This window comes from Lissotriton helveticus, chromosome 4_1 (assembly GCF_964261635.1).
Source record: "Lissotriton helveticus chromosome 4_1, aLisHel1.1, whole genome shotgun sequence".
NCBI lineage: Eukaryota > Metazoa > Chordata > Amphibia > Caudata > Salamandridae > Lissotriton > Lissotriton helveticus.
In genome coordinates, this window is record NC_136063.1 from 1,760,069,748 (window position 1) to 1,760,213,926 (window position 144,179).

Here is a 144,179-nt window from a genome sequence, read left to right on the forward strand (position 1 = left end):
TCCCCTCCCCTCTACGCTCGATTTATTTTGCCCTCCATGTTCTTTAAATGTTTCCCATTGAGACCTAGCTATTTGGCCAAAGCCCGATGGAGCTACCTGATAGCTATAGAGGAGATGGGTTTTGGGACTTCCCCCTCGACCGTCACCTACCCAGCTGGACTTTGGGCAGACTTTCCTTCGTCTTTCTCCCGTATCTCCCTTCCACCCCCTTTACCCTTACCCCCTTCCCCTCTGCACTTCACTTATCTCGTTTTCTATGCTTTTGTAATTGTTTGTCTAGCAACTGATGTAAATTGGAACTGATGTAATCTTGTAATTTTGTGGAACCTCATGTAAAGCGCTCTGATACCTCCGGGTCTAGCCAGCGCTATATAAAACTCTTAAAATAAATAAATAAAATAAATAAATACATAAATAAGATGCTCTTATTTTACTCACGCAGATTTCACTACCATTCCCTCCCTCCCTCACCCTTTCTACAGCACCCCTAAAGGATGGAGAAATCAGCGTGATCATGCGGCGGACGCGCATAAAGGGCATGTCATACAATCAGCTGGACCACACCCAGCACCAAGACCCCTACCAGCTCCCTAACTTTTAGCAGGACCCCAACGCCCACGGACCACCACCGCTTCACCTCAGGCCACCTAGGAGCCCTGAACCCTGGACACCAGAACAACAACTACTGCGTCCATGCCGCCCCAAGGACCCCTGAAGGCTCCATCTCCTGCCATAAATGCCGCTTCACGTGCACCATTAGGCTACCACTCATGTATCTCCAATCGGCCACACCACGAGAGCGACGCCAACACCTCCGGAAAGATCAAATGCCTGCTGATCAATGCACACTCACTAGGAATACACGCCACAGAAGTCTGGGCCACCATCATGACCCACACCCCAACTTCATCACAGATACTTGGCTGAACCCTGGGTCCACTCTGACATTGCCACTGCCACACCCAGATAAAACAAGATCGCGCACTGGGACCGAAGCAACAGAAATGGCAGAGGCATTGCAATCATCTACAAAGAGAACCTTGAAAGCTAAATCACCATGGATGACTCCACACGTTCATGGAGCACCTTGACTTCCAACGCCGAACAAACAGCAAAACCACCATCAGAGGCACCCTCGCCTACAGACCTTTGGGGCAACACCCTGCCTTCTGCAATGCAATCCCCGACTTCATCACCCCTTTTGCCATCGACTAAAATCTGTACATATTCCTGGGAGACCACAGCTTTCACCTTGTGAACACAGATGACGCAAACAAGGCCTGCCTCCTAGAAAGCATAGGGAACCTTAGACTCAAGCAGATTGTGATCAACCCTACCAACACACCAGGACACACGCTGGACCCCATCTTCTCAATCAGCGACAAAGTTAAATACACCACACTAAGGAACTCACCTGGACAGGAAACATCCATTACAACAAATCTACCACAACATAAAATGTAATTACAACGCAAGTGACATTACAACGCACTTCCATCACAACTGATGCCATTACAACACATATGCCTTTTCCAGGCATGCCTTTAAAACAAATGTTGTTGTAACAGAAGGAATTGTAAAGGTATATGTGTTTTAGATGTATGTATAAGGTAAGTATATATGGTTTAGGGTGAGTATGGGTTTTGGGGTGGGATGGGTCATTTTAGGGTTTAGGGTGGGTAGGGGCCTTAGAGTGACAAGGGCAATTTCAGGTTTTAGTGTGGGTAAAGGTTTTGGGGTGGCAAGGATAATTTTAGGTTTTAGGGTGGGTATGGTCTTTGGGATTGGCATGGATAATTTTAGGGTTTTAGGGGGTAAGGTTTTGGGGTGGCAAAGGTCATTTTAGGGTTCAGGGTGGGTAGGAGCTTAGAGGTTTCAAGTGTAATTTTAGGTTTTAGGGGGTTAGGGGTTTGGGGTGGCTAGGGTAGCTTTACGGTTTTGTGAGGGTAGGGAGTTTGGGGTTGCTCGGGTAATATTAGGGTTTTGGGCAGGTATGGGCCCTTGGGTGGGAAGAATATTTTTTGAGTTCAGGGTGGGTATGAGTTTTAGGATGGGAAGGGGAATTTTAGGGTTTAGGCTGGGTATGGCTTTTGGGGTGGGATGGGTAATTTTAGGGTTTAGGGTGGGTATGGATTAGGTGGTTGTGGTAATTTAAGGAAATTTGTTTATATACTTTATATTTTCTTATATGTATACATTTATATATATATAATATATATATATATATATATATATATAGATATATATTTATGGGGAAATATATATATATATTGCTGCTCCTGCTTGACCGTTGAATTGGGAAGCACTCAAACACCACCAAGGCTCCAAGCAAAAGCCCTTTATTGCAGGTATGGAAACGATTCACTGAATCCTTTAACAGTCATTGCGCCGACGCGTTTCGATTTCTCTTCTTCAAAGGTGTGTGGTCGAATGAAATGCACAGCCCGGTCACTGCCTGTCCCAATTCTTCCTTTAATGGCACGCCCCTGGATGGGCTACTCTGTATGAGATGTGCTGAGGATTCTGCGAGTGGTAGTGCCGATGCATACATTACGTGCAAAATGTTCTGCGGGACTAAAAAAGACCCTGGATGAGCCCCTGCAGTTCACGTTTCCTAAATCCTAGAGGGTGGCGCCACACCGTGCGCTGGCTTGATGACAACCCTTGTAGCCCCCAGGTTCCCGGGGTGGTGCAGTCCCGGCGGCACGGACACCGCCTAAATATTGCTGCTCCTGCTTGACCGTTGTATTGGGAAGCACTCAAACACCGCCAAGGCTCCAAGCAAAAGCCCTTTATTGCAGGTATGGAAACGATTCACTGCATCCTTTAACAGTCATTGAGCTACTGCCGACGCGTTTTGATTTCTCTTCTTCAAAGGCGTGTGGTCAAAAGAAATGCACAGCCCGGTCACTGCCTGTCCCAATTCTTCCTTTAATGGCATGCCCCTTGATGGGCTACTCTGTATGAGATGTGCTGAGGATTCTGCGAGTGGTAGTGCCGATGCATACATTACGTGCAAAATGTTCTGCGGGACTAAAAAAGACCCTGGATGAGCCCCTGCAGTTCACGTTTCCTAAATCCTAGAGGGTGGCGCCACACCGTGCGCTGGCTTGATGACAACCCTTGTAGCCCCCAGGTTCCCGGGGTGGTGCAGTCCCGGCGCCTTTGAAGAAGAGAAATCGAAACGCGTCGGCAGTGGCGCAATGACTGAGCGGAAAGCTGATTGGCTCTCGGGTGTCTGTCAACATTCCAAACAGTCCGCAGTGGCCGCCATCTTGTGTCTCGGTAGGATCGAGATACAAGAGGTGGCAAAAAACAAAGGGGGAAATGACCAAAAGGGGGCAGGGTACACCCCCCCTGACACCCTAGGTTTGATGTGGGTGCCATAAAAGGGTCCCGCGGGACAAAACGTTGTTTTTTTTTTTTGATATTCGCGGGGGGAGCGCCCGGTACGCGCACCGGGGAGCGTACCGGGGAGCTTACCACGGGGAAAACCCAGTGAAATAGGAAAATAATAATTTAAAGTGATTAGAGGTAGGGTAGCTCTGCATAGAGTTGTTCTGTTGTTTGGGTGTTTTAAGTACCAACATGTAGGTACCAATGCTGAGTCTTAAATTTAATGTACACCGTTTCCTCTGTAGATATCTTGCATGTTGTTACAGAAGTTATTGTGGTATATGGAATCCATATCATAGTCTGTCAGGAAAGCAGAAAGAACATGGAGGCAGGAGATGAAAAAGAGATGTCAAATACACATTGGAGATAATATAGTGGGAGAAAGGAAGTAACTATGAGCAAAATTACTATGTAACATAAAAAAGTTGCACAGTATACTATAAGTCTGAATTTACATTATAATCAATTTGGTACTAGTTTATGAATTACATATAAAAATGAATAATTTCTTGAACAATTTTTGGTTCTTAAATATAAATTTATTTTTCTGATTCTTTTTCCAAATTTAACAGAACTTCTAACAACACATTGTCGGAAATGTCCTCATTTTCAATCAGCGAATCTACTGCTTCTACACATTGAACTAACTCATAGTCCCGTGATTCATCCTTGAAATTTAAGTCATCATTGTCTTCAATAACTTTTTCAGCGTTGTTCTCCAGAACAATTTTGAAGGAAATATTCTGCTCTCCTTCCATTTTCTTGCTGTAATTTGCATAAAAAATAAATATATCAGTAGAGATAGGGCACTATTGTGTTTAAGTTCAGACAGGTAGTTTTGATTTTTTAACAGTGAAGTTATCTTTGGGCAGTGTATGGTATCAGGCAGGAAGTAGAAATATAAAAAAGTGTATATCATAAAGCCTAAGTAAATTCATAATTATACCAGACAAGCCTATCTCCATCCATAACTATAACAGAGAAGCCTATCTCAATCTATAACTATTACAGAGGGATAGTATATATTTATCAGAAAATGTTTACCAAATTAACTTAAAGTGCACAACATACTTCAGTTTTCAAAATAACATCTTACCTTTGAAAAAGAAGTTTAAGTTCTCAGTGAAAATCCTTTTGAAATGTACTTTAGGAAGTAGTATTCAAAATGGCCGTGTTTCCCTCTCTTTCTTTATATATATTCATGTGCATAACCAATCAAATGTCATGAAATAATAGTAGAAAATGAAAGTAACATTTTAATTGGTTGTAAATTCTAAAACTTCAGATGTGTTTTTGTCAAGTAATTCACCTCAGGATATTTAGAGAGGGCTAAAGGCCAAATGGCTCAATGGAATTCCACCACATTTGGGAAAAAGGTAGGGACTGGTATGTAGTATGGCCTATTCTATATTTGGTGAAAGTGTCTCCAGTGGTTTTTATGTAAATTAACTTTTAAAATTTTTAGGGAGCGCTTCCCGGAGCGCGCCCCGGTACGCGTACCGGCAGCGCTACGGGAGTCCTCCATCTTGTGTTTCGGTAGATTTGAGACAGAAAATGGAGGACAAACAACGTTAGGAATGGGTATAAGGGGGCATGGTAGGCACTCCCTGACCCTCTAGGTTTTCTGAAGGGGTCTTAGGAAGCCCATATAGGCGGGAAAAAAAAGATTTTTTTTAAATTTTTCGCGGGGGGAGCGCCCGGTACGCGCACAAGGAAGCGTACCGGGGAGCGTACTTTGGTGAAAAATAGTGAAAAAAGTTAGAAAAAGAAAATCATTTAGAGTGATCAGAGGTAGGGTAGCCCTGAAAAGAGCTTTTGGGTTCTGGGGCTGATTTAGGTACCTACAAGTAGGTACCAATGCAGTCTTAAATTCAGGAGGAATGTTCTATTCCCCTCATCTGAGAAGTGCACACCATCTGCTCTGTAGATATCTTGCATGTTGTAACGCAAGTTGTTGTTGTATATTGAACCCATTCCATAGTCTCTCATGTAAGCAGAAACAGATTTATTCACATGTTTCCTTGCTTTCTCAATCTGTGGACAAAATTGGTTGGACCACTTCCATTTCTGTCTTTGACATATATTGGAATATACCAAGACAGTTTGTGGAAAAAGTGTCATCAATTGCCCAAAGGTGTCCTTTAAAACCATTTCCAGACCTACCCCAGTCAAAGTGCCTAGGTCATTTCCACCACAGTGCAAAATTATAAGGTCAGGGTGTGGCAGATGGTGAAAGGTTTTCACCAATGGTATCAATTGATGACATCTCAATCCTCTTTGGCCAATCCACTTGATGTCTACATTTGGTAAATCAAGGTTGTGAAAATTTCTGATAGCTGCATACCTTTGAGCCCAGTGGATGTAGCTATGTCCAATAATCCAGACAGAATACATGGTGAGAAGAGGTTCTGGTGCAGTCAGATGAAGTGTGGGAATGAAATGGCAGTTGGAACAGTAGGAGTTTGCAACAAAAAAAACTGTGGAGTTTCAGTGCTCTTGAATCACAAGCAATGATTGGTGGCTTCAGATAGTTGAAAAATGAAAGTTAGGGTGCATGGTTCTGTTCTGTGAAAGAAGCAATTTGAATGGTTAAGAAAAAGTCATTTAAAGAAAGATTGCAGTGGATAAGCTGGTGTATTGAGAGGTCAAACATGCTTGCTGATTTGATTTGCAACATTGTAGAATAAACTTTTAACCCTGAGAGCTCAGTGAGGAGGGAGTTGCTATGGTAACAGGTAGAAAGGGCTGAGGGGGGAAGGGTGTTGATTTGAAAATAGAGAGGGAAGAGTTTTGATTGGTTACCATGAGGAATATGTGTGTAGAATTAGAGGTTTTCTGTGCCATTAATGGTTGCAGTGCCTGGAGAACATACTTTTTGCTCTGCTAAAGAAATATTGGTGTGTGTATCTGACACTGTTTTGAATCTCCTAAAGCATTTGTAAAGGTGAGTTATGATTCATTTAGATAGAGAGTTCAGATTAAGAAGCACATTGATTTTCTTTGCTGATGGTTTGTGTGATGCTTTTTGAAAATGCATGGTTTCTATATTTGTAAAATAGAGGATTTGTATTTTGTGAAATAGTGATGTTTCAGTAGTGAAGTTGAATGGTTGTACATAGGACTTGCACTCTGTATCTAAAATGTTTAGGGTAAATGAATGGGTTTCAGTAGTGAAAATGAATGCATGTACATAGGACCCGTGTTCTGTTCATAAAATGGTAATTGAAAAACGATTTTAGTGCAAATCAATGGGTTTCAGTAGTGAAAATGAATACTTGTATATAGGATCTGTGCTGTGTTTCTAAAATATTATTCGAAAAACGATTTTAGTGCAAAACAATGGGTTTTAGTAGTGAAAATGAATGCTTGTAAATAAGATCTGTGCTCTGTTCATAACATATTAAATAAAAAACGATTTTAGGGCAAATTAATGGCTTTCAGTAGTGAAAATGAATGCTTGTACATAGTACCTGTGTTCTGTTCCTAAAATGATTTTAGTGCAAATCCATGGCTTTAACATTTTTAAGAAGGAATAAATAGTGTGTGCATAATTATATAAAAATATTTGATTCTTTTACAAACATGTTACCTGTTTTACCTCAGATTGGGAAGCAGACTGAGTTTCTTTGCTGTTGGTTTGTTTCATTTTTTGGGTAATGCTTGGTAGGAATGTTTGCAAGAGATAGGAAATGTATTTTGTAAAATAGTGACTTTTCAGTACTGAAATGGAATGATTGTACATAGGACCTGCACTGTGTTTCTAAAATGTTATTGAAAAATCGATTTTAGGGCAAATTAATAGCTTTTACATTTTTGAGAAAGAATAAATAGTGTGTGCATGATTACATTAAAAAAATTGAGTTTTTCACAATCATGTCACCTGTGTTACTTCAGATTAGGAAGCACACTGAGCTTCTTTGCTGTTGGTTTGTGTTATTTTTTTGGTAATGCTTGGTAGGATTGTTTGCAAGAGAGAGAGGAAATGTATTTTGTAAAATAGTGAGTTTTCAGTACTGAAATGGAATGCTTGTACTCCAGCAATGTATCCTTTCACATGGGGAAAGCTCCATGTGAAAGCGCTTGCCTCAGTCTTATGTCTGCTGTGAGGCAGGCGCAAGATTTTGACGAAACAGTGTCTTAAAAGTGATGCCGTGAAATCTGATAGATTTCACTGCGTCACTATTACGAGGCTTTCTGCGGAGAAATGACCCCTCTGTGTACATTACACCTGACAGAGGTATAATGTATAAAAAAGTGACGCATCAGCAGTGGAAAACTGATGCAGGGCTTTATAAATGAGGCTCATCTTTTTTTTGTACACTACTTCAGTTTAGTGCTGTCCACTGCACTCTTAGACATAAGCCTCACCTTTTGTGCTCCTCTGGACAGGCTTCATCACATCTGCACTCTTGCTTAGGCTTCATAATCTTTTTTTAGAATAACATTTGAAAAACAGAGAAAAGGTCATATGTATAAGCTTTTCATTGCACTACTGAAACATTTTTGGGGCAAATTAATGTCTTTTACATTTTTGAGAAAGAATAAATAGTGTGCGCATGATTACATAAAAAAATGTGACCTTTTCACAATCATGTCACCTGTGTTACCTCACATTAGGAAGTAGATTGTGCAGATGAGGTGAGGCATGTCCAGAGGGACAGACCAGGTGAGGCCTGTGTTCAAGACTGTAGTGGGAGAGAGGCTTTTCTTGGAGAGCGTAGGTGGTGAGACCTGTGTCTAAGAGTGCAGTAGACTAGGCTTCATGAAGCCTATCCCCCACTGCACTCTTAGACACAGGTCTCAAGTTCTTTGCACCCGTGGACAGACCTCTCTTCTACTACACTCTTCAATAGAGGCCATACCTCTTGTGCACCCCTAGACAATCCTTACCTCATCTGCAACCCTGAATAGACTTCAACTAATTGGCATGTGTTACAATAAAGAAAGATCCATAGTCAGCATGCTTAGACAGGCCTCCGTTTATTTACACCCTTGGACATGCGTCACCTCATCTGCACCTACTTACTATCAAGTATACTCAATACATTGAGGCCTGTTCAGAGGACAGAGATGAGGTAAGGCTTATCCAAGGGTGAGAGGAGCTTAGTCCTCTCCACTGTAGTCATGGACAGTGAATGGTTGTACATAGGACCTGCACTGTGTGTCTAAAATGTTATTTAAAAAACGATTTTGGTGGAAAACAATGACTTTTAGTTTTTTGAGAAGGAATAAATAGTGTCTGCATGATTAAATACATATATTTAATCTTTTCACAATAATGTCACCTGTGTTACCTTAGATTAGGAAGTAGATTGTGTAGATGAGGTGAGGCATGTCCAGAGGGACAGACGAGGTGAGGCCTGTGTTCAAGAATGTAGTGGGAGAGAGGCCTTTCCTGGAGAACATAGGTGGTGAAGCCTGTGTGTAAGAGTACAGTGCACTAGACTTCATGAAGCTTATTTCCTACTGCACTCTTAGACACAGGGCTCACTTTCTTTGTACCTGTGGACATACCTCTCTTCCACTACACTCTTCAATACAGGTCTCACCTCTTCTGCACCCTTGGAGAATCCTCACTTGATCTGTAACCCTGAATAGACCGTTTGCTTTTTGTCATTGCTTTGTTGTTTGATAATAGTGGTCTATAATGTGCTATTTATTTCTTTAACACAGATTGAAATCAAGATTTCAAGAGTAAGGAAAGATGCCCTCAAGGCAAAGAAGAAGGAAAAATGAAATACGGTTACAAACAAAAACAGCAACGGAATTACAGCACTCTTCAACAACAAATACTTCAAAAAACAGGAACAAAGCTCCTGGTAAGACAACTAAGTCTTTCTTACGGAACATATGTAGATAAAAAAAATGTTGGACAGCATGTAGAAAAAGAGAATGAGAGAGTAAATTTGAAAAGGAAGGAGAGACCCTCAAAGAATCCTACAACTGGAGCAGGAGAGAATAATATGTATAGGAATAGAAGGCAGAATCAGTTTAGAGACATTCGTAAACGAATGTTTCGCAATAGGGTGGTTTAAATTTGTTAAAAAACATTAGGAAAGGTAAACAGAGAGCTGCTTTTTATAAGAAAAAGAAAAGTTGATCAGGCTTTTGAAGTTAAGAAAAAATTATTTATTTTAATAATGAATAGAATTAGGACACTTAACAAGACAATTGATGTTTTCAAATCAAACAGTAGATGGAAAAGAGTAATTAATCGGACTAATTTTTGTAAAGTTTTTTCCGGAGAATGAATGCACAGTTCAAGTTGTGAGCCATTTTTTAATGAGGAGAGTTACTTTCAGGAGAATGATTTAGTGCATGCAGTTGACACCAGTGGTCGAGCGTATGAAGTGAAAGACGGTTGTCCGATTGAAAAAGAGAAACTTGTGCCTAGAGAACCAGAAGAGGTGTTAACTGATGAAGTTTTAGGGAGACGTACCAAGGGTCCAGTGTACACTTGGAAGTGTAGTCGTATTTGTAGGGTGCGACAGGAATCAATTGATTTGTTTTGTAATTTCTTACGTACATATAGTAAGAAAAGTCTAAAGCAGAAAGTAAAGTTGTTGCAAGACTTAGATCCTTGCAGAGTGAGAGAAAACACAGGTTTGCAAGGGCATTCACTGGCTTGTTTTTCTAGAAAAGTCTGTCAGAGTGTTTTTCATCATTTTAGGATGTTAGCAGTGCATCATACCAAAATGAGGAAATTGGTGAGAATGTTGTATTATGCAAAAAGTCCAGCACTTAAGCTTAAACAATTAAACAGTGCTCTTTTGCATGGAACTGAATTAGATGTGAAGAAGATTTGTGAAGAAATTGAGATTTGTTATTTTGGTGAAAAAGAAGACAGTGTAGAAATTGACACAGCAATTCAAGGTAATGTGGAAGACAATGTACAGATTTCAAGTACAGAAAAGTCTGAGCAGGAAATTACCAGGTTTAAGGTGAAATCAAGTGAAAGGCCGAATTTTACTTGTGTGTGTTGTCGACGAAGTCATTATAAGCATCAAACTAGATTAGTTGATTTATACGTAAAAAGTGAAAAGCTAAATAATTATGAGTGGAAGGATTTTGCAACTTATTTGTGGGTGGAGAATTGTTTTGATTTGAGTTCTGATTAGCGTATTTGTAAATATTGTTATGATAAATTAAATCAAAACAGAATGCCTGCTAGAGCTGTTCATAATAATCTGGAGTTGGTAGACATTCCCCGTGAATTGATGGATTTAAATACATATGAGTCTATTTTGATTCAATGTGTCCATCCTTTTCAGGCAATTGTTCGCATGGAGCCTAAGATAGGGAAATTGCCTCCTACAGATTTGCAGAGAGGATTAAAGGGAAGAGTTGTTTATTTACCTCTAGATTTCAAAAAAAATATTGATACAATTGGTATAGAAAAAGTAGAAGAGGAACCTTTAGTTATTCTAGTTAATGGGGTTCCGACAAAGAGTAAGAAAATCTGGCAAGATTTAGTGGATGTTAGGAAAGTCAAAAAGGCAACGTTGTATTTAGTGAAAAACAATGAATATTACAAAGATGTATGTGTTGCAGCAGAGGAAACAGCTGCAGATGAAGACAGTGATTGTTCAGGAGGCCAAATTGAAAAAGTTGATGTGTCTAGAAGTGAAGAAATATATGAACATTATACTGTTCATCCTTTGCATTCCAAAGAAGTAATGGAGAATGCAATTGAATTGTTTCAAATGAAAGCAGCAAAAGGAAGTCCCATTAGTGTATGGGTTGAAAGTTTGGAAGCTCGTTGTTTTCCACAGCTATTTCCAACAGGTCGAGGTGGACGATATGACGATCGACCACTTCAAATTCCTGCATCTGAATATCGAACTGTAAGATTATATGCTGAAGATCCAAGGTTTCGTCAATGCATTCCCTATTTGTTTCATCTACTGTATGAAAGTGACTTGTCTGGGCTTTCTTATGCAGTAAACCATATACTGAAAAGTGGAGCACATTTGCAAAATGTTTCGGCAAGGGACTTTATGGAGAAAGTGAATCTGCAAGATAATATTTTGGAATCTCATTTAATCAATCTCATGGCATGTCAGCGTGGTACAAATGAGTATTGGTTCCATCGTCATGGGGAATTGAAATGTATGCTAAGAAACTTAGGAACTTCTACATGGTTCCTCACTCTTAGCTGTGCTGAGTATGCATGGGACGACTTACTTCAATTTCTACGAGAGGCAAATGCAAATATTCAAAATATAGAATTCAAAACTGCTGGAGAACTGTGTTCTTTGGATCCAGTGAATGTGTGCAGATATTTCAATCATTGATTTGAAGCTATGATGTCTTTTATTACCAACAAAAAAAATCCTCCCCTTGGAGAGGTTTTGGATCTCTTTTGGAGAAAGGAGTATCAAGCGAGAGGTGCTCCTCATATACATATGTTGTTGTGGATTAAAGATGCACCCAAATTTGGAACAGATTTGGATGAGACAGTGATGAGCTTCATTGAAGAGTATTCAACATGTGCTGTTCCGAAAACTACCGAAGAAAACAGTTTAAGGCAACAAGTTTTACGCTTTCAATCCCACCGTTGTGGAAAGTACTGTCATCGAAAATTCAGAAACAAGGACAAGTTCTACACAAAATGTCGTTTCAGCTTTCCACGACCAGTGATTTCTAAAGGAAGAGTAAATAATTTGATGTCTTCTCTGCGACATACTGTGACGAGGAAATCACCAAAAAATACATACAATTTAAAAAGAAACAAAGAGTCCAAGTACATCAACGACTGCAACCCAGTGATTTTGTCCATGTGGAATGCTAACATGGATATTCAATTCGTTGCTGACAACTCTATTGCTGTGGCTTGATATGTGATGTCTTACATCACAAAAAAAGAAAAGACAGAACTGAAGGAAATGTGGGAGGACATTTCACATGAAAAGAGTCTAAGTAAGAAATTATACAGTTACAGTCTGAAGATGTTGTCGCATCGAGAAATTGGAGCATATGAATGTTCTGATCGATTGTCATCAGCAAGTCTGTAAGCCAAATCTAGAACCATCATTTGGGTGAGTCTAGGTCTTGCTGCAACACGAAACCGAGTTTTGAAATCTGTACAAGAAATAGAGTATTTGGCGGAGAAAGAACCAGAAAGTACAGATATTTTGAAGACAAACATGATGGATACATACTATCCACATAGAAGTCCTTATCTTGAGAATGCTTGTCTCTATGAAGTTCTGCAAAGATATATTTATAAGAGGAACATCAGAGAAGATATCAATAATGGAATATATGCTGTCATTGGATGTGAAGAATGTCTAGTGAAACAGAGAAAAGGTCATTTGATTAATCATCGAAAATTGAGTTGCGAAAATCCAGACAAAAGGGAATTTTACTATTTGGCTCTTTTGCAACTCTTTAAACCATGTCGTACAGAAGAGGAACTACTTGGAGATTTTCTCTGTTACGAAGACTCTTTTAATGCAACCAAGGATACCATAGAATGTCCTGTTTTTCCAAATTATCTGCAAATGTTGAACGAAGAAATAGAGCAAGAAGCCACAATTGCTGCAGAGATTGCTAGGGACAGTTCTCAAGACAGTCAGAGTTCTGCTTCATTGAGTCAGGATCCACTTGGAGGACCAATTATTCAAAATGAAGCTGCCACTGCCATGGATGAGGTGGAAAGAGCTATGGAACAAGCTCACGATGATGTAGTTAACTTAGAAAATTTGGTGAAACAACTAAACCTTGAGCAGAAACAGATATATGACGAAGTCACAGAACAGATTGAACATGGATTCACTCATGAGAAAAAAGAGTGCTCATGTACATCATTTAAACCAGTCCAACTGTACGTAAGTGGAGAAGCGGGAACTGGAAAAAGTTTTCTGATTAAAGCAATTGCAACTTATCTGCAGAAAAGGACTGAATCACCGCTATCTTGTGTTGTTACCGCTCCGAATGGGCTGGCAGCACATAATATTAAAGGGATTACTTTACATCGTTTACTGATGCTGCCAGTGGAGCATGATAACAAATTGCAATATCACAAGCTATCTGGAGATGCGTGTTCCGAAGTTTCGAGAGTCTTGAAGAAAATGAAACTTCTTATCATTGATGAAGTAAGCATGGTGTCAAATATAATGCTTGCTTTTGTGCATTTGAGAATGCAAGAAATTCTTAGAACAGACTATGAAGTCTTATTTGGAGGAAAACATATTATTGTTTTTGGAGATCTACTGCAGTTGACTCCAGTGAAAGGACAACCTTTGTTCAAAATGCTCACGCATGAAGATACCAGGAAGTGCCTAGGAAGCATTGGAAACGTTAATATATGGTTAAACTTCAAATATGCAGAACTGCTTCAAAATATGCGGCAGGCAAAGGATGAAGAATATAAAAATATTCTACAAGATGTAAGAATCGGAAAAGTAAGTCAGCAAGGGAAAGAAGCTTTACATAGACGATTAATTTCAAATTTGTACCCAAATGAAAACATTCTTCCAGAGAATATTTTTAAGAAAATTAACGAGAAGAAATCTGGCATATGTTTGATGCCAACTCTGAAAGAATGTTCCATGTTCAACAACAAAATGTTAAAGTTAGAAAATTACGAGATAGTGAAACTGGAAGCTATAGATAAAATTGAACATATGGGAGCAACAATTATTTTGTTTGAAAATTTGAAATCAAAATTGGATTCATTAGAGAAGACTATATCTAAAACTGCTGGTTTTGAAAAGACTCTGAATGTGTGTTTAAATTATCGTATCATTTTGAGAAGGAATTTAAATGTTGAAAGAGGTCTGGTAAATGGAGCAATAGGTCATGTTGTTGGTTTTGTGAATTACAAAAATAGAGATGGAATTGAAATTTTAAAAATTAAATTTGATGGCATTGATGAAATAGAACAAATTTGTCGTTATTCAGCTAGATTTTTGCTTGTGAAAGACTTATATGTTCGCCGAAAACAGTTTCCTATTTGTTTGGCATATGCGGTGACAATTCATAAATCTCAAGGTTTAAGTGTAGATAGCGCTTTGGTGAACATTGGAAGTTCTGTGTTTAAAGAGGGTATGGCATATGTGGCATTATCACGAGTCAGAACTTTATCAGGATTGTACTTGATTGAGTGTGATGAAACAGAGATTTGTGCAGATCTAGATTGTGTTAAAGAATACAATAGGTTAAGAAGAGAGCATGCTCCACATTTGACTCAATATCCTCTGTTTGAAAAACGTGTGGTAGGCCGAAAAAGAAGAAATGAGAATAATTGCAGGGAGGTAGTAGCAAAAAGACAAAAAGTAGATGAAACTGTAATTGTAAGGAGAAAGAAAATGGATTCTGTTGAAGATGTTGTTGGATTTCAGTTTGAAAACAGTTCTGGTGTCAACTGCTATGTTAATGTAGTGGTTAATGTTGTTTTTTTTCTTGAAAATATACAAGAACAGATTGTTGAAAATCGGGATCAAAGATGCTGTTGTTTGTTGAATTCCGTGTTTGAGAAATGTAGCAGTGATAGAGCAAAAATAGAAAGTGTTTCAGAAATTCGAAATCTTTTAGACATATGTTCTGGTCAAAATCAATTTACACAGAATATTCAGCAGGATTGTCAGGAATTTTTAATGTATATGTTTGATGTATTGGAAGATGAAGGTGTAGATATAAAAAATCTTTTTAGCCTTTCTTATCAATGGCAGCATGACTGCAACAACTGTACTTCATCAAGTACTACTAGAATAGACACTGAAAGATTTATATATTTGACTTTACCAGACTGCAAATCAGTGCCTTTTAATAATCTAGTTAAAGCAGCGGATCACAATATGGTGTGTACCCAATGTAAGTCTGCAATGCTCTCTACATTATTTCTACAAAATTATGGTCAGTATGTCATTTTAATGTTCCAACGATGTAGACCTGATGGAACTAAATTGACAACTTCTATTAAAAATTTCGTGGCTTCTCAGTTATCAATATCAGGAAGAACCTTTGCAACTGTAGCTATTATTTTTCATGACGGTCCTTCTACAACATCAGGGCATTACACATGCTATTTAAAAAGTTGTAAAGGTTGGACCCACTGTAACGACACTCATTTGACTTTCAAACAACGTTTGCCTTTTGGCTTAAAAAATTCATTCCTAGTGTTTTTACAACCAAAATTTAAGTATAGGTAATTGGCCTATTAAGACGGGAGCAGTTAATAAAGGTTATTTTGCTGTTTAAAAATATATTCTGAGTAAAAGTGATCCAGGTAATATAAAAAATTGACTTGTCATATTGGTACTGTAAGTGGATCTCATAGTAAGTGATATTAGTATTATACAAAATGATGAACATGAGTGAGTCAGAGATGGTTTTACAAATACTTAAATATTGTGAAAATGTTGTATGAGCCTTTCTTTCAGAACGTCGCAAAAAAGGTAATTTCAGAGTTTCTTAGAATTCATCTGAAAATATACTCATACATCTGACAATATTTGGCCAAAAGGAAAGGTACAGGAATGAGTGAAGAGTCATGACTGAAAAAAGGAGTATATGAAAATAATGAAAATATTTCAGATGTTCTTGGAGCTTTTCTTCTAGAAAGTTGATTAAATGGATTTTTAAGTAAACAGCAGAGTACTTTCCAACGAGAAAAAGGACCTTCATGATATACTATTTGGCCTCAAGGAAAAGTAAGTCAATCAAAGATTAGTGTACATTTGTCATTTGTCAGTATCTAAGGTTATTTTTTAAAACACAATCTTTTAGATTGTGTTTTTTTTTCCCGCTGTCATATGATGAGTAATTTGAACTCACTGTTTTAAGCGAAATTCAATATATTCTGACAACAGCAAAAATAAACTATGTAACATGTTGTACAAGTTATTCTATACTTTGGATTGTGTAAATTAAATTGTATTCCCATTCTCTGACACTCACTTTCCTTTTTCTATCCTCTTTCATCTCTTTTTAATCACTTATAATGTCTTTCTCTCACTTTTTGTAACCCCCGTTCCTTTACTCCACTTCTTTCACAACCCCTCATTCTCATTTCAACTGTCTGCATCCCCTCTCTCCCTTGCATAACTTTTCAGCTTTCAGTCTCTCTGCTTTACTTCCCTTTTCCGTATTTTCCTCCTTTGCTCTTTTAGTAATTCCTCTTTACTCACTCAGCAGTATTGTCGCACTCTATCACTATAAATCACCCACTCTCCCTCGCTTATCTTTGTTTGCTCCTTTCTTTTGACCTCTTCTCTCTATTTTTTGTTCACTACCTCCATGTCCTCTGTGCCTCAGTCTCCTTGTGTTATGTTCACTTATGTTTATCTACCTTCTATCATTTCTTTCATAACAACTTCACTGCTCCTCTCTCATCGTTCTTTATCCCATTTCTTTTAGTCTGGTTCCATTACTATCCCTCATTTCCTTTCTTTCAATGTCCTTCTCTTTACTTTCATCTCCAAATTATTTTCTCTCAGTACCACTGTTTTAGTCGTCTTCTCCTCTGTTTCCTTTTTTTGCTCCCTTACTCATTTTCCTTTCCTCACTCATTGTACTCCACTTCACTCAGTTTTTCTCTTATTGTGTCTGTTTACTAACTTCCTCACTCATTTTCCCTCAATCCTTCTATATTATTCTCTCTCCCTTCATCCCTTCACTCTATGACTCTCCTTCACTTACTCTCAGTTATCTTCCATTCCTCGTTCTTCTAAATGCATCCTTAATTAGACTCCTTTCCCTCTCAGTCATTGTCTTTTTACTTACTCCTGTTTCCTGATTTAGTTTTGCTAACTCACATTCTTTTAGTATCTTTTTTACCTTCAGTTCATTTCTCTGTTCTTCTCTTCCTCTCTGTCAGTGAATCTATATGCCTTACTCTTACTAATTTGCTCTCCTTCTATTTCTTTTTCTCTCTTTTTGTCCTTCTACCTTACTTTATTTCCCTTTCTATGTCCTTCACTCTTACTTTATTTCTAAATACACTGTTATGCTTTTTAACCTCTTCATTTGTATCTTTTAATTTAAAATACATATTTTACTAATTATAACTTATTTTTTCTTCTCTCTTTCACAGATACAAAGTGTAGTAAAAAATGTAATTGAAGTTACATTTATTATATGGTAAGTGTGACTAAACAATTTTAGTTTGTCATCACCCTTTGCTTCAAGCTCACTAATATTTTCTCAACCAACCTCACTCCTGTTTCTTTACTCTGCTTCCCTCACTTATTCTTATTCTCCATGTTTACTCCAATTTCCCTATTTCCCCTCTCATATTCAACTTCTTTCAGTCCCCATTCTATAGTTCACTTACCCTCTGTTCCCTTCCTTTGCTCCCTCACTCATTCTCTTTTTCTTAATTATTTACTTCACTCCTACACACACACCTCATCCCCCTCCCAACACATACACACACCTCTGACATACAGCCCACACACATACCACACACACACCTCATACACAGACACACTCCTCACATACACACACACATTCCATACACACACATACATCCCCCACACATACCCCCCACACCCACACACCCCTCACACATATCTCACACACCCTCACCTCCACCCACACCGAAACACCCCACACACCCACACCCACAGACACACCTTACACACCCACACTCCGATCTACACTCACTGACTCCCTATAAGTCACACACACTGCATTACTTACCTTTCTTTGCTGTTTCACTCACACCCATTCAGGCATTGTTTCCTTTACTCTCTCCGTCCTTTCTCTTTGTCACTCCCCATGTCTTATCCTAATTCAATTTTTCACCCTCTTTCATCCCTCTTTTCTTACACTCACTGCTCTTTTCTCACCGTTCCTCACCGTTGTTCATTTATCCCGGTTCCATCATTACCCTTCATTTCCCATTTTTTACTGTCCATTCTTTTTCTTTCAACACCCACTCACATTCTCCCACTATTTCTACTTTAGTCTTCTTCCTCTCTCTTCCCTTCTTTCGCTCCCTTATTCATTTTACTTTTCTCACTTTCACCCTATTACACCTTCTCTGTTTTTTACTATGTAATAAACAATCCCTCTGTGTTTCTCCCTCTAGCTCTCTTTCTCTTAACATTACTCTCTTTGTGTTCTTCCCTCATGCTAACTCCTTCATTAATTTTTTTTTTCTTTTTTGGGGGTGCGCGCCCCGGTGCGTGTACCCTAAGGAAAAAAAATTGACAGAGATTCTTTAAAAATATATGTTTATTTTTATAAATTAAAGGTAGTCCTAAAAAGAACTGTTTTTTTTCTTCTTTTTGTTGTTTTATATTTTATTAAATGTTTTTTTGAACATTTTTTACTTTTTTTGGCTTTTCTGAACAGTTTTATATTTGTTTTGTATTTTTTATGGGGAGAAACAAAAAACAGGGAATTGAAAATGGCTCAACTGGAGCAAAAAACAAAAAACAGAAAAAATTAGGGTTTTTGAGGGCAATTGTGGTTGTCACCAGCAAAGACGATGAGCTTTACACTCTTTTCACCATAGGACATGAGCTTACCACAGTAAATACATGTTACTCTAAAATCTTCAAATCGTTGTTGAATGCAAGGCATCGTCTCCGTTGTTTCTGGTCCCGATGGAGTGGGTTGCTTTCTTTTGGACGTGGTTCTTGAAGACTGGGGGAGGTTTCTGGCCAGTTGCCTCATCTCTGCACGAGAATAGTTGTTTGGATGCTTGGGGGTCATATGTCTAATCATGGTATTATTACCAAAGGAATATTTTTTGTTTGGGTTGCCCCTTGAGAGTTCTGAGCCACAGATTAGGCAAGTTACCTTGGCCGCATTGACTTTTTTCTTGCCCTCTGGGAGTGAAAAAAACTCCCATACAATGTGTGGCCTTGGCTGGTATGGGGTATTGTCTTCAGCCAGCCATCTTCTGCTCTCCTCCTCTTCCTCTTCCTCCTCCTCCTCTTCTTGACCACCAATGTACTGTTGTGGTGGTCCTCTTGGTGGTGGTGGTGGTGGTGGTGGTGCAGATGCTCCAGCTGCTGATGCTACTGTAGCCATTTTAAAGTACAAAATAATTCTCTTTGTTGTTGAAACAGGTCTTCCTCAGTCAAAGGACAAAGTCAGAATACGGAAAAAAGGTGGAGTCTTTCATCATTTGGAAAACAGAACTGTTCTTGACCAATGAAAAGTGTTATTTTCAAGTCACATGATCCGGGCTTTCATCATTTGGAAAACAAAACTGATCTGCACGCGGGGTGCGTAGCGTAAGCTCGTCAGGACGCTGCTCGATCGTATGTGCTCGCGTGCTTCCGGGTGCGCTTACGCAGTGCGTCATATGACGCATCACGCGGTTACGATGTTGTTTTCGTTCGCGAGAATAGCGCTAACGGGACGCTCCCCGGTACGCGCCCCGGGGCGCGCTGTAACATTGCGCTTACACGTGCGTTCACCGGTACGCGCCCCGGGAGCGCCCCAGGGCAAAAAAAAAAAAACATAAATATACAATATACAATTCGTTATAAAATGTTTTACTTTTTATACCTATAGAGATTTGCTATTAAAAAACCATTGAAATTCACTGTAAAAACCATAGGTTTCACACCAGTTATAGTTAGGAATTAGCATTTAAAAAACCTATTAAATTCACTGAAAAAACCATAGGTTTCACACCAGTTATAGTTAGCTGGAAATTTTACTCGCATAAAACCATTGAAATTCCCATGTTATAGTTAGTTGGACTCACTATAACTTGCGCGCCTGCAATGCACTGCTGATGACATCACATATTACATCACTCATGACATGGTCAGTGACATCACTCATGACATCACTGATGACACCATCCTTGTGACAGAGTGACAGACCTCCATTCACTGTAATGTAACCCTTTAAGCACATATTCAATAATAGAAACTAAAATTTTCAAAAAGATGGAGATACCCATACCAGTAACAACAACCAATTCAATAATTCCACCATCATTATACACATCCACTTATTCAACAACAGTTCTATATAGTCACTCATACATATACTCACTCATCATATGTAGTGATACACCTATACATCCTGATACACACTGACAGTCATCTAAAAGATACTCTGACACATACTCACACATGCAAATAAACTATTGAACATCCATTCATTTGCATATACAGCTATACACACACCACCACTTTACTTCTAAGGAAACTAACACATACTTACTCTCTCAAACAATCACTTATAGAAGCACATACTAATTTAAACAGGAACTCTTAAAATCCCTTACTCTCACATATACTCACTTATATATATCAATATTCACATATATTAGATTAAAACATATGTAGTTACTGATAAAGACACTAGTGAGACAGTCATTCAGTCACTATCACACACATATATACACTCATCCACCTATACAGTCCTGCACATATGCTGTCTTCAAAACACATACAAAGAGAGAGTCAGTCATTCATGCATCTATGTGCTAAGTAATACCCCCACCAAACCATACAGACACTCATACTGATACTAAGAAAAACATCTAATAACCCATATACCTACACATGTAGCTACTCACCAACCCATGCAGCCATTTATACACAAAGTGAAACATTAATACATATATTTAAATATTTAAACATTACTCACTAATATTTATTTTTCAGAAAGACAGACATTCACTGGATGGTGTCATCAGTGATGTCATGAGTGATGTCACTGACCATGTCATGAGTGATGTAATATGTGATGTCATCAGCAATGCATATATATATGGATGTAGTGAACTTGTCCGCCGAAACGCGTCTGATCTTTTATATTGGTGAATAAAAGCCTTTGATCTTCATCCACGGAGTCGGTGCCTGTTCTTTTTCATGCCAACTTTTATGTGAGTCTAGGGAAAACCCGTGACTAAAAGCAATGCACAGCTTGCGGGCACTAAGGCCTGGACTTACTAATCAAACATTTTGCAATTTATTAAGCAAATTCGTTTTTCTCAATTATTCTCAAAAATATCCAATGTGAACCATAAAGCAAAATCCAAATGTTAGTATATGTCAAAAAATTTCAATAGGATTTATCAGTATACATATCACTTTGATTAATGTATCAAAAAACAATATTCATAAACAATTCATTAACAACCCAATGCATTTCGGGTTCCTCCCGAACCCTTCATCAGGGGAAATCTAGTTTATCAATATCCACATGTGTGAGTGGTTAAACTCCTCGGAGTCAGTCAGGTTGCGAATCTACAACAAAGACATACAGTGACCTTAGTTACAGTGAAAAAGGAGTATATGCAATTAAAGTCAACATATTTCATATTTCTGTGGGTTTTTGCATGCTCAACAACGACACGAATAGCAGAAATTATTTAGTGAAAGAGTTCCAAATAGTGAAAAACCAAAAATGAAATATAAAGGTGCCTGCATCCCAAAAGAAAGAAAAAGGCCCGAAAACAGCCTCACACCAAAACTATAAAAAAGGACTCCAACCGTGTGCTCCATGTATCCATCATCATAGTGGTACACCTAAAAAACTGATATATAGTACCTTCAATATCTTGCTGGGATAAATGATATTCCTCATATATATAAAGAAAATAGTCGCTACTCCTGTTGAAATAGGTAGGGTTTTACACTTATGCCTTTTCTTTTATCAAAAGATTCAATAGTAACCTCAAACTAATTACTCACAATAGATGTTCGCTATCAGGTCCAGAGTGGCAATTCGAAGCGAAGATCAACCTCTTCTGTCACTGAAGATAATAATAATAAAGAACCCATTATTAAGGTTCCATTCTATTCAGATGGTCGCGTTACCTACTTATTATATTAAAATCCAGAGCGTCTTTGTCTTACCTCAAACGGACAAAAAGTCTCCCCTTCCGTGTCTGTTATCTTAAGTTCAGGGGATGTCTGATAACCAAGTTTTTAGATCCTCCGTTAGGATGGATAATACAAGGTTAAGTCTGAAACTTAAATTGTACTTAAATTAGATTTAAATTTAAAGTTAAGGTTCCCCCTACCTTCCAGCTTTTGAAAAAACGTCCATATATCTAACCGCTCCTCGTCTGTCTCCTACAGCTAGCTGCCGGTTTTCAATCTATGAACTAACGCAGCGACGGTGCGCCACCCTCCATCTGTCATAAACATAAAAAACGGACTACAGGAATACTAACACTACCCTTATCCAAAATGGCGCTCATAGTCGAATGAGTACAAGACGAAGAAGTAATGAAGAAAGTGAAACTAATGATAATTATAAGCATCAAAACAAAAGAAGGGAAACGATAGTAAACAAAAATGGAAGTGAAGATAAAATAAAATAAAAGTGCAATGTGATGTCATCAAAAAGTGTGCAAAATACCCCTCACATTCTAGAGTCACAGGATGTTACTTTTATAAAAAGCACAGAAGTTCATAATGGTCATTAAGACCCCCAGGGATTACGGTCCCTAATTTTTTGATCCATTGTGTTTCTTTTCTTGAAAGTGTGTTGTTAATGTCCATACCTGTGTGTGGTACTATGCTCTCAAGGATTGTGTATCTCAGTTGCGGAATGGTATGACCTGCATTTATCCAATGCGCTGCTAATGCGGAATTCATATTTTTATTCCGTATACGGCTCCTATGCTCCACTATCCTAGTTTTCATTTTTCTGCTTGTTCTGCCTACATAAATCAGTCCGCTAGGACACTTTATCGCGTATATGACATTGTCAGTTGTGCAATCAGACGTATGTCTTAAAGGGATTGCTTTCCCAGTATTTGGATGTCGGAATTCCTTCCCAATGATAACATTCCCACATTGGCCACAGTTGTGGCACTTACTCATTCCCTTGAATGCTTTGAGTTTATTTGTTGTTGGTGCTTTTAGCAGTTCCCGAAGGTTCTGTGCCCGAGTGTGGGCAAACAAGGGTATTCCTGTTATAACCCCATTGAAATCAGGTTCATTCTCAATCAGTTCCCATCTCCTCCGGATGATGGCTTTGATTTTCGGGGCTTGAGATGAATATTTTAAGACACCTCCTTCTTTCCTCCTGGTTTATTCTGTTTTTGTAATAGATCTTCTCTTTTTTTACATGATACTGTCCTTTTCACTTCAATCAAAGTAGAATCTGGATAACCCCTAGATCTATACCTCCTCACTTAAAATATTCATCTCAAGCCCCGAAAATCAAAGCCATCAGGTGCATCAGAGTATGTCATTAATAACAGAGAAATTGCCACAACTTATACTTCTTAAAAGTAAAATAAAAATCAGAGAACAGAGTGGCATTAGGGAATCAGAGGAACTCATAAACGGCATCATTATATACAAAATAGAAAAAGGAAGGAGAAAGAGAAAAGGGAACAGAACAGAAGAAAGGAAAGAAAGAAGAAGAAAGAAGAAAGAAGAAAGAGGAAAAAGAAGAAGGATCTCACTTGATGGCGCAACAGGACAAAACACTACAGACAACAGTTAGTCAGACGTCACAAAGGGGTATTGGTCGACCAACCGCCTAGAGGCCAAATCCATATAAGTGTCTAAAGTTCTCCAGACATTAGAAGAGATAGAGGGAGTGAGATGAGCACTATCCACAGAAGAGTGTGCGCGTCTCAAGAAGGATACCCATGCCCACCATGTGTAATAGGAAACGGAAGCAAAAGACTTCCAATCCATAAGAATCACCTTGACAGTCACAGTTAATAAAAGATCCAACAATTGCATATCTAATGTATCTAACGGCAGAGGATTCTGGGAAGCCAAGGGTCCCAATAAGACCATAGGAAAGGAAAGAGGAAACTTAATAACATAAGATGTTTATGAATAATATCCCAAAAAGGTTGGAGAAGTGAGCAATGATAGAACATATGTGGATAGTCACCAACCTCCAAGCCACAACTCCAACATAAATCATCATCCTTTAAATGGAGAGAACAAAGTCGCTTAGGAGTCCAGTGAAGAAGGTTGATGGAGAAGAATTCGGATTGAAATAAAGAAGGAGCAATTTTATTGCGCAGCTAGAACATACCTATTAGTTGCCAGGTGTCTGACGACACATGCTCCGTTTGCGCGGCACAAAAATGTCGGGACCATTTGAGCTGCGCAATGGTACAAGAATCTGAAGATATTGAGGTCAAAAATGTATAAATGCGAGAAGCAACATGACCAGTCTTGAGCCACAAAGAAAGCAAAGAAATCAAAGGGGCGTCAGGGACAAGACGCACTTTGGCAAGGGCAACTTTAATTTTCAAGAAAGTGTAAAAATCCAGATTGGAAAGTGAAAATTGTCTAGCTAAAGAAGAAAAGGGTAGTGGGTCACCAGTGGAGTCATAAAGATGACGCACCAACGTGATACCTTTGTCAGACCAATACTGAATTAGCGGGGGATCAACAAGAACTTTTATGCGGGGATTACGCCACAAAGACGACCACCTGGATTTATGAATCGAAGTAGCCATTTTCCGATCAAGCAATTTAACAGCGGCAACAGTATCCAAAATAATAGATCGAGAGAAAAGAATAGATAATGAAGATGTGGTTAAAAACGAAGAGACCGGAAGAGGAGAAGAGAGGGTCTGTTCGATGACCAACCAAGAAGGTGTATGAGGAAGTGAGGAAAACCATAATGCTCCTTGAGAAGCTAAAAAAGCCACCTGATACTTCCCCCAATCCGGGAAATTGCAGCCACCCATATCGTAGGGTTTCCTTAGGGATTTATATGCGATACAGGCCCTCTTATCATTCCAGAGAAACGAGGAGGTGATGGAATCAATCTCCCGGAAAAAGGAAGCGGATAGATTCAACGGAAGCATGGATGAAATAAAGTTGATAATAGGAGTAATCATCATTTTTAAAGTTTGAACACGACCCCACCAGGAAATGTGTTTAGGAGACCAGGTATCAAAGAGGTGACAAACTTTAGTTAAGGTTTGTGCCTCATTGTACGCCACTGTATCAGACAAAGTAAAACAAAACCAGACCCCTAAATATTTAAGTTGCTTAGACTGCCATTTGAAACCAGCAGAACCCATATGGGCCGGAAAACAATAAGCATTAAGGGGAAACATCTCCGTCTTGTCTCTGTTTAACGTGTAACCAGAGACCTTAGAAAAAAGAGCAATTGTTTCTGTGATTGCAGGAATAGCTGAGACAATGTCATCAGAAAAAATAAGGACCTCATCCGCGTAGGCCGCTAACTTCATGCACTGTGAACCAAACGTAAACCCTTTAATGTCTGGATGAAGATCAATTAACCTAAGTAGCGGATCAATCGCTAATAAAAAGAAAAGCGGGGATAGGGGGCAACCCTGACGAGTATCTTGACGGAGACTAAAAAACTCAGAAGTAGCCCCATTTACTCTTATATTCGCTCAAGGCTGGGCATAAAGAGACATCACCATGTTGACAAAGGAATCCCCAATATTATGAGCACGAAGAACAGCTCGCAAAAAAGGCCAAGAGACCTTGTCAAAAGCCTTCTCTGCGTCAAGGGCTAAAGCTGCAGCAGGAAGCGTAGAGCGTTTAGCTGCCCCAAGATATGGCAAAAGGTACGAATGTTATCTCTAGCCAACCTTCCTTTAACAAACCCCTTCTGTGATGGATGAACTAGAGAAGGGATATAGGACTCCAGACCTTTAGCAAGAATCTTGGCAAAAATGTTGGCCTCCATATTAAGGAGGGAAATAGGACGAACATTTTTAGGATCCGTGATATCCTTCCCTTCCTTCGGAATGACCACAATAGTAGCATCCTCCGCCGTACCCGAAACCGCACTTTGCTGAATAAACACATCAAAAAGGAGTTTCAGCCGAGGGACCATAGAAGAGAGAAAAGTTTTATAGAACAAAATGGGAAATCCATCGGGCCCCGTAGCCTTGATAGCAAGAGTAATTTCCTCAGTTGTGATCGAGGCACCTAGTTTCTCCCCATCCGCCTCAGAAACTGAATGAATAGGAATAGTTTCCAAGAATTCTTGGCAAGCTTCAAAAGGTGTTGGACTAGTAGGAGTATACAAAGTATCATAAAAATCGCGAAAGACCTCAAGGATTTCCTTAGTTTGAAATTTTTTAGCGCCAGATCTATCAGAGATAGAAGAAATTTGAGATGACTTAAAACTGGAATCTTGAAACTTTAACGGGGCTGCTAAAATCTTACCAGCACGATTCTTCAATAGCAACCGTTTAGATTTTTGTGCTTGAACACCAATATGAGCCCTCTTAATAACAAGAGCATTATATGAATATTTTAAGTGTTTAATAGATTGTAAAATCTGTGAGTCTCTCGATTGGCAAAAAAGGAGTTCAGTTTGTTTAATACTATCCGCTTAATCAGACAGTTCCTTTTTAATAGCAGCATTCCTCTGCGCCATAACTTTAATGATGTAACCGCGAAGTGTGCATTTAAAGGCGTCCCATAAAACCACTGGGGATTCAACGGAACCTTCATTGATAGAAAAAAAAAATCAATTTCTGTTTGCAAAGCACTGACCACAGCGTCATAAAAAAGAATCTCCGTATTTAATTTCCACGAAGGGGAAGATTTCTTAGGGGTAAGTCCCAAAATGGAGAAGGAAACCGCAGCATGGTCTGAAACAAGAATAGGATGAATGTACGGCGAGGATGAAGATTGTAGTAGAGATGAATGAACCAATAGGTAATCAATACGGGAAAAACTAGAGTGAGGAGAGGAAAAAAAAGAAAATTCACTGCTAGTAGGGTTATGAAGGCACCAAAGATCATGAAGATTAGCAGAGGTGCACATATTTAACAAATGCTTGTGAGCTCTAGGAGGGCGAAAAGAAAAAGCAGAACTCCTATCCAACAGAGGATCCAACGGCAAATTAAAATCACCCCCCACTATTAGGTTACCCTTATGAGGCGTGCGGGAAAGTAATTTAGTGATCTTCTGCCAGAAAAGAGGATCATCATTATTGGGAGCATAAATATTCACAGCATAAAGATCATTAATTCCATAAGACACTCTTGATAACACCCAACGGCCCTCAGAATCATGATCAGAAGAAAGTATCGACAAACCAGAATTCTTAGAAACAAGGGTGATCACGCCATTACGTTTACCAAGAGCATCAGAGCATGCCACATCCAGAGCCCAGCCCTTATGCAACCACAGCGCCTCTTTATGAGACAGTTTCGTCTCCTGCAAAAAAAACAGATCCGAAGACAAAGATTTACAATAATCTAAAATTTTAGCCCTTTTGACCGGATGATTCAATCCCTTAACATTAAGGGAAACAACATTTAAACCAGGCATAGATGGACCAGAAAAACAAACAAATTAAAAATTAAAGAATGAACGTAAGAACAGAACAGAACCATCTGACACAAAAAAGAAAAGCACCACCAGGAGATCCAAGGGGGAAGAGAAAAAAGCAAGAAGAGAAGAAAAGAACAGAAAAAGAAAAAAAGAGATAGAAAAAGAGAAAGAGGAGAATGAAAAAAGAAAGAAAAAGAGACCCGTTAGGGTAGGTCTGTAAGAGACCCAGCTCATACCAGGGGGGACCTGGAGAGGGAAACAGAGGACCGTCAGGAAAAACAGTAGAGATAGTGAAAGATCCCAGACGAGAGAGAAGGAAGCAATAAGCTAGGGCAGTAAAACAATAAAAGCAGACCTCACAATATATTTGAAACCGAGGGAAGAAGAACTACAATATGTAAATACAGAATAGTCAACTCGGTCAAAAATTGAAAAAAGAAAAGAACAAGAGGTGCATCAGAGTATGTCATTAATAACAGAGAAATTGCCACAACTTATACTTCTTAAAAGTAAAATAAAAATCAGAGAACAGAGTGGCATTAGGGAATCAGAGGAACTCATAAACGGCATCATTATATACAAAATAGAAAAAGGAAGGAGAAAGAGAAAAGGGAACAGAACAGAAGAAAGGAAAGAAAGAAGAAGAAAGAAGAAAGAAGAAAGAGGAAAAAGAAGAAGGATCTCACTTGATGGCGCAACAGGACAAAACACTACAGACAACAGTTAGTCAGACGTCACAAAGGGGTATTGGTCGACCAACCGCCTAGAGGCCAAATCCATATAAGTGTCTAAAGTTCTCCAGACATTAGAAGAGATAGAGGGAGTGAGATGAGCACTATCCACAGAAGAGTGTGCGCGTCTCAAGAAGGATACCCATGCCCACCATGTGTAATAGGAAACGGAAGCAAAAGACTTCCAATCCATAAGAATCACCTTGACAGTCACAGTTAATAAAATATCCAACAATTGCATATCTAATGTATCTAACGGCAGAGGATTCTGGGAAGCCAAGGGTCCCAATAAGACCATAGGAAAGGAAAGAGGAAACTTAATAACATAAGATGTTTATGAATAATATCCCAAAAAGGTTGGAGAAGTGAGCAATGATAGAACATATGTGGATAGTCACCAACCTCCAAGCCACAACTCCAACATAAATCATCATCCTTTAAATGGAGAGAACAAAGTCGCTTAGGAGTCCAGTGAAGAAGGTTGATGGAGAAGAATTCGGATTGAAATAAAGAAGGAGCAATTTTATTGCGCAGCTAGAACATACCTATTAGTTGCCAGGTGTCTGACGACACATGCTCCGTTTGCGCGGCACAAAAATGTCGGGACCATTTGAGCTGCGCAATGGTACAAGAATCTGAAGATATTGAGGTCAAAAATGTATAAATGCGAGAAGCAACATGACCAGTCTTGAGCCACAAAGAAAGCAAAGAAATCAAAGGGGCGTCAGGGACAAGACGCACTTTGGCAAGGGCAACTTTAATTTTCAAGAAAGTGTAAAAATCCAGATTGGAAAGTGAAAATTGTCTAGCTAAAGAAGAAAAGGGTAGTGGGTCACCAGTGGAGTCATAAAGATGACGCACCAACGTGATACCTTTGTCAGACCAATACTGAATTAGCGGGGGATCAACAAGAACTTTTATGCGGGGATTACGCCACAAAGACGACCACCTGGATTTATGAATCGAAGTAGCCATTTTCCGATCAAGCAATTTAACAGCGGCAACAGTATCCAAAATAATAGATCGAGAGAAAAGAATAGATAATGAAGATGTGGTTAAAAACGAAGAGACCGGAAAAGGAGAAGAGAGGGTCTGTTCGATGACCAACCAAGAAGGTGTATGAGGAAGTGAGGAAAACCATAATGCTCCTTGAGAAGCTAAAAAAGCCACCTGATACTTCCCCCAATCCGGGAAATTGCAGCCACCCATATCGTAGGGTTTCCTTAGGGATTTATATGCGATACAGGCCCTCTTATCATTCCAGAGAAACGAGGAGGTGATGGAATCAATCTCCCGGAAAAAGGAAGCGGATAGATTCAACGGAAGCATGGATGAAATAAAGTTGATAATAGGAGTAATCATCATTTTTAAAGTTTGAACACGACCCCACCAGGAAATGTGTTTAGGAGACCAGGTATCAAAGAGGTGACAAACTTTAGTTAAGGTTTGTGCCTCATTGTACGCCACTGTATCAGACAAAGTAAAACAAAACCAGACCCCTAAATATTTAAGTTGCTTAGACTGCCATTTGAAACCAGCAGAACCCATATGGGCCGGAAAACAATAAGCATTAAGGGGAAACATCTCCGTCTTGTCTCTGTTTAACGTGTAACCAGAGACCTTAGAAAAAAGAGCAATTGTTTCTGTGATTGCAGGAATAGCTGAGACAATGTCATCAGAAAAAATAAGGACCGCTAACTTCATGCACTGTGAACCAAACGTAAACCCTTTAATGTCTGGATGAAGATCAATTAACCTAAGTAGCGGATCAATCGCTAATAAAAAGAAAAGCGGGGATAGGGGGCAACCCTGACGAGTATCTTGACGGAGACTAAAAAACTCAAAAGTAGCCCCATTTACTCTTATATTCGCTCGAGGCTGGGCATAAAGAGACATCACCATGTTGACAAAGGAATCCCCAATATTATGAGCACGAAGAACAGCTCGCAAAAAAGGCCAAGAGACCTTGTCAAAAGCCTTCTCTGCGTCAACGGGCTAAAGCTGCAGCAGGAAGCGTAGAGCGTTTAGCTGCCCCAAGATATGGCAAAAGGTACGAATGTTATCTCTAGCCAACCTTCCTTTAACAAACCCCTTCTGTGATGGATGAACTAGAGAAGGGATATAGGACTCCAGACCTTTAGCAAGAATCTTGGCAAAAATGTTGGCCTCCATATTAAGGAGGGAAATAGGACGAACATTTTTAGGATCCGTGATATCCTTCCCTTCCTTCGGAATGACCACAATAGTAGCATCCTCCGCCGTACCCGAAACCGCACTTTGCTGAATAAACACATCAAAAAGGAGTTTCAGCCGAGGGACCATAGAAGAGAGAAAAGTTTTATAGAACAAAATGGGAAATCCATCGGGCCCCGTAGCCTTGATAGCAAGAGTAATTTCCTCAGTTGTGATCGAGGCACCTAGTTTCTCCCCATCCGCCTCAGAAACTGAATGAATAGGAATAGTTTCCAAGAATTCTTGGCAAGCTTCAAAAGGTGTTGGACTAGTAGGAGTATACAAAGTATCATAAAAATCGCGAAAGACCTCAAGGATTTCCTTAGTTTGAAATTTTTTAGCGCCAGATCTATCAGAGATAGAAGAAATTTGAGATGACTTAAAACTGGAATCTTGAAACTTTAACGTGGCTGCTAAAATCTTACCAGCACGATTCTTCAATAGCAACCGTTTAGATTTTTGTGCTTGAACACCAATATGCGCCCTCTTAATAACAAGAGCATTATATGAATATTTTAAGTGTTTAATAGATTGTAAAATCTGTGAGTCTCTCGATTGGCAAAAAAGGAGTTCAGTTTGTTTAATACTATCCGCTAAATCAGACAGTTCCTTTTTAATAGCAGCATTCCTCTGCGCCATAACTTTAATGATGTAACCGCGAAGTGTGCATTTAAAGGCGTCCCATAAAACCACTGGGGATTCAACGGAACCTTCATTGATAGAAAAAAAAAAATCAATTTCTGTTTGCAAAGCACTGACCACAGCGTCATAAAAAAGAATCTCCGTATTTAATTTCCACGAAGGGGAAGATTTCTTAGGGGTAAGTCCCAAAATGGAGAAGGAAACCGCAGCATGGTCTGAAACAAGAATAGGATGAATGTACGGCGAGGATGAAGATTGTAGTAGAGATGAATGAACCAATAGGTAATCAATACGGGAAAAACTAGAGTGAGGAGAGGAAAAAAAAGAAAATTCACTGCTAGTAGGGTTATGAAGGCACCAAAGATCATGAAGATTAGCAGAGGTGCACATATTTAACAAATGCTTGTGAGCTCTAGGAGGGCGAAAAGAAAAAGCAGAACTCCTATCCAACAGAGGATCCAACGGCAAATTAAAATCACCCCCCACTATTAGGTTACCCTTATGAGGCGTGCGGGAAAGTAATTTAGTGATCTTCTGCCAGAAAAGAGGATCATCATTATTGGGAGCATAAATATTCACAGCATAAAGATCATTAATTCCATAAGACACTCTTGATAACACCCAACGGCCCTCAGAATCATGATCAGAAGAAAGTATCGACAAACCAGAATTCTTAGAAACAAGGGTGATCACGCCATTACGTTTACCAAGAGCATCAGAGCATGCCACATCCAGAGCCCAGCCCTTATGCAACCACAGCGCCTCTTTATGAGACAGTTTCGTCTCCTGCAAAAAAAACAGATCCGAAGACAAAGATTTACAATAATCTAAAATTTTAGCCCTTTTGACCGGATGATTCAATCCCTTAACATTAATGGAAACAACATTTAAACCAGGCATAGATGGACCAGAAAAACAAACAAATTAAAAATTAAAGAATGAACGTAAGAACAGAACAGAACCATCTGACACAAAAAAGAAAAGCACCACCAGGAGATCCAAGGGGGAAGAGAAAAAAGCAAGAAGAGAAGAAAAGAACAGAAAAAGAAAAAAAGAGATAGAAAAAGAGAAAGAGGAGAATGAAAAAAGAAAGAAAAAGAGACCCGTTAGGGTAGGTCTGTAAGAGACCCAGCTCATACCAGGGGGGACCTGGAGAGGGAAACAGAGGACCGTCAGGAAAAACAGTAGAGATAGTGAAAGATCCCAGACGAGAGAGAAGGAAGCAATAAGCTAGGGCAGTAAAACAATAAAAGCAGACCTCACAATATATTTGAAACCGAGGGAAGAAGAACTACAATATGTAAATACAGAATAGTCAACTCGGTCAAAAATTGAAAAAAGAAAAGAACAAGAGGTGCATCAGAGTATGTCATTAATAACAGAGAAATTGCCACAACTTATACTTCTTAAAAGTAAAATAAAAATCAGAGAACAGAGTGGCATTAGGGAATCAGAGGAACTCATAAACGGCATCATTATATACAAAATAGAAAAAGGAAGGAGAAAGAGAAAAGGGAACAGAACAGAAGAAAGGAAAGAAAGAAGAAGAAAGAAGAAAGAAGAAAGAGGAAAAAGAAGAAGGATCTCACTTGATGGCGCAACAGGACAAAACACTACAGACAACAGTTAGTCAGACGTCACAAAGGGGTATTGGTCGACCAACCGCCTAGAGGCCAAATCCATATAAGTGTCTAAAGTTCTCCAGACATTAGAAGAGATAGAGGGAGTGAGATGAGCACTATCCACAGAAGAGTGTGCGCGTCTCAAGAAGGATACCCATGCCCACCATGTGTAATAGGAAACGGAAGCAAAAGACTTCCAATCCATAAGAATCACCTTGACAGTCACAGTTAATAAAATATCCAACAATTGCATATCTAATGTATCTAACGGCAGAGGATTCTGGGAAGCCAAGGGTCCCAATAAGACCATAGGAAAGGAAAGAGGAAACTTAATAACATAAGATGTTTATGAATAATATCCCAAAAAGGTTGGAGAAGTGAGCAATGATAGAACATATGTGGATAGTCACCAACCTCCAAGCCACAACTCCAACATAAATCATCATCCTTTAAATGGAGAGAACAAAGTCGCTTAGGAGTCCAGTGAAGAAGGTTGATGGAGAAGAATTCGGATTGAAATAAAGAAGGAGCAATTTTATTGCGCAGCTAGAACATACCTATTAGTTGCCAGGTGTCTGACGACACATGCTCCGTTTGCGCGGCACAAAAATGTCGGGACCATTTGAGCTGCGCAATGGTACAAGAATCTGAAGATATTGAGGTCAAAAATGTATAAATGCGAGAAGCAACATGACCAGTCTTGAGCCACAAAGAAAGCAAAGAAATCAAAGGGGCGTCAGGGACAAGACGCACTTTGGCAAGGGCAACTTTAATTTTCAAGAAAGTGTAAAAATCCAGATTGGAAAGTGAAAATTGTCTAGCTAAAGAAGAAAAGGGTAGTGGGTCACCAGTGGAGTCATAAAGATGACGCACCAACGTGATACCTTTGTCAGACCAATACTGAATTAGCGGGGGATCAACAAGAACTTTTATGCGGGGATTACGCCACAAAGACGACCACCTGGATTTATGAATCGAAGTAGCCATTTTCCGATCAAGCAATTTAACAGCGGCAACAGTATCCAAAATAATAGATCGAGAGAAAAGAATAGATAATGAAGATGTGGTTAAAAACGAAGAGACCGGAAGAGGAGAAGAGAGGGTCTGTTCGATGACCAACCAAGAAGGTGTATGAGGAAGTGAGGAAAACCATAATGCTCCTTGAGAAGCTAAAAAAGCCACCTGATACTTCCCCCAATCCGGGAAATTGCAGCCACCCATATCGTAGGGTTTCCTTAGGGATTTATATGCGATACAGGCCCTCTTATCATTCCAGAGAAACGAGGAGGTGATGGAATCAATCTCCCGGAAAAAGGAAGCGGATAGATTCAACGGAAGCATGGATGAAATAAAGTTGATAATAGGAGTAATCATCATTTTTAAAGTTTGAACACGACCCCACCAGGAAATGTGTTTAGGAGACCAGGTATCAAAGAGGTGACAAACTTTAGTTAAGGTTTGTGCCTCATTGTACGCCACTGTATCAGACAAAGTAAAACAAAACCAGACCCCTAAATATTTAAGTTGATTAGACTGCCATTTGAAACCAGCAGAACCCATATGGGCCGGAAACAATAAGCATTAAGGGGAAACATCTCCGTCTTGTCTCTGTTTAACGTGTAACCAGAGACCTTAGAAAAAAGAGCAATTGTTTCTGTGATTGCAGGAATAGCTGAGACAATGTCATCAGAAAAAATAAGGACCTCATCCGCGTAGGCCGCTAACTTCATGCACTGTGAACCAAACGTAAACCCTTTAATGTCTGGATGAAGATCAATTAACCTAAGTAGCGGATCAATCGCTAATAAAAAGAAAAGCGGGGGTAGGGGGCAACCCTGACGAGTATCTTGACGGAGACTAAAAAACTCAGAAGTAGCCCCATTTACTCTTATATTCGCTCGAGGCTGGGCATAAAGAGACATCACCATGTTGACAAAGGAATCCCCAATATTATGAGCACGAAGAACAGCTCGCAAAAAAGGCCAAGAGACCTTGTCAAAAGCCTTCTCTGCGTCAAGGGCTAAAGCTGCAGCAGGAAGCGTAGAGCGTTTAGCTGCCCCAAGATATGGCAAAAGGTACGAATGTTATCTCTAGCCAACCTTCCTTTAACAAACCCCTTCTGTGATGGATGAACTAGAGAAGGGATATAGGACTCCAGACCTTTAGCAAGAATCTTGGCAAAAATGTTGGCCTCCATATTAAGGAGGGAAATAGGACGAACATTTTTAGGATCCGTGATATCCTTCCCTTCCTTCGGAATGACCACAATAGTAGCATCCTCCGCCGTACCCGAAACCGCACTTTGCTGAATAAACACATCAAAAAGGAGTTTCAGCCGAGGGACCATAGAAGAGAGAAAAGTTTTATAGAACAAAATGGGAAATCCATCGGGCCCCGTAGCCTTGATAGCAAGAGTAATTTCCTCAGTTGTGATCGAGGCACCTAGTTTCTCCCCATCCGCCTCAGAAACTGAATGAATAGGAATAGTTTCCAAGAATTCTTGGCAAGCTTCAAAAGGTGTTGGACTAGTAGGAGTATACAAAGTATCATAAAAATCGCGAAAGACCTCAAGGATTTCCTTAGTTTTAAATTTTTTAGCGCCAGATCTATCAGAGATAGAAGAAATTTGAGATGACTTAAAACTGGAATCTTGAAACTTTAACGTGGCTGCTAAAATCTTACCAGCACGATTCTTCAATAGCAACCGTTTAGATTTTTGTGCTTGAACACCAATATGAGCCCTCTTAATAACAAGAGCATTATATGAATATTTTAGGTGTTTAATAGATTGTAAAATCTGTGAGTCTCTCGATTGGCAAAAAAGGAGTTCAGTTTGTTTAATACTATCCGCTAAATCAGACAGTTCCTTTTTAATAGCAGCATTCCTCTGCGCCATAACTTTAATGATGTAACCGCGAAGTGTGCATTTAAAGGCGTCCCATAAAACCACTGGGGATTCAACGGAACCTTCATTGATAGAAAAAAAAAATCAATTTCTGTTTGCAAAGCACTGACCACAGCGTCATCAAAAAGAATCTCCGTATTTAATTTCCACGAAGGGGAAGATTTCTTAGGGGTAAGTCCCAAAATGGAGAAGGAAACCGCAGCATGGTCTGAAACAAGAATAGGATGAATGTACGGCGAGGATGAAGATTGTAGTAGAGATGAATGAACCAATAGGTAATCAATACGGGAAAAACTAGAGTGAGGAGAGGAAAAAAAAGAAAATTCACTGCTAGTAGGGTTATGAAGGCACCAAAGATCATGAAGATTAGCAGAGGTGCACATATTTAACAAATGCTTGTGAGCTCTAGGAGGGCGAAAAGAAAAAGCAGAACTCCTATCCAACAGAGGATCCAACGGCAAATTAAAATCACCCCCCACTATTAGGTTACCCTTATGAGGCGTGCGGGAAAGTAATTTAGTGATCTTCTGCCAGAAAAGAGGATCATCATTATTGGGAGCATAAATATTCACAGCATAAAGATCATTAATTCCATAAGACACTCTTGATAACACCCAACGGCCCTCAGAATCATGATCAGAAGAAAGTATCGACAAACCAGAATTCTTAGAAACAAGGGTGATCACGCCATTACGTTTACCAAGAGCATCAGAGCATGCCACATCCAGAGCCCAGCCCTTATGCAACCACAGCGCCTCTTTATGAGACAGTTTCGTCTCCTGCAAAAAAAACAGATCCGAAGACAAAGATTTACAATAATCTAAAATTTTAGCCCTTTTGACCGGATGATTCAATCCCTTAACATTAAGGGAAACAACATTTAAACCAGGCATAGATGGACCAGAAAAACAAACAAATTAAAAATTAAAGAATGAACGTAAGAACAGAACAGAACCATCTGACACAAAAAAGAAAAGCACCACCAGGAGATCCAAGGGGAAGAGAAAAAAGCAAGAAGAGAAGAAAAGAACAGAAAAAGAAAAAAAGAGATAGAAAAAGAGAAAGAGGAGAATGAAAAAAGAAAGAAAAAGAGACCCGTTAGGGTAGGTCTGTAAGAGACCCAGCTCATACCAGGGGGGACCTGGAGAGGGAAACAGAGGACCGTCAGGAAAAACAGTAGAGATAGTGAAAGATCCCAGACGAGAGAGAAGGAAGCAATAAGCTAGGGCAGTAAAACAATAAAAGCAGACCTCACAATATATTTGAAACCGAGGGAAGAAGAACTACAATATGTAAATACAGAATAGTCAACTCGGTCAAAAATTGAAAAAAGAAAAGAACAAGAGATGCAATAGGAGGTATATCAAATACAATCTCATAAATAGAAGAAGCAACTGACGATAACTATAAATGCCATACACAGAGCAAGAAAGAAAGGATATTAAGAAAGTGTAAAATGGCGTAAATTCAGAAATTGCAAATATATAAACACAGAGGCAATAATACATGGTACATAGTTAGAGAGAAGAAACCAATACATGTAAAAAATAAAGGAATTAAGCATCAAAATATCAAACAATATGAAACAGCAGTAGGGATAAAGCTTGCAAATTTAAGAACAGTGTGAAGGTATGAACAAATCATTACTAGGTGACAAGTAGAAAAAACGAGGAAGGGACCATAAAATAGTAACAGTATAAGTAAATAAAGAAACACAAACCAAGAGAATAAACATCAAGAGAACAATTGACGCTAACGGACCGAACTTCTGACAGAAATAGACATAGAAGCCGACGCCAAGAAGGAAAGAATAAAGAACCGCCAAAGTGGGAAAACAGAAAAGTACAACATGAACAAGGGTCAGCCAATATGATACGCACGAACAATGAGCTAAAAATTAACCATAACATTGAGAATAGTCGTGAAAGACAAAATGGCCACAAACTAATACCGGGAAAAAGTAGAAAAAAGACCAATAACAAGTCAGGCTAAAGCCGACAAGTGATATACAAATCACATGGAAAGCAAAGAGCAACCTGCGACCAACATATGAAACGAAAAAACCAAGACAGATGGCAACCAGCAAGACGCACTAAGCCACGAGAAATAAAGAAGGCAAAAGAACACTCAAAAACCAAAAGAGCCAAGCAAATATCAATGGTGGTAAAAAATATTATATTAAACAGATAACGGAAAAAAATAAGACGCATAAACAAAAATCCCCCCCCCAAAAAAAAAACGCCCATAACAAATAGAACAAACAGGAGAAACAAAATGACCACAAAGAAATGGCGGAAAAAATTGAAAAATCCGATGAAAGTCAAGCTAAAACGGACAAGAGACAAACAAAGCCGTAGGAAAACAAGAAACAACCAGCAAACAACATATGGAGCAAGAGAACAAAGTTATATGCTACACAGCAAAAATCAGTAAACCACGTGAAATAACAAAGACAAAAAACTCAAGTCCCAGAAGAATCAGGAGCTGCAGAAGAATCCATCTGAGATTCAAGTTGATTGTCCAAAAACGAGGAAAGATCAGCAGGTTCATCAAAAATCCAATAGCGGCCCTTGAAAGTGATACGAAAATTGGATGGACCAGCAAAGGAAAAAGGAATTTGCATGTCCAACAGACGTTTCCGCAGATTGAGAAAACCTTTCCTGCGAATTACAGTGTCTCTGGCAAAGTCCTGGGAAATATTAATCCGATGGCCCTCCCAAGACACCGACTTGACTTTCCTCATATGGGCCAAAATTTGTTCTGAGTGCTGATGGCGCAGAGGTTTAAGGATAACTGCTCTGGGCGAAGTGGAATTTTTAGGCTTGAACGTAGGCACCCGATGAGCTCTCTCAATTTCAAAGTCTTTTTGAAAGGAGATTTGAAGAGTAGCAGGAATCCATTTGCAGAGGAATTCGATCATTGAGGAAGCGGACTGCTCTGCATTTTCAGGAAGGCCAAAAATATGCAGGTTGCTTCTCCTATTACGATCCTCCTGCTCTGTAAGGTCTCTGCGTAAGGCCGCCATTGAGCGTTCCTGTTGAAGAAAAGATCGCGAATGTTGGTGTGAAGAGTCTTCTACCACACTGATACGAGATTCAGCATTCGTAACCCTGACAGACAAGGCTTTAAAGTAATTCCTGATAGCAGCCACCTCAACTTGTAGTAAGTCGGTATTTGTTTTAGTAGACTGCGCAATATCATGGACGGCATTAAGGCGTGACAGAATGACATCCAAAGTGGAATTAGTATCCTTCTGAGAGGATTCAGGAGAGGGGGACTGTTGCTTAGAACGTTTCAAAGTCCCTTTAGAGTCTTTCGCAGTAGGGGAATGCCACAAGGTGTCCGCCATAAGAATAGACCACAGTAGACAGCTCAAAAACACCCCCACCAAAATTACTTGCCGTAAATATAGTGGAGCGAGGACCAAAAAACAGCAAAAAAACCCAAAAAGTTACCAGGTGCCATGAAGAAAAAGCCCCATAGGCATAGATTATATCCAGGAAATCAGCGCACAAAATAGCGGACCATAGCAGGTGAAGGATACAAGAAAAGAAGCCAAAGAGACCTTAGAGCGCCAAAAACAAATTGGGTCACATAATAAGCAACGTCGCAGTCAGGTCATAAGCCACAAATCCCTCAGGGAAGGCAGAGAATCATCATAAAGGAATCGAGTGAGGTGAGAAAAGCAGCCAAAAAACCATGGAAGATAGTAAGCAGAAATAACTCCAGGTAATATATAATGACTGCAGAGGGCCATCAAAATGAAAATATAAAAAATGTCACCTCAATGTTCTGCCTGAACATGGTGCGCTGAAAGTCCAGAGCCCTTTCTCTCAGAAAACGAGCGACGCCACCGCACAAAATGGCGGCCGCTCATTGAAGTGCTGTCATTGAGGACTACGAGGGAGAAGAAAGGCAGATTCAGCCATCGTGCACCGTGACAGAAGACAGGAGAGCGTTCACGGCACCTTCCGCCACTGCATGGCCGTAGCTGGGGAGAAAAACGGTCACGAACGGGATCGTAAATCAACCCGACCGTCTCCGTCTCCCTGGAGCTCAAGCGCGGCACGCCATCTCGTAGTGGCCAACTAGAAACATAACTTTAACATAAAAATATAATAAACAAAATGTGAGATGGACTCCAATGGAAGAAGGGTAGGTAATGTGCAAAACAAAAATGAAAATAAGTGTTCAAAATTATATCAAAGTGACTAAATGAGGTCAAACATTACAAGTTCAGGTAATACTTAGTGATAATTTTTTAATTTGCAGGTCTGCAGTGTGCCTGATACATTCCACCTCTCTTATATGCTCGCGTTCAAGTGGTGTCCGTACGGAAGTACCTACTGCGTCAGATTTACAGTATGGATCAACAGGTCTTTAAGATGATTCAGAGATGAGACAGAATTAGGTGAGATCAAGTCATTATGCAGGACAATATTCTTTGGGGCTTATTTACAAGCCTCTTGTGCCACTTTTGTGTTACTTTTCCCATGTTAAAAATGGCCCTTGTAGAAGCTCCACCTGTGAGCTCCAGGGTTCGGGATAACCAAAAGCGGTTAAATCCCTGTTAAACCCCCCATCCACCGTCCACCATCCACACACGGAACACCGTCCACCTGAAGCGGATCAATAAGAAGAAGAATAAAAGAAGAAAGTACTTACAGAATGGGACCTTCGCATCGTCAGGGCAAAGGATGGGATGGCATCGGTTTATAACCCTGAGACTGCTGCCAGGAAGAGGATCGGTGCGGCATTGAACAACGGAGCTGACATCGGGAGAGCTGCCTGGGAACTTGATGCAGGCCGTGACAGCAATGCCCAGATCACCTCAACGCAGTGCAATGACAGCGCTACTTGAACTGAGTCTGCACTGCACGGAGGTGAGGGTCTAAATCTTTCCGCCAGTGGCGCTGCCATAATAATAGTCCCCCCGCGGTGCTACCAGTACGGAAATGCGCCCCCAGAATTGAAAATGTGCCATCCCTGAAAGCAGGAGCACTGGAGAGTGAGCGGCATACTGCCAGACTGCCGCGCGAGCTCGGGAGACTACAGAGCTGGAGGCACTGCACGGAGAAGGGGGCGACGACACCGCGGTCGCTGGGACTTCCAGCTGACTCGCTGAGTTACTCGCAAGTCCATTTATTATTTGATGCCAGTTCGTCAAGTCACATTAGAGCGCCGGGCAGAGAGGAAAAAGCAGAGAGTTTTAGAACCGGCCTGCCTGACCTTAAAATGGCTGCCGCAGAGGACGGGGAGTGATTGGAATGTTGAAAGCAGTCTCCTCACTGTTAGTATAGCAGACTGCTTATAGTGTAGAAACATCCAATGCAATGGACCATCAGCAATCTCAACACAAGGATACTCCTTTGTATGATAGTATAACATGAAATCATACCCAAAATGGCAGAAATAAGTAAAGGCAAGTGAAAGAGGACAATCAGAATAGTAGAAAGAGAGAAAGGCTCTCAGCATTATAACAGAAAACAAGTAAATGAAAGTGAAAGAGGACAATCAAAACAGCAGAAAGAGAGAAAGGCACTCAGCTCTCAGATATTCTGGCGGCCATCTTTGAAATACCTTTTAACCTAAGAAAGATAAAAGAATCCTGAACGTTGAGCTGACAACACAGAATAAGCCAAAAAGCATAATTAAGCAGAAACAAATCTACTCAAGATAGGGAGAGTACTTAAACCTCCATCACAGTATCAACCAAGAAGAGGGCACTTCAAATAATACTCATCACCATAAAACAAATATGGAAGTCAACTACCTAGAAACAGTACGTAGGAACGACCATATCATAAAATACCCAGCGAAACTATCCAAGAATGCAGTCAAAAAACTCAAGCACAACCCTAATGAGGAAAAACCCTGACACGCTGATCTCGGACACCGCTTTTTGCACGGATAAAGGCATTATCGTGAGTGACATGATATTCTTCAGCAGAAGAACGGCAAATTGGCGAAATGCCATTACAAATATGCTGAACATAAAAACCATCACCAATATACCACATGGTCCAAAATGTATGACCACAGCTACTCCAAGATACAGAGCGGACCTTTGCATAACTATCTTCAAGAACGGAATAGTGATGATACAAGCTTCCAACTACGAATTGGAAAAATTTGACAACATGTTCTCAACACCGGAGGCCACAAGAAATCACTCTTAACTCATCTGACACTACTAAGAGACACAATCGGAACTGGAGACACATCGTCTGGGTATGATAGAGACTCGCCCTCACGACATAGCAAATAACACACAGAGCTTCAACAGAGGGAAAAACCGACCTCAGACAGCACACTACCAGGTAGCTTCAGTGGTGTGGGCTGGCCTGATGTATGCCAGTGCTGCGCGAGGCTCTGCACCATGATTCCGGTGCTATGGTTCCATCGTGAACTATATGAGAAATCAAGTGATTCGGGTGTCCATTTTGTAGTGCTGACTTCACCGGGGTCTTAAACACAAATGTGTCATTCTATCCGTAAAGTTCCACAACATGACCAACATGGAAGGTAAGGGGTATCACTGACTCTATATTCATCCATAGTTGTACACATAAAAGATGGTGGACATGACGCATTTCTGTGAATATGAATGTTTGTTGTACATTCAGTGGAGTGTTGTAGCTGTAGTAATACAGGGCTGTGAAAGGTTTAAGTAGCAGTTTTTGACACATGAAGGGCAGCTAATATATATATATATATACTGTCCCCATATTGTGGCCTCTGCCTTTTTCTTTGAGGAAGGATTTCTGGACCTATTGTGCAAGGTGAGCCTGCGACGTGCTTCAGAGGTCCCTGCACACTTAGGGCGAGGTCCACGCTGGCGCTGTTCTGCCTCGGCAAAACCTACCTTGCTCCGTTGTATCGGAAAGACTGAGCCCACCACTACACGGCTGGAGGAATGTAAGCGGTGTCGGAGTCACTGCACTTCGCTTTGGGCAGGACACACTGCTGTACTCGCCCCCGTGGATAACATTCTGGTTGTTGGTGGTTGTGCAGTTTTGGGGACACCGGAGGCCTCGCTGATGTGGATGGCAGCTCGGGACACTTGGTGAGAGCTGCTTGTGGGTTTTCCTGGTTCCGCATCCCTGCGGTGGTCCCTGCAGGAACATTGCATGCTGGGACTTGAAGTGCACTCCGCCATGCTAGAACTAACAGCAGGTGGAGTCTACTAGCACTTTAATTGGGGCGTTAACCTGCAGCAGCATTTCAACTCACCTCATCCCCCGTTACACTCTGGGCGCTGACGAGGCCACACGGCCGAAATGCATACGCCCGCTGAATTTGCTGTGCCTACATTAAAGAGACTTCTACTGTCCCCATATTGTGGCCTCTGCCTTTTTCTTTGAGGAAGGATTTCTGGACATATTGTGCACGGTGAGCCTGCGACGTGCTTCAGAGGTCCCTGCACACTTAGGGCGAGGTCCACGCTGGCGCTGTTCTGCCTCGGCAAAACCTACCTTGCTCCGTTGTATCGGAAAGACTGAGCCCACCACTACACGGCTGGAGGAATGTAAGCGGTGTCGGAGTCACTGCACTTCGCTTTGGGCGGGACACACTGCTGTACTCACCCCCGTGGATAACATTCTGGTTGTTGGTGGTTGTGCAGTTTTGGGGACACCGGAGGCCTCGCTGATGTGGATGGCAGCTCGGGACACTTGGTGAGAGCTGCTTGTGGGTTTTCCTGGTTCCGCATCCCTGCGGTGGTCCCTGCAGGAACATTGCATGCTGGGACTTGAAGTGCACTCCGCCATGCTAGAACTAACAGCAGGTGGAGTCTACTAGCACTTTAATTGGGGCGTTAACCTGCAGCAGCATTTCAACTCACCTCATCCCCCGTTACACTCTGGGCGCTGACGAGGCCACACGGCCGAAATGCATACGCCCGCTGAATTTGCTGTGCCTACATTAAAGAGACTTCTACTGTCCCCATATTGTGGCCTCTGCCTTTTTCTTTGAGGAAGGATTTCTGGACATATTGTGCACGGTGAGCCTGCGACGTGCTTTAGAGGTCCCTGCACACTTAGGGCGAGGTCCACGCTGGCGCTGTTCTGCCTCGGCAAAACCTACCTTGCTCCGTTGTATTGGAAAGACTGAGCCCACCACTACACGGCTGGAGGAATGTAAGCGGTGTCGGAGTCACTGCACTTCGCTTTGGGCGGGACACACTGCTGTACTCGCCCCCGTGGATAACATTCTGGTTGTTGGTGGTTGTGCAGTTTTGGGGACACCGGAGGCCTCGCTGATGTGGATGGCAGCTCGGGACACTTGGTGAGAGCTGCTTGTGGGTTTTCCTGGTTCCGCATCCCTGCGGTGGTCCCTGCAGGAACATTGCATGCTGGGACTTGAAGTGCACTCCGCCATGCTAGAACTAACAGCAGGTGGAGTCTACTAGCACTTTAATTGGGGCGTTAACCTGCAGCAGCATTTCAACTCACCTCATCTCCCGTTACACTCTGGGCGCTGACGAGGCCACACGGCCGAAATGCATACGCCCGCTGAATTTGCTGTGCCTACATTAAAGAGACTTCTACTGTCCCCAAATTGTGGCCTCTGCCTTTTTCTTTGAGGAAGGATTTCTGGACATATATATATATATATATATTACCTACTGGCGGTCGCCAGTAGGTATATATAGTTAGGATTTTTTCTCTATGGGATTTTTGAAAATTCTATGTCTAATAACTTTGGCGTTTGTGGACGGAATTGGCTGAAATTTTCAGGAAAATGGCACATTTTGTTTCTGAGCATTGAAAATTTGGGGGGGGTTTGTCAAGGGGGGGCCGAGAAAAAAGGGGGGTCCCAAAACGTGTTTTTAACATTGAGTTTTCCATAGGGCGGTTGGCCTCACTTTTAGCCCGAACGGCTGAATGGATTTGCACGAAACTTGGCAAAATTGTAGGGACTGGTAGCCCGATGTGCCTTTGCTAGGTCTCAATATATGTGCTCCAGTGGATTTTGAGAAATTAACGTTCAAAAAAAGATATATATCTGTAACAGCGGACCGGGCAGCGCTCCGGTTCGCGGACTTTACGCGTAACGGAACTTCGCGTAGCGAAGCTGATTGGCTCTCCGGCGTCTGTGAACATTCCAAACAGTCCGTAGCGGCCGCCATCTTGTCTCTCGGTAGGATCGAGAGACAAGAGGAGGCCAAAGCGAAGGGGCAAATGACCATAAGGGGGCATAGTAGATCCTCGCTGACCCCCTAGGTTTGATGTGGAGGTTTTAAAAGGGTCCCGCGGGGCAAAAAAAAAAAATAATAATAATAATCGAACGGCTGAATGGATTTGCACGAAACTTGGTAAAATATTAGGGACTGGTAGCCCGATGTGCCTTTGCTAGGTCTCAATATATGTGCTCCAGTGGATTTTGAGAAATTAACGTTCAAAAAAAGATATATATCTGTAACAGCGCTCCGCTTCGCGTAACGGAGGTTTGCGAAGCTGATTGGTTCTCCGGCGTCTGTAAACATTGCAAACAGTCCGTAGCAGCCGCCATCTTGTCTCTCGGTAGGATCGAGAGACAAGAGGAGGCCAAAGCGAAGGGGCAAATGACCATAAGGGGGCATAGTAGATCCTCCTTGACCTCTTAGGTTTGATGTGGAGGTTTTAAAAGGGCCCCGCGGGGCAAAAAAAAATAATAATAATAATCGAACGGCTGAATGGATTTGCACGAAACTTGGCAAAATTGTAGGGACTGGTAGCTCGATGTGCCTTTGCTAGGTCTCAATATATGTGCTTCAGTGGATTTTGAGAAATTAACGTTCAAAAACAAGATATATATCTGTAACAGCGCTCCGCTTCGCGGAGATAAAATTATATCTGTATTACCTAGCTGTTGCTAACACCAGTTAGCGACGGCTAGTAGGAGATAGCGACCATCTTGGGCCCCACTTTGCATGTGAGTGACATTTATCACTAATGACATGCAAAGTGGGCATGCCAAGATGTTAGCGACTGGAAACAGTCGCTAACATCGCTATCTCCTATTATCAACTTTTGGAAATATTCGAGATAAGCGCGAATATCTCCAAAAGCTAGCACCTGCCCTGAGCAGTTCTTAGCCATGTTATCCAATGGGAGGTGGATAACATGGCTAAGAGCATTAGCTCGGTATGCATGAATATCGCTGAGTTTTCAGCGATATTAATGCATTGCGGTCGTTTATTATCGTATTTGCGATAAACCTTGATAATAGCAAGGTTTATCTGCGATAATTTCTGACGATGCTTAGCGGTAAAAAAAATCGTTGCTAAGCATCGTTAGGGATAAATATCGCTTAACTTTGGTAATATGCCCCAACGTCTGTTAACCTTCGATTCAAAGGAAATCAGGAAGTGTTGAAAAACATTGTCTGCGCCATCTTGTCTTTTTTCAAATGCCACACTTTTGTCGTGCACGGCAGCCATTTTAGATGCCTTGACCAGACCCACTCTGTGCACGCTGTCGATCCTTAGCATGGCTCCCCACCCTCACAAGCATCTCCCCCAGGCAGTGGTCACCCCCGCTCTCTGTCTTATGCATGGGTAATAAACCTCCCCCCATCTGCACTGCTCTTCCCTGAGAATCACACCCTGTGCCCGCCCGACACCTCCCTCTCGCCCTATTCACTACCGCACCCTCTGACACTCCTTTTCCTCTGTGTCCGATTGTCCAGGCTGGTCCTAGGGTATCAGCTAGCCCTGCAGATGTAGTTTATGGCCCCAGCTGTAAAGAATCACCCCTCTTCAAAGGAGTTATAGTAGATTAAGGCCCACACTCGATGAGATCCGTCACAGCAGACGCGTTCCTATTATCTGAAAACCATCCTGTATTGTGATTGGGGAGGGGACCGAGCCTGAAGCGGAAGATTCCAGGGATGACTCTTTGTACATCAAAGTTTTTACAATTATGTGTCACATTAAAAATATATAGCACTCCGACAAAGTAGTAAGATTATAAAACTTTAATAACTTATAAATATATACAAGAAAACAAAAATAGTAATAACATATAAACATTTTTAGGGAAAAACAACGAAGTAGCGGTCGGCTGTGCGAATAGTCCCAACGCAGCACAACGTCCAGATTTCCGGCGTGGGGCGTCGCGGGGGGTGGGTCATCAGTAGCAAACTGTTGTGCGAATAGTTCCAAGGCAGCAGAACGATGGCACCAAGGTGATGTCCAGTAAGTTGCCGCACTGGCTTTGGTATCCTACAATGCTGCTCCGAATAACGGCGTGGGGCGCCCCGGGGGAGGCGGCGTGAACGGGCCTCTCCAGGTGGAGTGTCATCTGTTGTAGTGGGGCGCCCCTTTACCGTTTCAGTTGCCATTCCGTCCGTTTTTGGTCCACTGTGTCAAAAGCCGCAATTCAGCTGAGTTGCGCCCACTCTTGCGGTGCAGCGATAGGCGGCTGTCACAGGACTCTCAAAATGGCGGCAGGCTCTTTCCTTTTTGGGCCTGGTCCACTGAAATGGCCCTGGGACACCTTGGAAATCGGACACTTGTCTGCTAGGTCTTGGACCCCATTCTCGAAAGCGTCCCCTCCGCCTTGAGGATTCATCAAAAGTTTTGGGGGCCCCCGACTCCTGTAGGCTTCTGGTGGGGAGCGGTTGCCATGATTGCTTGCGGAATGACCACGACGGAGCTACGAGATGGTGGTGCTCTCATGCTGACGCCAGCTTCAGTCTGAAACATCCAGAAACAAGGTGGGGCTTTCATCGTTTGGGAAAAAAAAAAAGTTTTCATCCAATGAAAAGTGTTGTTTTTAGGTCATATGATCAAGCCTTCCATCATTAGGAAACCAAAAGTAAAATGAACCAATGAAAAGTTTTATAAACAAGTCACATGACCTGTTATGCGGCATAGGGTATAAAATGCTGAGAAAATACGTTGGCACGTGAGGCGGCGTCAGTAGCGGACCGATGTGCGAATAGGCCGAAGGCAATACAACGCGCCAAGATCCGGATGGCACCGAGGTGGTGTCCAGTAAGTTGCAGCACTGGTGTGGCCATCCTACAATGCTGAAAGTCGGCGTGGGGCGCCCCGTTGGCCTGTGAGTTTGCGTCAGTAGCGGACCGATGTGCGAATAGGCCGAAGGCAGCACAACGCGCCAAGATCCGGATGGCACCGAGGTGGTGTCTAGTAAGTTGCCGCACTGGTGTGGCCATCCTACAATGTTGAAAGTCGGCGTGGGGCGCCCCGTTGGCCTGTGAGATGGCGGCAGTAGCGGACCGATGTGCGAATGGGGCCAAAGGCAGCGCAACAATATTTTCGGAATAGAAGACAGCACAAGGCGCTGAGATGCCAAGATCCGGATGGCACCGAGGTGGTGCCTAGCAAGTTGTGGCACTGGTGTGGCCATCCTACAATGGTAAAAGTCGGCGTGGGGTGCCCTGTTGGCCTGTGAGATGGTGTCAGTAGCGGACTGATGTGCGAATGGGGCCAAAGGCAGCGCAACAATATTTTCTGACTGACACCACAAGGCGCTGAGATGCCAAGATCCGGATGGCACCGAGGTGATGTCTAAGTTGCGGACCGATGTGCGAATGGGGCCAAAGGCAGCGCAACAATATTTTCTGTATGGAAGATACCACTAGGCGTTGAGATGCCAAGATCCGGATGGCACCGAGGTGATGTCTAGCAAGTTGCTGTACTGGTGTGGTCATCCTACAATGCTGAAACTCGGCGTGGGGCGCCCTATTAGCCTGTGAGATGGCGTCAGTAGCGGACCGATGTGTGAATGGGGCAAAGGTAGCGCAAGAATATTTTCTGAATAGAAGACACCACAAGGCGCTGAGATGCCAAGATCCGGATGGCACCGAGGTGGTGTCTAGTAAGGTGCACTGGTGTGGTCATCCTACAATGCTGAAACTCGGCGTGGGGCGCCCCATTAGTCTGTGAGATGGCGTCAGTAGCGGACCGATGTGCGAATAGGCCGAAGGCAGCACAACGCGCCAAGATCCGGATGTCACCGTGGTGGTTTCATAGTTGAGAGGCACTTCATCTGCAGTGGGGCGCCGAGATCCGGATGGCACCGAGGTGATGTCTAGCAAGTTGCTGTACTGGTGTGGTCATCCTACAATGCTGAAACTCGGCGTGGGGCGCCCCATTAACCTGTGAGATGGCGTCAGTAGCGGACCGATGTGCGAATAGGCCGAAGGCAGCACAACGCGCCAAGATCCGGATGTCACCGTGGTGGTTTCATAGTTGAGAGGCACTTCATCTGCAGTGGGGCGCCGAGATCCGGATGGCACCGAGGTGATGTCTAGCAAGTTGCTGTACTGGTGTGGTCATCCTACAATGCTGAAAGTCGGCGTGGGGCGCCCCATTAGCCTGTGAGATGGCGTCAGTAGCGGACCGATGTGCGAATGGGGCCAAAGGCAGCGCAACAATATTTTCTGAAGAGAAGACACCAAAAGGCGCTGAGATTCCAAGATCCGGATGGCATCGAGGTGGTGTCTAGCAAGCTATGCATTTGAGTTGTGTGCGCACTTGCGGCGAATAGGTCGAAGGCAGCATAACAATGTTTTCTGAATAGAAGACACCACAAGGCGTTGAGATTCGGTTACCACCGAGGTGATGTCTAGCAAGTTCCCGCACTGGTGTGGCCATCCTACAATACTGCTCCGAATAACGGCGTGGGGTGCCCGAAGGGGGGGGGGGGAGGCGGCGTGAACGGGCCTTCCTAGGTGGAGGCTCGTCTGCTGTAGTGGGGCGCCCCTTTACCGTTTCAGTTGCCATTCAGCTGAGTTTCGGCTGCTCTTGATGCTACAGCGACAGGCGGCTGCAACAGGACTCTCAAAATGGCGGCCTGTTCTTTGGATTTGGGCCTGGTCCACTAAAATGGCCCTGGGACACCTTAGAACTCGGACGCTCGATTTTTTTTTTCCTTTCCTGTACATGCAAAAAAAGGTAAATGCCCGGTACGTTACACGCTTCATCTGCCACGATGAACTCTCCAGAGGAACCGGAAAAAAATATAGTTATGGTAACTATACCATGCATCGTCATATGGAGAGGTGGCACCAATTAATTATAGTGCTGCATAAAAGAGAGATTTGGAGGAGAACCCCTGACCTGCTAGTACATTCATCAAAGAAGTGGCACTGACAGCATCAGAGGCAAGGGAAACGGTCCCAAATATTTAGAAGAACTTTGGAAAGATTAAAATGACATGTTTAGATTGTGGCAAATTAATTTCATGTCGACAGATGAGTGTTACTCTAATAAATACAGCATATGAACATCATCATAGTCGATGGTTGGTAGAGACATTTTGACTATATCCTGGACCTGCCCGTCCTCGCCCAAAATGGCGCCGGAATAAATGGGACTCGTAACTCCTTGTTGTGTACTGGTTGCAGAACCTTGAAATCCCGAGATACATATGCAGTTTTGAAGCACATGGCGGGCGGGGACGAGAATTGATTGAATATTTCGACATCCCTATTGATATTAAGTTCTGATGTGTTATTGATTACTGTACTATTGAAAGTTCGAATTAACGTCACCCATGGTACTTGCCCGCAAATGTATATCTAGATAATTTTATTGTAAGTGGCCCTGTCGTATTTTAATTATAAAATGTACGTCCACCGATTCCGCAACTGTTAGACACCTTAGTTCTTGCAACCTAATGGCCCGCCCGTTACGTTCCTCTACAGTGTAAATGTCTACTCATCATATACGATTACAGTTTGCTCCGTGGCAGGCCCACGTGGTTATAGGCTCGTATTTGTATAATGAAATTTTCACAATAAAGGTTTTTAAAAGAAAACATGGTAGTAGTATATACATTGGTAAAGTTTTTAATAATAGTCACTGTTTTAGAATCATTAAAAGGCAAGTGAAATAAAGCAGACCAATTACATGAAGGGTAAAAGGTATAATACGAAGGAACGCAGTAAAGATAAATGGTCAAGGGCTGTTGTGTTTTCTATTCCTGCAACATAAAGTGATCGATAAGAATCTCATATTCAGGCGTATCGGCGACTAAGACAGCAGGTCGACCCTCTTTTGCTCAACGGCTCCGTCATGGGACGAAGAAACGCTCTTTTTCTCGAAAAAAGAATATATTTTACTTGCAGGACAGTTGTAAATTTTCCGGGAAAGTACATTAGCCTGGAACATTATAACATATATTTAAGAAAAAATAATGTTCGGAAGTAATAAAAAGCGTAATTTTTAGGTCATATGACCAAGCCTTTCATCATTAGAATAAGAAAAGTAAAATGAACCAATGAAAAGTTTTATTAACAAGTCACATGACTTGTTATGCTTACGTTACGCGCTGCGCGCCCCGGATGACTTCCGGATGCGCTAACGCGGCGCGTCATATGACGCATTACGCGACAACGCAGGTCCAGAATATAGTCAAAATGTCTCCACCAACCAGCGGTCGGAACACAACCCCTTTCAGCAGGCTAAATAGTTCTGTTAAATGACAACAGAAGGGACAGGCAACAAGAACCATCAGTCAAAGAGGGAAGGGCTAGTTCTTCTCTACCGGGTTACATTGGGGCGCTACCGGAACTGATCGAATTGGTAGTCTACAGTGTTTCTGGATGTTTCAGACTGAAGCTGGGGTTAGCATGAGAGCAGTACCATTTCGTAGCTCCGTCGTGGCCATTCCGCAACCAATCATGGCAGCCGCTCTTTATCGTTATTTTGGGCGGGGTGGGTGGCGGAGCCGAGCTGTTTTGCAGCCATCATTGTGTGGAGTTCAGTTCATTTCACTAGTTTTGTATTTGTCATGAGGGGTTGTTCCTAATGTTTCTATTTTAGCGAGGTCAAAAAGAGATCCCGTTAGTGGCCTACTGATTTTGCTCGATTCCTTTTCTTTTTTTTTTTACACGATTTTTCGTTATCTGCTAAGACTAAACAGAGTATTGTGACTCTGTGTTTGTTTGTAAATAGAGAATGAACCAAAGAGAACCAATTCTAAAACAGTAAATACTTGGATAACAATCAATCAAATGGAGAGAGAAGCAGGCACGACGTATTACAACGGGGGCAAAGGCCTGCGTTAACTACCCTTCACTATGTGCAAAGAGAGAGTACTCCTAATAGAAATGAGGGGGGGGGCACCATTCAAAGCAGATCAGTGTGCATAAACACGAAAATGTTTTCACTTACCACGTACTTGACATTCGACAGCTTATGATATTTGCTATTAAAAAACCATTGAAATTCACTGAAAAAACCATAGGTTATAGATCATATATAGTTAGGAATTAGCATTTACAAAACCTTGAAAATTCACTGAAAAAACCATAGGTTATAGACCATATATAGTTAGGAATTAGCATTTAAAAAACCTTATTTTACTCACACAAAACCATTGAAATTCCATATATAGTTAGTTGCACTAACTATATATCGCGCACCCGCAATCCACTGCTGATGATGTCACATATTACATCATTCATGACATGGTCAGTGACATCACTGATGACATCACTGATGACATCTCAAATGACATCACTGATGACATCACTGATGACATCTCATTTGACATCAATGACCATTCATGTGACAATACAATGCATCTCCTCATATTTTAATATAACCTCTGTTTCACCCAGTGTTAAATACAGAGTATAATTTTTGAAACCATTGACACACCAATACTAGTTACTACATATGTACTCACTGATTCCTACGTCTACACACACATTCACTCATTCACCCATACAATCATTCATACATACAATCACTCATCTTTACAACACTATCATATGCACTCATACACCTATACAGACACTCACACTCTGCCACTCATCCATGGAGTTACTCACACACCTAGTCAGTCCTGTAAAGAATCAATCACACTTCCATTTTCTTGTCTATACAGTTAAACATAGAGCACCTTATATTTTCAAACATATACTAACACATACTTACCTTGTTATACAATCATTGATATAAGTACACATTGATCTGCACAGAGTCACACACCTCCCAGCCAGCCACACACACACTCAGTCTCCCATACAAATACTTGGACAATCAATCAATAACCCATATAGTTACTCATATAGCTACTGATCAACACATGCAGCAGTTTACAGAACAACAGACATAATGATGCACAAATTAAGACAGTTTAGTCACTAACCCATGCACTCAGTGAGACACATTTAATCACTCAGTCATACAGTCAGTCATGCACCTACTAAATCCTTCGTCCAGACACTTACACATCCACTCATTCTTCAATATGTAAGACATATTTAAACTTTACAGAAACAAAAAATCACTGGATGTTGTTATCAGTCATGTCATCAGTGATGTCATTTGAGATGTCATCAGTGATGTCATCAGTGATGTCACTGACCATGTCATGAATGATGTAATATGTGACATCATCAGCAGTGGATTGCGGGTGCGCGATATATAGTTAGTGCAACTAACTATATATGGAATTTCAATGGTTTTGTGTGAGTAAAATAAGGTTTTTTAAATGCTAATTCCTAACTATATATGGTCTATAACCTATGGGTTTTTCAGTGAATATATATATATATATATACGTATGTGGTTATTCGGGTATACTTTCGAACTTGGTGCTGTAAATCAGTGTTCGAGCCTCGGAGTTGCTTCCTTATCCGGTTATTGTAGAGAAATAACATGATCTACGCGTGCCTGAAAATGTACTGTAAATACGGTGCTCATGTAAATTGCTGATATACATTTGGGTTGATTTGCGCTATAGAAATATGCTAAAAAAAAATTAAAAAGGAGGAATAGCCCACACTTACTGTCAGAGGTAAGATGGTTGTATACGCTATTTATATCACAATATAATGTGGTAGGGTGCAGGAGCATAATTTTATGAACAAAATAAATATACCGACACATATAGATAGTTGAAGTGTGTACGGGCACGTGTGCACGATTGCATTTTATTATGTTGCTGTTGGTAACAAGTATAATGGTAATTATGATACCATACATAGAGATTCAATTGTAAATGGTTTATGATTTCTGATGTACAAAGGTAAGAGCACTACATGTAAAATAAAACACAGAAGATTCCATCGTAAAGTGTTCATGAGTTGTGGGGCACTGAGGTAGGGTCGGTTTGTGTGGAACCTGCATTGATGTGTGGTTTAGGCAGACCGCACTGCTAACAATGTCTTTTGCTACTAAATTTTGCTTCAATAAGGCCACGTGGTAATTATTCATGGTGAACTGAGTTAGTGGTACATCTGGTAGTCAGCGTGTTGCCTACTGGACTGCATAAAATGTAATCACAATTGAAATAAAAGATGAAACATGCATGGAATACATTGCCGAAATGTGTATGTTGCAGGGACATTATAGTTCAAGTTGTGACCTGTGCTGTCCGCAGTGTAGACTGCCATTGACTGTGCCTTTGCAATTGCAGCGTGAATTTTGGTTTTCAACTAAACCTCGAACTGATATAAAAGAAGTTTTTGAAAGAAGGCTACTAAAGGGATATTGTATGGGGTTTGATAGATGTTTTATTTAGTTTGGTACTGCACTCTGCAAATAATGAATAAAGAGTCAGTTGAATTCTGCCTGCATACGGCCACTTGGTGATGAAATATGGTGCACTGAGTTTGTAGTACCTTTGGGACTGAGCGTGCGATGATGCGTGGTCCAGACAGGCCGCACTGGGGGTAATGTTTTTTGACTACTGAATTATGCCTTAATATGGACACGTGGCTATTATTTATGGTGCACTGAGTTAGTGGTACGTTTGGTGCTCAGCGTGTGCTCACCCGGCGATGATGGGTGATTCTAGCAGTCTGTACTCAAAGCATTGAGTGTTGCTTATTGTACTGCATGAACTTTGAGGGGGAAAAAATACCATCAATGGTTATCAATTACTCTGCAAACTAGGTCTAGTGATTGCTCCCCATAACAAATTAAACAATTGAATTTCACGCAGTGCATTCTAACTTTCTCAAAATGGGGACATATGTCTGGTGGTGATGTTGAAGGTGATGCTCCAGAGGTACTTGGTATTGCCGGTGGTGGAGGTACATTTTGGCACTGTGTTCTACATTCTTTGTGAACATAGTTCCCAGGATGCTGGGTTTAAAGGTGTTCAAGTATACTAGCAGTGCCACAGGAGTATTTTTTCTCTGTGCCTTAAATAAATGAAGGCTAAATTCCCTACTGTCTGTAGTGTAGACAGAAAGCTGAATTCAAGTTGTGAATATTACTGTCCTCAGTGTACACCGAAGCCACTAATCAGCACAGTTATAGAAGATTGAAAGCAGTTGTTGACACAGACATGGACGAATGCTTTTTGTCACTTATTTAAATGAAATCTGAAGACATATAGTACAATTGTCTCTGTATTAAATAAATGAAGGCTGAATTTCCTACTGTTCATACTTTAAAAAAATCTGAGGACATAGTACAATTGTCTCTGCTTTAAATAAATCGAGACTGAATTCAAAGTTTTCTGTAGTGCTGATGCGCAACTGGTATCAAGTTGCCAATTCTACTGACCACAGTGTAGATTGAAGGCAGTACTCAGCACAGATACCGACAACAAATTTAGATCCAAAGCTGATTCAAGTTGTGCACCCTGCTGTCCGCAGTGTAGATCGATGGTTGTAGTCAGCACAGTTATAGACAAATGCTTTTTGTCACATCCTTTTACAAAATCGGAAGACATAGAGTACAATTGTCTCTACCTTAAATAAAGCAAGGCTGGATTCAATGCTGTCCGTATTGCAGATGCAAAGCTGAATTCAAGTTGTGAACTCTGCTGTCCGCAGTGGAGAACGAAGGCAGTAGCTGATACAGACATAAGTCTGCGGTGCTGTGACGCTGAGTTCGGAAAGGGCCTGTATTGAGGAGGCACATGGTCATGGCTGTAGCCACTTGGCAGGGTGCTGACCTTCACTGTGACGCAGTCTCTTCTCTTTGCAGAAGTGAACCATGCCCAAGGCGTAGACTAATTATTTATAGTCTTACGTTGACGTTGTGTACATTGGACCAGCCCACTCCGCTTCTGTTTCAAAGGGGGTGTGAACACAGCTACATGAAGGAAATATTCGCCAGTGTCTGAGATAAAATGGTTGTGTCCACTATTCAATTATTCAATACACTATACACTATACGTATCAATGGTATATCTACACAGGGAAAAGTTTTTTGGTTTGTATAGTGAATTGTGTATAGTATTTCACCGGTAGTGTTAGAGTTGTGTATATTATTGTTGATGTTCGAGTTCTTTCCCTTATCCATACTTTTGTACAGTTGAGGGGATATATATTATTTTGGAAATATCCATTGTCCTGTTTTGCACTACCTCTGAGGTAGTAGGGCGGAGGGGTACGGGGGGTGGTTGTGGTGGTGGCGGCGCTGGGTATTGTGATTTTGCTGGGTGTTGGAAGTGTATAATTAGAACCTCTATCACATATTGCTCATTAAATATGGGTGTGAGTTGGATGTAATTCACGCAGTACATATTCAACGTTTTTACAGTAGTTAAATGCTGATGTTAATTTGTTAGTGGTAAGTGGAACTATTGCCTGATTTTTTTGGATAGCATTGCAGATTTGGTTTCTTGTTGAAAATATGGGGTAGTGGTCAACATTATAAGTAGGAATTGTCATTTAAAAAACCGTTGAAATTCACTGAAAAAACCATAGGTTTCAGGCATGTTATAGTTAGGAATTATCATTTAAAAAACCTTAGAAATTCATTGAAAAAACCATAGGTTTCTGGCAGGTTATAGTTAGGAATTATCATTTAAAAAACCTTTGAAATTCACTGAAAAAACCATAGGTTTCAAGCAGGTTATAGTTAGGAATTATCATTTAAAAACCTTAGAAATTCACTGAAAAACCATATGTTTCAGGGGTGTTATAGTTAGCTGCACATTTCACTCATACAAAACCATTGAAATTCCTCAGTTATAGTTAGTTGTACTAACTGTAACTCTCGCGCCCACAATCCACTGGTTATGATGTCACATATTACATCATTTATGACATGATCAGTGACATCACTGATGACATCCCTGCACAGTGGTGAAGGGAGGCGGCGGGGCCTGAGGTAACATGTGTGCAAACACACCCTGTGGTGCATTTTAAGTTGGGGAAATAATTCCTCTTTAATTCTGGCGGTATTTGGGATCAACAACCATACCAGGTACCTCCAGTAAGTGCGTGGTGGGCCAGGCCCCCTTTTTACACCTCTCTGCAACGCTGCTCTGTGGCGCTTACTAGCGGTTCCTGGTTGGCTAGTTGGACCCCAGGGACCGTGAGGATTCAAGGGGACTTAATCTCCCAACTTAAAACGGCCACAGGGTGTTTGCACACATGTCATATCAGGCCCCTCTCCCTTCACCACTATGCAAACGTGCCATGTGGCACGTTTTAAGAGGTAGTTTTAATCCCCCTGCCCTATTATGTACTAGGGCCTTACAGAGGAGGTCATGCTAATCACAGGGTACTCCAACGCATAGTGTTCCCTATTGTATGTAGGTGTTTTCACTGTATTCTAAGTGTCTTTTAGCATAGCACTGGCTCTAGGCCTGGTTAGTCAGAGTCAGTTACCACCAGTACCTGTCTGAAAAAGTTGTGGGCACAGGATGATCTTGGAACATGGCCTCTTTCTGCTCCTCTGTTGGTTCTTTCCATGCATTTTTCTTCTTTCTTCACATGTCCTAACTCTGTAGGCATGGTTAAAAACTAGCATTTGAAAAACCTTGGAAATTCACTGAAAAAATATAGGTTTCAGGCACTTTATAGTTAGAAATTAGCATGTAAAAAACCTTTGAAATTCACTGATAAAACCATAGGTTTCAGGCACGTTATAATTAGAAATTAGCATTTAAAAAATCTTAAAAATTCTCTGAAAAAACATAGGTTTCAGGGGTGTTATAATTAGCAGGACATTTCACTCATACAAAACCATAGAAATTCCTCTGTTATAGTTAGTTCTGTTAACTATAACTCGCGCCCCCACAATGCACTGCTGACACTTACATATTACATCACTCATGACATGGTCAGTGACATCACTGATGACATCATTGATGATATCTCATATGACATCACTGATGACATCATCCATGTGATAAATTGATGCATCTTCTCACACCCTAATATAACCTTTGATACACCCACTCTAAATTAGGAACTGACATTCTCAAAACCATAGACACTCCAACAACAATAACTACATACACACTCACTGATTCTTAGGTTTACACACACATCCACTCACTCTAAAGAAATTATTTTTGGCTCCTAATAGTGCTCTCACATATTTTTGCCACGACGCTAGGGTTGGCATACCTTGACCATCGAATTATCATTGCCCCATAGCTTCTATGGGCCAACATCTGGTTAGTTGAGGACCTAATGTTCTCACGAGATGTCATCCAAGATTGTATCAACTTAGAAGGTGCACTATCCATCCCCTGGCTTTGCTTTGTGAAGGAAAATCTATATAAGTTAGGTTTGGGGCATTATTTTAATAATCCATCTGCTCCGTGCACAATTGGTAGCACCTGATCCCCTATGTTTATCCCCTGGAGAACAGAAATCTTATTGAACTTTTCCCATTAATATTCAAGCATGATTTTACCTGAATAGGATTCGATTAAATACATTGCGATATTTAGTGTCATTTCCTAAACAATCAGGCTGGGTTCATATTTTATCACCCTGTCCGAAGGCAATTTGACAGCACAGAAGACGTTGCACTTTATTTTGTGTTGTCTCCTCTATAAAGAGCCGAGAGGGCAATTTTTTATCCCAATATTAAGGATACGGCCATGCACTTTCATTGGTAGTTTTAATTTTCTAGTGTCCTTGTCTACGTTAACTATTTGCACTGCTGTTTTGAATGTTATTAGAGCTGCAATGTCCATAAGAAAACACTATGAACTTTCATAGCAGGGGAAATTCTTACTAATCCTTTTTTACAAATTAGTTACAAGATCTATATTGTGCGGGTGATACTAGAGAGGGATGTCTAAGATATTTTACACCAGGGCTCATATCTCCTTTTAACATGTTTTTTTTAATTTTAGAGTTTTATATAGCGCAAACTAGACCCGTGACGTCGGGTATCAGAGCGATTTACAGGATCACCAGTTTTGTTAGAGTAGGACACAATACAGTTATTGGTAGGCACAGGAAGAGTGATTTGCCCAGAATCACGGGATGTTGAGCGTCGTTGCCGAGACTCGAACCCGGAACCCCAGCTTTGACGTTGACCCCTCTAGCCGTAAGGCTACAGCCCCCCCATGTATGTCATTTGCTATCACTATCTGCTTTTAGTTATGCTTCTGTAACCATGTTATGTCAATTTTATCTCAATAATGTATCTATGACAAACGATTATAGTTCTTGTAACCAAATAAAGTTATTTTGAGGTTGATACGTGAGGGACTTTGATAAAAATTTAATGTAGGCAAATGATATAGAACAAATTGTGTAGAATTAGACTTTTTGGTACTCCTTTTCATGAAATGACATGGAAATTCACAGTACATACTTTAACTATTCATTTTTACCTATTGTATGCATTCTGTTCAATTGCAGCACAATGTATTATCACAATTTTTTGTCATGCTTTAAATGAATATCAGATTGATGTTGAGCAAAGGATCACTTACAATGTTGTGGTAAAAAAAATGGTTGCCAAAATATTGCATCAAAAATATTATTTAGCTCAATATCGTGCTCCTGTACTTATAATGGTAAGTACCAAAATATAGGAAAAACATTTAATTGACACTAATATCTGGATTATTTTTCTTTAATATAGATAGAGTTTAAAGTAGTACATTTTAGCATCTGAATATAATATAATATAAATATATATACTAATATAAACACACACCCATACACACACGCGCATATACATATATATATATATATTCCTTGAAAAAACCATAGGTTTCACACCTGTTATAGTTAGCTGGAAGTTTTACTCGCATAAAACCATTGAAATTCCCACGTTATAGTTAGTTGGACTCACTATAACTTGCGCGTGCAATGCACTGCTGATGACGTCACATATTACATCACTCATGACATGGTCAGTGACATCACTCATGACATCACTCATGACGCCATCCAGTGAATGTGTGTCTTTCTGAAAAATAAATATGTGTTATATATGTATATGTAAACGTTGATGGAAGAATAAATGTTTAAATAAGTGTTTAAATAGATTTAAAAAAAAAAATTAATTGGTTAACTGGTTTATTAAGTGTATCTTAGTGAATACATATATTAGAGAGTAATGTTTAAATATTTAAATATATGTATTAGTGTTTCACTTTGTGTATAAGTGGCTGAATGGGTTGGTGAGTAGCTACATGTGTATGTATATGGGTTATTAGATGTTTTTCTTAATATCAGTATGAGTGTTTGCATGGTTTAGTGGGGGTATTACTTAGCACATAGATGCATGAATGACTGACTCTCTCTTTGTATGTGTTTTGAAGACAGCATATGTACAGGACTGTATGGGTGGATGAGTGTGTATATGTGTGTGTTAGTGAGTGAATGACTGTCTCACTAGTGTCTTTATCAGTAACTACATATGTTTTAATGTAGTATATGTGAATATTGATGTATATAAGTGAGTATATGTGAGAGTGAGGGATTGTAAGAGTTCCTGTTTAAATAAGTATGTGTTTCTATAAGTGATTGTTTAGGAGAGTAAGTATGTGTAAGTTTCCTTAGAAGTAAGGTGGTAGTGTGTGTATAGCTGTATATGCAAATAAATGGATGTTTAATAGTTTATTTGCATGTGTGAGTATGTGTGAGAGTATCTTTTGGATGACTGTCGGTGTGTAACAGGATGTATAGGTGTATGTTATGTTATGTTATGTTATGTTATGTTACGTCTATTTATTGTGCGCACAGATACTCCAGCCAAGGAGCGTCCTGGCGCAGAGACAAGGTAGCCCGTAACACAACGAGAGGCAAGAACAGAGACTAAGAAACAACTAAAACAAGAAGGTTTTTAAAGCCTTCCGAAAAGTCAAAAGGTCCTCCAGCAGGCGGATTTCAACGGGCAGGGAGTTCCATGCCGACGCAGCCATTACCCTAAACGAGCGGCCTCCCATGCGGCTAAGCCTGAATCTGGGAACCACCGCAAGGGCCAGACCTTGAGAGCGGAGGCAACGGGCAGGGACATAAAAAGACAGACAACTCGACAGGATTTCCGGGCCTGTACCTCTCAAGATTTTAAAAGCAAGGCACAAGACCTTAAAAAGGATGCGCTTTCTAACCGGGAGCCAGTGTAGGGAGCGAAGGACACCTGTCACTGAGCAGAATCTGGGTAAACCAACAATCGCCCTCGCCGCAGCATTCTGAACCCGTTGTAAACGGGTTAGTTCAGCCTGGTTGGCCCCAGCCAGGAGAGAGCTGGCATAATCCAGGCGAGAGATGATAGTGGCCTGGATCACCAGCTGCCTGGTCGGGGCATCAAAGAACTTGAGAACAGGTCTCAAGCCCCTCAGGAGACCAAAACAGCAGGCCGCAGTTCTCTTAGTATGGCCTATAAAGGAGAGGCCCGCATCCAGCCACACCCCCAGATTTTTCACTTCCGATACCGGGATCGGAGTAGGACCCAGCTCTGAGGGCCACCAGTGGTCACCCCACAGCTCCACTCCCTTCCCGACGACCATCACCTCGGTTTTAGTGGCGTTTAGCTGAAGGCAGTTGCCTGTCAGCCAACTAGCCACCGCCTTCAGTCCGGACTGAAACCTGGGGGCCTCAATTTCCGCATCCCCGCTGAGAGTAACCGCCAGCTGAGTGTCGTCGGCATATGAGACCAAAGTAAGGCCCCACTGCCTAGCGACATCAGCCAGCGGTCTCACGTATAGATTGAACAACGTGGGACTCAGCGAGGACCCTTGCGGAACCCCCATGGCCAGTGGTTGGTAGCTGGACTTGAAGGGAGGGATGGCAACACAGAAGGAGCGGTCGTCTAAAAAGGAGCGGAACCATTGCAACACCTGACCGCCAATACCAGTCTCCTCGAGCCGACGCAGGAGGATGCTGTGGTCTACCGTATCAAAGGCGGCGCTAAGATCTAACAAAATAAGCGCCGCCGTTTGACCAGCATCCAACCTTGCCCGGAGATGTTCCACCATCACAAGTAACGCAGTTTCCGTACTGTGCCCAGCACGGAATCCGTTTTGTGTGGGGTCGAGGGCATTGGTCCGAGTCAGATGTTCAGACAGGGCCAAGTTGACGTGGGCTTCAGTGATCTTGGCTGGCCAGGGCAGCAACGAGATGGGGCGATAGCTTTCAGGCTTAGAGGGGTCCAGGGTGGGCTTTTTAATAATCGGGGACACCACGGCTTGTTTCCACTTAGATGGTACAGTTCCAGTTTCCAAGGAGAGATTGACAAGGGAGCATACAACTGTACGCCCCATAAAAGCTTGGTCTCGGAAGAGAGCAGGCCTTACTGGGTCAGATGGAGACCCAGATTTAACTTGCAACGCAAGTTTGTCAAAACCATCCGAGGTAAGGGGGGGGAAAACAAGCAGTGTGGTCTGATGGTGAACCCGACTAACACTTTCCACAGTGAACCCTATGCTAGGGAATGTCCTATATATAGCTTGGACCTTCCCCAAGAAGTAGGATGCAAGGGATTCACAATGGGAAAGGGAGCTTACGGTCGTAGTGGAGGTCCGCTTCGCCGTAAGTTGTTTTACGGCCTTGAAAATAGCTTTTGACGGATTTGGGCTGTTCCGGAATTCGGTGGCATAGAAAGCCGCACGAGCTCGGCAGATAGCTCGATGGTAGAGCTTAACGGACCTGGTATATGAGGCTTTTAGATCAGCCCCATAGGTTTTCCTCCAGGCCCTCTCTGCTCGTCTACAGGCACCCTTTAGGGCCCGGAGAGTGCCATCGTACCAGGGGCTCGACTCTCTGGGATTGATTTTAGTAGAGACGATAGGTATCAGAGAGTCCAAGGCCCTAGTTATCCATGAACAGAAGAGGTCATACCCCCCTTCCACATCCGTAAAAAGACCCAGCGGCTCCTCCAATAGAAGACGATGGAAGTCCTCTAACCTAAGCTTTTTCCAAGCCCTCTTCTGAACCCGTCTGGCCGTAAAGGTGGAAAGAGTGGCCAAAACAGGGCAGGAAATGGACACCAAAAAGTGGTCTGTCCATTCCACCGGAGAGACAGAAGTAACTAGAATCCCCAACAGATTGGTAAACAGGGGATCCAAAATATGTCCACCCAGGTGGGTAGGCTGGGAAACCATCTGGAGGAGTTGAAAGGCCTCAAGGTCAGAAGAGATGGAACGCACTGTCATGCCAGAGAGGGTGTCGAAATGCAGATTTAGATCACCTATGATAGAGAAGTTGGCACAATCAGCGACCAAAGGTCCGACAATATCAGGGAAAGCATTTCTGAACGCCACATCACTGCCGGGTGGGCGATAAACGACCATCCCGGACAGGGTGAACTCAGGGCTGACAGAGACCTTGAACATGGCACTTTCACATCCAGAAATATTTAAGGCACTCCAGACGCAAGGGTAGATAGTTTTTACCACTAGCGCGATACCCCCCCCCTAGACAGCCTATTCAGGGTGTACATAGAATAGCCGGGTGGGCAGGCTAGATTGGTGATAGCGGTATCAGCGTCCTGTAGCCATGTTTCCGTCATGGCAAATACGTCTGGAGCTTCCTCCTCAATGAGGTCATAGATGTGCTGAAAGTGTTTCAGCGCGGACCTGACGTTTAGATTCAGGATCTTCAAAGTAGTAGGGATGTCTGTAATGCGGCGAGTCTCAGAGGAACTAGTCCTTGAGAGAGGACGCGGAGAGTCAAGAGCCCACCCATTACAAGGGCAATGATACGGGCCACGCAATGGGTGTACCGGTGAAAGGGTACAGCAGCGGCTTACCTGACCGATGGAAAACAGACAATCCCGCGAGTACGTCAACATGGTAGAGCCAGGATAGAATAATAGTCCTTAGCCAGAGTACCGCGACGTCCAGCGCGTCCTTAGCGCGGACGGGCGCAGACGGGCAGGACTCTGGCACGACTCCGGCCACGCGAGGACGCGCCCGCTGCGCGATCCCGCTGCGCTAGGGGAGGAGCGTTAAATAGATGTTCCCAGGCGGCGCCTGCGCACTGAAGCGCTGGTAGATGGAATCACCTTACTCCACTCACCCCACTCAAAGATGTCTGCCAAAACGAGCCAGGCACCCACCCCAGGACCAGACCCGCCCAAACGGCGGTGAGGGGCACAGATTATGGTGCAAGTGAGGGGGGAAATTAAAATGCAGGGCAAAATGCCCAGAGCCAGCAAATAGAAATAAAAAAGTTAAAACAGCGTTTTTCCTGCAAAAACGCACGAAGCGCTCTTACAGGCAGCAGCTACCTTGTCAGGGGCTGAGAGTGGTAGGGACTCGCCTAAATAGATGTTCCCAGGCGGCGCCTGCGCACTGAAGCGCTGGTAGATGGAATCACCTTACTCCACTCACCCCACTCAAAGATGTCTGCCAAAACGAGCCAGGCACCCACCCCAGGACCAGACCCGCCCAAATGGCGGTGAGGGGCACAGATTATGGTGCAAGTGAGGGGGGAAATTAAAATGCAGGGCAAAATGCCCAGAGCCAGCAAATAGAAATAAAAAAGTTAAAACAGCGTTTTTCCTGCAAAAATGCACGAAGCGCTCTTACAGGCAGCAGCTACCTTGTCAGGGGCTGAGAGTGGTAGGGACTCGCCTAAATAGATGTTCCCAGGCGGCGCCTGCGCACTGAAGCGCTGGTAGATGGAATCACCTTACTCCACTCACCCCACTCAAAGATGTCTGCCAAAACGAGCCAGGCACCCACCCCAGGACCAGACCCGCCCAAACGGCGGTGAGGGGCACAGATTATGGTGCAAGTGAGGGGGGAAATTAAAATGCAGGGCAAAATGCCCAGAGCCAGCAAATAGAAATAAAAAAGTTAAAACAGCGTTTTTCCTGCAAAAACGCATGAAGCGCTCTTACAGGCAGCAGCTACCTTGTATCACTACATATGATGAGTGAGTATATGTATGAGTGACTATATAGAACTGTTGTTAAATGAGTGGATGTGTATATAGATGGTGGAATTATTGAATTGGTTGTTGTAACTGGTATGGGTATCTCCATTTTTTTGAAAATTTTACTTTCTAATATTGAATATGTGTTTCAAGGGTTACATTACAGTGAAAGGAGGTCTGTCACTCTGTCACAAGGATGGAGTCATCAGTGATGTCATGAGTGATGTCACTGACCATGTCATGAGTGATGTAATATGTGACGTCATCAGCAGTGCATTGCACGCGCAAGTTATAGTGAGTCCAACTAACTATAACGTGGGAATTTCAATGGTTTTATGCGAGTAAAACTTCCAGCTAACTATAACTGGTGTGAAACCTATGGTTTTTTCAGTGAATTTAATAGGTTTTTAAATGCTAATTCCTGACTATAACTGGTGTGAAACCTATGTTTTTTTCAGTGAATTTCATATGTTTTTTAAATGCTAATTCCTAACTATAACTGGTGTGAAAACTATGGTTTTTTCAGTGAATTTCATAGGTTTTGTAAATGCTAATTCCTAACTATATATAGGGCCTCAAACCTATGTTTTTTTCAGTGAATTTCATAGGTTTTTTAATAGCTAATTTCTATAGCTATGAAATATAATATTTTTTATAATACATCCTATATTGTATAAGAAGAGGAGGAGGAGGAGGAAGAGGATGAGAGAAGGCAGTTCCTGCCTGAAGACAATCCCCCATATAAACCAAAGGAGCACTTTATATGGGAGTTTTTTAAATTCCCAAGGGGTGCAAAGAAGGTAAAAGCTGCAAAGGTGACCTGTCTCATCTGTGGTGCTGTACTATCCAGGGGGAACCCTGCCAAAAAATATTCATTTGGGAATCACACAATGATTCTCCACATGCAACAATTGCACCCCAATAACTATTCTGCAGCAGTGGTGAGAGAACTGTGCAGAAACCTTCCACAATCGTCTTCCAGACCCTCAACAAGCCCAGAACCCACTCCATCGGGTCCAGAGGCAAGGGAGATGGCGCCAAACATACAAACCAGGTTTGGTAGATACAAAATCGTTTGTATACTTTGTGTAAAAATGATTACCTATGGTGAGCAAAGTATTAATCTCATCAACCTTGCTGGTGCCAACCACAAGTGCTCAAAGAAGCCTTAATTTGTTCCTGTTTTATTTTGCTCCAGTTGAGCCGTTTACAATTCCCTGTTTTTTGTTTGTCCCCATAAAAAATACAAAAAATATAAAATTCTATATAAAAGCCAAAAAAAGTAAAAAAAATCAAAAAAACAATAAAAAAAATATAAAACAACAAAAAGAATAAAAAAAACAGTTCTTATTAGAACTACCTCTAATTTATAAAAAAATGCTAAATTTTTAAAAACCTCTGTCATACTTTTTTGACAGAGGGGCGCGTACCAAAAAAAAAATAAATAAATAAAGGAGTAAGCATGAGGGAGGGACACAGAGAGAGTGATGTTAAGAGAAAGAGAGGTAGAGGGAGCAACACAGAGGGACTATTTATTAGATAGTAAACAGAGAGAAGGTGTAATAGGGTGTAAGTGAGAAAAGGAAAATGAATAAGGGCGCGAAAGAAGGGAAGAGAGAGGAAGAAGACTAAAGCAGCGTACTGGGAGAATGTGAGTGGGTGTTGAAAGTAAAAGGAAGGACAGTAAAGGATGGGGAATGAGGGGTAGTGACGGAACCGGAGTAAAGGAACAACTGTGAGGGAGGGTGAGAAAAGAGCAGTGAGTGTAAATAAAGAGGGGTGAAAGAGGGTGGATAAAATTGAATAAGGCTAAGACATAGGGAGTGACAGAGAGAAAGGACAGAGAGAGTAAAGGAAGGAGTGACTGAAAGGGTCTGAGTGAAGCAGCAAAGAAAGGTAAGTGAGGGAGTGCGGGTGAGTTGTAGGGAGTGAGCATGACGAAAGAGTATTGACAGAGTGAGGGGACAGAGACAACGACGGTAAGAGAGACAGAGTGAGGGAACGGAAGTGAGGAACTGTGAGGACAGACGGACTGAGAGAAGGAGTGAGAGGAGAGAAGTAAATGAGTAAGGGAATGAGTGAGGGAGCGAAGGAAGGGAACAGAACATAAGGGAAGTAAAGCAAGGGGGACTAAAAGAAGTTGAATGTGGTAGGAGAGTAAGGGAAAGAGGAGTAAACATGGAGGATAAGAATAAGTGAGGGAAGCAGAGTAAGGAAACAGGAGTGAGGTAGGGTAAGAAAATAGTAGTGAGGTTAAAGCAAAGGGTGATGACTAAGCATGGGCGGATTTTGCGGATCCACGATTCACGAATTTGCGTATTCACGGATCGTGGATCCGTAAAATCCGCGTATCTGCGGATTTTCATAATTGCGGATTTGGGGTGGGGCTTCCATGCGAGTGCACATGCATCTTGTGTGTATAAAAGGTCAGATACCGATCAAAGACAGCTGCCCAGCCTTGACAACGCTCACGATTGTTTTTGGGGCCGATAAATGAGTCACTGAATTTAAGCTTCAACTAGGGCTCATGCTTACATAAGTACGCTTCCGGTTCAGGTTTGATTTTGTGCCAGGACCATCGTGCCAGAATGAACCCTGCCCTTCATATTTATTCAACAAGACGCCACCGTTTTGGGGAGAGGGCACAGCTGCCTTGCATGTAAACTATTTTACGATGGCGCCGGCAAGCTGCCAGCGCCATCCTAAAATAGTTGCTATATTAGCTTCAACAGAAAGCGCGAATAGATAAAATAAAGCAGATGCACGAGCGCCTGCTTGATTTAATCTATTAGTGCTTCCTGTTGAAGCTAATTTAGTAACTATTTTACGATGGCGCTGGCAGCTTGCCGGCGCCATCGTAAAATAGTTACAACAACTGGCCAGCAAGGGTTGAACTTTTGACCTAGGAATCCGCCGCTCGCGGATTGCGAATTTACGGTAAATTCACGAGAGTTCGCGGATCGCGAATTTACCAAAAATTCGCAAAATCCGCGAGCGGAGCGGATTTAGCGCTCATGCTTAGTGATGACAAACTACATTTTTTTTGTCACACTTACCATATAATTAATGTAACTTTAATTACATTTTTTTACTACACTTTGTATCTGTGAAAGAGAGAAGAAAAAATAAGTTATAATTAGTAAAATATATATTTTAAAATAAGAGATACAAATGAAGAGGTTAAAAATCATAACAGTGTATTAAGAAATAAAGTACGAGTGAAAGTGAAAGGGAAATAAAGTAATGTAGAAGGACAAAAAGAGGGTAAAAGAAATAGAAGAAGAGCAAATTACTAAGCGTAAGGCATATAGATTCACTGCCAGAGAGGAAGAGAAGAAGAGAGAAATGAACTGAAGGTAAGAAAGATACTAAAAGAATGTGAGTTAGCAAAACTAAATCAGGAAACAGGAGTAAGTAAAAAGAGAATGAATGACTGAGAGGGAAAGGAGTCTGATTGAGGATGCATTTAGAAGAATGAGGAATGGAAGATAACTGAGAGTAAGTGAAGGAGAGTCATAGAGTGAAGGGATGAAGGGAGAGTGGATAATATAGAATGATTGAGGGAAAAGGAGTGAGGAAGTTAGTAGACAGAGAGACTATGGGAAGGACTGAGTGAAGTGGAGTACAATGAGTGAGGAAAGGAAAATGAGTAAGGGAGCAAAAGAAGGAAAGACAGGAGAAGATGTCTAAAGCAGTGGTACTGAGAGAAAGTGATTCGGTGAAGAAAGTAAAGAGAAGGACATTGAAAGATAGGAAATGAGGGGTAGTAATGGAACCGGACTAAAAGAAATGGGGTGAAGAACGATGAGAGAGGAGCAGTGAAGTTGTTATAAGAGAAATGATAGAAGGTAGATAAACACAAGTGAACATAACACAAGGAGAGTGAGGGACTGAGGACATAGAGGTACTGAACAGAAAATAGAGAGAAGAGGTCAAAAGAAAGGAGCAAACAAAGATAAGCGAGGGAGAGTGGGTGAGTTATAGTGACAGAGTGCGACAATACTGGTGAGTGAGTAAAGAGGAATTACTAAAAGAGCAAAAGAGGAAAAGACGGAAAAGGGAAGTAAAGGAGAGAGACTGAAAGCTGAAAAGTGGTGCAAGGGAGAGAGGGGATGCACACAGTTGAAATGGAAATGAGGGGTTGTGAAAGAAGTGGAGTAAACGAATGGGTGTGAAACAGAGTGAGAGAAAGGCAGTGTGAGTGAGTAAAGAGAGCTGAAAGAGAGAGGAAAAAGGAAAGTGAGTGTGAGACAATGGGAATACAAAATAAATTACACAATACAAACTATAGAATAATTTGTACAACATGTTAGATAGTTTATTTTTGCTGTTCTCAGAACATATTGAATTTCACTAAAAACAGTGAGTTCAAACTATTCATCATATGACAGCGGGTAAAAAAAACACAATCAAAAAGATTGTGTTTAAAAAAAAACATATAAACTTACAAATCACATAAGTACACTAATCTTTGATTCACTTACTTTTCCTTTAGGCCAAATAGTACATCATGAAGGTCCTTTTTGTTGGAAGGTACTCTGCTGTTCTCTAAAAATTCCATTTCATCGACTTTCTAGAAGAAAAGCTCCAAGAACATCTGAAATATGTTTCAATGTTTTCATATATTCCTTGTGTTCAGTCATGACTCTTTGCTCATTCCTTCACCTTTCCTTAAGGCCAAATAGTGTCAGATGTATCAGTATATTTTCAAATTCTAAAATTCTAAAATTACCGTTTTCCCAACGTTCTGAAAGAAAGGCCCAAACAACATTTTCACAATATTTAAATATTCATAATTCCATCTCTGGCTCTCTCATGTTGAACATTTCCTATAATACTGATATCGCTTACTATGCGATCCACTTAGCGTACCTTTATGAGAACTATAATTTTTATATTATCTTCATCACTTTTACTCACAATATAATTTTAAACAGCAGACTAACTTTTATTAACTGCTCCCGTCTTCATAGGCCAATTACCTTTACTTAAATTTTGGTTGTAAAAACACTAGGTATGGATTTTTTAAGTCAAAAGGCAAACGTTGTTTGAAAGTCAAATGAGTATCATTACAGTTAGTCCAACCTTTTCGACATTTTAAACAGCATGTGTAATGCCCTGATGTTGTTGAAGGACCGTCATGATAAATAATAGCTACAGTTGCAAAATTTCTTCCTGAAATTGATAACTGAGAAGCCACAACATTTTTAATAGAAGTTTTCTATTTAGTTCCATCAGGTCTACATCGTTGGAACATTAAAATGACATACTGACCATAATTTCGTATAAATAATGTGGACAGCATTGCAGACTTACATTGGGTACACACCATATTGTGATCAGCTGCTTTAACTAGATTATTAAAATGCACTGATTTGCAGTCTGGTAAAGTCAAATATATAAATCTTTCGGTGTCTATTGTAGTACTACTTGATAAACTACAGTTGTCGCAGTCATGCTGCCATTGATAAGAAAGGGTAACAAGATTTTTTATATCTACACCTTCATCTTCCAATACATCAAACATATACATAAAAAATTCCTGACAATCCTGCTGAATATTCTGTGAAAATTGATTTTGACCAGAACATATGTCTAAAAGATTTCGAATTTCTGAAACACTTTCTATTTTTGCTCTATCACTGCTACATTTCTCAAACACAGAATTCAATAAACAGCAGAATGTTTGATCCCGCTTTTCAACAATCTGTTCTTGTAAATTTTGAAGAAAAAAACAACATTAAGCACTACATTAGCATAGCAGTTGACACCAGAACTGTTTTCAAACTGAAATCCAACAACATCTCCAACAGAATCATTTTTCTTTCTGCTTACAATTACAGTTTCATCTACGTTTTGTCTTTTTGCTACTACCTCACTGCAATTATTCTCATTTCTACTTTTTCGGCCTACCACACGTTTTTCAAACAGAGGATATTGAGGCAAATGTGGAGTATACTCTCTTCTTAACCTATTGTATTCTTTAACACAATCTAGATCTGCACAAATATTTGTTTCATCACACTCAATCAAGTACAATCCTGATAAAGTTCTTACTCGAGATAATGCCACATATGCCATATCCTCTTTAAACACAGAACTTCCAATGTTCACACCAAAGCACTATCTACACTTAAACCTTGAGATTTATGAATTGTCACCGCATATGCCAAACAAACAGGAAACTGTTTTCGGCGAACATATAAGTCTTTCACAAGCAAAAATCTAGCTGAACAACGACAAATTTGTTCTATTTCGTCAATGCCAACAAACTTAATTTTTAAAATTTCAATTCCATCTCTATTTTTGTAATTCACAAAATTAACAACATGACCCATTGCTCCATTTACCAGACCTCTTTCAACATTTAAATTCCTTCTCGAAATGATACAACAATTTAAACACACATTCAGAGTCTTTTCAAAACCAGCAGTTTTAGATATACTCTTCTCTAATGAATCCAATTTTGATTTCAAATTTTCTGACAAAATAATTGTTGCTCCCATATGCTCTATTTTATCTATAACTTCCAGTTTCACAATCTCTTCATTTTCTAACTTTAACATTTTGTTGTTGAAGATGGAACATTCTTGCAGAGTTGGCATCAAACATATCCCAGATTTGTTCTCAGTAATTTTCTTAAAAATATTCTCTGGAAGAATGTTTTTATTTGGATACAAATTTGAAATTAATCGTGCATGTAATGCTTCTTTCCCATGCTTACTTACTTTTCCGATTCTTACATCTTGTAGAATATTTTTATAATCTTCATCCTTTGCCTGTCGCATATTTTGAAGCAGTTCTGCATATTTGAAATGTAACCATATATTAACGTTTCCAATGCTTCCTAGGCACTTCCTGGTATCTTCATGCATGAGCATTTTAAACACTGGTTGTCCTTTCACTGGCGTCAACTGCAGTAGATCTCCAAAAACAATAATGTGTTTTCCTCCGAATAAGACATCATAGTCTGTTCTAAGAATTTCTTGCATTCTCAAATGCACAAAAGCAAGCATTAGATTTGAGACCATGCTTACTTCATCAATGATAAGAAGTTTCATTTTCTTCAGGACTCTGGAAACTTCAGAACAAGCATCTCCAGATAGCTTGTGGTATTGTAATTTGTTATCATGCTCAACTGGTAGCATCAGTAAACGATGTAAAGTAATCCATTTAATGTTATGTGCTGCAAGCCCAGTTGGACCGGTGATTCAGTCCTTTTCTGCAGATAAGTTGCAATTGCTTTAATCATAAAACTTTTTCCAGTTCCCGCTTCTCCACTCACGTACATTCGGACAGGCTTAAATGATGTACATGAGAACTCTTTTTTTCTCATGACTGAATCCATGTTCAACCTGTTCTGTGACTTCGTCATATATCTGTTTCTGCTCAAGGTTTAGTTGTTTCACCAAATCTTCTAAGTTAACTACATCATCTTGAGCTTGTTCCATAGCTCTTTCCACCTCATCCATGGCAGTGGCAGCTTCATTTTGGATAATTGGTCCTCCTAGTGGATCCTGACTTAATGAAGCAGAACTCTAACTATCTTGAGAACTGTCTCTAGCAATCGCTACAGCAATTGTGGCTTCTTGCTCTCTTTCTTCATTCAACATTTGCAGATAATTTGGAAAATCAGGACATTCTATGGTATCCTTGGTTGCATTAAAAGAATCTTCGTAACAGAGAAAATCTCCAAGTAGTTCCTCTTCTGTATGCTATGGCTTAAAGAGTTGCAAAAGAGCTAAATAGTAAAATTCCCTTTTCTCTGGATTTTCGCAACTCAATTTTTTATGATTAATCAAATGGCCTTTTCTCTGCTTCACTAGACATCCTTCACACCCAATGATAGCATATATTCCATTATTGATATCTTCTCTGATGGTCCTCTTATAAATATAGTTTTGCAGAACTTTATACAAACAACTGTTCTCAAGATGACTACTTCTATTTGGATAGTATGTATCCAACATGTTTGTCTTCAAAATATCTGTTCTGTTTGGTTCTTTCTCCGCCAAATACTCAATTTCTTATACAGATTTCAAAAATCGGTTTCGTGTTGCAGCAAGACCTAGACTCACCCAAATAATTGTTCTAGACTTGGCGTAGAGACTTGCTGATGATAACCGATCAGAACATTCATATGCTCCAATTTCATCTTCAAACTGAAAATGTATAATTTTTTATAATTTTTTACTTATACTCTTATCTTATACTCTTTTCATGTGAAATGTCCTCCCACATTTCCTTCAGTTCTGTCTTTTCTTTTTTTGTGATGTAAGACGTCACATATCACATATCGAGCCACAGCAGTAGAGTTGTCAACAACGAACTGAATATCCATGTTAGTATTCCAGATGGACAAAATCACTGGGTTGTAGTCGTTGATGTACTTGGACTCTTCGTTTCTTTTTAAATTGTATGTATTTTTTGGTGATTTCCTCGTCACAGTATGTCGCAGAGAAGACATCAAATTAGAAATCACTGGTCGTGGAAACCCGAAACGACATTTTGTGTAGAACTTGTCCTTGTTTCTGAATTTTCGACGACAGTACTTTCCACAACGATGGGCTTGAAAGCGTAAAACTTGTTGCCTTAAACTGTTTTCTTCGGTAGTTTTCGGAACAGCACATGTTGAATACTCTTCAATGAAACTCATCACTGTGTCATCCGAATCTGTTCCAAATTTGGGTGCATCTTTAATCCATAACAACATATGTATGTGAGGAGCACCTCTCGCTTGATACTCCTTTCTCCAAAAGAAATCCAAAACCTCTCCAAGGGGAGGATTTTTTTTGTTGGTAATGAAAGACATCATAGCTTCAAATCTATTATTGAAATATCTGCATACATTCACTGGATCCAAAGAACACAATTCTCCACGTGTTTTGAATTCTATATTTTGTATGTTTGCATTTGCCTCTCGTAGAAATTGAAGTAAGTCGTCCCATGCATACTCAGCACAGCTAAGAGTGAGGAACCATGTAGGAGTTCCTAAGTTTCTTAGCATACATTTCAATTCCCCATGACGACGGTACCAATACTTGTTTGTACCACGCTGACATGCCATGAGATTGATTAGATAAGATTCCAAAATATTGTCTTGCAGATTGAGTTTCTCCATAAAGTCCCTCGCCGAAACATTTTTCAGATGTGCTCCACTTTTCAGTATATGGTTTACTGCATAAGAAAGCCCAGACAAGTCACTTTCATACAGTAGATGAAACAAATATGAGATGCATTGACGAAACCTTGGATCTTCAGCATATATTCTTAAAGTCCACCTCGACCTGTTGGAAATAGTTGTGGAAAACAGCGAGCTTCCAAACTTTCTTCCCATACACTAATGGGACTTCCTTTTGCTGCTTTCATTTGAAACAAGTCAATTGCATTCCCCATTACTTCTTTGGAATTCAAAGGATGAACAGTATAATGTTCATATATTTCTTCACTTCTAGACACATCAACGTTTTCAATTTGGCCGACTGAACAATCACTGTCTTCTTCTGCAGCTGTTTCCTATGCTCCACAACATACATCTTTGTAGTACTCATTGTTTTTGACCAAATACAACGTTGCCTTTTTGACTTTCCTAATATCCACTAAATCTTGCTAGATTTTCTTACTCTTTGTCGGAACCCCATTAACTAGAATAACCAGAGGTTCCTCTTCCACTTTCTCTACATCAATTGTATCAATATTTTTCTTGAAATCTAGAGGCAAATAAACAACTCTTCCCTTTAATCCTCTCTGTAAATCTGAAGGAGGCAATTTCCCTATCTTAGGCTCCATGCGAACAATAGCATGAAAAGGATGGACACAATGAATCAAAATAGATTCATATGTATTTAAATCCATCAATTCAGGAGGAATGTCTACTAACTCAAGATTATTATGAACAGCTCTAGCAGGCATTCTGTTTTCATTTAATTTATTATAACAATATTTACAAATACGCTGATCAGAACTCAAATCAAAAGAATTCTCCACCAACAAAAAAGTTGCAAAATTCTTCCATTCACTATTATTTTCCATTTCACTTTCTGCATATAAATCAACTAACCTAGTCTGAATCTTATAATGAGTCCGTCGACAACACACACAAGTAAAATTAGGCCTTTCACTTGATTTCACCTTAAACTTGGTAATTTCCTGGTCAAACTTTTCTGTACTTGAAATCTGTACATTGTCTTCCACATTACCTTCTATTACTGTGTCAATTTCTACACTGTCCTCTTTTTTACCTAAATAACAAATCTCAATTTCTTCCCAAATCATCTTCACATCTGATTCAGTTCCATGCAAAAGAGCACTGTTTAATTGTTTAAGCTTAAGTACTGGACTTTTTGCATAATACAACCTTCTCACTAATTTCCTCATTTTGTTATGATGCACTGCTAACATCCTAAAATGATGAAAACCACTCTGACACACTTTTCTAGAAATACAAGGCAGTGGATGCCCTTGCAAACCTGTGTTTTCTCTCACTCTGCAAGGATCTAAGTCTTGCAACATCTTCATTTTCTGTTTTAGACTTTTCTTACTATATGTACGTAAGAAAATACGAAGCAAATCGATTGAATCCTGTCGCACACTACAAATACTACTACACTTCCAAGTGTACACTGGACCCTTAGTACATCTCCCTAAAACTTCATCAGTTAACACCTCTTCTGCATCTCTAGACACAAGTTTCTCTTTTTCAATCGGACAACCGTCTTTCACCTCAAATGCTCGACCACTGGTGTCAACTGCATGCACCAAATCATTCTCCTGGAAGTAACTCTCCTCATTAAAAAATGGCTCACAACTTGAACTATGCATCCATTCTCCAGAAAAAACTTTACAAAAATTAGTCCGATTAATTACTCTTTTGCATCTACTCTTTGATTTGAAAACATCCATTGTCTTGTTAAGTGTCCTAATTCTATTGATTACTAAAATAAATAATTTTTTCTTAAGTTCAAAAGCCTGATCAACAATCTTCTCTACAGTTTTCTTTTTGTTATAAAAAGCAGCTCTCTGTTTACCTTTTTTTAATATTTTTTAACAAATTGAAAACCACCCTATTGCGAAACATTCGTTTACGAATGTCCCTAAATTGGTTTTCCCTTCTATTCCTATACATATTATTCTCTCCTGCTCCAGTAGTAACATTTTTGGGGGGCCTCTCCTTCCTTTTCAAATTTGCTCTCTCCTTCTGTATATTCACATTCTCATCAACATTTTTTTTTGATCTACATATGTTCCGAAAGAAAGACTTAGTTGTCTTACCAGGAGCTTTTTTCCTGTTTTTTGAAGTATTTGTTGTAGACGAGTGCTTTAATTCCGTGGCTGTTTTTGATTTTTTCCGCTTGGCATCTTTTCTTCTCCTCTGCCTTGAGGGCATATTTACTTACTATTGAAATCTTGATTTCAATCTGTGTTAAAGAAAAAAATAACACATTTTAGACCACTGTTACCAAACAACAAAGCAATGACAATAAGCAAACGATATAAACACTAGTTTACAACATATCTAAGTTTATATCACAGCAACTATGTAACTAGGAGTAAGACAGAGAAAAAGAGTTAGAGGAACTAACACAAAAAGACAGAGAGAGTCAGACAAAGAAACAGGTAGAGGGAGTAAAACATAGAGAAGGAGTAAGACAGAAAGAGTGTATAATATGTTGTAAGACAGAAAAAGGATGTAATAGGGAGAGGGAGTCAGTCAAAGAAAGGGACAAAGGGAGTAAGTCAGAAAAAGGATGTAACAGGGTGTAAGACAGAGAGAGGGTGTAAAACGATGTAAGACAGACAGAGGGTGTTAGAAGATGAGAGAATGTAAAAGACACTAAAACAGAGAGAGGCTGTAAAAGGTAGAGAGAGAGAGTAAGTTTGAGAGAGGGTGTAAGAGGAAGTAAATCAGAGAGAGGATGTAACACGGAGTAATGAGAGAGAAGGAATAAATCAGAGACATGGTGTAAGGGAAAGTAAGTCAAAGAGAAAGTGTAAGAGAGTGTAACACAGAGTCAGGATGTAAAAAGGAATGAGTCAGAGAGAGGGTGTTAGAAGGGGACTGATGGAAAAATAGAGTAAGTCAGGAAGAGAATATAAGAGAGACGTATACATTCTTGACAATACTTGGTAAAGAAACCTTGGTGCATAAAAGAATTGTATTTTATAAATGAGCGACGTTTCAGTAGTGTAATGAAATGCTTATACATATGACCTTTTCTCTGTTTTTTAAATGTTATTCTAAAAAAAGATTTCGGGCACATGAAATAGTTTTACATTATTGACAAGGATTAGATAGTATCTACATGATTTGAAAAAGATATTAGCACATTTTACAATCATGTCACCTGTGTTTTCTCAGATTAGTAAGTACATTGTGGACATAGCTACATCCACTGGGCTCAAAGGTATGCAGCTATCAGAAATTTTCACAACCTTGATTTACCAAATGTAGACATCAAGTGGATTGGCCAAAGAGGATTGAGATGTCATCAATTGATACCATTGGTGAAAACCTTTTAACATCTGCCACACCCTGACCTCATAATTTTGCACTGTGGTGGAAATGACCTAAGCACTTTGACTGGGGTAGGTCTGGAAATGGTTTTAAAGGACACCTTTGGGCAATTGATGACACTTTTTCCACAAACTGCCTTGGTATATTCCAATATATGCCAAAGACAGAAATGGAAGTGGTCCAACCAATTTGGTCCACAATTTGAGAAAGCACGGAAACATGTGAATAAATCTGTTTCTGCTTACATGAGAGACTATGGAATGGGTTCAATATACAACAATAACTTGCGTTATAACATGCAAGATATCTACAGAGAAGATGGTGTGCACTTCTCAGATGAGGGGAATAGAATATTCCTCCTGAATTTAAGACTGTGCATTGGAACCTACTTTTGGTACCTAAATCAGCGACAAAACCCAAAAGCTCTTTTCAGGGCTACCCTACCTCTCATCACTCAAAATGATTACTTTAATCTAATTTTTTTCACAGTTTTTCACCAAAGTTCTTGCTCCACGGTACGCTCCCCGGTACGCGTACCGGGCGCTCCCCCAGCGAAAAATTCAATTTTTTTTTAATTTTTGGCCTATATGGGCCTCCAAAGCCCCCCTCAGAAAACCTAGGGGGTCAGGGGGTGTCTACCGTGCCCCCTTTGACACCATTACCAACGTTGTTTGTCCTCCATCTTGTGTCTCAAATCTACCGAAACTCAAGATGAAGGACTCCCATAGCGCTGCCGGTACGCGTACCGGGGCGCGCACCGGTGAGCGCTCCCCAAAAATTTTAAAAGTTAATTTACATAAAAACCACTGGAGAGACTTTCACCAAATATAGAATAGGCCCTACTACATACCAGTCCATACCATTTTCCCAAATTTGATGGAATACCATTGAGCCATTTGGGCTGTATCCCTATCTAAATATCCTGAGGTAAATTACATGACAAAACACATATTAAGTGTTAGAATTTACAACCAATTAAAATGTTACTTTCATTTTCTTCTTTTATTTCCTGACATTTGATTGGTTATGTACATGAATGTAAATGAAAAATGAGAGGGAAACACGGCCATTTTGACTACAACTACCTGAGGTACATCTTTAAAGGATTTTCTCATTTATCTTCATCACCTTTCTATAAGGTAAGTTGTTAATTTGTAAGGGGCACTTTAGGTTAATTTGTAAAAACGTTTTCTGATAGTTATTTACTGTCACTCTGTTATAGTTATAGATTAAGATAGGCTTCTCTGTTATAGTTATAGATTGAGTTAGGCTTCTCTGGTATAATTATGAATTTACTTAGGCTTCTTCACATACACTTTTTTATATTTCTACTTCCTGCCTGATACCATACACTGCCCAAAGATAACTTCACTGTTAAAAACTCAGAAGTACCTGTCTGAACTTAAACCCAACAGTGCCCTAACTCTACAGATATAGTTATTTTTTATGCAATTTACAGCAAGAAAATGGAAGGAGAAAAAGAAAATATCAATATTTCTTTCGAAATTACCGATGAGGAGATTCTTCAACAAGATTTTGTTGACGAGGATTTTATGGATGAGTCTAGACCAACAATTTATTGACTGTTTACAAAATATTGAATCATGCAATTTTGAGGAGATTCCAGATCATCTAATGCTGGATGTTTTATTAAACTATGAAAATTCTAAACAATAAATTTTTATTTAATAATTAAAAATTGTTTGAGACATTATTCATTTTTATATGTAATTCATGAAGTAGTACCAACATGATCATAATATAAAGTGAGACAATTCTAAAACATCATAAGGGAGCAGTGTAGACTACCCATGATCCCCTAGGCCTTCTCAGGGAGTGCTTAAAGGATCTGTTTCTGCTTTCCTGACAGACTATGGTATGGATTACATATACCACAATAACTTCTGTAACAACATGCAAGATATCTACAGAAAAGAAGGTGTACATTGAATTTAAGACTCTGCATTGGTACCTACATGTTGGTACTGAAATCACCCACACAACACAACAACTCTATTCAGAGCTACCCTACCTCTTTAAATTATTATTTTACTGTTTCACTGGGTTTTCCCCATGGTACGCTCCCCGGTACGCTCCCCGGTATGCGTACCGGGGAGCGTACCCCCGCATCAAACCTATGGGGTCAGGGGGATCTACCCTACCCCCTTTTAGTCATTTCCCCCTTTGTTTTTGCCACCTCTTGTGTCTTGATCCTACCGAGACACAAGATGGTGGCCGCTCCGGACTGTTTGGAATGTTGACAGACACGCGAGAGCCAATCAGCTTTCCGCTCGCGAACTCGTGTGGCGCGCTGGTATGCGCCCCGGTGCTCATACCGGGGCGCGCTTATAGATATATATATATTTTTTTACCTAAATTACTCAAAATCCACTGGAGCACATATCTTGAAACATAGCAAAGGCACATCGGGCTACCAGTCCCTACAATTTTGCCAAGTTTGGTGGAAATCCATTCAGCCGTTCGGGCTAAAAGTGAGTCCAACCGCCCTATGGAAATTAACACAGGGAAAACACGTTTTGGGACCCCCCAAATATCTCGGACCCCGCTTGACAAATCCCCCCCAACCTTTCAGGGAAGGAGCAGAGCGGATTGGGCCATCTTCTTTGAGAAATTCGCGAATATTCGTCCACTGGAGCCAAAGTTATTCCCAATAGAATGTTGCAGATTTCCTATGGAAAACAATCCTAACTATAACTACCTACTGGCGAACGCCAGTAGGTTATATATATATATCTATCTATATATATATATATATATATATATATATATATATATATATATATATATATATAGATAGATATATATATAGATAGATATATATATAATATATATAGATATATATGTCTATGTCTTTGTTTACATACATACACACAGATATGTTGAGAATGATATTACCTCTTGCAGGTCGCCAGTAGGTAGTTATAGTTAGGACCTAGATTTCCATAGGAAAAGCATGTTTTCTTTTCCCAATCACTCTGGCGGTGGTTGATTAATCTTCGCAAAAGTTTCAAAAAAAGTGGCAAGCTTTGGTCAGCTTCTGTATTGAAAGTTTTGGGGTGATTTGTCAAGTGTGAGCTGAGGAAAAAAGGGGGATCCCTAAACATGTTTTCCCAATGTTAATTTCTATAGGAAAATTTAGACAAAGCTACAACGTCAACTGCTGAACAGAATTACACCAAATTTGGCAAAAAGGTAGCCCTTAGTTCAGAAAGAGCCCTTTTTGTTAAACGGTATAAATCTGTTCAGTAGTTGCTGAGAAATTAGAAAAAGAAAGTTCTTATATCTGAGCACCGAGGAGGGTTTGTGCACCCTCCCGGGCACGAGCTACACTCTGATTGGATGCCAACACTCTAAACCAGGAAGTGTTGTCAGCCATTTTGTGACTTGGGCGGGCTGCACTGGGAGAAATGTCTTTTGCCTAATTAATTCTGCCTCAATAAGGCCACGTGGTGGTGTAGGTTGTGAGCCCTGCTGACTGCAGTGTAGGCATATGGAACAAAAGATGAAAAATGTATGGAATACATTTTCGAAATATTGGATCTTCTGAGTACAATCTTGTTGTTAGAATTAGCATTTAAAAAACGTTAGAAATTAATTGAAAAAAGTACAGGTTTCAGGGACGTTATAATTAGTTGCTTACTGGACTCTGTAATTAATGAATCAAGACTGAATTTGAATTGTGAGCCCTGCTGACTACAGTGTAGGCCGGAGGAAGCCGTCAGCAAGGGCCCACAGCCACGTGGCGTTGACTTGAGCTGCACAGAGTTAGTGGCACCTGAAGCACTCAGCGTGTGCGCAGCCAGAGATGATGCGTGGTCCGGGCGGGCCGCACTGGGAGCAATGTCTTTTGCCTAATGAATTCTGCCTCAATAAGGCCACATGGTGATGACTTGTATTGCACTGAGTTAGTGGCACCTGAAGAACTCAGCATGTGTGCAGCCAGCGGTGATGAGTGGTCCAGGCGGGCCACACTGGTAGCAATGTCTGTTGCCGACTGGACTGCGTCATCTGCAATCATGACTTGATCTGAATTGTGAGCCCTGCTTCCGCAGTGTAGGCCAGATGCAGAGGTCCGGAAGGGCCCACAGCCATGTGGTGTTGACTTGAGCTTCACAGAGTTAGTGGCACCTGAAGCACTCAGCGTGAGCACAGCCAGTGATGATGCGTGGTGCGGGTGATCCACACTGGGAGCAATGTCTTTTACCTGATGAATTCTGCCTCAATAAGGCCACGTGGTGGTGACTTGTGATACACTGAGTTAGCGGCACCTGAAGCTCTCAATGTGTGCACAGTCAGCAATGATGCATGGTCTGGGCGGGCTGCACTGGGAGCAATGTTTTTTGCCTCAATGAGGCCACATGGCTGTTACTTGTGATGCACTGAGTTAGTGGCACCTGCGGTGCTCAGCAGGCGCACAGCCTGCGATGATGCGGGGTCTAGGCTGGCTGCCCTGGTAGCAATGTCTGTTGCCTACTGGACCGCGTCATCTGCAATCACGACTCAATCTGAATTGTGAGCACTGCTATCCGCAGTTTAGGCCAGAGGCAGTGGTCAGCAAGGGCCCACAGCCATGTGATGTTGACTTGACCTGCACAGAGTTAGTGGCACCTGAATCACTCAGTGTGTGCACAGCCAGCGATGATGCATGGTCCAGGCGGGCTGCACTGGGAGCAATGTCTTTTGCCTAATGAATTCTGCCTCAATAAGGCCACTTGGCAGTGAATTGTGGTGCACTGAGTTAGTGGCACCTGAAGCACTCAGCTCGTGTGCAGCCAGCGATGATGCATTGTCAGGGAGGACCGTACTGTTAGCAATGTCTGTTGCCTACTGGACTACATCATCTGCAATCATGACTCGATCTGAGTTGTGAGCCCTGCTATCCGCAGTGTAGGCCTGACGCAGTGGTCAGCAAGGGCCCACAGGCAAGTAGCATTCACTTGAGCTGCACAGAGCTTGTGGCACCTGAAGCACTCAGGGTTTGCGCAGTCAGAGATGATGTGTCATCTGGGCGGGCCGCACTGGATGCAATGTCTGTTGCCTACTGGACTCTGCAATTATTGAATCAAGACTGAATTTGAATTGTGAGCCCTGCTTGCGCAGTGTAGGCAAGAGGCTGCGGTCAGCAAGGGTCCACAGCTAAGTATCGTTGACTTGAGCTGCACAATTAGTGGCACCTGAAGCACTCATCGTGTGCGCAGCCAGCGATGATTCGTGGTGTGGGCAAACCGAACTGGGAGCAATGTCTTTTGCTTAATGAATTCTGCCTCAAGAAGGCCACATGGTGGTGACTTGTGGTACACTGAGTTAGTGGCACTTGTGGCACTCAACGGGTGCGCAGGCTGTGATGGTGTGTGGTCTTGGTGGGCTGCACTGGTAGCAATGTCTGTTGCCTACTGGACTGCATCATCTGCAATCACAACTTGATCTGAATTGTGAGCCCTGAACTGTGAGCCCTGCTGTCCACAGTGTACATCGAAGGCAGTAGTCAGCACAGACATAACACCATGGTGCTGTGCTGCTGCATTCGCAGGGGGCCTGTGTCAGGGAGGCCGGCGGTTATGGTAGAATCCTTGTGGCAGGGTGAGGGCCACAGCCCTGGCAGACGTGTTGGCCTTCCAATAAATGAACCACGGCCTGAGGCCGGCCTATTTATTCAGACTCCTACGCTGGAGTAGTGTACGTTGGACCAGCCCATTCCACTTACAGTGTGGGGGACACAGCTACATGACCGATATCTTCCCCACTGCCTGAGGTAACATGTTTGCATCCACTCTCCACAACATTACAAGCACAAGCAGTATATGTCCACATGGAGAGGTCTGTGCTCTGCATAATGAGGTCTGTCCAGCACATCACCGCCACACTTGGCATTGTGTGCATTCTTATTCATGGGTGACTTGCCCCTTTCACACATACTTTGTTCTCACCTCTCCGAACTTTCAGCTATTGTGTGACTGAGGGGCCATTCCATTTTCGGAACGTCCACTGTCCTGTTCTGCGCTGCCTCGGTGGTAGCCAGGGGGGGGTCCGGGTAGGGTCCTGGTGGTGGTGGCGATGGGTGTTGTGGCCATCTTGGATGTCGGAGCTGCATGATCAGTAGCTCCATGCCATGTGTTGGTCTTCAGATATGTCTCTGGGCTGGGCTCCCTTGCATACTCTAGGTAGTCGTCCTGCTTTACACCAGTAAAAGGCAGGTGTTAAATTCCTACTGCTAACGCGTCTTATCGCCTGTTTTTAGATCGCATCACAGATTTGACTGGTCGTTGAAAATATTGTGAAGTGGTGTTTTTGTGTTTTTTTGCATGGGAATGCCTACTCTGCATATCATTAGCATTACTTGTCGCTCTCATCCGTGGCAATGTTTTTTGCGGAAGCTATTGCTGGAAAACTGGCTATATCGGCAGTTTGCACCGCGTTGAGAATGGGACGAGAATTCTTTCACCATTTTTGCTGTGCTAAAAAGCCGATAACTCGGCCATAAGTCCTTGAGAATACGCCCCAGCGTTTTTTTGGGTTTTTTGTCCGGATACGCACACCCAGTCGTTTTTGTTTTATTTAAAATATATTTTTGGGGCCCTGGGGGTCCTTGTGGGATCCCCTGAGCAGGCCTAGGGGGTCAGGGTGTTGGTACCCTGCTCACTTCACTTGTTTTTTCAACTTTTCTTGTGATTTGCATGTAGCTATAATAAACTCCTAATAAACACAAGGGCTCATTTTAGAGCCACCCTATGACCCAACAGTGAGTTATCGGCACTTTAGCCCAGCAAAAGTGGCAAAGAATTATCACCCCATTCTCAAGTTGGTGCACAGTGTCGCATTGCCCACATGCTGACGGTACCAACACAGCAGACAACCAACATTCCTCCACAGACAGAGCTGCTGGCTGTGCTGCACCTGTTGGCCTCTGGTACATTCCAACCACCAACTGCCAGAGTCTGAGGCATTTCACAGCCAGCCCTATTAAACTTCCTCACACATGTTTTGGATGCATGTCCACAAAAGGAACGGTGGGCCCCAGTATCAGCACCACACCTTCGCCCCAATTCATAGTCTTCCTGCGCAACCAACCCCAGCCGTTGCCTTGCGCCTCTGTTCTCCAGGTCCAAGAATGTGGTTTCTGAAACTGGTGCGTGCCAGGTCATGAAGTCCAGGAGTCAACAGTAGTGGAAAAATAGTACTTTATTACAAAAACATAGATTAACAACACAAAAACATCAAACAATGAGTAACATTCCCAACGGGGAACATCATCAGGGCAACTTGTGGATACAAATAACTGCAGATCGTCCTGGAAATCCCAATCTAAGAGGGCCCACCACGTGCCGGAGCAACCTCATCATCCGTCGCTGAATACGGAGCCATAGGCCCCCAACGCATCCTGCTGCTCCGCACTGAGGAGTCATGTTTGTACAGCCTGCTGACTTTGGTGTACACGCGGTGCAGCTGAGTTCACAATTCAAATTGGGTATTGATTGCCAGGATGGCGTATCAAGGCCTGCGCATCATTGCAGGATGCACACCCGCTCAGCTCTGGTGGCACTAACTCAGTGCAGCTCAAGTCATCGCCACGTGGTGGGAGGCCCATGTTGGCCAAAATACCTTGGCTGCCACTAACTCTGTGCCCCTAAAGTCATCGTCACATGGCGGGAGGCCCGTGTCGGCCAAAATGCCTTGGCTGCCACCAACTCTGTGTACCTCAAGTCATCGCCATGTGGCCGGAGGCCAGTGTCAGCCAAAGTGCCTCAGCTGCCACAAACTCTGTGTACCTTAAGTCATCGCCACATTATGGGAGCCCTGTGTCAGCCAAAGTGCCTCGGTTGCACCAACTCTGTGCACCTCAACTCATGGGCACTTTATGATTGAATATCATGGTGCAGATGCCATCATGTCACCTCCGGCAGTGGAGAATGTGATGCGGTAGGTCCCTAGGCACTCATGCATAAATGATAACCACATGGACATACCCAGGTAGAGAGTGGAAATGGCGTTGAGCAGTGCGCCAAGCCCTATTTATTGGCAGGGTCACATGTCCTGTGACGCCTGTGCTGGATGGGTGTGGTGTAGCTGTATACCAGCCCTGAGGGAGTGGCTGTGGAATGCTGACAACAAGACCTGTAGATCACTACAGGGAAGACCTGGAACATATAGTGTTGGTGTTCCTCCCCTGTAAGCGTAAGCGGAGTGGGCTGGCTTGGCGTATGCCGAACCAGCATAGGGGTGTGAACAATTGCCTCTGTTGTAGCGTCAGCGCCACCTGGAGCGCAATCAATAATGTTTCACCCTGTGACTCAAGTTCCACAACATGAGCAACATGAATGTAAGACAGAATCACTGACCCTACATTCATCCATACTTCTACACTTGAATGATCATATACATTTGTGTGAATTTGAATATTTATTGTACATTCAGTGGAGTGTTGACTTAAGGTATTTTCTTCTCTTGTTTTTGGTATAGCCAGTAATATATACTCATCCAATCACTCTGCCAATTCCCAAGCACTTATAAATTCACCATACACTCTCCTTGCAGTGCCCATGTACTCATGTAATAACCCAGTCACTAACACATGCAATGCTACAATCCTCTGTACACTATCCATGCAGTCCTCTAACTGACTACACACTACTCATTTGCTCCTTCAATTCCCCAGGTAGTACCCATACAGTCCAGCAATCACCCTGTCACTCCCCATGCACTCCTCCAATCACCCAGCCAATATTAGGTACTTATCCAACCCTTTCTTCAATTCCCCAGTACTTATAAATTCACCATGCACTCTTGTTGTAGTACTCAAATCATTCAGTCAGTACCCATGTACTCATGCTATGAAGTATGATCTGATAAGGTGTTAATGAGTTAGTTTCTTTTATTAATTTGTACATAGGTAAAGTTAAATGATGCCACATATTTTAAGATTGAAAGGTGAAATATAATTTTAGATACAGAGGTGAAGATGTAGAATAAAAGTGTGCTTTTAAAAATGCTCATAAAAGGTGTTGTTAATTAGCCTTCTTTCTTAAGTCTGTTGAGAGGTATACTTTAATGATGTCATATATTTGTAGGTAGAATGGTCAAGATGTAGCTCAAAAGTAAACAGCCACATATTAGCCCTGGAGCCATGTTGTACTTATCTATTTAACTAGATAATATGTAATGACTCATCTATGTTTTCTGATTGTATTTATACAGTTATATGTGTGCTTCGTGAACCATTGAGAGGTACCTGGCCGATTAGAGGAGTGCAAAGGTAGTGACTAGGAGATTTTAAAACTACCTGAGTAATGATTGCATGATTCCATATTCTGCAATCACTCAGTTAGTATCCAAGCACTCATTAAATCACTCTGCCCATACCCAAACACTTATGAAATCACCTAGCCACTACACATGCACTCTACTAATCAGCCAAGCACCACCCATGTAGTTATGCAATAAACCAAGCTCTTATAAATTCACTATGCACTGTCCATGCAGTACACTAATCATTTAGTCAGTACCTATGTACTCGTGTAATGGCCCAGACACTAAGACATGCACTGCTACAATACCCTGTGCACTACCCTTGCATTTGTCTAACCACCTACACACTACTCATTCACTCCTTCAATTCCCTAGGTAGTACCCATGCAGTCCAGCAATCACCCTGTCAATACCCAGGCATGCCTCCAATCAACTAACAGTAATTAGTACTCATCCAATCACTCCGCTAATACCCAAGCACTTACAAATTTACCATGTACTCTCCTTGAAATAGTCTAATCATTCAGTCAGTACCCATGTACTCATGTAATGACCCAGGCACTAACTCATACACAGCTACGCATCCCTTTGCGCTACCCATATAGTCCCCTAACTACCTACACTCTAGTCATTCACTCCTTTAATTCCCCAGGTAGTACCCATGCAGTCTAGCAATCACCCTGTCACTTCCCATGCACTCCTGCAATCACCCAGCCAGGTCCATGTACTTATCCAACCAGTCTGCCAATACCCAAGCAGTTATAAATTCACTATGCACTTTCCATGCAGTACTCTAATCATTTAGTCAGTACCTATGTACTCATGTGATGGCCCAGGCACTAACACATACACTGCTGCAATTCTCTGTGCACTTCCCCTGCAGTGCTCTATCCACCTACACACTACTCATTAGCTATTTCAATTTCCCAGGTAATACCCATGCAGTCCAGCAATCACCCTGTCACTCCCCATGCACCCATCAATAACCCAGCCAGTACCAAGTACTTATCCAATTACTCTGCCAATACCCAAGCACTTGCAAATTCACCAAACACTCTCCTTGTAGTACTCTAATCATTCAGTCAGTAGCCATATACTCATGCAATGACCCAGGTACTAACACATGCTCTCCTGCAATCCCCTGTGCACTACCCTTGCAGTCCTCTAACCACCTACACGCTACTCATTCACTCCTTCAATTCCCTAGGTAGTCCCCATGCAGTCGCCCTGTCACTTCCCATGCACTCCTCAAATCACCTTGCAGTACTATGTACTTGTCCAATCATGCCGCTAATACCCAAGCACTTAAAATTCACCATCTATTCTCCTTGTAGTATTCTTATCATTCAGTCAGTATCCATGTACTCATGTAATGACCCGGGGCTCTAACCCATACACTGCTACAAACCCCTGTGCACTACCCATGTAGTCCTCTAACCACCTACACAGTACTCATTCACTCCTTCAGCAATCACCCTGTCATTTTCCATGCACTCCTCCAATCACCCAGCCAGTACTATGTACTTATCCAATCACTCCGCAAATACCAAAGCAGTTATAAATTCACTATGCACTCTCCTTGCAGTACTCTAATCATTTAGTCAGTACCTATGTACTCATGTAATGACCCATCCACTAACACATACACTGCTGCAATCCTCTGTGCACTACCCATGCAGTCCTCTAACCACCTACACACTATTTATTTGCTACTTGAATTATCCAGGTTTTACCCATGCAGTCCAACAATCACCCTCTCACTCCCCATGCACTCATCTAATCACTCTGCCAGGACCATGTACTTACTTATCCAATCACTCTGCCAATACCCAAGCACTTGCAAATTCGACATGCACTCTCCTTGCATTACTATAATCATTCAGTCATGAGCCATGTAGTCATATAATGTCCCAGGCACACAAATATGCACTGCTGCAATCTCTTGTGCACTACCCTTGCAGTCCTTTAACCACCTACACACTACTCATTTGCTCCTTCAATTCCCCAGGTAGTACCCATGCAGTCCAGCAATCACCCCGTCACTTCACATGCACTCCTCCAATCACCTTACAGTACTATGAACGTATCCAATCACTCTGCGAATAATCAAGCACTTGCAAATTCACCAAACACTCTCCTTGCAGTACTCTAATCATTCAGTCAGTAGCCATATACTCATGCAATGACCCAGGTACTAACACATGCACTCCTGCAATCCCCTCTGCACTACCCTTGCAGTCCTCTAACCACCTACAAACTACTCATTCACTCCTTCAATTCCCTAGGTAGTCCCCATGCAGTCCAGCAATCGCCCTGTCACTTCCCATGCCCTCCTCCAATCACCTTGCAGTACTATTTACTTATCCAATCACTCTGCGAATAATCAAGCACTTAAAAATTCACCATGAACTCTCCTTGCAGTAGTCTAATCTTTCAGTCAGTACCCATGTACTCATGTAATGACCCAGCTACTAACATATACACTGCTACAAACCCCTGTGCACTACCCATGTAGTCCTTTAACCACCTAAACACAACACATTTGCTCCTTCAATTCCCCAGTTAGTACCCATGCAGTCTAGCAATCACCCTGTCACTTCCAATGTAATCATCCAATCACCCACCCAGTACTACGTACTTATCCAATCACTCCACCAATACCCATATACATTCACTATGCACTCTCCTTGCAGTACTGTAATAATTTAGTCAGTACATATGTACTCATGTTAATACCCTGGAACTAACACATACACTGCAGCAATCCCCATTTCACTACCCATACAGTCCTCTAACCACCTACACACTACTCATTCGCTACTTCAATTACCCAGGTAGTACCCATGCAGTCCAGCAATCACCCTCTCACTCCAAATGCACTCATTCAATCACCCAGCCAGTACTATATACTTATCCAATCACTCCCCCAATACCCAAGCACTTGCAAATTCACCATGCACTCTCCTTGCAGTACTCTAATACCTTAGTCAGTACCTATGTACTCATATAAATACCCTGGCACTAACACATACACTGCAGCAATCCCCATTGGACTACCCATGCAGTCCTCTAACCACCTACACACTACTTATTCGCTACTTCAGTTACCCAGGTAGTACCCATGCAGTCCAGCAATCACCCTATCACTCCCCATGCGCTCATTCAATCACCCAGCCAGTACCATGTAATTATCCAATCACTCCCCCAATACCCAAGCACTTGCAAATTCACCATGCACTCTCCTTGCTTTACTCTAATCATGCAGTCAGTAGCCATGTACTCATGTAATGACCCTGGAACTAACACATGTACTGCTGCAATCCCGTGCACTACCCTTGCAGTCCTCTAACTACCTACACACTACTCATTCGCTCCTTAAATTCCCCAGGTAGTACTTATGCAGTCCAACAATCACCCTGTCACTTCTAGGGGTGGGCGGAAGTCGGGTAAGGGACTTTTGCGGAGAGGCTCGGAGATTGAACAAATCTTCGTGCCTCTCCACATATTTCCGTTACGCAACACTTGCCCGCCCACCGCCTGCCTCCTGCCCGCCCCCCGCCCGCCTCCCGCCCGCCTTGTTAAATTATATTTAAAACCCTAAAATTAACCCCTTCCGTGCTCTGTTGTGCCGCTCGCACGCTCATGACGAGCTCAGCTCGTCATGTAACGCGGCTTTTTTAAAAACGCAGCGCACAGCGGGGAAAACCGCTAGCACGCATGCGGTTAAACTTAAATATAGCTTACCTTATTGCGGCCACATCCTTGCCCATCGCGGCTTCATCGGAGGCCTGCGCATGCGCATTTCTCGCCAGGACTGCGCCAATTTTTTATATAATTTAATAAGGCGGGTGGGAGGCGGACAGGAGGCAGGCCGCGGGCGGGCGGCCAACTTCCGTTCCGCCCCCAAATGTGCGGAGAATTGCCTCAAATTTCCGCCTTTTTTGCGCAAGGGCAAATCTCTGCACATTCCGTTGGAGGAACGGAGATGTCCGCCTAACCCTAGTCACTTCCTATGCACTCCTCCAATCACCTTACAGTACTATGTACTTATCCAATCACTCCGCCAATACCAAAGCAGTTATAAATTCACTATGCACTCTCCTTGCAGTACTCTAATCATTTAGTCATTACCTATGTGCTCATGTAATGACCCAGCCACTATGCTGCAATCCTCTGAGCACTACCCATGCAGTCCTCTAACCACCTACACACTATTTATTCGTTACTTCAATTATCCAGGTTTTACCCATGCAGTCCAACAATCACACTCTCACTCCCCATGCACTCATCTTATCACTCTGCCAGGACCATGTACTTACTTATCCAATCACTCCGCCAATACCCAAGCACATGCAAATTCAACATGCACTCTCCTTGCATTGCTATAATCATTCAGTTATGAGCCATGTAGTCATATAATGTTCCAGGCACTAAAATATGCACTGCTGCAATCTCCTGTGCACTACCCTTGCAGTCCTCTAACCCCCTCCACACTACTCATTTGCTCCTTCAAGTCCCCAGGTAGTTCTCATGCAGTCCACCAATCAACCCATCACTTCCCATGCACTCCTCCAATCACCTTACAGTACTAGGTACTTATCCAATCACTCTGCGAATAATCAAGCACTAAAAAAATCACCATGTACTCTCCTGGCAGTAGTCTAATCTTTCAGTCAGTACCCATGTACTCATGTAATGACCGAGCTACTAACATATACACTGCTACAAACCCCTGTGCACTACCCATGTAGTCCTTTAACCACCTACACACTACACATTTCCTCCTTCAATTCCCCAGTTAGTACCCATGCAGTCTAGCAATCACCCTGTCACTTCCCATGCAATCCTCCAATCACCCAGCCAGTAGTACGTACTTATCCAATCACTCCGCCAATGCCCAAGCAGTTATACATTCACTATGCACTCTCCTTGCAGTACTGTAATAATTTAGTCAGTACCTATGTACTCATGTAAATACCCTGGCACTAACACATACACTGCAGCAATCCCCATTTCACTACCCATGCAGACCTCTAACCACCTACACACTACTCATTCGCTACTTCAATTACCCTGGTAGTACCCATTCAGTCCAGCAATCACCCTCTCACTCCCCATGCACTCATTCGATCACCCAGGCAGTACTCTGTACTTATCCAATCACTCCCCCAATGCCCAAGCACTTGCAAATTCACCATGCACTCTCATTGCAGTACTCTAATAACTTAGTCAGTACCTATGTACTCATGTAAATACTCTGGCTCTAACACATACACTGCAGCAATCCCCATTGGACTAACCATGCAGTCCTCTAACCACCTACACACTACTCATTCGCTACTTCAATTACCCAGGTAGTACCCATGCAGTCCAGCAATCACCCTCTCACTCCCCATGTACTCATTCAATCACCCAGCCAGTACCATGTACTTATCCAATCACTCCCCCAATACCCAAGCACTTGCAAATTCACCATGCACTCTCCTTGCTTTACTGTAATCATTCAGTCAGTAGCCATGTACTTGTGCAATGACCCAGGCACTAACACATGTACTGCTGCAATCCCGTGCACTACCCTTGCAGTCCTCTAACTACCTACACACTACTCATTCACTCCTTAAATTCCCCAGGGAGTACCCATGCAGTCCAGCAATCACCCTGTCACTTCTAGGGGTGGGCGGAAGTCGGGTAAGGGACTTTCGCGGAGAGGCTCGGAGATTGAACCAATTTCCGTGCCTCTCCGCATATTTGCGTTACGCGACACCTGCCCGCCCCCCGCCTGCCTCCTGCCTGCCTCTTGCTCGTCTTATTAAATTATATTTAAAACCCTAAAATTAAACTTAAATATGCTTACCTTATTGCGGCCACATCCTTGCCCATTGCGGCTTCATCGGGAGCCTGTGCATGTGCATTTCTCGCCAGGACTGCGCATATTTTTAAATATAATTTATTAAGGCGGTCGGGAGGCAGGCGGGTGGTGGGCGGGAGGCAGGCAGCGGCCTGGCGGCCAACTTCCATTCCATCCCCGAATGTGCGGAAATCTCTGCCTTCTTTCCGCAAGGGCAAATCTCTGCACATTCCGTGGGAGGAACGGAGATGTCCGCCTACCCCTAGTCACTTCCCATGCACTCCTCCAATCACCTTACAGTACTATGTAGTGATCCAATCACTCCGCTAATAACCAAGTACTTATAAATTCACCATGTACTCTCCTTGTAGTAGTCCAATCATTCAGTCAGTACCCGTGTACTAATGTAATGACCCAGGCACGAACACATGCATTGTTACAATCCCCTGTGCACTTCTGCTGCAGTCCTCTAACCACCTACACACTGCTCCTTTACTCCTTCAATTACCCAGGTAGTACCCATGCAGTACAGCAATCACCCTCTCACTCCTTATAGACACCTCCAATTACTCAGACAGTACTATGTACTTATCCAATCACTCTGCTAATACCCAAGCACTTGCAAATTCACCACGCACCCTCCTTGCAGTACTCTAATCATCCAGTCAGTACCCATGTACTCATGCAATGGCCCAGGCAGTACTTATGCACTGCTACAATCACCTGTGCACTACTCATACAATCCTCTAACCGCCTAGACTAGAGGTCTTCAAACATTTTGATGCGGATACCCCCCTGTCAAAACTTTTTAGGCATAAGGACGCCCGCCTGACAAACATTTCTAGAACTTGGTACGCCTCATCATTGACAAGTATTAACAACCATAAACACCCCCAATTCCCATAGAAATATTTTTTACAGAGGGGAAATAATAATAAACATTGTTTATCAAACCAAAGGTCTGTGAGCATGGAGGCGTGGTCAAAGTTGTGGCTAAAAACGGTGTGCAGTCTAAATATCGAGTTTTTTATTTCGAATGGACATAATATCGACTCAAGAATATCGATATGGCATTAATATCGAGGTAAGTAATATCGAAGTATTTTTTATAGATTTTTATGTTTGTTAAAAAATATCGATAGTTAAAATATCGAGTATGTAATATCGTTAGTAAAAAATATCGATTTTTTTAGTAGTTAAAAAATATCGAAAGTTGTGTTTTCGACAGTCATGATATCGACTGTCATGATATCGACTAATAATATGGATATAAATAATATCTAATAGTTAAATGTACACTGTTTTTATGTTTTATATATACATTTATTGTTAAAATATATGTTATTTTTTTATTTATTTATATAGAAATAATTAAAAAAATAATTAATAATTTTAATAAATAATTCAAATACTATAATAATTTCTAGGAGCGGGTAGTGGGTTTTTAGGGGAATAGGGTGGGAAGTATTTTAAATATAATTAATTAAATATGTAAATGTATTAATTGGTATTAATATTTAAATAATTGTTAATTAATTTTTTTTTAAATATATAATATTTAATTGGTAATTAATTAAATTAAATACATTAATTGCTAATTATGTTAATTCAAATAATTTATGTTATGTAGTGGGTTGTGGGTTTATAGGGGAATAGGGTGGGAAGTAATTTAATTATAAATATTTAAATATGTAAATTAATTAATTGGTATTAATATTAAATTAATTGTTAATTAATTAAAATATGTTAATTATATATAATTTAATTGGTAATTAATTTAATTTAATAGAATAATTGCTAATAATGAAAAAGTAAATTTTGTATGTCATGTAGCGGGTTGTGGGTTTATAGGGGAATAGGGTGGGAAGTAATTTAATTTTCATTAATTAAATATGTAATTGTCTTAATTGGTAGTTAAATGTAAATAATTGTTACTTAAATCCTATATTTAAATCATATAAAATTTAATTGGTAAATAATTTAATTTATTAATAGCTAATTATGTGAATTTATAAATGTTATATCATGTAGTGGGTTGTGGGTTTATAGGGGAATAGGGTGGGAAGTATTTTTATTATAATTATTTACAAAAGCTTAAATTATTAATTGGTAGTAATAATTTAATAATTGTCAATTAAATAATGTATTGAAATTATATAAATTTAAATTGGTAATTAATATAATTTTATTGAGTAATTGCTAATTATGTTATTTTAAATAATGTATGTGATGTAGGGGGTTGTGAGTTTATAGGGGAATAGGGTGGGAAGTAATTTAATTATAATCAATTAAATAGGTGAAATTATTAATTGGTAGTAATATTTAATTAAATGTTAATTAAAAAAATAATGTTCATTAATTAAAATATAATTGGTAAATTATTTTATCTAATTGATTATTAGCTAATTATGTTACATACATTTTTTAATTTTCTGTAGTGGGTTGTCTGTTTATGTGGGAATAGAGTGGGAAGTAATATAATAATAAATAAGGAAAAAATAATATTTACTTAAGTTATACAACGTTTAGCACACAACGTTTTAAATGCAATACCTTTACAATTAAACTTTTACAACGCTAAAACCATAGCAACGCATGTATTTAGATCAAATGTTTTTAGTTTGCAGGTATTTTTACAACGCATACTATTACAACGTAAGTGTTGGTAAGTATATAATTATATTTAAAATCTTATAGCTTTGGATTGTTGGGTAAAGGGGTATTTTTAGGGTTCAGGGTCAGTTTTCAGTTTGTGGGTAGAGGGGTATTTAAAGGGGTGAGGGTCAGTTTTTAGTTTTTCGCTAAAGGGGTATTTTTAGGGTTCAGGGTCAGTTTTCTGTTTGTGGGTAAAGGGGTATTTTTAGGGTTCAGGGTCAGGTTTCAGTTTGTGGGTAAAGGGGTATTTTTAGGGTTCAGGGTCAGTTTTCAGTTTTTGGGTAAAGGGGTATTTTTAGGGTTCAGGGTCAGTTTTCAGTTTGTGGGTAAAGGGGTATTTTTAGGGTTCAGGGTCAGTTTTCAGTTTGTGGGTAAAGGGGAATTTTTAGGGTTCAGGGTCAGTTTTCAGTTTGTGGGTAAAGGGGTATTTTTAGGGTTCAGGGTCAGTTTTCAGTTTGTGGGTAAAGGGGTATTTTTAGGGTTCAGGGTCAGTTTTCAGTTTGTGGGTATAGGGGTATTTTTAGGGTTCAGGGTCAGTTTTCAGTTTTTGGGTAAAGGGGTATTTTTAGGGTTCAGGGTCAGTTTTCAGTTTGTGGGTAAAGGGGTATTTTTAGGGTTGAGGGTCAGTTTTCAGTTTCTTCGCTAAAGGGGTATTTTTAGGGTTCAGGGTCAGTTTTCAGTTTGTGGGTAAAGGGGTATTTTTAGGGTTGAGTGTCAGTTTTCTGTTTCTTGCTAAAGGGGTATTATTAGGGTTCAGGGTCAGTTTTCAGTTTGTGGGTAAAGGGGTATTTTTAGGGTTCTGGGTCAGTTTATAGTTTTTGGGTAAAGGGGTATTTTTAGAGTTCAGGGTCAGTTTTCATTTTGTGGGTAAAGGGGTATTTTTAGGGTTCAGGGTCAGTTTTCAGTTTGTGAGTAAAGGGGTATTTTTAGGGTTCAGGGTCAGTTTTCAGTTTCTTGCTAAAGGGGTATTTTTAAGGTTCAGGGTCAGTTTTCAGTTTGTGGGTAAAGGGGTATTTTTAGGGTTCTGGGTCCGTTTTTAGTTTTTGGGTAAAGGGGTATTTTTAGAGTTCAGGGTCAGTTTTCATTTTGTGGGTAAAGATGTATTTTTTGGGTTCAGGGTCAGTTTTCAGTTTGTGGGTAAAGGGGTGTTTTTAGGGTTCAGGGTCAGTTTGGGGTTTTAGGGTAGAGGGGTAAAGGGTACAAATAAGGTCAATTTAAATTTTCTAAAAATTAATTAAATTTTAATACATTTTAATAAATTATTTTCTATCAACTTACATTAAATAATATATTATATAATTATAAATACTTATGTTGTAATGGTATGCGTTGTAAAGGTATTTGCTTTGTAAAAACATTCGTTGTAAATAAATGCGCTGTAATGCTATTTGCGTTGTTAAAATTTTGTTGTAAAGGTATGCGTTGTAAAAGTATGTGTTCAAACGTCATACATCTTTTATTTTATTGTATTTAATAAAAAAAATTACTTTTAATTTAAAATTATCAAAATAATTATTGGTAATTAGTTGTAAATTAGTAGTAATAGGTAAGTAATAGAAATAACGATAGTTATTTAGTAATTTGGATATATTAATTTTTATGTTAAATTAAATAGTTAATCATTTGTTAACAAAATTATATTGATAATATTTTGTTATTTATTTATTAATATATGAAGTATTTACTTTCCCTACTGTTGCACCCATTGGAGTGGAAATAGTAATTAGTATGGGTTCAGTGTCCAGCACCTTCCATGACTTTACAATTGGTGAAATGGGAATTGTAATTTGTATGGTTTTAATGTGTAGTATTGTTTTGTAAGTTTATAATTGGTGCAGTGGAAATAAGAAAACATTTTTTATATAAAAAATTATTATTGGTAGGATACTATAATAAAGTTTTTACATTACATAGAAAAATGTTGTTTTAATTATAATTATTGTTATTGTACTACTTAAAAGATTAATACATTTTTACAAATATTAAAATTTAAAATGCATTTTTATATAGAATATTTCATATGCAATTTATATTTATATACAATAATAAAGAAGGAAACATACAGGGTTAAATGCAATAAATGAAAAACAGTTTATTAACATTTAAAAAATAAATTGTAAGTAGAGATTTATTTTTTATTTCAATTGAAATGTTTAACTAAACAGTTTTTATTATCCCAAAAATATATGAAGTGCATATATATGTTTTTAACACATAAATGATATTAACATATTTTTATGTTTATTAACATATATTGTAATTTAAATAGTTAAATAAAAAAATTGGTAATATGTACTTTTCATTTAATAACAAATATTTTATTCACATACACATTGAATATATTGTCATAGATAAATATGTAAAAAGTTTTTATAACAGTTACATTTTTGTTTTTTACAAAGAAATCATATTTTTTAAAATTAATATTATGAATATTGAAAATATTTATATTATTAATTTTTACATAGATTAACACAAAAATACATTTTTATATACATACATAATGTTTCAACTGATATTTGCTATTTTTATAATCAAATTATTTGTAACAAAGTTATAGATGCAATTTTTTTTAACATATAGATTATTTTCACAATGTATATATAAATCATCAAATATTATTTAAAGTATCATATAACAGTTGAATAATTATTTGAAAGGAATGAATATTTAAGAAATAATTTTCTACTATTTAAATAATTATATACACTTAATATAATACTCAGTGTATTTTTTTAAGTGTTGGAATATAGAAATTAAAGAGGATTTTGCTGTATACAGGGACCACTTTTTAACCGCGTAATGTTACAAAGGCTTATTTGGTGCTTCAACAGATCGCGGTTGGATGCTGCTTCGCGTTAGAGAGGGTAAGTTTGTTTTAATTGTATTTTACAAGTTAATGAAGTTATTGTTAGTGTATGTGTGGTGTGTTTAGGTTTATGTAGATAGGGTTATTAAGAGAAGATTGTGTGTTCGGTGTTAGGTAGAGTGTACGATATTTGATTTTTACCGCGTTTTAGTTGTAGGTGTGTGAGGTGAGGTAATATGTTTAAATGTTACTAAGATAATATGTTTGGTGTACAAATATGTGTATTTATATATGTATGGGTGTTTTTGTGTGGGTGGGTATGTATTTTATTTTTTCCAGGTTATCGTCGCGTTTTACTGTTTTTGAGGAGGTCCTTCTTTTTCGATCAGAGTTGTGTGACGAGTATTATATACTCTTATTTTTGCACACAATTTTTTGGGATTTCAAGTTTTCCTGGAGCGTTTTTTTTTCAACAGTACTTTTTTCGGGTTTTCTATCGTATCTTGTGTCTATTACATTGGAAAGGAGTCGCTATGGATTTGCTTGTATTTTTGCATTTTTTTTTGGGCTTCCATGGATTGTATTGGTTTTTGCAATGGTGTCGTATGGATTATTTGGAATTGGATTACGTTTGAAGCTGCAACAGAAATGTAAGTATTTTCTAATAATTTTATGGGTGGGTAAACTGTTTCAAATTTTGTTTTACTTACGTTGTATGTAACATTTTGTAAATATATTATCTAAATACATTTTATATATGTTAATATTATGTATTTGATAATTTAATTGCAAATTGTTACATGTTAAAATCAAGGATTTTAGAAAAAAAATGCTTAATTTAATCTGTATAGTTATGTAATGTTTTAAAGAATAGTTTTGGCAATCATTGATAGATATTCTAGTCCTTTGCTAGTTGGATAGAGGGTAACTTGACTTTGGAGTGTGTTATACATTTTTTTAGTTTCTTTGGTGAGTTTAGGTCCGATCAAAGTTACTGATTGCTCCATTCGGAGCTCCTGATAACTTTGTTCTTTTTGTAAGGATTGTATTAATTTGTGAAGGGTAGGCGTTCCTCGGCCTGTAGTTGCTTGGCATGCATTGTGCCATCCTTCAACTGCATTGTTTGTTTTAGCTTCCTTATTTAGTGTGCTAAGGTAGACATTCCACCAAGCTATTTGGTATTTGGGTTGTCTTCTATGGCCTGATCTGTGTAGCCTTCCTACCCATGTGTCTTCGAAGTAGTCAAGCATAGGGCTTAGTCTTTCTTCATTTCTTTTATAGTAGGGGCTGTCTATTAATAAGTTATAGTGCTCAGTTACATCTGTTAGTGGAACATAGGCTAGGGCGATGAGTTTTTTTATTTGATAAGCAAATGTGCTATCAGTGGCGTATTGGATACTCAAGGTTGATTTTTGTAGATGTCGCCAGATACATTGATTAAAATGGTAATAACAACCTTGTATTGCTGTGTGTGGGTATGTTTTAAGGATGCTGTTTATCATTGCTTTTTCAAAGTCAATGATAATTTTTTGTGGAAAATAGTTGTTAGTATGTTGAATGACTTCAGTTAGTATTTCTTGATAGGTGGCTTGCTGTTTGTTTGGTAGAAGGGCATAAAGGAATGGAATATTTGCATTTTGGAAATGACCATGGATGGTGTATAATTGATAAAAAGGTTTGGGGCATACAGAAAAAGTACCGTCCATCATCCAAGTTTGGCATTGGGTAAGTTTAGTCATGTTGTTTGCTGTGGCAAACACTATAATTATTTTATCTTTAGATTTGTTGTCATAGAGTATAAAATTATCTTTATTGTGAGTTACAGAGAGTTCAGGGGGAATTTGCACTTCTTCAAAAGTTTTTGGTATGGGAGGAGTAGTGCATGTTGCTCTTTTTTGTCTAGCTACAGTTCTTTTAAGGGATTCGATAGATGGTAATTGGCTAGAAGCATGTTGGGGAAGTACACTTAAATGGTGTTTCAGAATAGCAGTTGTTGGTTGATCTGTTCTAGTACTAGCTTCTTTAAGGGAATCTAGCATTTGTCTATTCTCTATTTCTGTTACATTGGGTGGGTGATTATGTTCTTTAGTATAATTAACAGTAGTTTCCTGAGTTATAGCTCTACCATAACATTTGTTGGCATAATATTTCGTACACTTCCAAAACACTTTCAAATCTTTTTGTTTCTCTTGAGTGTAGACATATCCCATGTAACAAAGAAGCATTTTCCATTTTTGTGAATAAATGAATTTAGCTCCTTCAGTCATGATAGTATTGTACTTCTAGGAGGTAATTAAAAGAGAATGTCATTACAATTCTAGAAAAAATAATGTTGTATTCTAATAATACAGTTTAAAACATTTTTAATTTACCTGTAATTCTTTTGTATAATTCAAGTAGTTCTTTTCAGGTGTTGATGTTCTTTAAACAGTTATTTTCTGTGTATATCTTTTTGTACCTGTGGAAGTAGAGAAAATGTGTACAAATATTTTATTACTATTTATGATATTTTGATAGAGGTGTTTTAGCTAGTTTCTATTTAGTTACCTATCTATTAAATGTCTAATTTACATTTCAATAATATACTTACTTATTTATATTAAACTTTTGATGTCCAGGTGTTGTGTAGGTCTTCTGTATTTTCTTTTTGTCTGTAGGATAAGTAGTAAAAAAAAAACATATTTTAGGTATTTGGCTTTTAAACATAGGTGTGAGGTTTGAGAGTTACATTTTGGATGGCTAATAATGTAGTAGTACTTACTTTAGATAGGTGTAGCTGTCTTTATGTTGAAGTCAATCAGTTTTCTTTCAAAAATCCTGCAGAGTTTCGTCTTCCTTTAGTTAGGAGATGTAGCCTGCATTTTTAGTTTGTTGTAATCTTGTTTATATAGTATTAGTCTAATTGTTTCCGAAATAGGATTGGTTGTTTAAATTGATAGTCTGTTTTTATTTGTGGATTTGAATGTTTTTATCTGTTATGCTAATTGCTTTCCTTATATGGGTGACGCCAATTAACGTTTTTGTAATGTGTAAGGCCTTATTTAGTATAGGTAATGTTATTTTTATATTTGTAAAGTGGAGAAATATATATAATTTGCAGTAAGAAATGTTTAGTCGTTCAAAACATTGTTTATGTATTATAAAATGTATGTTTGTATTTATTGTGTGTTATAAATGTTAGGAAAATATATAATATATTTTATACATTTATATAAACAATATTTGAATAAATATGATTAGTATGACTCAATTTTAAATAATAAAGTGATTTATTCAAGGAAGTAGTAATGTCGATATTTTAAAAAATCGATCAATTTGCTATCTATATTTTTGTATTCGATATTTTGACTGTTTTTCATTTAAATATGTGATTATCGATGTTTTAGAAATCGATATTGTTGTTAGTCGATATTGTTGTAGTCGTTGTTTTTTGTAGTCGATATTGTGGATTCGATATTTTAGTGGTTTGTTGTTTAAGTATAGGCAATCGATAATTTTGTTGTCGATAATTTGTCATCGATATTTTGTCCACTCGATATTAGGTCTGTCGAGGTTATGTCAGTGATCCGCTAAAAACAAAGGGACTAATTTCTGAGGAATTGGCATTGGGCAGCACCATAAGTCTTCTTGCTGTGCTGCTCTATGCCAATGTGAAAGGCCAAGAATGCACCGTATTTGTGAAATATGGTGCATTCCTGTCCTTTACCCCTGCGTTGGTGCAATAATTGTTGTCTAGCGCCAAAGTAGGCAGGATTGCTTTTGTGCAGGAAGGGGCACCTTCCTGCGGAAAAACAATCCCAAGAGGGGCTTTCCTCTTTCAATGTGAGCTGCAGAATGAAAACATTTCACCTCGTTATGCCTGCTGTGAGGAGCGTAATGTTTTGGTGCTGCCCCAGGTTTACATGGTTTTGTAAATCTGTGCCAGCGTCAAAATCCATGGGATTTTATGGGAACACCCACCATAAGGCTCACAGAATGTCTACTTGACAGAGTAGGACAATGCAGTGCCTTGCCCCGCATTGTCTTACTCCATATCTGTGAGGCCATGCATGTTGACTTTGCGTCGCCTCATAGATATGATATAGGCACTTGTGCCACCGGAGGTTCAAAAAAAGTTACACTCTGGCAGTGTAAGCCTCTCATAAATCAGCTCCAAAATATTTTGTCTGTTTTTTAGGTCTTTCACCATCAGGTAGCTATTTATAAAATAATGGGTAGCTTAAATGAAAAATACATTTTAAAAGTTGTTACTCAGCGAGAAATGCACTGTAGTAAATTAGGAAACCTCTATTCGTTAATGCACTGTAGAGCTCTATGTGTAACCAGAGAGCACCACAATTAAATTTGGTTGGTGCAGTGGAGAATGCAATATTATTTATTTTGCATACTTGTCCCTTCAAAACCTCCTCAGGGGTGCTAAGTGCTGTGTAAATGCAATTGCGATTAAAGCATGCACTTCACAGCGCAAAATAATCTTTGCCATCACAATGCTTGGAGGGATTTGAGCAATTAAAGCTAGAACCACTCCTAAGCACCCTTTACATTGATTGGCAGATTAACTCACACATTTACATTTCATTCAGGCAAACAGGCATCCCGGCTTGAAGGATTGTTTTACCTGCCTGGTGGCCTTTTCCTTTCAGAGCACAGGGGACTCCACTAGATTTGGCTGAATCACTGAACTGTCCCGGATCCTTGTTTTTTTTTTCCTTTTTTCATGTTTTAGATTCCGGACAGAAGCGAAGCCTGGAACTGTGCAACCCCCTTCCCAGGGCTCCACGCCCCCCCTGTGGGTCGCACCCCACAGATTGAAGACCTCGCGCCTAGACACCGCTCATTCACACCTTCAATAACCTGGGTAGTACCCATGCAGTCCAGCAATCACTCTATCACTACCCATGCACTGCTCCAAACACCCTACCAGGACCATGTACTTAACACCTTGGCTGCTTGAGATATTCCTCTGTGTGCTGAAGATCAAATGGGTGTGGTCATGACGAGCTCCGCTCATCATCAGAACACAAGCACCGTGCCTCGTGACGAGCTGAGCTCGTCATGAGCATGGAATGAGTTATCCAATCACTCCGTCAAAACATAAGCACTTTTAAATTTGCCATGCACTCTCCTTGCAGTACTCTAATCATCCAGGCGGTACCCAAGTAGTCATGCAATGACCCAGGCACTAACCATGCACTGCTACAATTTTCTCTGCCCTACCCATGCAGTCCTCTAATCGCCTAGACACTATTTATTCACTCCTTCAATTACCCAGGTAGTACCCATGCCCTCCAGTAACATGTACTTATCCAATCACCCCGCTAATTCCCAAGCACTTATAAATTCACCATGCACATGTACTCTAATCATCCAGTCAGTACCCATGTAGTCATGCAATGACCCAGACACTAACCATGCACTGTCCCAGTCACCGAAGCACTATCCATGTACTCATGCAATTACCCAAGCATTACCCATGCACTGATGCAAGCACACACGCAGTACCTTTGCAGATCTACAGTCACCCACACAGTCAAGTCAAGTCAAAGAATTTATATAGCGCACTACATACCCAGTGGGTCTCAAGGCGCTGAGGGAGGGGAGAAGAATTACTTGTCAAATATCCACGTTTTAAGTTGCTTTCTGAATGCTAGGTGGTTCTGGGTAAGGCGAAGGTAAGTGGGGAGTGAGTTCCATGTTTTAGCTGCCAGGTATGAGAAGGATCTGCCTCCCATGGTGGTCTTGTTGATGCGAGGTACGGTGGCGAGGGCTTGGCTGGAAGAACGTAGTTGGCGGGAGGGGGTGTAGAAGGACAGACGTGAGTTGAGGCATTCTGGTCCGATGTCGTAGAGTGATTTGTGTGCGTGGGTTAGCAGTCGGAAAGTGATCCTTTTATTGACGGGTAGCCAGTGGAGGTCTTTCAGGTGACCAGAGATGTGTTCGTTACGCGGGATGTCTAATATGATCCTGGCTGAGGCGTTTTGGATTCGTTGGAGTTTCTTCTGGAGTTTAGCAGTAGTACCTGCGTAGAGGGTGTTTCCGTAGTCCAGTCGGCTCGTGACCAGAGCATGGGTGACTGTTTTTCTGGTTTCGGTGGGGATCCAGCGAAATGTTTTTTTGAGCATGCAAAGAATGTTGAAGCAGGATGAGGATACGGCGCTGACTTGTCTGTTCATAGAAAGTGAAGAATCCAGGATGACGCCTAGGTTCCGTGCGTGGTCTGTCGGGATGGGTGCTTTTCCAAGGGCTTCCGGCCACCAAGAGTCGTCCCATGCCGAGGGGGATGTACCTAAGATGAGGACTTCTGTTTTATCTGAGTTGAGTTTCAGACGGCTGTGTTTCATCCATTCGGCAACTTCTTTCATTCCTTCATGTAGGTTAGTTTTGGCGGTGCTGGGGTCATTGGTGAGAGAAAGGATCAGTTGAGTGTCATCCGCGTAAGAGATGATGTTGAGGTTGTGTTGGCGAGCGATGGCCGCGAGGGGGCTCATGTATACGTTGAAGAGGGTGGGACTGAGTGAGGATCCTTGTGGTACGCCGCAGATGACTTCAGTGGCCTCGGACTTGAATGGTGGAAGGCGGACTCTCTGGGTTCTTCCGGTGAGGAACGAGGTGATCCATTCAAGAGCTTTTCCTTGTATTCCGATGTTTCTGAGGCGATGTAAGAGGGTGCTGTGGCAGACTGTGTCGAAGGCTGCAGAGAGGTCGAGGAGGATGAGGGCGACTGTGTCTCCATTGTCCAGTAGAGTTCGAATGTCGTCTGTTGCTGTGATGAGGGCGGTCTCAGTGCTGTGTTTTGCTCGGAAGCCAGATTGTGAGGAGTCGAGGGATTTGTTGGCTTCGAGGAAGGCGGCGAGCTGGTTGTTGACAGCTTTCTCGATGACTTTGGCCGGGAAAGGAAGGAGCGATATGGGGCGGTAATTTTTGAGTTCGGTGGGGTCTGCTGTGGGTTTTTTCAGAAGGGCGGTGAGTTCAGCGTGTTTCCAGCTTTCCGGGAAGGTGGCGGAGTTGAAGGAGCAATTGATGACGTCTCGGAGGTGCGGTGCTATGATGGAGTCTGCTTTGTTGAAGATGTGGTGAGGACAAGGGTCTGTGGGGGATCCTGAGTGGATGGAGTTCATCAGGCGGATGGTGTCCTCAGTGGAGATTGGGTTCCAGTCGTTAAGGGTGTTTAAGGGGGAAGAATGTTCAGCATATGGTTGGGTGGGTTGGTCTCCGGGTTGGTTGTCGAAGCTGTTGTGGATGTCTGCAATTTTGTTGTGGAAGAATAAAGCCAGGGAGTCGCAGAGGGCTTGAGAGGGGGTGATGTCGTTGGAGTTGGCTGAGGGATTGGTAAATTCCTTGACGATGTTGAAAAGTTCCTTGCTGTTGTGGGCGTTGTTGTCTAGTCGATCCTTGAATGCTGTTTTCTTGGCCTTCCGGATTAGTTGGTGGTGTGTGCGGGTGGCGTTTTTGAAGGCGTCCTTGGTGGTAGTGGTTGGGTCTTTTTTCCAGGCCTTTTCCAGGGAGCGGCAGAGTTTCTTGGACTTCTTAATATCATCGTTGAACCATGAGGCCTTCTTGCTGCCAGGTTTGCTTTGGCGTTTTTTCAGTGGTGCTAGGGTGTCGGCGGTGTTGGATAACCATAGGGTGAAGTTGGCGGCGGCTTGGTCTGTGTTAGAAGAGTGGGCTGGGGTGTTTAGAAGGAGCGATGAGGAGATCTGGTTGATGGTGATTTTGTTCCAGTTTCTTTGCAGAGTTGGTTGGAGGTGGTTGATGGGTTTAGGCTTGTTGTAGGTGAAGTGAACGCAGCTGTGGTCAGTCCAGAGGAGATCCGTAGTGTGGCTGAAGGAGACATGATTGCTGGAGGTGAAGATGGGGTCGAGTGTGTGACCTGCGATGTGGGTGGGGGAAGTGACCAGTTGTTTAAGTCCGAGGTTGGCGAGGTTGTCCAAGAGGGTGGTGGTGTTGCGGTCGTTGTTCTTTTCAAGGTGAAAGTTGAGGTCTCCCAGAAGGATGTAATCTTTGGATGGGAGCGCGTGTGGAGTGATGAAGTCCGTGATGTCTTCACTGAATTTTGCGCGGGGTCCAGGTGGTCTGTAGAGGAGGGTGCCTCTGAGTGTGGTCTTTGGGTCGATGTGGATCTGGAAGTGAAGGTGTTCAGAGTTGGCGAGATTGACGTCTGAGCTGGTTGAGATGTGGATGGATTTCTTATGGACGATAGCGATTCCTCCTCCTGTGTTCCACAGTGTCCTTGCTCACATGAAAACATTCAGGATTTGTTTCTTTTTTTTTAACAAATAGATGTGGTTCTGTAAGAACCGTTTTTTGGGGGAAAAATTAAAACATTTTTAAAACGTATTTTAACTTATTTTCTTTTTTGTGTGTTTTTGAATTTTTTTAAACAAAAGAAGATTGAAAACAACAAACAAGCTGTTTAACAAAAATCAAAGAAAAGGACTTTTTGGAGCACATTATAAAAAAAAATTAACATTTATGTGCTTTGATGGCCCTCATAATAACATCCATGCACTGCTCCGCGATGCACAAGTTAGCATAACACTTTTTGCACACTAATGCCACTTCAAACAGTTCAGGAACAATATGGGGTCTTCGTGCAGGAGGAGCATGTTGAGCAGAGGTAGAAGGGGCATTTAGGTCTTGCTGTGCCGCTTCATTCAATTGTCTTCTCCTCTCTTCTCTGGCCAAGTGTACAGGATGGAGAGTTTCAAGATGTTTCTTCACGCTAGATGTCCCTCATGAATATTTCTTGTCTGAGCCCTGTGACAAAATCCGCTCACAAATGGTGCAAGTCACTTTGCGAGTATTCACCTTCTTCTCGCCCTCTGGCACCGTAAAAAAGGCCCACACAACACTCTCCTTCCTTTCTTTCTTCCTTTTTTTAACTGGCTCCACGATCTTGTCCTCCTCCAGATCCAATGGATCGATGTCTCCATGAGCAGATGCCTTAATATTTTTAAGGAAATCAAAACACACAAAAACTGGAAAAAAGTAGTGAGCAACGAAGAACAGGTGTTGAAAGCAACACAGCCAAATAATAAGAGGAATATCACAAGGATGGATCCACCCTCTTACAGAATGAAAATGTTTTAACCCAATAGGATTCTTTCTTTTCCTGCTGACAAGAAGTTGCGTAGGCTGGCACACACATCGCTTACGCATCGCGCACCCATGAAATATTGAATACATAATTATAAACTATAAATAACTGTTTATACAATATTTTATAAAGGATATTATTGAAAGTGTTTATACAAATCTGATATTTGAACTTTATATAGTGAGATTTCACAATTTTAAAATACGCCGAAGTTAGGACCACGGCGCGATCCCGACGCAACCTGATATACGTGCGGGGACAGGCCTCTTACGGTACACACATTTGTCGCGCACATGTCAAATTTCATAATCGTTATTATTATACTGAAAAAAATTGTTTCTAAAAAGATTTCTAAATTAAATTAGTCAAACACTACAACCAAACTATGTATTGATAATTTCTTTAATACTATTTCTTACTTTTCGAATTAGGCCGAAGTTGCGACCGTGGCGCCATGACGGAGCGACCCCGGTGCGACTTCTGAAATGTACGGTAGCGAGGTACGTGCAGCCATCGTGTAGGGTGCACATCCGGTGCGCGACTCTTGTGAATTTAAAAAAAAAAACAACGAAAATAATTTTCCTAACGTTACATTATTCTAAAATGTTGTTTAATATATGTAGTTAATAAAAAAACATAGGATCGAGGCACATTTAACTTAGAAATTTTCATTTGAAAAACTATTGAAATTCACTGGAAAAAAACGTAGGTTTCAGGACCGTTATATTCACGAATTTAACATTTAAAAAACCTTTTAGTTCACTGAAAAAAAATAGGTTTCAGTGATGTTATAGTTAGTTGGGCATTTCACTCATATAAAACCAGAGAAATTCAGCCATTATACTTAGTTCAGCTAACTATAACTTGCGCCCCGCAATGCACTGCTGATGACGTCACATATTACATCATTCATAACATGGTCGGTGACATCACTGATGACAATACTGATGACATCTTAAATTACATCACTGATTACATCATCCACATGATAATCTGATGCAGCTCCTCCCACCCTAATATAACCTTTGATACACCTACTCTAAAATACAGACAACCATCGTCGAAACCATTGACATACAAATACCAGTTACTACATACCCACACACTGATTCCTAGATCTACACACCCATCCACTCATTTCCCATACAGTCACTCATACATGCAGTCACTCATCAGGACAGCACTGTCATATGTATTCATACACCTATACAGACACTCACACACCACTACTCATCCATAGCCTTACTCACACACCTAGTTAGTCATGGAAAAAATCACTCATACTTCCATTTACTCACCTATACAATTATACAAAAACAATCTCAATTATTGATACAGATACTAACACATGCTTACTCTCTTATACAATCGCTGATATAACCACACACTCATCCATACAGCCACTCTCACGATCACTCACTCTCACATATAGTTCATTTATATACTCCGACACTCATATATACTGTCTTTCACATATGTAGCTGCGCTCACATGTTCCACTGAGACATCTATTCACTCACCAACACACCCATACGCACACTCACCCACCCATACAGCCCTTCACAGATGCACTCTTGAACCCATACACCCAGTGAATTACCACTCCTTCATTTCTAAAGCCCCGGGGAGGTGGTGGTCCCCGGTGCTGGGGCTCTGTAACGGACCCCTGTATTCGAATATTTAGCTGCAGCGGTCTCGTGCTCCGACATTTAAATTGGCAAACTCCTAGGGAGGTGGTGGTCCCCGGGGCATTGGGTGGGCTCAAGCCCCCTACACACATCTTTTTAACAAAAAAACAAACAGAACCCCTGTGAGGTGGCTGTCCCCAGGGCTGAGGTGGAGCTGCGTGCCCCTTGTTTATATTAATAAAGCGCCAGAGAGGTGGTGGTCTCTGGGGCATGTGGGGGTGGCTTGAGCCACCCCACACACATTTAAAATTATAAAAAAGAGAGCCCTGGTGAGGATGTGGTCCCCGTGGCAGTGGGGTCTGAATGCCCCACCACCAATCATCAATAAAGCCCCGGGGAGGTGGCATTCCCAGGGCTGCGGGCCCCATTATATAATTTGGGATTGCCCCGGAAACCTGGTCCACCCGGGGGCTTAAGAATAATGAAGAGTGTGAGCCCCCGCTTTTATTATGTTTTATTTTCCAGTCTGGATTCGAGCACCCAGTGTGAAGTCAGCCATTTAAAAAAATTAACAAATGCTTGTTTGGCCCTGGGGGTACGTGTGGGACCCCCAAAGCTTGTCCAGGGTATCAGAGTGCTTCTACCCTCTTTCTAATTTCTCAGGAACTACTGAACTGATTTACACAATTAAAAAAAAAAGAGGGAGCTTCCTGAACCAAATTTGGTGTAATTCTGTTTAGCAGTTCGGGCTATAGCTTAATCTATGGAAATTAACACTGGTAAAATGCATTTTGGGGCCCCTGTTTGTTCTCAAACCGCTTGACAAATCACCCCGAAACTTTCAAGACAGGAGCTGACTGGAGCGCCCCATTAGTTTTGAGAATTTCTCAAAGATTCGTCAACCTGCGCCAAAAATATTGGCAAAATAAAAAACGCTTTTTTAATAGAAATTACATCCTAACTATAACTACCTATTGGCAACCACCAGTAGGTAATATTTGTTAGATATGGAAGGTGCACTAGGAAATGAAGTCACAGTCTTATGCGTAAGCCCATCAAGTTTCTTTATTTTTCATCATGGTAAAAAATTTGACATCAACCAACGTGTCTTGTTCCTATGCAAGGAAATTCTTCAGGGCTGAAACAATTACACAAAATGGCACATAAATTAACACAATACAAATAAAAAACCAAAAACAATGAACTGACAAAAATATAAATGCATTTTACACACAAGCAATATATAAATGCTAAAATCAAATGTAAATTCACATATTATGACATAGTGTTTGACATAGTGAGACAGCCCACAATGAATATCACTTACTGACATATACAATACATATAAATACATTTAAAAACACCATCTAACCATGTTGGGTCCCTTATTCACAATTATTTAAAACCCCTGAGAAAGAAAGAGAAAGAGAAAAAGTTGAAAGAAGAAGTTGAGAAAAGATTAAGAAAAAAATAAGAAAAAAGTGGAGAAAAAATAGAGAACAAAAGGGGAAAAGAGAAGGGCGAAAAGGATTTGGAAAAAGGGGGGAACATATAGTATTAAAAGGAATGAATTGCCAACACTAAACTGTACAAGTGCATTCGCCACCTTGTTGAAAATTCAAAATCCAAGTGCAAAGATATAAATGAAAATAAATTGGATGAAAGTGAAAGAGTTAAGACAAAGGTTAAACGGACAAAAAGGGGGAAGCAAAGACATCAGGATTCACTACATAGAAGGTGAACAAGTAGTCACAAATTCTCACCTATATATCATATAAGTGGAAAATCTCCAAAATTCTCCAAATGCTTCTCTGATGTAATCTCGGAGGATCAGTTAGGAGAGTAATGTGAGAAGGAGCCCACAATAGGGGTTCAGGAAAACAAAGTCCAGCCCTTGCGATCTTAAAGAATAATATCACGCATATTAACACCCTAACAATCAAATTGTCAAGCTGTCTCAACCATTGCCCTTTGCAGGACACACAATAACATATAGTATACAACAAACACAAATAACTGAAAAATTGGAATGAAAATATAAGTTGTCCCAGAGTCAGTGGAGAATTCAATGGGTTAAATATATAATAAATTACAACCCACAGAAAAAAACGATTATCATAAGCTATGACATCAAACGTTGCATGACCTTGTTTCAAGAAAGCTAGTAAATGAAAAGTCTTGGCAAACGAGTTATCATAAACACTGAGATTGAACATTGCATGCCCTCATTCAAATGTATATTCCATCCCTTCATACCAAAATCATGGGCTTGGTTAATCAATCAATCAATCAGGAGTTTGTATAGCATGCTACTCCCCCGTGAGGGTCTCACGGCGCGGGGAGGTGGCGTCTCCGGGACAGTCGAGAGCAAGGTCTTAAGGTCCTTCCTGAATGTGTGCAGGCTAGGGGAGCCTCTGAAGTATACAGGGAGCTCGTTCCAGGTCTTCGCTGCGATGTAGAAGAAAGCCTTCCCACCAGTTCTCTTTTTGCGGATGTGGGGAACCTCTGTCAGGGCGAGGTTGGCAGAGCAGTGTTTCCTCTTCGGAACATAGAAAGATAGTCTCTCGTTGAGGTAATTGGGTCCTAAGTTGTTGAAGGATTTGTATGCCTGGGTGAGAAGTTTGAAGGTGACCCTCTTTTCGACGGGGAGCCAGTGGAGGCCTCATAGGTGTTGGGTCATGTGGTCATGGCATGGCGTCCTGAGGAGGGGTCTGGCTGCGTCGTTCTGGATGGTCTGGAGTATGTGTAGAAGCGTTTTGTTGATTCAGGCATAGAGGGTGTTTCCGTAGTGCAGTCTTCTTGTTATGAGTGTTTGGGTGACAGTCCTTCTGCAGTCGGGGAGATCCAATTGAAGGTTTTATGGAGGATGCGAAGGCAGTTGAAACTGGTGGAGGTGATGGCATTGATCTGATGGTTCATGGAGAGGGAGGAGTCAAGGATGATGCCGAGGTTCCGAGCGTGGTCTGTGGGGTGGGTGGGACTCCCAATGGTGGAGGAGCAACAGGTGCTGTCCCAGGATTTCGGTTTTCTCAGAGTTTAGCCTTAGGCAGCTGTCCTTCATCCAGGCTGCCACGTTCTTCGTTCCTTCCTGGAAGCAGAGTATGGTGTCTTCGGGATTCTTCATGATTGAGAGGTTGAGTTTGGTGTTGTCAGCGTAGGATATGATATTGAGCCCTCGCTGTCTGACGATGGCCGCGAGGGAGGCCATGTAGATGTTGAAGAGTGTGGGGCTGAGAGATGACCCCTGGGGTACTCTGCAGCTGATTTTCGGGGGGATTGGAGAGAAGAGAGGGAGTCTGATCCTCTGGGTTCTGTCGAAGAGGAAGGATCAGATTCAGTCAAGGGTGGCTACTTATATACCTGCGTCATGAAGTCTGGCAGCGAACGTGTGATATGAGACGATGTTGAATGCTGCGGAGAGGTCTAGAATGATAAGGGCAGCGGTGTGCCCCCGATCCAATAGCTTGCGGATGTTGTCGGTGGCAGCGAGGAGGTTGGTCTCAGTGCTGTGGTTGCTGCGGAATCCAGATTGGGAGGTGTCCAGAATGGAGTTCTTTTCTGGGAAGGCGGTCAGCTGGGTGTTTATGATTCTCTCGGTGACTTTGGCCGCAAAGGGGAGGTGAGAGATGGGCTGGTAGTTCTTCAGGTCCATAGGGTCAGCCGTTGGTTTCTTGAGGAGGGGTTTTTACCTCTGCCCGCTTCCAGTCGTCTGGGCAGATGTCTGACCTGAGGGAGGCGTTGATGGTCCATCCTAGCTCGGTTGCAATGGTGGCATGTGGAATATGTGCGGTGAGCAGGGGTCTGTTGGGGCTCCTCAGTGTGTTTCTTCATGGTCGAGGATGAGTTCGACGGTAGCGGGATCCCAGGACGTGATGGTAGGTTTGTTGGTAGCCGTGGGTCGGGGGGTTCTGGACTTAAACAAGGAGTTCAAGCATTACACAATGTAATTAAATGATATATACTGCCTCCATCATATCAAAATCATGAGCTTAGTTATTCAGCACAGCACAACATTACTTCATATAGGTAATGAGCCCGTAACACCCGGCAAGATTAAATCGGCACCATGGTAAAATGTTGTTAAAACTCATGCCACCCTGTCATCCCAAAATTATGGGATTGGGTACTTAGCACAACACAGAGATATTTCGAATAGCCCAGGTAAACAAGATCCTAAGAAACTAGTAAAATTGAAGCAGCATGATGACATCTCATGTATTTGTAAAGGAAGACCCCTATCTTGATATCACAAAATATAGTCATCCAAATATCCCCCAGCGAGGAGATTCAACAATTGTAACATATCACTCGCCTGAACATTCTCCTTCCAAGCAACCAACAGGTACGCCCGGTAAAAGTATGAACATGGCGCCATTTAAAATTCAAATTTTAAAGTACTGAGGTTGTTTGAAGTCGTACTGTCATGACGTCAGGCCAATAGGCAAGGAGTTGTGACTCCCTGGTAGTTTACAAGAAGAGTGGTTGCCATATTAGAGTGTACACCAAACCTGTTCGTAACATAGAAACTTGTGACGAATATTAAGCCTATGTATAGAAATTGCACCAGAGAGGAACGTAAAAACAATAATTATATAAAGTAGTTTCAAAGCGAAAAATCTCCAAAGCAATTCTTAATGAGAGGAAAATGTGAAAAAATATTTGAGAAACTATTTAAAAGAATATAAATACGGAGGCACGTCTAACCCAAGATGTAATAATATTTAGTCACCATAATATTACGTCTATGATTGCTGACTGCAAGGCCTGTTATGATCTTGATGATATTCGCCAGATACAGCAAAAAATCCCTTAGCATTCTCATAGCAGGCCGCTTTAGTCAATGAATCCAATCTGCATATTCAGGGGAGCAGCGGAAGGGTACTATCCAAAAGATTAATCAATACATAATAAAGTCAAAAATTACAGGTATTAACTATAAAGAAAAGTGAACACCAGGTCAAATGATTCAAGTCACGAATTTCCATGCCCAATGGTACAAATTAGTAGTCGCCTTCGGTGAGTAATCGGACCTCTCTAATAGGTATACCAGTATGGGTAATACAGGCGCAGATTTACAGTTTTGTATAATTGCTAAGGTCATAAACAGGAGGATAAGAACCACACTTAATGATCACTTAAAATCAAAGAGTAGAACCCAGAATTCCCGAAATCAATAATTGTAACAAACCCTTTTATAAATGCCCAAATATCAGGTTGTAAACCATGATTATGCAAGGTATAGTCATCAGACGTAAACAAAATGTAGTTGAATTATACAAAACAAGAACCAATGTATACGTCCATAGATGAGGATAGTGTTACTCTGAGTGGATAGTCATAAAGGAATAGTGCAGTGGGCAGATTTAACTCAGAGAGATAGGAAGGAAAATGTAGATCTAAAGCTCACATATGTTAGGCCTTTCATCATACTCAAATGAAAAACTGGCATTTCATTAGCACGATCATTTCTACCCATTACATGGAGAACATCTAAGCCCAGTTGGCTTATAAGAAATAGTGCAGCTCCCCATCTGTGTTATGACCCTGGGTTGTAGCCCTCAACCGACAAATCCACTTTGATTCTCTTTGTATAAGTAATAGATCCCTATTACCACCTCTTTTGATGATGGGGACATGATCTATGCCGTGGAACCAAAAAGTGGCATCCCCAATATGTTCCTTGTTGTAATTGTCTGTTATGGGCTATCTGTCATCTCTATTTCTGAGTGCTCTGCAGTGTTCTTGTATGCGAGATTTTAGGCATGTGTTGTGCTGCCTACGTATATTGTACCGCACCCACATCCAAGTAGATAAACTACATGTGTGGTATTGCAGTTTATGAAAAGACCAATGGTTATGTGTTTCGGAGCTATTGTAAGAAAAATTATTGGTTTCTGCTTTACACATAGGGCAGATATTACATATGCCACAGGTGAAAAAACCTGTTGGTTTAGATGGCAACCAAGTCTCATTATTTGAAGATGTAGTCACATAGATCGGGCATAGGTGGCTCCTCAATGAAACCCCCCCATCTATATGTGATTGCAGGCTGGTCACAAACAAAATCCTTAAGGCCGGGGATTTTCAGTCAGGTGGTGCCAATTTCTTCTGAAGACATTGAATATCCGGTCACTATACATGGTATATTGCGTGACAAATCTAGATTTGCTTCTCTTGTTGGAATCTTTCCCGGCAACAGGCTTATTATTGAGTGCACATTCCCTTTCAGATTTAGATATTCTGGATTCCGCTGTGTCAAAGATTCTTGTGTCAAATCCTCTCTTCATGAAGTTTTTTTGGAATCAAGGAAGTTAGCCTGAAAAGTTTCATATTTGCTATAATTTCGCCCAATGCGTGTCTCTTCCCAGAAAGGGATTATTTCTACTGACAGAGCTCGAGTGCGCACTAGATGCGTGCCGCACCATATTGCATGATGATCCTTCCTATACAATATACTTTGAATTCAACCATCTTGGATGTCAAATCTAATATCCAGAAGATGTATACTTTCCTTATGGAAGGACATGGTCATTGAATATATTGTTGTTAAGGTAGCAGAAGTATTGCTGTGGCTGGTCAGCAGTACCCGACTTAAGATGGATGACATTGTCTATGTACCTCCCCAAGAACACAATATGTTCGGTCCAGGGGGAGGCACATCTGCCCCAGGAATGCTCCCTCTCATGCCACCCTAGAAAGAGGCAGGCATAAGAGGGAGCAAACCTGGAGCCCATCAGTGTCCCCTGTATCTGATGGAACCAGTGATTGTCATGCAAAACATTGTTGTTCATAAGTATAATGTTGATCATCTCAGCAACCATTTCATTATATTCATATAGCTCTGCACCCTCCCTGTCCAGGAAGTATCGTACAGCCATGAGTACATAATTCTTCTCAATACAGGTGTAAAGGCTCGCGACAACAAAGGTGACAAACATCAGCTCCTCAGACAATTGAAAGTATTTATATTTCACCAGTATATCTTTGCTGTCCCTGATAAAAGATGGTAATTCAAGGAGATGCTTCTGTTATCTAAGATCTACGATCTCAGACAATTTTTCAGTGGGTGAGCCCACCCCTGAGATAATAGGCCTCCCTGGGGGGAACTGCCCCCCTTGGGAATTTTCGGCAAAATGTATATACAAGGCAAGGTAGGGCAATCCACCCTCAGGTAGGGATATTCATCCTCAGTGAGCAGGCAGGTATCCCTCCACTCATTGAGCCTTGCATTGATCATAACTGTTAGGTTAGGGATGGGATTGCCCCCAATCTCCCTATAGCAAAGACTATTATTTAACAGATGGCTAATATCGTTCAAGTAATCAAGGTGATTCATTACAACAACGTTGCTGCCTTTGTCTACCTCACGTAATGCAATACTTGGATCACTGCTCAGAGCTATATTCTAACGGGTTTGGGTATACATTTGCAGGGATTCTCCAACCTATATAAATCCTTAGACACCTTAGTATGGAAGATATCAATATTGGGGTGGTAGACCCCACTCGGTACGAATTTGGATTTGGTACGCAGTCCAATGTCCACAATAAAATCTTGTGTGATGTTAAATTCCTCTAGTTAGGATGAGATGTTACACGCTTCAGCCTCACTTAGTGAAAGCAGACATTGTATGTTGCAAACATCAGCAATTGTATACAATCCAGTCTCCCTAGTTACAGGTAATCCTCCAGGTTCAAATGCCCTGTTTGAGAAATATTCTCTCAACATGGGTGTTCTTATGAATTTAAAAAGGTCTATGTGGACATTTGCAAAGTCCCCATTTTGAGTGGGTCAAAAATTAAGATCCATGCTAAGTAGTTTTGTTTCATCATCATCAAGAGTTTTATTAGCAAGATTAACAACTTTTAGATAATAGTTGTCACAATTGTTTCCATCACCTGTCAGGTTGAATGTACCTTCTTGGACCTTGTCGCAACATCTGATTTGGCTACCATGCCTCCGTTGGAACCTCCCTTTTGACCTCCTCCCTCCCCTCCTGGCTATGACTGATCCCTTTTTTGTTGCGATCTGTTGGTTATACGCAACTTCGCAAGTTCCTTTTGGAAAGATGAGGCAACTTCCCCTAAAGGGACATCCCTTGTGGTAGCAGCGAATGCAGTGCTACTCTGTGATGAGACAGAAATGTTGCTCACTGACTGAGCTTCATCACTTTCGTCCCTCTCTTCCCTAATTCTTTTCATTTCATCTGTTAGCTGTACATTATCACATTTCTTGGCGAAAGTATATATCCACACATCATGGTTGTCTTTATCATCTCTTTTGATTTTTCTCAGTTTGTTGTCTTTACTATAGACCTGATGGCTCTCCATAACTTGTCTCAAAATTTCATAACTATTCTCAATAAGGTCCTTCTGCTCCATCTCACAAATCTTTTGAAATGCTTCTCTCTCTCCCTGGAGATTCTACCTCTTTTCCCTGGCGTGTCTCACTAGGATTTGCATCATCGTTTGAGATGCTCCTTCTAAATTTCTTTCCCATTCTTTTAACATACTTTCGCTTAGACCATCAAACGTAATAATTGTGAATAAGGGACCCAACATGGTTAGATGGTGTTTTTAAATATATTTATACGTATTATATATGTCAGTACGTGACATCCATATTGGGCTGTCTCACTATGTCATAATATGTGGATTAACATTTGGTTGTATCATTTATATATTGTTTGTAATATGTGTGTAAAATGTATTTATATATTTGTTAATTCGTTGTTTTTGGTTTTATATTTGTATTGTGTTGATTTATGTGCCATTTTGTGTAATTGTTTCAGCACTGAAGAAGTTCCTTTCATAGGAACGAATCACCTTGAATGATGTCCATGATGAAAAATAAACAAACTTGATGGACTTACGCATAAGACTGACTTCTTTTCCTGGTGCACCTGCCGTATTTGACAAATTGATCATTTCTGGATTCCAGTGGAGCCCAACTGCAGCAGGCTCTGGTGGCATTTTGCAGAGGATTGTTTACAATTATATATACTGGGATTGATGTGTTGACTGTGGTCAGCCGCTGTGTTATGTTGTTATGTTATGTTATTTGGATTTCTTAAGCGCACAGCTGCCCCAGCTAAGGGGCGTCCCGGCGCTATATTAAAAAGGTAACACAACTAACAACGCAAAAAGAAGCAGGGGTGATTAATAAGGTAAAGGAAAGAGATGTGTCTTGACAGCTTTCCTAAAAGCAAAGAGATCATCCAGAGAACGGACAAAGGCAGGAAGAGCATTCCATAACTTAGAGGCCAAGACCGTAAACGATCGACCACCTTGTCTGCATTTCTGAAAACGAGGAACAAGTGCCAGGTTTTGGCCGGCAGAACGAAGGCTGCGCGAAGGGGTGTACAGGGACAGAAGATGCTGAAGGATAGCAGGAGTGTCAGATCAGAAAATTTTAAAAGCAAAACAAAGGGCCTTAAACTCTATGCGCCTAATTACTGGCAGCCAGTGCAGGTCGAAGATTGTACTGCGGGCTGAGCAGAAGCGCGGCAGGCCCACCAGGACCCTGGCTGCCGCATTCTGCACCCGCTGAAGCCGCAGGACCTCGGCCTGGTTGGCGCCCAAGAGCAGTGAGCTCGCGTAATCTAACCTTGACAGAATGCTAGCTTGGATCCCCATCTGGCGGGTGGGGGCATCGAAAAATTTAAGGATGGGCCTCAAACCACGCAAGATGCCAAAGCACATAGATGCCACCTTCTTAGTATGGAATGAAAAGGTAAGTTTGGAATCCACCCAAACGCCAAGATTTTTAAGTTCGGGGACAGGTTTTGGGGGAGATCCCAACTCTTCAGGCCACCAGCTAGCACCCCACAACTCAGGATGTTTCCCTAGCACCATCACCTCAGTTTTGAGGGCGTTGAGTTGTAAACAGTTGGTCGTAAGCCAACTAGCAACAGCCCTCAAACCATCCGCAAAGTTCGACGCCAGTTGGTCAGAGTCCCCATTAAGAGTTACTGCCAGCTGGGTATCGTCGGTGTATGATACCATAGTGAGACCCCATCTCTTCGCAACCTCCGCCAAAGGTTGAACATATAGGTTGAAGAGAGTGGGGCTCAACGCCGAACCCTGCGGGACACCTTGCGCGATAGCATGGGGCTTGGATCTAAACGGTGGAGCCACAACCTGAAAAGATCGTTCCGACAGGAACGATTGAAACCAAGCTAGCGCCCTGCCTGATATACCTGCCTCACTGAGCCTTCTGATGAGAATGGTCTGAGATACAGTATCAAAGGCGGCACTAAGGTCCAAAAGGACCAGTGCCGCCGTTTGACCTGCATCTAGTACAGAGCGGAGATGTTCAACCATATATAAAAGTGCCATCTCTGTACTATGTCCAGATCTAAAACCATTCTGTGTAGGATCTAGCAGGTGTGCGGAGGCCAGATGGTGTGTTAAGATGTTGTTCACATGGGCCTCTGTGATCTTTGCCACCCAAGGGAGAAGGGAGATAGGTCGATAACTCTCCGGCTTCAACGGATCCAATCCAGGCTTCTTTATAATGGGCATGACACAGGCAGCCTTCCAACTAGGTGGAACTGAACCGATGGTAAGGGATTGCTCCACCAGATGGCGAATAGGAGGGAGGCAGAAGGACGCCAAGTCCATAAACTGGGCAGGTCTCAAAGGGTCATCCGGAGAACCAGACTTGACCTTAGCCGCTAGGAGATTAAACTCCTGCTCCGATGGTATAGGGAGAGAGGCTATGCACAAAGAAGTGCGCACTGTTAGAGTCGTACTGTCAAGGTCAGCTTTAGGAAAAGAGCGATAGATGGCATTTACTTTTTCCACAAAAAAGCTGGCTAACGACTCACAGTGGGCAAGAGAGCAAATCTCCGTAGTGGGAAGTCTGTACACTGTGAGCTCCTTCAAGACTTTAAAAACCAGTTTGGACGGGTTAGAACTCGCCTGGAACTCCCGTGCATAGTAATCAGCACGGGCCCGGCAGACAGCTCTATGGTATGTCTTTACCTTGGCCAGATAGCATGCCTTCAGGTCTTTATCATAGTTCTTCCTCCAGGCTCTTTCAGCCTGTCGGCAAGTAGCTTTAATACACCTGAGTGCCTCCGTGTACCAGGGGTTGGGCTGAGAATGTCGATTTCTACTCCAACCAGCTGGAATTAATGCATCAAGGACTTTAACAATCCAAGCGCAAAAAGTGATGTAACCAGTTGCAACGTCATCCGCAAGGACCAGAGGTGTAGTGATCAGTAGACAATGGAAATCCTCCAATTTGAGCTTTTTCCAGGGCCGCCTGAAAGATGTTTTATCAGGCTTCCCAATAGATTGTGTCACCATTGTGACAGAAAGCTCAATGAGGTAGTGATCACTCCATCCCATGGGTCTAGGGGATAAGACCTCGACCAGTTGAAGGTTGGTAAAAACTGGATCGAGGATATGAACTCCCTCATGGGTAGGGTGGCGGACCAGTTGGAGTAGCTGTACTGCTTCAAGATCGTACAGCAAACCTCTTACCGCTGGTATCTCCATGGCATCAAGGTGTATATTGAGATCGCCGATGATGGTAATATTGGAGGAGAACAGAGAGAGAGAGCTTACTAGCTCAGGAAGGGCTTTCCTAAAGGCACTATCACTCCCTGGGGGGCGATAAATCAAAAGACCTGATAGTGTCAGCCTCTGTGGAGAGTTTGTTTGTACCAGTAGGTGATATATATATATATATATATTTATATATATTCACTGAAAAAACCGCACACACGTTATAGTTAGGAATTAGCATTTAAAAAACCTTGCAAATTCAGTGAAAAAAACATAGGTTTCACACATGTTATAGTTAGCTGGACATTTCACTCATATTAAACCATTGAAATTCCCCCGTTATAGTTAATCCAGCTAACTATAACTCGCGAGCCCGCAATGCACTGCTGATGACATCACATATTACATCACTCATGACATGGTCAGTGACATCACTCATGACATCACTGATTACATCTCAAATGACATCACTGATGACATCACTGATGACATTATCCTTGTGAAAGAGTGGCAGACCTTCTCTCACCCTAATATAACCTTTGATACACAAATTAAAAATAGAAACTAACATTTTCAATACAATAGATATACCAATACCACTTACAACACACCTATTTAGTAATTCCAAGATCTATACACACATCCAATCATTCATCAACAGTCTATACAGTCACTCATACATGTACTCACTCATCATATGTACTCATACACTGATACATCCTGGTCATCCCGTTACATACCGATACTCATCCATAGAGTTACTCACACATAACTCATATGTACTAGTTTGAAACATATGTACTTATTCATAAATACACTATTGATATAGTCATTCATTCACTAACACACCCATATACACACTCATCCACCCATAAAGTAAAAAAAACAAATAATAACCTATATAGACACTCATGTAGCTACTCACCACACACACTCAACCACCCATACAGTCCTACACACATGGGGGTCGATTCCGATCCGGTAAAATCCCCGTCCGTACGATTCGTATCCGGAGCCGTTTCCGTACGACTCGTACGGACGCCGTACGACCGGACGATTCCGATCCCGATCGTCCGACCCGGGCGCGATTCGTACGGTACACGTCAATTCGTACGGAAAAGTGCACGATCACCTACACACCGTACGGCGCGTACCCCCCATGATCGCAGGGGTACGTGCCGTACCCCTGTGATCATGCGGTGTACGTGCTGTACACCCAGCGTACATGGGGTACGTGCCGTACACCCACCGTACATGGGGTACGGTGCGTACCCCATGTACGCTGGGTGTACGGCACGTACCCCGCATGATCACAGGGGTACGGCGCGTACCCCTGCGATCATGGGGGGTACGTGCCGTACCCGGGGGGGGGCGTTCCGTACCTGTTTCGGCGCGAACTCTGCGTTTACGACTGTTTTTGGCTCCCGTAGGAAAAGGGTCGTACGGTGCGTACCCGACACGAATCGTACTTGCTGGGTCGTAAAAACCAGCCGCGAACAGTAGTGATGTCGTGTACAGCGGGTTCCGAGTGAGACTCGTACGGAGATTTGAGTCGTACGGAGTCCTGTACGACTCGTACGGAGTTCGGCTCCTGGTACGGATCGTACTTCGTTGTACGTACGGGACGTTTACGGGTACGATTCGTACGGGGAAAAACCGCTCCGTACGACGATTCGGAGCGCATTTTACCGGATCGGAATCGACCCCATGGTGTCTTAAACACATACAAGCAGTAAGTCATTCATTCATGCATCTATGCAGTACGTAAGACCTCCTAACGAAGCATACAGACACTCAGACACTCCTACTGATACTCAACATTAACCTATACAGACACTCATGTATCACTCATGTAGCTACTCACCAACACATGTAGCCACTTATACACAAAGTGAGAGACTGATACAGAAATGTATATATTTAAACATTACTCACTAACCCATGTATTCTCTAAAGTACACTTAATCAGTTAGTTATACAATCAATTTTTCACCATCAAATCAGTCATTTAGACACTTATATACCCATTTCTTCTACCATGAACCTTGGGATATGCATATATAAAACATATTTAATTTTCAGAAAAACACCCATTCACTGGAAGTGGAGTGGGGGAAGTAGAGTGCCAATGAGTGAAGGCTTAGTGACAGTTAAGAAATGGATAGGAGGGTGAGGGAAGGGGAATAACGGTGAACAAAAAAAATTAAGAGAGAGGGAAAGTGAGTGAGGGAGAGAGGAGGAGTGATAGAAATAGAGAGGAGAGAAGATTAAGTGTAAGGAAGAGACAGGGAGAGAGAAGGAGAGCAAAGGACTGAGAAAGAGTGAGGCAGTTATTCTATCACAATAAGAGAGTGATGACAAACTTTTTTTGTTTCTCATACTTACCTTATAAATAATGAAAACTTAGACAGTGATGAGAAAGTAGTTTTTTATTTGTTATACTTACCTTCTAAGAAATAAAAAAAAAGTAAATTAAATATTTATTATAAATATAATATCTGTGAAAGACAAGAAAAAAAGAAATTATAATATATATACAATATATATTTCACAATATAAGAGAGAAGGAAGGAGATTAAGAGTCAGGAAAGGGGACTGAGGGATATAGTAGGAGTAAAGGAAACAGAAAGGGAAAGAGAGAAAGAATGAAGAATAGAGAGAGAGAGAGAGAGAGAGAGAGAGAGAGAGAGAGAGAAAGAGAGGGAGAGCGCCAAAGTTTGCCGCCATCTGTGTGCACCAGGAGGAGCTTACATTTACATCAGGGCTCCCGCAGCATGGGACTCACGCAGGCAAAACCTGGGCCAAGGGCAGGCCCATCTGTGCCTCTCTTAGCTAGAAAGAGGCTGGCTGGGCCCCCCTCTTAGTTCTGATGGACGTACCCAGACTTTCGTTGCAGCTTTTTAAAAAGGTACTGTTGTCAACAATATTTTTGTCCGCTAAGGACTCTGAGACAACCATTGTACTATGGTTATTTTTTTACTATTTCTACCTTTGTGATTTCCCGAGTACTGGGTAAAGAGTGAATTCTGGGTTTTCTCATTGAAGCACATATAACTTAGCACTTGTTGCACTAAGATTGATCCAAGGTTATGCAAAAGAGAAAGGTTCAAGATGAGAGTGGGGAAACAACTAAGGGAGGGCCAAAGCAAAACATCAAGAAAAAAGCTAAAAAGGCACATAAGGCTATCACTAACAATTGTGTCATTGACCAAAGGTAGATTTCTGAAGACAGAGACACACAAGGAGAGAGAGAAAGAGAGGGAAAATGAGGGACTGTGAGGGAGTGAGGCAGTTATGGTGACTGAGACACAGGAAGAGACTTACACACAGAATAAAAAAAGGGGGGTATGGGAGGGTATAAAGGAAGGGGAGTGAGCAAAAGGGAGTAAGGGACTGAGAGAAAGAGAGTGAGTGAAGGTGAATGAGGGATGATGTTATTAAAAGAGAGTACGAGGTGAATGAGAAGACACTAAGCAATACACTAACACAAGGGTAATGATAGAGGAAAATAGGAAAGAGCAATGAGAGATAAACAAGAGAAAGAGGGAGTTTGAAAAGATGATTGCGGATGAACAGAGAGTACTGATAGTGACAGAAAGACAGTAAAAGTGAATGAAGGGCAGTAAGTGTAGTGGTTGAAGTGGAGGAATAGGACTCAGATTGAATGAAGGGGTAGTGATGGAAAACAAAGCATATTGAGAAAGGAAAAAGAAATAAGTGACAGACAGAAGGATTTATGGAAAGAGATAGAAAAGAAAAGGAAGAGTGGTGGACAGAGAGGGAGACAGTAAAAGAGACAAGCAGAGGAAGAGTGACGGACTGTGAAAAATGAAATCAGTTATAGTGACTGACACAGAGGAACAGACTTACAGGTGGATGGAAGAAAGGAGACTGAACGAAAGGGAGTGATAAAGTGAAGTGAGTGAAGGTCACTCAGGGATGATGTGAAGGAAATACAGTAAGAGGGCAGTGAAAACAGACTGATCGATACAGAAAGACAAGAGTAGTGATGGAGGAAGATAAAAAAAACAAGTAAAGGACTGACAGGGGAATGAGACAGTTGCACAAGATAAGTGAGGGTGAAGGAAGAGTACTGATGGTGAAAGAAGGAGTGTAAAGGTGGATGTACATGAGTAATTAAAATGAGGGAAGAAGAGTAAGATGAGTAAAGGTGAAGGATAAGTGAGAAACTGAAGAAAGGATAAAGAGAAAGACAAGTAACAAAGTGATCAAAAAGTATTTTTTGTTTGTCTTACTTACCTTATAAATGTAATATCTGTGGAAGATAATAAACAATAGAGTTATAATATATATTTCAAAATACAAAATATAAAATAACTTGTACAATATGTTATATGTTTTATTTTGCTGTTCTTAGAATATATTGAATTTCACTAAAAACAGTGACTTCAATACTACTCACCATATGACAGCGGGCAAAAAAAAACACAATCAAAATGATTGTGTTTAAAAAACCCATACAACATTTCAATACATAATGTCAAAATTAGGAAAAAACATATCTTAAATGTTTTCTTCCAAACAACAATTTCTTACGTAAATAAAAACAATTACAAACTAAGTAAATACTCTTACTTCTTTTTTATACTTTCAAAGTAAAGTTATGTATAAACGTATATTACCAACATTTACCCGAAATACACATTTTTAATTCACATACTATTCCACATGGCCAAAGAGTATATAAAAATTCCTTTTTTTGAAAAGTACTCAATAAAACTCTTAACCTTCCATTTCGGGATCTTCTGAATGATCACCTTCACTCATAAAGTAATTTTTAACAGCAGACTAACTTTTATTTACTGCACTACTCTTCCTAGGACAATTATTTTCCCTAAAATTTGGGTTCTAAAAACACAAGGTAAGAATTTCGTAAGTCAAAAGGCAAACGTTGTCTGAAAGTCAATTCAGTATCATTAAAATAAGTCCAGCCTTTTTTACATTTTAAATAAGCTGTATAATGTCCTGATGTTGTAGGAGGACCATCATGAAAAATAATTGCAACAGTTACAAAAGTTATTCCTAAAATTGATAATCGAGAAACCACAAATTTTTTAATTAAAGTTGTCAATTTAGTTCCATCAGGTCTACATCGTTGGAACATTAAAATTACATACTGTACATATCTTTGTATAAATAATGTTGATAACATTTCTGAGTTACATTGGGTACAGACCATGTTTTCATCTGCTTCCCTAATTAGATTATTAAAAGACACTGATTTGCAGTCTGGTAAAGTCAAATATATAAATCTTTCAGTGTCTATTATAGTACTACTTGAAAAGGAACAATTGTTACAGTCATGTTGCCATTCATAAGAAATGCCAAAAAGATTTTCAATATCTATACCTTCATCTTGCAATACAACAAGCATATACATTAGAAATTCCTGACAATCTTGCTGAATATTCTGTGAAAATTGATTTACACCAGAACATATGTCTAAAACATTTCGGATATCAGAAACACTTTCTATTTTTGTTTTATCAGTGCTACATTTCTCAAAGACAGAATTCAACAAACAACAAAATCTTTGATCCCGATTTTCAACAATCTGTTCTTGTAAAGTTATGAGAAAAAAACAACATTAACCACTACATTAGCATAGCAGTTGACACCAGAACTGTTTTCAAACTGAAATCCAATAACATCTTCAACAGAATCCTTTTCCTTACTGCTTACAATTACTGGTTCATCTACTTTTTTTTCTTTTTGCTACAACCTCTCTACAATTTCTTCTTTTTTTACCTACCACATGCTTTTCAAATAAAGGATATTGAGGTAAATTTGGAGCATATTCTCTTCTTAACCTATTATATTCTTTTACACAATTTAGTTCTGAACTAATCTTTCTGTCATCAAAATCAATCAAGTATAATCCAGATAAAGTTCTGACTCGAGATAAAGCAACATATGCCATACCCTCCTTGAACACAGAACTTCCAATATTCACCAAAGCACTATCTACACTTAAACCTTGAGATTTATGAATAGTCACCGCATATGCCAAACAAACAGGAAACTGTTTTCGGCAAACATATAAATCTTCGACAAGCAAAAACCGAGCAGAACTCAATTGTTGTACTTCTTCAATTTCATCAAATTTGATTTTCAAAAATTCAATTTCATCTCTATTTCGGTAGATCACAAAATCAACAACATTACCCATTGCTCCATTTACCAAACCTCTTTCAACATGTAAATTCCGTCGTAAAATTATACAACAATTTAAACATGCATACAGACTCTTTTCAAAAGCAGCAGTTTTAGATATAGTCTTCTCTAAAGAATCCAATTTTGACTTCAACTTTTCTGACAAAATAATAGTAGCTCCTTATTTTTATTTATTTATTTATTTATTTTATATTCTTCTATAGCGCAAGACTAGACCCCGGAGGGGTATCTCCGCGCTTTGCCAGTGAGAATAGCCTTGGGTGGTAGAGAAGAGTTGTATGGTGCGTTATGAGAGAGGGGGGTCAGTTACTGGGGAAATAAGTGTGTTTTTAGGACCTTACGAAAGGTCAGATGGTTGGTCAATGATCTCATCTCAAGGGGTGGGGAGTTCCAAAGCTTTGGTCCAAGATAAGCCAGGGCTCGCCCTCCTTGTCTGGCCCTTTTTATTCTAGGCACCTGCAGAAGCTGCTGGCTACCGGAGCGCAGGGTTCGCCCAGGGGCGTATGGCAGGAAGATGTTGGTCAGATATTTAGGGCCTTTGCCTATCACACTTTTGTGGATTGTGCATAAGGTCTTGAAGTGCACTCGCTTCCTCACTGGTAGCCAATGGAGTTTAGTCAGCAGTGGGAGGGAGGGAGTCCTGGGGGGGACGTTGAGGACAATCCTTGCTGCCGTGTTCTGGATTACCTGCAGTTTTTTTAGCTGCCCTTCATTTGCTCCCAAAAGAAGGCCATTGCAGTAATCCACTCTGCTGATAACTAATGCCTGCACTAGTGTTTTTCTATGGCAGTCTGGCAGGTAGGGAAACACTCTCCTTAGCATTCCGATGGCTCGGAAGCAGGTGCTCGCCACCTGGTTTACGTGGTCCTTGTAGGTAAGTGTTTGGTCTAATAACACTCCTAGGTTTTTCACTGTGTTTTTGGGACTGGGAACTGGACCTAATTCCAGGGGCCACCAATCCGGTGTCCAGTGTGTTACTGCTTGTCCAAACAGCATGACCTCCGTTTTTCCTATGTTGCATTGGAGACAGTTTGCTGACATCCAAACAGATATTGCTCTCATTCCCTCTGCGAAAGATTTTTTTATCGCAGGTGTCAGTTCTTTAAAGGGAAAGAGGAGTTGGGTGTCGTCAGCGTATGACACTGGTGTAAACCCAAATGTTCTTGCTAGGTTGGCTAGGGGGGCCACGTACACGTTGAAAAGTGTAGGGCTTAAGCAAGAGCCCTGTGGCACCCCCTTATTGAGCTCCCTGTGGATGGATTTGTGGGAGCCCAGCCTAACCTCTTGAGAGCGTCCTGACAGAAAGCTTTCCATCCATGCTAGTGCCATACCCTCCAGACCTACGTCTTTTAGTCGCTCAAGAAGTACTTTGTGAGACACCGTATCGAAAGCGGCGGAGAGATCCAACAGCACCAGAATCATAGAATTGCCCCCATCCAGTGCCATTCTGATGTTATTGGTCACTGTTTGGAGGGCAGATTCGGTGCTGTGGTTTGGCCTGAAACCAGATTGGGAGTAGTCCAGGCCCTCCGTCGCTTCTAGATGTTGTGACAGGTAGGTGTTCACATGCTTCTCGGCTATCTTACTGATGTATGGTAAGAGTGAAATAGGACGCAGGTTAGAAAGGTCGGTCCATGGGGAAGCAGCTTTCTTGCGTATTGGGTTTACCACCGCCCTCTTCCAGTCTGCTGGGACTTGTCCTTTTGTAAGAGATGTATTGATGACATTCTGTATGAAGGGGCCCAGGAGAGGGATCAGGGGGGGAACCATCTTAGCAGGAAGGAGGTCGTTTGGAGACCCTGATTTGATGTGAGTAATGAGATGAGGGAGGTCAGCACTTTCAATGAGAGGAAAATGTGATATGGGGCTTGCACTGTTTTTATCTTTAGGCAGGTTTGGAGATATGATCCTGTTAGTGCCATTCGTACTATTATTGGCAGCCACTATTTTTTCATATATGGTATTGATTTTACTCTCAAAGAAAGATGATATCTCGTCGCATAAGGTCTGTGAGAACTCTTCCGAGCTTTCACATGCGGCGGGTTTGACAAAATTTTGGAGGATTTTAAAAAGCTCCTTAGGACAGTTAGTAGCTTCTACTAGTTGTTGCAGAAGACGGTTTTTTCTAGCCTGTCTGATGTTTTTATAGTATTGAGATTGAGCTTGATGGAAGACCGCTCTTGTTTCCTCGGTCTTGTGTTTCCTCCATTTTTTTTCGGCTTGCCTGCATTTTTGTTTTTCTTCCCTTAGCTCCTGAGTATACCAACTTTCTTGTTTGGAGGCGGGATACTCTTTGTATAGTTTTAGAGGGGCCAAAGTGTCAATGGCTAGCTTGATAGAGGCTGTAAGCTTTGCCAGTGCTACATCTACTGTATCTTCTGCTAATATGGTGGGTTGAACCCAAATTTCCTGTAAATTGCTCAGGGAAATTTTGTGCCATTGACGGCGCCAAGTAGGAAGGGAGGGTCCTTTGTTTGCCGGTCTTTTGGGAGCTGAGAGTATGATTTCTAGCAGGAAGTGGTCTGTCCATAGAATCTCTCTAGCTGGGAGACAAATAACCTTGGAGCAGTTGGAAATAACAAGGTCTAGCGTGTGGCCACCATTGTGCGTGGGCCCAGTGTTTTTTATCTCTAGACCTACGTTTGACAAGTCAGTGATTAGGGAATAGGATTCAGGCAGAGTTGGTGTGTCTACATGAATATTAAAATCCCCTAGAAGAATAAAGTCTTCATTGGATTTGAGTTGGGGAGCTAGCAATTCTTGGAGAAGGAGGGAAAAATCAGGGTTTGGTCCTGGTGGGCGGTAAACAAGGGCTCCTTTCCAGAAAGTATGGCTAGTAAGAGCAATTTTAAAAAACATTATTTCTAGTTGTAGACTTTGGTATTGTGAAAATATGGTGACCTTTAAATCATCCTTGTGTATGATTGCTAGGCCACCGCCTGTCTTCCCTTCTCTATCTAGAAGTTTCAGTTTGTATCCGATTGGGATCCCCATTGTTACAGCTGTGATGGTATGGGGTTTCATCCACGTTTCAGTGATGAAACATATGTCTGGTTGGATAGAATTTACCAGGTCCCATACCTCATGCTGATGTTTAGGCAGGGATCGTACATTTAGGAGGAAGGCCTTCAGCCCTGCAACAGGGGCTACTGCTTTAGGCGGGACGTTGTTACTGAGCAGTCGGTGATGACACTCAAAACATGAGAAGGCTCCTTCTACGGTGTGCCATGATATTTTAGTACCACATGCAGTCTGTGGTTTTAAGTCTAATAGGGCGTGGGTGGTGTAGGTGATGCGATGTGGACACATACCTAGTCGTGGCAGGATAGAGGGCGCAGTGTCCCTGGCCCCTGTGCCCCGTCCTGTCGCGGACGGGCGCAGACGGGCAGCTCTTTGGCGGGTCTTCGGCGGGGCTGCGCGCGATCGCTGCGCGCTCGGGAAGGCGCGAGGGCTATATAGCGCTGTGAATAACCACTAGAGCGCTAACCGCTCCCAGTGGACCAGGAAGTGCACAGGAAGTTGGTCAGAGAGCCTACCACCCCCTTGTGAGCGAGGGAGGCGGCAGCCTAGCGTTTTCCCAAGCGAGGAGGGCTAGAAGCAAAGCTGCTTTCAGTGGATGCGTGGGTGCAGGTAATGCGCTCCAATTTTAAAAAACACACAGATAAAATACTGTCTTGCTAACTCTGTAAAATATTGCTCCAATTCGATTTAAAATCGCTACCTTCACATAGCGTTCTCGATGAAACCGGCAGCAGGTTAGAGACACTGCCACTGTCTCCTTCCCACAGCGAGCACCCCAGGCGCTCTGCCTATATAGCGCTGTGAATAACCACTAGAGCGCTAACCGCTCCCAGTGGACCAGGAAGTGCACAGGAAGTTGGTCAGAGAGCCTACCACCCCCTTGTGAGCGAGGGAGGCGGCAGCCTAGCGTTTTCCCAAGCGAGGAGGGCTAGAAGCAAAGCTGCTTTCAGTGGATGCGTGGGTGCAGGTAATGCGCTCCAATTTTAAAAAACACACAGATAAAATACTGTCTTGCTAACTCTGTAAAATATTGCTCCAATTCGATTTCAAATCGCTACCTTAACATAGCGTTCTCGATGAAACCGGCAGCAGGTTAGAGACACTGCCACTGTCTCCTCCTTCCTTCATGCTCTATTCTATCAATAGCTTCCAGTTTTATAATTTCTTGATTTTCTAACTGTAACATTTTGTTGTTGAAGACTGAACATTCTTGCAGAGTTGGCATCAAGCATATCACTGATTTATTTTCAGCAATTTTTCTATAAATATTCTCTGGCAGAATATTTTCGTTTGGAAACAAATTTGAAAGTAATCGTGCCTGTAAAGCTTTCTTGCCATGTTCACTTAATTTTCCAATTCTTATATCTTGAAGAATTCTTTTATAATCATCATCCTTTGCCTATCGCATATTTTTAAGGAGTTCTGTATATTTGAAATATAACCATATATTAACATTTCTAATGCTTCCTAGGCACTTCCTGGTATCTTCATGTGTAAGAATTATAAACACTGGTTGTCCTTTCACAGGAGTCAGCTGTAGATCTCCAAAAACAATGATGTGTTTGCCTCCAAATAACACATCATACTCTGTTTTAAGAATTTGTTGCATTCTTAAATGCATAAGAGCAAGCATTACATTTGATACGAGGCTTACCTCATCAATAATGAGAAGTTTCATTTTTTTGAGGACTCTGGAAACTTCACAACAAGCTTCTCCAGATAGCTTGTGGTATTCTAATTTATTTTCATGCTCTACTGGCAGCATCAACAAACAATGTAAAGTAATCCCTTTGATGTTATGTGCTGCCAACCCAGTTGGAGTGGTAACAACACAAGAGAGTGATGACTCAGTTCTTTTTTGTAGATAAGTTGCAATTCCTTTAATTAGGAAACTTTTGCCAGTTCCGGCTTCTCCACTCACGTACAGTCTGACAGGTTTAAATGACATACATGAGCACTCTTTTTTCTCATGACAAAAACCATGCTCAATCTGCTCTGTCACTTCGTCATATATTTGTTTTTGTTCAACATTTAGTTGTTTCTTCAATTCTTCTAAGATTCCTACATCCTCCTGAGCTTGTTCCATGGCTCTTTCCACCACGTCATCCAGGGCAGTGGCAGCTTCATTTTGGGTAATTGGTCCTCCTTCTGGATCCTGACTCAATGAAGCAGAACTCTGACTGTCTTGAGAACTGTCTCTAGCAATCTCTGCTGCAATTGTAGCTTCTTGCTGTGTTTCGTCATTCAACATTTGCAGATAATTTGTAAAAACAGGACATTCTATGGTATTTCTGGTTTCATTGAATGAATCTTCATAACTGAGAAAATCTCCAAGTAGTTCCTCTTCTGTACGCCATGGCTTAAAGAGTTGTAAAAGAGCTAAATAGAAAAATTCCCTTTTGTCAGGAGTTTCGCAACTCAATTTTCGATGATTAATCAAATGTCCTTTTCTTTGTTTCACCAGACATCCTTCACATCCAATCACAGCATATACTCCTTTATTGATAGCTTCTGTAATATTCCTGTTAAAAGTATAGCTTTGCAGTACTTCATAGAGACAAACGTTCTCCAGATGATTACTTCTATTTGGATAGTATGTATCCAACATGTTTGTCTTCAAAATATCTGTACTGTTTGGTTCCTTCTCTGCTAAATTCTCAATTTCTTGTACCGATTTCAAAACTCGGTTTCGTTTTGCAGCAAGACCTAGACTCACCCAAATGATTGTTCTAGATTTTGCATATAGACTTGCAGATGATAACCGATCTGAACATTCATATGCTCCAATTTCTCGATTAGACAACATCTTCAAACTGTAGCTGTATAATTTCTTACTTAGGCTCTTTTCCTGAGAAATTTCCTCCCACATTTCCTTTAGTTCTGTCTTCTCAGATTTTGTGATGTAAGACGTTACATATCGAGCCACAGCAATGGAGTTGTCTGCAACATAATGAATATCCATGTTAGCATTCCACATGGACAAAATGACTGGGTTATAGTCATTTATGTATTTAGACTCTTCATTCCTTTTTAAGTTGTAGGTATTTTTCGGTGATTTTCTTGTCACAGTATGTCGCAAAGAAGACATGAAATTGTTAACTCTTCCTTTTGATAATACTGGTCGTGGAAATCCAAAACGACATTTTGTGTAGAACTTGTCCTTGGATTTGAACTTTCGACAACAGTATTTTCCACAACGATGGCTTTGAACCCGTAAGACTTGATGTCTTAAATTGTTTTCTTCTGTACTTTTCGGAACAGCACATGTAGAATACTGTTCAATAAAACTCATCACTGTGTCATCCGAATCTGTTCCAAATTTGGGAGCATCTTTGATCCATAGCAGCATATGTATGTGAGGAGGATTTTTTTTGTGATAAAAGACATCATAGCTTCAAATCTATGACTAAAATACCTGCATACATTAACTGGATCCAAAGAGCACAGTTCTCCAGGTGTCTTTAATTCTATATTTTCTATGTTTGCATTTGACTCTCGAAGAAATTCAAGTAAGTCTTCCCAAGCATACTCAGAACAGCTAAGAGTAAGGAACCATGTAGGAGTTCCTAAGTTTCTTAGCATACATTTCAATTCCCCATGACAACGGGACCAATACTCGTTAGTACCACGCTGACAAGCCATGAGATTAATTAGCTGAGAATCCAAAACAGTGTCTTTCTGTTGGACTTTGTCCATAAAGTCCCTGGCCGAAACATTTTGCAGATGTACTCCACTTTTTAGTATATGGTTCACGTCATAAGAAAGTCCAGACAAGTCACTCTCAAACATAAGATGAAACAAATATGGAATGCATTGGCGAAACCTTGGATCTTCTGTATATAATCTTGATGTCCGGTATTCAGATGCAGGAATTTGCACAGGTCGGTCATCATATCTTCCACCTACACCTGTTGGAAATAACTGAGGAAAACAACGAGCGTCTAAGGTTTCTTCCCATACACTTATAGGACTTCCTTTTGCTTCTTTCATTTGGAATAACTCAATAGCATTCCCCATTACTTCTTTGGAATGCAGAGGATGAACAATATAATGTTCATAAATTTGTTCACTTCTGCACACACCCACTTTTTCAATTTGCCCAGCTCGCAAATCACTGTCCTCTTCTACTGTTGTTTCCTCTTCTCCTACATACACATTTTTATAGTACTTATTGTTTTTTACCAAATACAACGTTGCCTTTTTGACTTTCCTAACATCCACTAATTCTTGCCAGATTTTCTTACTCTTTGTAGGAACGCCATTAACTAGAATAACTAGAGGTTCCTCTTCCACTTTCTCTACACCAATTGTGTCAATATTTTTCTTAAAATCTATAGGCAAATAAACAACTCTTCCCTTTAATCCTCTCTGTAAATCTGAAGGAGGCAATTGCCAAGTCTAAGGCTCCATGCGAACAATAGCCTGAAATGGATGCACACATTGAATCAAAATAGACTCATAGGTATTTAAATCCATCAATTCAGAAGGAATCTTTACCAACTCAAGATTATTATGTACAGCTCTAGCAGGCATTTTGTTATCATTTAATTTATTATAACAATATTTACAAATACGTTGATCAGAACCCAAATCAAAACAATTCTCTACCAACAAATAAGTTGCAAAATCCTTTCACTCATTATGATTTTCCTTTTCACTTTTAACATATAAATAAACTAACCTAGTCTGATTCTTATAATGAGTTCGTCGACAACACACACAAGAAAAATGTGGCCTTTCACTTGAAATGACCTTAAACTTTGTAATTTCTTGGTCAACATTTTCTGTACTTAAATTCTGTATATTTTCATCCATATTGCCTTCTATTACTGCAACAGTTTCTGCACTGTCCTCTTTTTCACCAAAATAACAAAACTCAATTTCTTCACAAATGTTCTTTACATCTAATACAGATCCATGCAAAAGAGCACTGTTTAACTGTTTTAGCTTAAGTGCTGGACTTTTTGCATAATACAACCTTCTCACTAATTTCCTCACTTCAGAATGATGCACTGCTAACATCCTAAAATGGTGAAAAACATTTTAGAAAAACATTTTTCTAGAAAGACAAGCCAGAGAATGCCCTTGTGAACGCGTTTTTTTTCTCAGTCTGCAAGGGTCTAATTCTTGCAACATTTTAATCTTTTGTTTAAGACTTTTCTTAGTATATTTATGTAAGAAATTGTGAAACAAATCAATTGAATCCGGTCGCACACTACAAATACTACTACAATTCCAAGTGTGCACCGGAGCCTTAGGACATCTCCCTAAAACTTCATCAGCTAACACCTATTCTGCATTTCTAGGCACAACTTTTTCTTTTTCAATTGGACAACCGTCCTTCACCTCATATGCTCGACCAATGATGTCAACTGCATGCAACAAATCATTAGTCTGAAAGTAGGTCTCTTCATTAAAAACTGGCTCACACTTGAACTATGCTTCCATTCTCCAGAAAAAACATCACAAAATTAGTCCTATTAATGACTCTTTTCCACTTACTTTTTACTTTCAAAACATTGATTGCCTTGTCTAGTGTACGAATTCTATTGATTACTAAAATATATTAAAAAAATTCACTGCAAAAGCCAGATCAACTATCATCTCTATACTTTTCTTTTTCTTGTAAAAAATAGTTTTCCTTTTACAATTCTTTACACTTTTTAATAAATTTAAAACAACTCTGTTATAAAACATTCGCCTACGAATGTCAATGAACTGATTTTTGCGTCTATTACTGTGGACCAAATCATCTCCATGTACATTTCCAAAATTTTTGGGGGGGCTCTGCTTTTTCTTTGTAGTTACAGATGAATTTTTTTTCTTTTGCACATTACCCACAATTTCTTTTACATTGGGTTAATTTCCTTTTAAAATCTTTAGTTGGCTTACCAGGAGCATTCTTTTTTTTCTCTGAACATTTTTTTTGGGATAAATCTTCTAATTGTGTTTTCTTGGACAATAAAGCCTGTTTATATTGTTTTCTTTTTGCCTCGTTCAAAGGCATATTCCTTTTTCTTTCTGTAGATAATTATAATCTTCTGTGAAGAAAAAACAACATGTTATAGACCACTACTAACATACTACATAGCAATTACAATAACTAAATGATATAAACACTGGTTTACTTCATAAGTAAGTTTAAAGCACAGCAACTATGTCTGACCAGAGTAGGAAATCAGGCAGTGAGTGCTGTTTATGAGTTTATAGCAGTGCAGTAGTGTTTCAACATTATAGAGTAATTTGCTGAGAATGGTATTTCAGGGTTCAGCACACCCAGTATCTAATTTGCACAACATAATTACAATTTGGAAATTAAAAGGCCTTAGACACATACTGCATAGAACTTTGTACAAGTAAATCTAGTAATTCATGACTAACTTCATAATTTAGGTGATTTACAACACAAAAGGAAAGAAAGTACAAACAGAGATAAAATGATACAAGCAGAGGGTGCAATACTACAGGCACAAAGACAGAAAAGATTTAATATGATGGCAATGTCTAATACACACCAGCAGCTATATCATAATAGGCCTCTGCAGATGTACATAAGAGGGTGCAGGCAGAGGGTGCATGCAGAGGGATAGGGACGGTATAGACAGAAAATAACATAATGCAGTCAGAGACTAAACTGGAACTGACAGAGGAGAGATGGTACAAAGCTGCAGGCAGAGGGACAGATGGTGTAGTCTGAAAAAAAGATGGTGCAGAGAGAGGGTGAGATATTTCAAGCAGACACACAGATAGTGCATGCAGTCACAGACATGGTACACAGTGAGAATAAAATGAAACAACAGATAAGAAATGTGTGAAACAGTGAGACAAATGCTACGTGCAGAGGCAAATTGGAGCACACAGAGGGGGAGATAGTGAAGACAGAGATAAAATGGTACTAGCAGAGGATGTGAAACTACAGGCAGAGAAACAAAAAGATTTAACATGATAGCAGTGTCTAATACACACCAGCAGTCATATTGTAATAGACCTCTGTAGATGTACATGAGAGGGTGCAGGCAGAGGATGCAGGCAGAGAGAGATGGATGGCATAGACAGAAAATAAGATAATGCATGCATAGACTAAACAGGTATAGGCAGAGGATAAATGGTACAGGGCTGCAGGCAGAGCGACAAATGGTGTAGTAAAAAAAAAGATGGTGCAGAGAGAGGGTGAGATATTTCAAGTAGACACACAGATAGTGCAAGCAGTCACAGACATGGTACACACTAAGAATAAAATGGTACAACACAGAAGAAATGCTTGAAACAGTGAGACAAATGCTACATGCAGAGGCAAATTCGAGCACACAGAGGAGGAGATAGTGCAGACAGAGATAAAATAGTACAAACAGAGGGTGCAAAACTACAGACAGAGAAACAAAAAGATTTAACATGATAGCAGTGTCTAATATACACCAGAAGCCATATTGTAATAGGCCAATGTAGATGTACATGAGAGGGTGCAGGTAGAGGATGCAGGCAGAGAGAGAGGGATAGCATAGACAGAAAATAAGATAATGCATGCATAGACTAAACTACTAAAGGCAGAGGATACATGGTACAGGGCTGCAGACACAGGGACATACTGTGTTCTCACAAAAAAAGATGGTGCAGAGAGAGGGTGAGATGCTTCAAGCACACAAACACATGGTGCAAGCAGACACAGACAAGGTACACACAGAAGATAAAATGGTACAACAGAGAAAAAATGCTGGAAACAGTGAAACAAATGCTACATGCAGAGGCAAATTAGAGCACACACAGGGGGAGATAGTGAAGACAAAGATAAAATGGTAAAAGCAGAGGGTGCAAAACTACACACAGAGAAACAAAAAATGTAACAAGGTCGTGCTTTCTAATACACACCAGCAGCCATATCATAATAGGCCTCTCCAGATGTACATGAGAAGATACAGGCAGAGGGTGCTGACAAAAGAAGAAGGATGGTATAGACAGAAAATAAAATAATGCAGGCAGAGACTAAACTGATACAGACAGAGGATAGACAGAGAACAGACAGAGAGTGAGATGGCGCAAGCAGAAGGTAAGATGGAACAGCTAGAAAGAGACATGGCACAGACAGAGAATGAGATGGCACAGGCAAAGGGAGAGATGGCGCAGGAAGAGGGGAGATGGTACAGGCAGAGGGAGAGATGGTGCAGGTGGAGGGAAGATGCCACAAGGAGAAGGAGAGATAGTGCCGACAGAGAATGACAAGGCAGAGGGTGAGATGACACAGGCAGAGGGAGAGATGGCGCAGGCACAGGGAGAGATGGCACAGACAGAGGGAGAGATGGCACAGGCAGAGGAGGAGATGAAGCAGATAGACGGTGACATGGCGCAGGCAGAAATAGAGATGGCGCACACCGAGGGAGAGATGGTGCAGGCGGAGGGAGAGATGATGCAGACAGAGGGAGAGATGGTGCAGGCAGCTCGTAGAAGGCGCACGCAGAGGGAGAGATGGCGCAGGCAGAGATAGAGAAGGCACAGGCGGAGGGAGAGATGGTACAGGTAGAGGGAGAGATGACGCAGGCAGAGGGAGAGATGGTGCATGCAGAGGAGAGAGATGATGCAGGCGGAGGATAGATGGCGCAGGCAGAGGGAGAGTTGACGCACGCACAGGGTGAGATGACGCAGACAGAGGGAGACATGGCACAGACAGAGGGTGAGATGACACAGACAGAGAGTGAGATGGCACTGCCAGAGAGTGAGATGTGCAAGCAGAGAGTGAGATGGCACAGGCAAAGACAGACATGGCACAGGCAGAGGGAGAGATGGTGCAGGCAGAGAGAAACATGGCACAAGCAGAGGGTAAGATGGCGCAGGCAGAGAGAGACATGGCACAGGCAGAGGGTGAGATGGCACAGGCAAAGGGAGAAATGGCGGAGGCAGAGGGTGACATGGCGCCATATAAATGACCACTACATTACAATGCAGAAACCTGACTCATTTCCAAAATACATTTCCAATATGCACCATTCGTTTTTTGCCAGCATTACATACGAACATGAGACACAATACACAGTGAAAAGGGGAGTCTTGGTAGTTTAAACAACCAGTAAGCTATCAGAATTTCAAAATCATGTGGTATGCTGATGACACTCTGCTCATCCTTTATCTTAGAAAGGAGCTGTATATCATTAAAAATACATGATAATAATTGAGATGGCGCAGGATGAGGAACAGATGGCGCAGGCAGAGGGTGAGATGGCGCAGGCAAAGGTAGAGATGGCGAAGGCAGAGGGAGAGATGGCGCAGGCAGAGGGAAAAATGGCGCAGGCAGAGATGCTGCAGGCAGAGGCGAGATGGTGCAGACAGAGGGGAGAGATGGTGCAGGCGGAGGGGATATGGCGCAAACAGAGGGAGAGATGGTGCCGACAGAGGGTGAGATGGCACAGGCAGACGAAGAGATGGCGTAGCCAGAGAGTGAGATGGCACAAGCACAGAGTGAGATGGCGCAAGCAGGGGTAAGATGGTGCAGGCAGAGAGAGACATGGCACAGGCAGAGGGTGAGATGGCACAGGCAAAGGGAGAGATGGCGGAGGCAGAGGGTGAGATGGCGCAGGCAGGGGGAGAGATGGCACAGGCAGAGTCTGAGATGGCGCAGGCAGAAAGTGAGATGGCGCAAGCAGAGAGTGAGATGGCGCAGACAGAGAGTGAAATGGCGCAAGCAGAGGGTGAGATGGCGCAGGCAAAGACAGACATGGCACAGGCAGGGGGAGAGATGGCGCAGGCAGAGAGTGAGATGGCGCAAGCAGAGGGTGAGATGGCGCAGGCAAAGACAGACATGGCACAGGCAGAGGGAGAGATGGTGCAGGCAGAGAGTAAGATGGCGCAAGCAGAGGGTGAGATGGCGCAGGCAGAGAGTGAGATGGCGCAAGCAGAGGGTGAGATGGCGCAGGCAAAGACAGACATGGCACAGGCAGAGGGAGAGATGGCGCAGGCAGAGAGTGAGATGGCTCAAGCAGAGGGTGAGATGGCGCAGGCAAAGACATACATGGCACAGGCAGAGGGAGAGATGGCGCAGGCAGAGAGTGAGATGACGCAGGCAAAGACAGACATGGCACAGGCAGAGGGTGAGATGGCGCAGACATAGAGTGAGATGGCGCAAGCAGAAGATGAGATGGCACAGGCAGAGGGAGAGATGGTGCAGGTAGAGAGTGAAATGGCGCAGGCAGAGGGAGAGATGGTGCAGGCAGAGAGTGAGATGGCGAAAGCAGAGGGTGAGATGGTGCAGGCAGAGGGTGAGATGGCACAGGCAAAGACAGACATGGCACAGGCAGAGGATGAGATGGCGCAGACAGAGAGTGAGATGGCACAAGCAGAGGGTGAGATGGCACAGGCAGAGGGAGAGATGGCACACGCAGAGGGAGAGATGGGGCAGGCAGAGGGTGAGATGGCGCAGGCAGAGACAGACATGTCACAGGCAGAGGGTGAGATGGCCCAGGCAGAGACAGACATGGTACAGGCAGAGGGTGAGATGGCGCAGGCAGAGACAGACATGGCACAGGCAGAGGGTGAGATGGCGCAGGCAGAGACAGACATGGCGCAAGCAAAGACAGACATGGCACAGGCAGAGGGAAAGATGGCGCAGGCAGAGAGTGAGATGGCGCAAGCAGAGGGTGAGATGGCACAGACAGAGGGTGAGATGGTGCAGACAGAGATTGAGATGGCGCAAGCACAGGGTGAGATGGCGCAGGCAAAGACGGACATGGCACAGGCAGAGGAAGAGATGGCGCAGGCAGAGGGTGAAATGGCAGAGGCAGACAGTGAGATGGCGCAAGCAGAGGGTGAGATGGTGCAGGCAAAGACAGATATGCCACAGGCAGAGGGAGAGATGGCGCAGGCAGAGAGAGACATGGCACAGGCAGAGGGTGAGACGTGGGGGCAGAACCTGGTTTCTTAACCGGTTCAGCAATTGTAACACGACATATGTAATCTACAGACTGATGTGTAGTTGTGGTCTTTATTACATCGGCCTCACAACCCGCAAAGTCAAAATACGGGTGCAGGAACATCTGAGCACTATTAGAGCAAAGAAACTCACTACCCGCCTGGTACAACATTTCAATACGTCGGGACATGATCCTAAGGATCTTAAATGGACCGTCTTAGAAAAAGTGGTGGGTGAAACACACAATCTTGAAAACATCCTCGCGGTGGGGTTTGCTGCGTCAGAATAAAAAACGTATAGCAAGCAAAGCCCTGCCACACACAAAAAATCTTTTTTGTGGTTGGTTAGGGGTCTGTTTATGTGTGTTTATGTACACAACAATCTGGTGTTAGTGTTGATACGTTTGTCACTATTTGTGTTTTTCACCACTATTCTCACGTTTGCACAACTACTTTATTTAGTGCACTTTTGTCTTTTCACATAGAGAGAGTGGCCAATGATGAGAAGTGGGTATACCGGCAATTGCTAACCGGGAACCCCCTCGGGTGTTCTACCGTGAGGTACTCTCTCTATTTTTCACACCTTTTCTTGGGTGAATTGTATGTGGGCCTGTGTGATTTTATACTGAAGAAGTACCCATCTTGACCTAAGGACTTATGTTATTAGACATAGTCTGGGGAGTAATACTGATAAGCAGTCCCTGTCTCTTGGTCCTATATAAGGATGCGGGTACATATAGGTGAGGCCTCATTTGTTTGAATACTGTTTGAATGGGGGGCTGCCTCACCTATTCCCTTCCCCCTTTACCCCATGAGAGTGTTCAGAGGGTGAGATGGCACAGGCAAAGGGAGAGATGGCAGAGGCAGAGTGTGTCATGGCACCATATAAATGACCACTACATTACAATGCAGAAAAATGACTCAATTCCAAAATACATTTCCAATACACACCATTCGTTGAATTTCAACATCATGTGGTATGCTGATGACACTCTGCTCATCCTTTATCTTAGAAAGGAGCTGCATACCATTAAAAATACATGATAATAATTTAGATGGCACAGGCTGAGGAACCGATGGCTCAGGCAGAGAGTGAGATGGCGCAGGCAGAGGGAGAGATGGCGAAGACAGAGGGAGAGATGGTGCAGGCAAAGGGGAGATGACGCAGGCAGAGGAAGAGAGGCGCAGGCAGAGGGAGAGATGGCACAGACAGAGGAAGAGATGGCACAGGCACAGGATGAGATGGCACAGGTAGAGGGTAACCTAGCGCAGGCAGAGGGTGAAATGGTGCAGGCAGAGGGGAGAGAAGAAGCAGGCGGAGGGGAGATGGTGCAGGCAGAGGGTGAGATGGCGCAGGCAGAGGGAGAGATGGCGCAGGCAGAGAATGAGATGGCGCAGGCAGAGATAGAGATGACGCAGGCCGAGGGAGAGATGCTGCAGGCCGAGGGAGAGATGCTGCAGGTGGAGGGGTGATAACGCAGGCAAAGGGGTGATGGCGCAGGCAAAGGGAGAGAAGGCGCAGGCAGAGGGAGAGATAGCACAGGCATAGGGACAGATGGCGCAGCCAGAGAGTAAGATGGCCCAGGCAGAGAGTGAGATGGCGCAAGCAGAGGGTAAGATGGCCAGGCAGAGAGAGACATGGCACAGGCAAAGGGTGACAAACCACAGGCAAAGGGAAAGATGGCGGAGGCAGAGGGTGAGATAGCGCAGGCAGAGGGAGAGATGGCGCAGGCAGAGGGAGAGATGGCACAGGCAGAGGGAGAGATGATGCAGGCAGAGGGAAAAATGGCGCAGGCAGAGATGCTGCAGGCAGAGGGGAGATGGTGCAGACAGAGGGGAGAGATGGTGCAGGCAGAGGGGATATGGTGCAAGCAGAGAGGGAGATGGTGCCGACAGAGGGTGAGATGGCACAGGCAGGCGGAGAGATGGCGCAGCCAGAGAGTGAGATGGCGCAAGCAGAGAGTGAGATGGCGCAAGCAGAGGGTAAGATGGCCAAGGCAGAGAGAGACATGGCACAGGCAAAGGGTGACAAACCACAGGCAAAGGGAAAGATGGTGGAGGCAGAGGGTGAGATAGCGCAGGCAGAGGGAGAGATGGCGCAGGCAGAGGGAGAGATGGCACAGGCAGAGGGAGAGATGACGCAGGCAGAGGGAAAAATGGCGCAGGCAGAGATGCTGCAGGCAGAGGGGAGATGGTGCAGACAGAGGGGAGAGATGGTGCAGGCAGAGGGGATATGGCGCAAGCAGAGAGAGAGATGGTGCCGACAGAGGGTGAGATGGCGCAGGCAGACGGAGAGACATGGCACAGGCAGAGGGTGAGATGGCACAGGCAAAGGGAGAGATGGCGGAGGCAGAGGGTGAGATGGCACAGGCAGGGGGAGAGATGGTGCAGGCAGAGGATAAGATGGTGCATGCAGAGAGTGAGATGACACAGGCCGAGGGAGAGATGCTGCAGGCGGAGGGAGAGATGGCGCAGGCAAAGGGAGAGAAGGCGCAGGCAGAGGGAGAGATAGCACAGGCATAGGGACAGATGGCGCAGCCAGAGAGTAAGATGGGGCAGGCAGAGAGTGAGATGGCGCAAGCAGAGGGTAAGATGGTCAAGGCAGAGAGAGACATGGCACAGGCAAAGGGTGAGAGACCACAGGCAAAGGGAAAGATGGCAGAGGCAGAGGGTGAGATAGCGCAGGCAGAGGGAGAGATGGTGCAGGCAGAGGGAGAGATGGCGCAGGCGGAGGAAGAGATGGCGCAGGCAGAGGCAGAGATGCTGCAGGCAGAGGGGAGATGGTGCAGACAGAGGGGATATGGTGCAAGCAGAGGGGATATGGTGCAAGCAGAGGGAGAGATGGTGACATTAACTGTCTACTTAAATCATATATTGGAAACTAATTTGTTTACAAATGTACATACTTTAATGAGCAATATGTGATATACTTGTGACTGCGATATGCTAAAACCCATGAACGCAGCTTTAAAATAATGGTGTTAAGCTGGCCGCCATATTATCCTTTCCACATTACCACTTTGGTGTTATTGTCCGTTGTCTATGTTTATTACTTTTTTGTTATTTACTGTGTGCAAAATGTACGCCGTTCACTAAGCGTGAACAAGGCGGAAGCTGAAACGCGTTGCTTTACTTTGCTGCATTAAATATTCTTTTGCTGCAATTCTACAGCGTCTGTGAGACTTTCTGGAGGGGGAAAGTTTTGGAATTGGATATATATATATATATTCACGCTCCAAAACACCAACAACACTAGTCACTCGAGTAGCGGGTGCTGTTTTCCGCAGCGGTGTACCGCGATACCAATGTTTGCTCCAAATTCCTCACCAAATCCCCAACCGGGTTGGCAGAATACAGCACTCTCGGAGTTTCAATCATCAGCACACGTTTATTTCCAAAACAGACGCGTTTCGGGAGAAACTCCCTTCGTCAGTGTTTGCAATGGAATGCGCTGTGCGGCGCCATTATGTTGATTCACAGTGGGCAATGAGACAAACAAAGGACTACAACAAACATTCATGCTTGTGCGCCATCTTTGAATATGCATTTCTCCTTTGAGAGAGTATCTGACAATACACATAACTAAATTATGTAACTCTCCCAACAAAATCATGCCGTGTATCGGCAAAAGTTGTAACTTTCGAGAAAAGTTGTCACTATAATACCCATGGAGCCTTGTGTACGCTGGTTATCTCGGCATGATTCTCCTGAGAATCGATGTCATGAAATAAAGACATCGCCACAAACACACGATTATCATGTACCAGTAAGGTAATATATATTTACAATTACTATCTTGCTGTGTATCGGCAGTTGCGGCCAGATTGCCGCCCAAGTTCTCAGTATAATAGAATCTGTCGAGACAGTCATACGACACAACATGCTCAAAGCATTATAACAAACCCACATATATCTCTTCGAATCGGACAAATATCAACCACAATGTAATAAACCTTCTTAACAAAAAATAATAATAATAATATGCTAATATCCCAACAGTGCAAGTTGTTCCAGCAGTAAAT